General features: G+C 51.2%; 2 protein-coding genes across 3 annotated transcripts; both read right to left on the bottom strand.

The window, feature by feature from the left end:
* Positions 1-60,253: 60,253 nt before the first annotated feature.
* Positions 60,254-132,571, bottom strand: LOC139266728 (zinc finger protein 235-like). Of its 2 annotated transcripts, XM_070884314.1 has the most exons (3): positions 132,536-132,571; positions 105,597-105,783; positions 60,254-61,447 (listed from the first exon to the last, which is right to left on the bottom strand). In XM_070884314.1, the coding sequence occupies exon 3, from the start codon at positions 61,338-61,340 to the stop codon at positions 60,387-60,389; it is 954 nt and encodes a 317-aa protein (XP_070740415.1). In that variant the 5' UTR covers positions 61,341-61,447; positions 105,597-105,783; positions 132,536-132,571; the 3' UTR covers positions 60,254-60,386. The 2 variants fall into 2 exon arrangements, with proteins under 2 accessions (XP_070740415.1, XP_070740414.1); XM_070884313.1 differs by lacking the exons at positions 105,597-105,783; positions 132,536-132,571 and adding an exon at positions 67,693-67,964.
* On the bottom strand, positions 91,121-91,591 carry LOC139266999 (histone H1.5-like). Its single transcript, XM_070884631.1, has one exon. It carries the CDS (start codon positions 91,589-91,591, stop codon positions 91,121-91,123), a length of 471 nt encoding a protein of 156 aa, XP_070740732.1.
* Positions 132,572-144,179: the final 11,608 nt, after the last annotated feature.

Below are 144,179 nucleotides of genomic sequence, written 5' to 3'. Positions count from 1 at the left end.
CTGGGTCCCCGGGTTACACACTGTCTGATCTCACTGGGCCCACCCTTCCCGGGTTACACACTGTCTGATCACACTGGGCCCCCGGGTTACATACTGTCCGATCTCACTGGGCCCCCGGGTTACACACTGTGTGATCTCACTGGGTCCCCGGGTTACACACTGTCTGATCTCACTGGGCCCCCGGGTTACACACTGTCTGATCTCATGGGCCCCTGGGTTACACACTGTCTGATCTCACTGGGCCCCCGGGCTACACACTGTCTGATCTCACTGGGCCCACCCCCGGGTTAAACACTGTCTGATCTCACTGGGCCCCCGGGTTACACACTGTCTGATCTCACTGGGCCCACCCACGGGTTACACACTGTCTGATCTCACTGGGCCCACCCCCGGGTTACACACTGTCTGATGTCACTGGGCCCACCCCCGGGTTACACACTGTCTGATCTCACTGGGCCCCCAGGTTACACACCGTCTGATCTCACTGGGCCCATCCTTCCCGGTTTACACACTGTCTGATCTCACTGGGCCCCCGGGTTACACATTGTCTGATCTCACTGGGCCCACCCCCGGGTTACACAGTGTCTGATCTCACTGGGCGCACCCCCGGGTTACAAACTGTCTGATCTCACGGGCCCCTGGGTTGCACACTGTCTGATGTCACTGGGCCCATGCTCCCCGGGTTACACACTGTCTGATCTCACTGGGCCCCGGGTTACAACACTGTCCAATCTCACTGGGCCCACCCCCGGGTTACACACTATCTGATCTCACTGGGCCCCCAGGATACACAGTGTCTTATTTCACTGGGACCCAAGTTACACACTGTCTGATCTCACTGGGCCCCGGGTTACAACACTGTCCAATCTCACTGGGCGCACCCCCGGGTTACACACTGTCTGATCTCACTGGGCCCATCTGCGGGTTATACACTGTCTGAATTCACCGGGCCCCTGGGTTACACACTGTCTGATCTCACTGGGCCCCCAGGTTACACACTGTCTGATCTCACTGGGTCCGCAGGTTACACACTGTCTGATCTCACTGGGCCCCCTGGTTACACACTGTCTGATCTCACTGGGTCCCCAGGTTACACACTGTCCGATCTCACTGGGCCCGCCGGGATACACACAGTCTGATCTCACTGGGCCCCCAGGTTACACACTGTCTGATCTCACTGGGGCTCTGGGTTGCACAGTGTCTTATCTCACTGGGCCCCCGGGTTACACACTGTCTGATCTCACTCGGCCCACCCCCGGGTTACACACTGTCTGATCTCACTGGGCCCACCCCCGGGTTACACACTGTCTGATCTCACTGGGCCCCCGGGTTACCCTATGTCTGATCTCACTGGGCCCCCGGGTTACACACTGTCTGATCTCACTGGACCCACCCCCGGGTTGCACACTGTCTGATCTCACTGGGCCCCCGGGTTACACACTGTCTGATCTCACTGGGTCACCAGGTTACACACTGTCTGATCTCACTGGGCCCACCCCCGGGTTACACACTGTCTGATCTCACTGGGCCCACCCCCGGGTTACACAGTGTCTGATCTCACTGGGCCCACCCCCGGGTTACACAGTGTCTGATCTCACTGGGCCCACCCCCGGGTTACACACTGTCTGATCTCACTGGGCCCACCCCTGGGTTACACGTCTGATCTCACTGGGCCCACCCCCGGGTTACACACTGTCTGATCTCACTGGCCCCACCCCCGGGTTACACACTGTCTGATATCACTGGGCCCATCCCCGGGTTACACACTGTCTGATCTCACTGGGCCCCCGGGTTACACACTGTCTGATCTCACTCGGCCCACCCCTGGGTTACACAGTGTCTGATCTCACTGGGCCCAACCCGGGTTATACACTGTCTGATCTCACTGGGCCCACCCCCGGGTTAAACACTGTCTGATCTCACTGGGATCCCGGGTTACAGACTGTCTGATCTCACTGGGCCCACCCCCGCATTACACACTGTCTGATCTCACTGGGCCCACCCCCGGGTTACACACTGTCTGATGTCACTGGGCCCACCCCCGGGTTACACACTGTCTGATCTCACTGGGCCCACCCCCGGGTTACACAGTGTCTGATCTCACTGGGCCCACCCACAGGTTACACACTGTCTGATCTCACTGGACCCACCCCCGGGTTACACACTGTCTGATCTCACTGGGCCCACCCCCGGGTTACACACTGTCTGATCTCACTGGGCCCACCCCCGGGTTACACACTGTCTGATCTCACTGGGCCCCCGGGTTACACACTGTCTGATCTCACTGGGCCCCCGGGTTACACATTGTCTGATCTCACTGGGCCCACCCCCGGGTTACACAGTGTCTGATCTCACTGGGCCCACCCCCGGGTTACACAGTGTCTGATCTCACTGGGCCCACCCCCGGGTTACACACTGTCTGATCTCACTGGGCCCACCCCCGGGTTACACACTGTCTGATCTCACTGGGCCCACCCCCGGGTTACACACTGTCTGATCTCACTGGGCCCACCCCCGGGTTACACACTGTCTGATCTCACTGGGCCCACCCCCGGGTTACACACTGTCTGATCTCACTGGGCCTCCGGGTTACACACTGTCTGATCTCACTGGGCCCACCCCCGGGTTACACACTGTCTGATCTCACTGGGCCCACCCCCGGGTTACACACTGTCTGATCTCACTGGGCCCACCCCCGGGTTACACACTGTCTGATCTCACTGGGCCCCCGGGTTACCCTATGTCTGATCTCACTGGGCCCCCGGGTTACACATTGTCTGATCTCAATGGGCCCCCGGGTTACACAGTGTCTGATCTCACTGGGCCCCCGGGTTACACACTGTCTGATCTCACTGGGCCCACCCCCGGGTTACACACTGTCTGATCTCACTGGGCCCACCCCCGGGTTACACAGTGTCTGATCTCACTGGGCCCACCCCCGGGTTACACATTGTCTGATCTCACTGGGCCCACCCCCGGGTTACACTATGTCTGATCTCACTGGGCCCCCGGGTTACACACTGTCTGATCTCACTGGGTCACCGATTTACACACTGTCTGATCTCACTGGGCCCACCCCCGGGTTACACACTGTCTGATCTCACTGGGCCCACCCCCGGGTTACACACTGTCTGATCTCACTGAGCTCACCCCCGGGTTACACAGTGTCTGATCTCACTGGGCCCACCCCCGGGTTACACACTGTCTGATCGCACTGGGCCACCGGTTACACACTGTCTGATCTCACTTGGCCCATCCTGCCCGGATTACACACTGTCTGATCTCACTGTGGCCCCGGATTGCACAGTGTCTTATCTCACTGGGTCCCCGGGTTACACACTGTCTGATCTCACTGGGCCCACCCTTCCCGGGTTACACACTGTCTGATCACACTGGGCCCCCGGGTTACATACTGTCCGATCTCACTGGGCCCCCGGGTTACACACTGTGTGATCTCACTGGGTCCCCGGGTTACACACTGTCTGATCTCACTGGGCCCCCGGGTTACACACTGTCTGATCTCATGGGCCCCTGGGTTACACACTGTCTGATCTCACTGGGCCCCCGGGCTACACACTGTCTGATCTCACTGGGCCCACCCCCGGGTTAAACACTGTCTGATCTCACTGGGCCCCCGGGTTACACACTGTCTGATCTCACTGGGCCCACCCACGGGTTACACACTGTCTGATCTCACTGGGCCCACCCCCGGGTTACACACTGTCTGATGTCACTGGGCCCACCCCCGGGTTACACACTGTCTGATCTCACTGGGCCCCCAGGTTACACACCGTCTGATCTCACTGGGCCCATCCTTCCCGGTTTACACACTGTCTGATCTCACTGGGCCCCCGGGTTACACATTGTCTGATCTCACTGGGCCCACCCCCGGGTTACACAGTGTCTGATCTCACTGGGCGCACCCCCGGGTTACACACTGTCTGATCTCACGGGCCCCTGGGTTGCACACTGTCTGATGTCACTGGGCCCATGCTCCCCGGGTTACACACTGTCTGATCTCACTGGGCCCCGGGTTACAACACTGTCCAATCTCACTGGGCCCACCCCCGGGTTACACACTATCTGATCTCACTGGGCCCCCAGGATACACAGTGTCTTATTTCACTGGGACCCAAGTTACACACTGTCTGATCTCACTGGGCCCCGGGTTACAACACTGTCCAATCTCACTGGGCGCACCCCCGGGTTACACACTGTCTGATCTCACTGGGCCCATCTGCGGGTTATACACTGTCTGAATTCACCGGGCCCCTGGGTTACACACTGTCTGATCTCACTGGGCCCCCAGGTTACACACTGTCTGATCTCACTGGGTCCGCAGGTTACACACTGTCTGATCTCACTGGGCCCCCTGGTTACACACTGTCTGATCTCACTGGGTCCCCAGGTTACACACTGTCCGATCTCACTGGGCCCGCCGGGATACACACAGTCTGATCTCACTGGGCCCCCAGGTTACACACTGTCTGATCTCACTGGGGCTCTGGGTTGCACAGTGTCTTATCTCACTGGGCCCCCGGGTTACACACTGTCTGATCTCACTCGGCCCACCCCCGGGTTACACACTGTCTGATCTCACTGGGCCCACCCCCGGGTTACACACTGTCTGATCTCATTGGGCCCCCGGGTTACCCTATGTCTGATCTCACTGGGCCCCCGGGTTACACACTGTCTGATCTCACTGGACCCACCCCCGGGTTGCACACTGTCTGATCTCACTGGGCCCCCGGGTTACACACTGTCTGATCTCACTGGGTCACCAGGTTACACACTGTCTGATCTCACTGGGCCCACCCCCGGGTTACACACTGTCTGATCTCACTGGGCCCACCCCCGGGTTACACAGTGTCTGATCTCACTGGGCCCAACCCCGGGTTACACACTGTCTGATCTCACTGGGCCCAACCCCGGGTTACACACTGTCTGATGTCACTGGGCCCACCCCCGGGTTACACACTGTCTGATCTCACTGGGCCCCCAGGTTACACACCGTCTGATCTCACTGGGCCCATCCTTCCCGGTTTACACACTGTCTGATCTCACTGGGCCCCCGGGTTACACATTGTCTGATCTCACTGGGCCCACCCCCGGGTTACACAGTGTCTGATCTCACTGGGCGCACCCCCGGGTTACACACTGTCTGATCTCACGGGCCCCTGGGTTGCACACTGTCTGATGTCACTGGGCCCATGCTCCCCGGGTTACACACTGTCTGATCTCACTGGGCCCCGGGTTACAACACTGTCCAATCTCACTGGGCCCACCCCCGGGTTACACACTATCTGATCTCACTGGGCCCCCAGGATACACAGTGTCTTATTTCACTGGGACCCAAGTTACACACTGTCTGATCTCACTGGGCCCCGGGTTACAACACTGTCCAATCTCACTGGGTGCACCCCCGGGTTACACACTGTCTGATCTCACTGGGCCCACGGGTTACACACTGCCTGATCTCATTGGGCCCATCTGCGGGTTATACACTGTCTGAATTCACCGGGCCCCTGGGTTACACAGTGTCTTATCTCACTGGGATCCAAGTTACACACTGTCTGATCTCACTGGGCCCCCAGGTTACACACTGTCTGATCTCACTGGGTCCCCAGGTTACACACTGTCCGATCTCACTGGGCCCGCCGGGATACACACAGTCTGATCTCACTGGGCCCCCAGGTTACACACTGTCTGATCTCACTGGGTCCCCGGGTTACACACTGTCTGATCTCACTGGGTCCCCGGGTTACACAATGTCTGATCTCACTGGGGCCCCGGGTTGCACAGTGTCTTATCTCACTGGGTCCCCGGGTTACACACTGTCTGATCTCACTGGGCCCACCCTTCCCGGGTTACAAACTGTCTGATCTCACTGGGTCCCCAGGTTACACACTGTCTGATCTCACTGGGTCCCCGGGTTACACATTGTCTGATCTCACTGGGCCCACCCCCGGGTTACACAGTGTCTGATCTCACTGGGCCCACCCCCGGGTTACACAGTATCTGATCTCACTGGGCCCACCCCCGGGTTACACACTGTCTGATCTCAGTGGGCCCCCGGGTTACACATTGTCTGATCTCACTGGCCCCCAGATTACACATTGTCTGATCTCACTTGGCCCCCGGGTTACACACTGTCTGATCTCACTGGACCCACCCCCGGGTTGCACACTGTCTGATCTCACTGGGCCCCCGGGTTACACACTGTCTGATCTCACTCGGCCCACCCCCGGGTTACACACTGTCTGATCTCACTGGGCCCACCCCCGGGTTACACACTGTCTGATCTCACTGGGCCCCCGGGTTACCCTATGTCTGATCTCACTGGGCCCCCGGGTTACACATTGTCTGATCTCACTGGGCCCCCGGGTTACACTGTGTCTGATCTCACTTGGCCCCCGGGTTACACACTGTCTGATCTCACTGGACCCACCCCCGGGTTGCACACTGTCTGATCTCACTGGGCCCCCGGGTTACACACTGTCTGATCTCACTGGGCCCACCCCCGGGTTACACACTGTCTGATCTCACTGGGCCCACCCCCGGGTTACACACTGTCTGATCTCACTGGGCCCACCCCCGGGTTACACAGTGTCTGATCTCACTGGGCCCACCCCCGGGTTACACACTGTCTGATCTCACTGGGCCCACCCCTGGGTTACACGTCTGATCTCACTGGGCCCACCCCCGGGTTACACACTGTCTGATCTCACTGGCCCCACCCCCGGGTTACACACTGTCTGATATCACTGGGCCCATCCCCGGGTTACACACTGTCTGATCTCACTGGGCCCCCGGGTTACACACTGTCTGATCTCACTCGGCCCACCCCTGGGTTACCCAGTGTCTGATCTCACTGGGCCCAACCCGGGTTATAAACTGTCTGATCTCACTGGGCCCACCCCCGGGTTAAACACTGTCTGATCTCACTGGGATCCCGGGTTACAGACTGTCTGATCTCACTGGGCCCACCCCCGCATTACACACTGTCTGATCTCACTGGGCCCACCCCCGGGTTACACACTGTCTGATGTCACTGGGCCAACCCCCGGGTTACACACTGTCTGATCTCACTGGGCCCACCCCCGGGTTACACAGTGTCTGATCTCACTGGGCCCACCCACGGGTTACACACTGTCTGATCTCACTGGGCCCACCCCCGGGTTACACACTGTCTGATCTCACTGGGCCCACCCCCGGGTGACACACTGTCTGATCTCACTGGGCCCACCCCCGGGTGACACACTGTCTGATCTCACTGGGCCCACCCCCGGGTTACACACTGTCTGATCTCACTGGGCCCCCGGGTTACACACTGTCTGATCTCACTGGGCCCCCGGGTTACACATTGTCTGATCTCACTGGGCCCACCCCCGGGTTACACAGTGTCTGATCTCACTGGGCCCACCCCCGGGTTACACAGTGTCTGATCTCACTGGGCCCAACCTCGGGTTACACACTGTCTGATATCAGTGGGCCCCCGGGTTACACATTGTCTGATCTCACTGGGCCCACCCCCGGGTTACACAGTGTCTGATCTCACTGGGCCCACCCCCGGGTTACACAGTGTCTGATCTCACTGGGCCCACCCCCGGGTTACACACTGTCTGATCTCACTGGGCCCACCCCCGGGTTACACACTGTCTGATCTCACTGGGCCCACCCCCGGGTTACACACTGTCTGATCTCACTGGGCCCACCCCCGGGTTACACACTGTCTGATCTCACTGGGCCCACCCCCGGGTTACACACTGTCTGATCTCACTGGGCCTCCGGGTTACACACTGTCTGATCTCACTGGGCCCACCCCCGGGTGACACACTGTCTGATCTCACTGGGCCCACCCCCGGGTTACACACTGTCTGATCTCACTGGGCCCCCGGGTTACACACTGTCTGATCTCACTGGGCCCCCGGGTTACACATTGTCTGATCTCACTGGGCCCACCCCCGGGTTACACAGTGTCTGATCTCACTGGGCCCACCCCCGGGTTACACAGTGTCTGATCTCACTGGGCCCACCCCCGGGTTACACACTGTCTGATATCAGTGGGCCCCCGGGTTACACATTGTCTGATCTCACTGGGCCCACCCCCGGGTTCCACAGTGTCTGATCTCACTGGGCCCACCCCCGGGTTACACAGTGTCTGATCTCACTGGGCCCACCCCCGGGTTACACACTGTCTGATCTCACTGGGCCCACCCCCGGGTTACACACTGTCTGATCTCACTGGGCCCACCCCCGGGTTACACACTGTCTGATCTCACTGGGCCCACCCCCGGGTTACACACTGTCTGATCTCACTGGGCCCACCCCCGGGTTACACACTGTCTGATCTCACTGGGCCTCCGGGTTACACACTGTCTGATCTCACTGGGCCCACCCCCGGGTTACACACTGTCTGATCTCACTGGGCCCCCGGGTTACACAGTGTCTGATCTCACTGGGCCCACCCCCGGGTTACACACTGTCTGATCTCACTGGGCCCACCCCCGGGTTACACACTGTCTGATCTCAATGGGCCCCCGGGTTACACAGTGTCTGATCTCACTGGGCCCACCCCCGGGTTACACACTGTCTGATCTCACTGGGCCCACCCCCGGGTTACACACTGTCTGATCTCACTGGGCCCACCCCCGGGTTACACAGTGTCTGATCTCACTGGGCCCCCGTGTTACACACTGTCTGATCTCACTGGGCCCCCGGGTTACACACTGTCTGATCTCACTGGGCCCACCCCCGGGTTACACACTGTCTGATCTCACTGTTCCCACCCCCGGGTTACACACTGTCTGATCTCACTGGGCCCGCCCCCGGGTTACACAGTGTCTGATCTCACTGGGCCCACCCCCGGGTTACACATTGTCTGATCTCACTGGGCCCACCCCCGGGTTACACTATGTCTGATCTCACTGGGCCCCCGGGTTACACACTGTCTGATCTCACTGGGTCACCGATTTACACACTGTCTGATCTCACTGGGCCCACCCCCGGGTTACACACTGTCTGATCTCACTGGGCCCACCCCCGGGTTACACACTGTCTGATCTCACTGAGCTCACCCCCGGGTTACACAGTGTCTGATCTCACTGGGCCCACCCCCGGGTTACACACTGTCTGATCGCACTGGGCCACCGGTTACACACTGTCTGATCTCACTTGGCCCATCCTGCCCGGATTACACACTGTCTGATCTCACTGTGGCCCCGGATTGCACAGTGTCTTATCTCACTGGGTCCCCGGGTTACACACTGTCTGATCTCACTGGGCCCACCCTTCCCGGGTTACACACTGTCTGATCACACTGGGCCCCCGGGTTACATACTGTCCGATCTCACTGGGCCCCCGGGTTACACACTGTGTGATCTCACTGGGTCCCCGGGTTACACACTGTCTGATCTCACTGGGCCCCCGGGTTACACACTGTCTGATCTCATGGGCCCCTGGGTTACACACTGTCTGATCTCACTGGGCCCCCGGGCTACACACTGTCTGATCTCACTGGGCCCACCCCCGGGTTAAACACTGTCTGATCTCACTGGGCCCCCGGGTTACACACTGTCTGATCTCACTGGGCCCACCCACGGGTTACACACTGTCTGATCTCACTGGGCCCACCCCCGGGTTACACACTGTCTGATGTCACTGGGCCCACCCCCGGGTTACACACTGTCTGATCTCACTGGGCCCCCAGGTTACACACCGTCTGATCTCACTGGGCCCATCCTTCCCGGTTTACACACTGTCTGATCTCACTGGGCCCCCGGGTTACACATTGTCTGATCTCACTGGGCCCACCCCCGGGTTACACAGTGTCTGATCTCACTGGGCGCACCCCCGGGTTACACACTGTCTGATCTCACGGGCCCCTGGGTTGCACACTGTCTGATGTCACTGGGCCCATGCTCCCCGGGTTACACACTGTCTGATCTCACTGGGCCCCGGGTTACAACACTGTCCAATCTCACTGGGCCCACCCCCGGGTTACACACTATCTGATCTCACTGGGCCCCCAGGATACACAGTGTCTTATTTCACTGGGACCCAAGTTACACACTGTCTGATCTCACTGGGCCCCGGGTTACAACACTGTCCAATCTCACTGGGCGCACCCCCGGGTTACACACTGTCTGATCTCACTGGGCCCATCTGCGGGTTATACACTGTCTGAATTCACCGGGCCCCTGGGTTACACACTGTCTGATCTCACTGGGCCCCCAGGTTACACACTGTCTGATCTCACTGGGTCCGCAGGTTACACACTGTCTGATCTCACTGGGCCCCCTGGTTACACACTGTCTGATCTCACTGGGTCCCCAGGTTACACACTGTCCGATCTCACTGGGCCCGCCGGGATACACACAGTCTGATCTCACTGGGCCCCCAGGTTACACACTGTCTGATCTCACTGGGGCTCTGGGTTGCACAGTGTCTTATCTCACTGGGCCCCCGGGTTACACACTGTCTGATCTCACTCGGCCCACCCCCGGGTTACACACTGTCTGATCTCACTGGGCCCACCCCCGGGTTACACACTGTCTGATCTCACTGGGCCCCCGGGTTACCCTATGTCTGATCTCACTGGGCCCCCGGGTTACACACTGTCTGATCTCACTGGACCCACCCCCGGGTTGCACACTGTCTGATCTCACTGGGCCCCCGGGTTACACACTGTCTGATCTCACTGGGTCACCAGGTTACACACTGTCTGATCTCACTGGGCCCACCCCCGGGTTACACACTGTCTGATCTCACTGGGCCCACCCCCGGGTTACACAGTGTCTGATCTCACTGGGCCCACCCCCGGGTTACACAGTGTCTGATCTCACTGGGCCCACCCCCGGGTTACACACTGTCTGATCTCACTGGGCCCACCCCTGGGTTACACGTCTGATCTCACTGGGCCCACCCCCGGGTTACACACTGTCTGATCTCACTGGCCCCACCCCCGGGTTACACACTGTCTGATATCACTGGGCCCATCCCCGGGTTACACACTGTCTGATCTCACTGGGCCCCCGGGTTACACACTGTCTGATCTCACTCGGCCCACCCCTGGGTTACACAGTGTCTGATCTCACTGGGCCCAACCCGGGTTATACACTGTCTGATCTCACTGGGCCCACCCCCGGGTTAAACACTGTCTGATCTCACTGGGATCCCGGGTTACAGACTGTCTGATCTCACTGGGCCCACCCCCGCATTACACACTGTCTGATCTCACTGGGCCCACCCCCGGGTTACACACTGTCTGATGTCACTGGGCCCACCCCCGGGTTACACACTGTCTGATCTCACTGGGCCCACCCCCGGGTTACACAGTGTCTGATCTCACTGGGCCCACCCACAGGTTACACACTGTCTGATCTCACTGGACCCACCCCCGGGTTACACACTGTCTGATCTCACTGGGCCCACCCCCGGGTTACACACTGTCTGATCTCACTGGGCCCACCCCCGGGTTACACACTGTCTGATCTCACTGGGCCCCCGGGTTACACACTGTCTGATCTCACTGGGCCCCCGGGTTACACATTGTCTGATCTCACTGGGCCCACCCCCGGGTTACACAGTGTCTGATCTCACTGGGCCCACCCCCGGGTTACACACTGTCTGATCTCACTGGGCCCACCCCCGGGTTACACAGTGTCTGATCTCACTGGGCCCACCCCCGGGTTACACACTGTCTGATCTCACTGGGCCCACCCCCGGGTTACACACTGTCTGATCTCACTGGGCCCACCCCCGGGTTACACACTGTCTGATCTCACTGGGCCCACCCCCGGGTTACACACTGTCTGATCTCACTGGGCCCACCCCCGGGTTACACACTGTCTGATCTCACTGGGCCTCCGGGTTACACACTGTCTGATCTCACTGGGCCCACCCCCGGGTTACACACTGTCTGATCTCACTGGGCCCCCGGGTTACCCTATGTCTGATCTCACTGGGCCCCCGGGTTACACATTGTCTGATCTCAATGGGCCCCCGGGTTACACAGTGTCTGATCTCACTGGGCCCCCGGGTTACACACTGTCTGATCTCACTGGGCCCACCCCCGGGTTACACACTGTCTGATCTCACTGGGCCCACCCCCGGGTTACACAGTGTCTGATCTCACTGGGCCCACCCCCGGGTTACACATTGTCTGATCTCACTGGGCCCACCCCCGGGTTACACTATGTCTGATCTCACTGGGCCCCCGGGTTACACACTGTCTGATCTCACTGGGTCACCGATTTACACACTGTCTGATCTCACTGGGCCCACCCCCGGGTTACACACTGTCTGATCTCACTGGGCCCACCCCCGGGTTACACACTGTCTGATCTCACTGAGCTCACCCCCGGGTTACACAGTGTCTGATCTCACTGGGCCCACCCCCGGGTTACACACTGTCTGATCGCACTGGGCCACCGGTTACACACTGTCTGATCTCACTTGGCCCATCCTGCCCGGATTACACACTGTCTGATCTCACTGTGGCCCCGGATTGCACAGTGTCTTATCTCACTGGGTCCCCGGGTTACACACTGTCTGATCTCACTGGGCCCACCCTTCCCGGGTTACACACTGTCTGATCACACTGGGCCCCCGGGTTACATACTGTCCGATCTCACTGGGCCCCCGGGTTACACACTGTGTGATCTCACTGGGTCCCCGGGTTACACACTGTCTGATCTCACTGGGCCCCCGGGTTACACACTGTCTGATCTCATGGGCCCCTGGGTTACACACTGTCTGATCTCACTGGGCCCCCGGGCTACACACTGTCTGATCTCACTGGGCCCACCCCCGGGTTAAACACTGTCTGATCTCACTGGGCCCCCGGGTTACACACTGTCTGATCTCACTGGGCCCACCCACGGGTTACACACTGTCTGATCTCACTGCGCCCACCCCCGGGTTACACACTGTCTGATGTCACTGGGCCCACCCCCGGGTTACACACTGTCTGATCTCACTGGGCCCCCAGGTTACACACCGTCTGATCTCACTGGGCCCATCCTTCCCGGTTTACACACTGTCTGATCTCACTGGGCCCCCGGGTTACACATTGTCTGATCTCACTGGGCCCACCCCCGGGTTACACAGTGTCTGATCTCACTGGGCGCACCCCCGGGTTACACACTGTCTGATCTCACGGGCCCCTGGGTTGCACACTGTCTGATGTCACTGGGCCCATGCTCCCCGGGTTACACACTGTCTGATCTCACTGGGCCCCGGGTTACAACACTGTCCAATCTCACTGGGCCCACCCCCGGGTTACACACTATCTGATCTCACTGGGCCCCCAGGATACACAGTGTCTTATTTCACTGGGACCCAAGTTACACACTGTCTGATCTCACTGGGCCCCGGGTTACAACACTGTCCAATCTCACTGGGCGCACCCCCGGGTTACACACTGTCTGATCTCACTGGGCCCATCTGCGGGTTATACACTGTCTGAATTCACCGGGCCCCTGGGTTACACACTGTCTGATCTCACTGGGCCCCCAGGTTACACACTGTCTGATCTCACTGGGTCCGCAGGTTACACACTGTCTGATCTCACTGGGCCCCCTGGTTACACACTGTCTGATCTCACTGGGTCCCCAGGTTACACACTGTCCGATCTCACTGGGCCCGCCGGGATACACACAGTCTGATCTCACTGGGCCCCCAGGTTACACACTGTCTGATCTCACTGGGGCTCTGGGTTGCACAGTGTCTTATCTCACTGGGCCCCCGGGTTACACACTGTCTGATCTCACTCGGCCCACCCCCGGGTTACACACTGTCTGATCTCACTGGGCCCACCCCCGGGTTACACACTGTCTGATCTCACTGGGCCCCCGGGTTACCCTATGTCTGATCTCACTGGGCCCCCGGGTTACACACTGTCTGATCTCACTGGACCCACCCCCGGGTTGCACACTGTCTGATCTCACTGGGCCCCCGGGTTACACACTGTCTGATCTCACTGGGTCACCAGGTTACACACTGTCTGATCTCACTGGGCCCACCCCCGGGTTACACACTGTCTGATCTCACTGGGCCCACCCCCGGGTTACACAGTGTCTGATCTCACTGGGCCCACCCCCGGGTTACACAGTGTCTGATCTCACTGGGCCCACCCCCGGGTTACACACTGTCTGATCTCACTGGGCCCACCCCTGGGTTACACGTCTGATCTCACTGGGCCCACCCCCGGGTTACACACTGTCTGATCTCACTGGCCCCACCCCCGGGTTACACACTGTCTGATATCACTGGGCCCATCCCCGGGTTACACACTGTCTGATCTCACTGGGCCCCCGGGTTACACACTGTCTGATCTCACTCGGCCCACCCCTGGGTTACACAGTGTCTGATCTCACTGGGCCCAACCCGGGTTATACACTGTCTGATCTCACTGGGCCCACCCCCGGGTTAAACACTGTCTGATCTCACTGGGATCCCGGGTTACAGACTGTCTGATCTCACTGGGCCCACCCCCGCATTACACACTGTCTGATCTCACTGGGCCCACCCCCGGGTTACACACTGTCTGATGTCACTGCGCCCACCCCCGGGTTACACACTGTCTGATCTCACTGGGCCCACCCCCGGGTTACACAGTGTCTGATCTCACTGGGCCCACCCACAGGTTACACACTGTCTGATCTCACTGGACCCACCCCCGGGTTACACACTGTCTGATCTCACTGGGCCCACCCCCGGGTTACACACTGTCTGATCTCACTGGGCCCACCCCCGGGTTACACACTGTCTGATCTCACTGGGCCCCCGGGTTACACACTGTCTGATCTCACTGGGCCCCCGGGTTACACATTGTCTGATCTCACTGGGCCCACCCCCGGGTTACACAGTGTCTGATCTCACTGGGCCCACCCCCGTGTTACACAGTGTCTGATCTCACTGGGCCCACCCCCGGGTTACACACTGTCTGATCTCACTGGGCCCACCCCCGGGTTACACACTGTCTGATCTCACTGGGCCCACCCCCGGGTTACACACTGTCTGATCTCACTGGGCCCACCCCCGGGTTACACACTGTCTGATCTCACTGGGCCCACCCCCGGGTTACACACTGTCTGATCTCACTGGGCCTCCGGGTTACACACTGTCTGATCTCACTGGGCCCACCCCCGGGTTACACACTGTCTGATCTCACTGGGCCCACCCCCGGGTTACACACTGTCTGATCTCACTGGGCCCACCCCCGGGTTACACACTGTCTGATCTCACTGGGCCCCCGGGTTACCCTATGTCTGATCTCACTGGGCCCCCGGGTTACACATTGTCTGATCTCAATGGGCCCCCGGGTTACACAGTGTCTGATCTCACTGGGCCCCCGGGTTACACACTGTCTGATCTCACTGGGCCCACCCCCGGGTTACACACTGTCTGATCTCACTGGGCCCACCCCCGGGTTACACAGTGTCTGATCTCACTGGGCCTCCGGGTTACACAGTGTCTGATCTCACTGGGCCCACCCCCGGGTTACACACTGTCTGATCTCACTGGGCCCACCCCCGGGTTACACACTGTCTGATCTCACTGGGCCCCCGGGTTACCCTATGTCTGATCTCACTGGGCCCCCGGGTTACACACTGTCTGATCTCACTGGACCCCCGGGTTACACTATGTCTGATCTCACTTGGCCCCCGGGTTACACACTGTCTGATCTCACTGGACCCACCCCCGGGTTGCACACTGCCTGATCTCACTGGGCCCCCGGGTTACACTGTCTGATCTCACTGGGCCCACCCCCGGGTTACACACTGTCTGATCTCACTGGGCCCCCGGGTTACACACTGTCTGATCTCATGGGCCCCTGGGTTACACACTGTCTGATCTCACTGGGCCCACCCCCGGGTTACACACTGTCTGATCTCACTGGGCCCACCCCCGGGTTACACACTGTCTGATCTCACTGGGCCCACCCCCGGGTTACACACTGTCTGATCTCACTGGGCCCCCGGGTTACACACTGTCTGATCTCACTGGGCCCCCGGGTTACACATTGTCTGATCTCACTGGGCCCACCCCCGGGTTACACAGTGTCTGATCTCACTGGGCCCACCCCCGGGTTACACAGTGTCTGATCTCACTGGGCCCACCCCCGGGTTACACACTGTGTGATCTCACTGGGCCCACCCCCGGGTTACACACTGTCTGATCTCACTGGGCCCCCGGGTTACACATTGTCTGATCTCACTGGGCCCCCGGGTTACACTATGTCTGATCTCACTTGGCCCCCGGGTTACACACTGTCTGATCTCACTGGACCCACCCCCGGGTTGCACACTGTCTGATCTCACTGGGCCCCCGGGTTACACACTGTCTGATCTCACTGGGCCCACCCCCGGGTTACACACTGTCTGATCTCACTGGGCCCCCGGGTTACACACTGTCTGATCTCATGGGCCCCTGGGTTACACACTGTCTGATCTCACTGGGCCCCCGGGCTACACACTGTCTGATCTCACTGGGCCCACCCCCGGGTTAAACACTGTCTGATCTCACTGGGCCCACGGGTTACACACTGTCTGATCTCACTGGACCCACCCACGGGTTACACACTGTCTGATCTCACTGGGCCCACTCCCGGGTTACACACTGTCTGATGTCACTGGGCCCACCCCCGGGTTACACACTGTCTGATCTCACTGGGCCCCCAGTTTACACACCGTCTGATCTCACTGGGCCCATCCTTCCCGGTTTATACACTGTCTGATCTCACTGGGCCCCCGGGTTACACATTGTCTGATCTCGCTGGGCCCACCCCCGGGTTACACAGTGTCTGATCTCACTGGGCCCACCCCCGGGTTACACACTGTCTGATCTCAGTGGGCCCCCGGGTTACACATTGTCTGATCTCACTGGGCCCCCGGGTTACACATTGTCTGATCTCACTGGGCCCCCGGGTTACACTATGTCTGATCTCACTTGGCTCCCGGGTTACACACTGTCTGATCTCACTGGACCCACCCCCGGGTTGCACACTGTCTGATCTCACTGGGCCCCCGGGTTACACACTGTCTGATCTCACTCGGCCCACCCCCGGGTTACACACTGTCTGATCTCACTGGGCCCACCCCCGGGTTACACACTGTCTGATCTCACTGGGCCCCCGGGTTACCCTATGTCTGATCTCACTGGGCCCCCGGGTTACACATTGTCTGATCTCACTGGGCCCCCGGGTTACACTATGTCTGATCTCACTTGGCCCCCGGGTTACACACTGTCTGATCTCACTGGGCCCACCCCCGGGTTGCACACTGTCTGATCTCACTGGGCCCCCGGGTTACACTGTCTGATCTCACTGGGCCCACCCCCGGGTTACACACTGTCTGATCTCACTGGGCCCCCGGGTTACACTATGTCTGATCTCACTTGGCCCCCGGGTTACACACTGTCTGATCTCACTGGACCCACCCCCGGGTTGCACACTGCCTGATCTCACTGGGCCCCCGGGTTACACTGTCTGATCTCACTGGGCCCACCCCCGGGTTACACACTGTCTGATCTCACTGGGCCCCCGGGTTACACACTGTCTGATCTCATGGGCCCCTGGGTTACACACTGTCTGATCTCACTGGGCCCACCCCCGGGTTACACACTGTCTGATCTCACTGGGCCCACCCCCGGGTTACACACTGTCTGATCTCACTGGGCCCCCGGGTTACACATTGTCTGATCTCACTGGGCCCACCCCCGGGTTACACAGTGTCTGATCTCACTGGGCCCACCCCCGGGTTACACAGTGTCTGATCTCACTGGGCCCACCCCCGGGTTACACACTGTGTGATCTCACTGGGCCCACCCCCGGGTTACACACTGTCTGATCTCACTGGGCCCCCGGGTTACACATTGTCTGATCTCACTGGGCCCCCGGGTTACACTATGTCTGATCTCACTTGGCCCCCGGGTTACACACTGTCTGATCTCACTGGACCCACCCCCGGGTTGCACACTGTCTGATCTCACTGGGCCCCCGGGTTACACACTGTCTGATCTCACTGGGCCCACCCCCGGGTTACACACTGTCTGATCTCACTGGGCCCCCGGGTTACACACTGTCTGATCTCATGGGCCCCTGGGTTACACACTGTCTGATCTCACTGGGCCCCCGGGCTACACACTGTCTGATCTCACTGGGCCCACCCCCGGGTTAAACACTGTCTGATCTCACTGGGCCCACGGGTTACACACTGTCTGATCTCACTGGACCCACCCACGGGTTACACACTGTCTGATCTCACTGGGCCCACCCCCGGGTTACACACTGTCTGATGTCACTGGGCCCACCCCCGGGTTACACACTGTCTGATCTCACTGGGCCCCCAGTTTACACACCGTCTGATCTCACTGGGCCCATCCTTCCCGGTTTATACACTGTCTGATCTCACTGGGCCCCCGGGTTACACATTGTCTGATCTCGCTGGGCCCACCCCCGGGTTACACAGTGTCTTATCTCACTGGGCCCACCCCCGGGTTACACACTGTCTGATCTCAGTGGGCCCCCGGGTTACACATTGTCTGATCTCACTGGGCCCCCGGGTTACACATTGTCTGATCTCACTGGGCCCCCGGGTTACACTATGTCTGATCTCACTTGGCTCCCGGGTTACACACTGTCTGATCTCACTGGACCCACCCCCGGGTTGCACACTGTCTGATCTCACTGGGCCCCCGGGTTACACACTGTCTGATCTCACTCGGCCCACCCCCGGGTTACACACTGTCTGATCTCACTGGGCCCACCCCCGGGTTACACACTGTCTGATCTCACTGGGCCCCCGGGTTACCCTATGTCTGATCTCACTGGGCCCCCGGGTTACACATTGTCTGATCTCACTGGGCCCCCGGGTTACACTATGTCTGATCTCACTTGGCCCCCGGGTTACACACTGTCTGATCTCACTGGGCCCACCCCCGGGTTACACAGTGTCTGATCTCACTGGGCCCACCCCCGGGTTACACAGTGTCTGATCTCACTGGGCCCACCCCCGGGTTACTCACTGTCTGATCTCACTGGGCCCACCTCCGGGTTACACACTGTCTGATCTCAGTGGGCCCCCGGGTTACACATTGTCTGATCTCGCTGGGCCCACCCCCGGGTTACACAGTGTCTGATCTCACTGGGCCCACCCCCGGGTTACACACTGTCTGATCTCAGTGGGCCCCCGGGTTACACATTGTCTGATCTCACTGGGCCCCCGGGTTACACATTGTCTGATCTCACTGGGCCCCCGGGTTACACTATGTCTGATCTCACTTGGCCCCCGGGTTACACACTGTCTGATCTCACTGGGCCCACCCCCGGGTTACACAGTGTCTGATCTCACTGGGCCCACCCCCGGGTTACACAGTGTCTGATCTCACTGGGCCCACCCCCGGGTTACTCACTGTCTGATCTCACTGGGCCCACCCCTGGGTTACACGTCTGATCTCACTGGGCCCACCCCCGGGTTACACACTGTCTGATCTCACTGGCCCCACCCCCGGGTTACACACTGTCTGATATCACTGGGCCCATCCCCGGGTTACACACTGTCTGATCTCACTGGGCCCCCGGGTTACACACTGTCTGATCTCACTCGGCCCACCCCTGGGTTACACAGTGTCTGATCTCACTGGGCCCAACCCGGGTTATACACTGTCTGATCTCACTGGGCCCACCCCCGGGTTAAACACTGTCTGATCTCACTGGGATCCCGGGTTACAGACTGTCTGATCTCACTGGGCCCACCCCCGCATTACACACTGTCTGATCTCACTGGGCCCACCCCCGGGTTACACACTGTCTGATGTCACTGGGCCCACCCCCGGGTTACACACTGTCTGATCTCACTGGGCCCACCCCCGGGTTACACAGTGTCTGATCTCACTGGGCCCACCCACAGGTTACACACTGTCTGATCTCACTGGGCCCACCCCCGGGTTACACACTGTCTGATCTCATTGGGCCCACCCCCGGGTTACACACTGTCTGATCTCACTGGGCCCACCCCCGGGTTACACACTGTCTGATCTCACTGGGCCCCCGGGTTACACACTGTCTGATCTCACTGGGCCCCCGGGTTACACATTGTCTGATCTCACTGGGCCCACCCCCGGGTTACACAGTGTCTGATCTCACTGGGCCCACCCCCGGGTTACACAGTGTCTGATCTCACTGGGCCCACCCCCGGGTTACACACTGTCTGATCTCACTGGGCCCACCCCCGGGTTACACATTGTCTGATCTCACTGGGCCCACCCCCGGGTTACACAGTGTCTGATCTCACTGGGCCCACCCCCGGGTTACACAGTGTCTGATCTCACTGGGCCCACCCCCGGGTTACACAGTGTCTGATCTCACTGGGCCCCCGGGTTACACACTGTCTGATCTCACTGGGCCCACCCCCGGGTTACACACTGTCTGATCTCACTGGGCCTCCGGGTTACACACTGTCTGATCTCACTGGGCCCACCCCCGGGTTACACACTGTCTGATCTCACTGGGCCCCCGGGTTACACAGTGTCTGATCTCACTGGGCCCACCCCCGGGTTACACACTGTCTGATCTCACTGGGCCCACCCCCGGGTTACACACTGTCTGATCTCACTGGGCCCCCGGGTTACCCTATGTCTGATCTCACTGGGCCCCCGGGTTGCACACTGTCTGATCTCACTGGGCCCCCGGGTTACACTGTCTGATCTCACTGGGCCCACCCCCGGGTTACACACTGTCTGATCTCACTGGGCCCCCGGGTTACACACTGTCTGATCTCATGGGCCCCTGGGTTACACACTGTTTGATCTCACTGGGCCCCCGGGCTACACACTGTCTGATCTCACTGGGCCCACCCCCGGGTTAAACACTGTCTGATATCACTGGGCCCACGGGTTACACACTGTCTGATCTCACTGGGCCCACCCACGGGTTACACACTGTCTGATCTCACTGGGCCCACCCCCGGGTTACACACTGTCTGATGTCACTGGGCCCACCCCCGGGTTACACACTGTCTGATCTCACTGGGCCCCCAGGTTACACACCGTCTGATCTCACTGGGCCCATCCTTCCCGGTTTACACACTGTCTGATCTCACTGGGCCCCCGGGTTACACATTGTCTGATCTCACTGGGCCCACCCCCGGGTTACACAGTGTCTGATCTCACTGGGTGCACCCCCGGGTTACACACTGTCTGATCTCACGGGCCCCTGGGTTGCACACTGTCTGATGTCACTGGGCCCATGCTCCCCGGGTTACACACTGTCTGATCTCACTGGGCCCCGGGTTACAACACTGTCCAATCTCACTGGGCCCACCCCCGGGTTACACACTATCTGATCTCACTGGGCCCCCAGGATACACAGTGTCTTATTTCACTGGGACCCAAGTTACACACTGTCTGATCTCACTGGGCCCCGGGTTACAACACTGTCCAATCTCACTGGGCGCACCCCCGGGTTACACACTGTCTGATCTCACTGGGCTCACGGGTTACACACTGCCTGATCTCATTGGGCCCATCTGCGGGTTATACACTGTCTGAATTCACCGGGCCCCTGGGTTACACAGTGTCTTATCTCACTGGGATCCAAGTTACACACTGTCTGATCTCACTGGGCCCCCAGGTTACACACTGTCTGATCTCACTGGGCCCCCTGGTTACACACTGTCTGATCTCACTGGGTCCCCAGGTTACACACTGTCCGATCTCACTGGGCCCGCCGGGATACACACAGTCTGATCTCACTGGGCCCCCAGGTTACACACTGTCTGATCTCACTGGGGCCCCGGGTTGCACAGTGTCTTATCTCACTGGGTCCCCGGGTTACACTCTGTCTGATCTCACTGGGCCCACCCCCGGGTTACACACTGTCTGATCTCACTGGGCCCCTGGGTTACACACTGTCTGAGCTCACTGGGTCCCCAGGTTACACACTGTCTGATCTCACTGGGTCCCCGGGTTACACATTGTCTGATCTCACTGGGCCCACCCCCGGGTTACACAGTGTCTGATCTCACTGGGCCCACCCCCGGGTTACACAGTGTCTGATCTCACTGGGCCCACCCCCGGGTTACACACTGTCTGATCTCAGTGGGCCCCGGGTTACACATTGTCTGATCTCACTGGGCCCCCGGGTTACACATTGTCTGATCTCACTGGGCCCCCGGGTTACACTATGTCTGATCTCACTTGGCCCCCGGGTTACACACTGTCTGATCTCACTGGGCCCACCCCCGGGTTGCACACTGTCTGATCTCACTGGGCCCACCCCCGGGTTACACACTGTCTGATCTCACTGGGCCCCCGGGTTACACACTGTCTGATCTCACTCGGCCCACCCTCGGGTTACACACTGTCTGATCTCACTGGACCCACCCCCGGGTTACACACTGTCTGATCTCACTCGGCCCACCCCCGGGTTACACACTGTCTGATCTCACTGGACCCACCCCCGGGTTACACACTGTCTGATCTCACTGGACCCCCGGGTTACCCTATGTCTGATCTCACTGGGCCCCCGGGTTACACATTGTCTGATCTCACTGGGCCCCCGGGTTACACTATGTCTGATCTCACTTGGCCCCCGGGTTGCACACTGTCTGATCTCACTGGGCCCCCGGGTTACACACTGTCTGATCTCACTGGGCCCACCCCCGGGTTACACACTGTCTGATCTCACTGGGCCCACCCCCGGGTTACACACTGTCTGATCTCACTGGGCCCACCCCCGGGTTACACAGTGTCTGATCTCACTGGGCCCACCCCCGGGTTACACAGTGTCTGATCTCACTGGGCCCACCCCCGGGTTACACACTGTCTGATCTCACTGGGCCCACCCCTGGGTTACACGTCTGATCTCACTGGGCCCACCCCCGGGTTACACACTGTCTGATCTCACTGGCCCCACCCCCGGGTTACACACTGTCTGATATCACTGGGCCCATCCCCGGGTTACACACTGTCTGATCTCACTGGGCCCCCGGGTTACACACTGTCTGATCTCACTCGGCCCACCCCTGGGTTACACAGTGTCTGATCTCACTGGGCCCAACCCGGGTTACACACTGTCTGATCTCACTGGGCCTCCGGGTTACACACTGTCTGATCTCACTGGGCCCATCCCCGGGTTAAACACTGTCTGATCTCACTGGGATCCCGGGTTACAGACTGTCTGATCTCACTGGGCCCACCCCCGCATTACACACTGTCTGATCTCACTGGGCCCACCCCCGGGTTACACACTGTCTGATGTCACTGGGCCCACCCCCGGGTTACACACTGTCTGATCTCACTGGGCCCACCCCCGGGTTACACAGTGTCTGATCTCACTGGGCCCACCCACGGGTTACACACTGTCTGATCTCACTGGGCCCACCCCCGGGTTACACACTGTCTGATCTCACTGGCCCACCCCCGGGTTACACACTGTCTGATCTCACTGGGCCCACCCCCGGGTTACACACTGTCTGATCTCACTGGGCCCCCGGGTTACACACTGTCTGATCTCACTGGGCCCCCGGGTTACACATTGTCTGATCTCACTGGGCCCACCCCCGGGTTACACAGTGTCTGATCTCACTGGGCCCACCCCCGGGTTACACAGTGTCTGATCTCACTGGGCCCACCCCCGGGTTACACACTGTCTGATATCAGTGGGCCCCCGGGTTACACATTGTCTGATCTCACTGGGCCCACCCCCGGGTTACACAGTGTCTGATCTCACTGGGCCCACCCCCGGGTTACACAGTGTCTGATCTCACTGGGCCCACCCCCGGGTTACACACTGTCTGATCTCACTGGGCCCACCCCCGGGTTACACACTGTCTGATCTCACTGGGCCCACCCCCGGGTTACACACTGTCTGATCTCACTGGGCCTCCGGGTTACACACTGTCTGATCTCACTGGGCCCACCCCCGGGTTACACACTGTCTGATCTCACTGGGCCCCCGGGTTACACAGTGTCTGATCTCACTGGGCCCACCCCCGGGTTACACACTGTCTGATCTCACTGGGCCCACCCCCGGGTTACACACTGTCTGATCTCACTGGGCCCCCGGGTTACACAGTGTCTGATCTCACTGGGCCCCCGGGTTACACACTGTCTGATCTCACTGGGCCCACCCCCGGGTTACACACTGTCTGATCTCACTGGGCCCACCCCCGGGTTACACACTGTCTGATCTCACTGGGCCCCCGGGTTACACTATGTCTGATCTCACTGGGCCCCCGGGTTACACATTGTCTGATCTCACTGGGCCCCCGGGTTACACTATGTCTGATCTCACTTGGCCCCCGGGTTACACACTGTCTGATCTCACTGGACCCAACCCCGGGTTGCACACTGTCTGATCTCACTGGGCCCCCGGGTTACACACTGTCTGATCTCACTGGGCCCACCCCCGGGTTACACACTGTCTGATCTCACTGGGCCCACCCCCGGGTTACACAGTGTCTGATCTCACTGGGCCCACCCCCGGGTTACACACTGTGTGATCTCACTGGGCCCACCCCCGGGTTACACACTGTCTGATCTCACTGGGCCCCCGGGTTACACATTGTCTGATCTCACTGGGCCCCCGGGTTACACTATGTCTGATCTCACTTGGCCCCCGGGTTACACACTGTCTGATCTCACTGGACCCACCCCCGGGTTGTACACTGTCTGATCTCACTGGGCCCCCGGGTTACACACTGTCTGATCTCACTGGGCCCACCCCCGGGTTACACACTGTCTGATCTCACTGGGCCCCCGGGTTACACACTGTCTGATCTCATGGGCCCCTGGGTTACACACTGTCTGATCTCACTGGGCCCCCGGGCTACACACTGTCTGATCTCACTGGGCCCACCCCCGGGTTAAACACTGTCTGATCTCACTGGGCCCACGGGTTACACACTGTCTGATCTCACTGGGCCCACCCACGGGTTACACACTGTCTGATCTCACTGGGCCCACCCCCGGGTTACACACTGTCTGATGTCACTGGGCCCACCCCCGGGTTACACACTGTCTGATCTCACTGGGCCCCCAGTTTACACACCGTCTGATCTCACTGGGCCCATCCTTCCCGGTTTATACACTGTCTGATCTCACTGGGCCCCCGGGTTACACATTGTCTGATCTCACTGGGCCCACCCCCGGGTTACACAGTGTCTGATCTCACTGGGCGCACCCCCGGGTTACACACTGTCTGATCTCACGGGCCCCTGGGTTGCACACTGTCTGATGTCACTGGGCCCATGCTCCCCGGGTTACACACTGTCTGATCTCACTGGGCCCCGGGTTACAACACTGTCCAATCTCACTGGGCCCACCCCCGGGTTACACACTATCTGATGTCACTGGGCCCCCAGGATACACAGTGTCTTATTTCACTGGGACCCAAGTTACACACTGTCGGATCTCACTGGGCCCCGGGTTACAACACTGTCCAATCTCACTGGGCGCACCCCCGGGTTACACACTGTCTGATCTCACTGGGCCCACGGGTTACACACTGCCTGATCTCATTGGGCCCATCTGCGGGTTATACACTGTCTGAATTCACCGGGCCCCTGGGTTACACAGTGTCTTATCTCACTGGGATCCAAGTAACACACTGTCTGATCTCACTGGGCCCCCAGGTTACACACTGTCTGATCTCACTGGGCCCCCTGGTTACACACTGTCTGATCTCACTGGGTCCCCAGGTTACACACTGTCCGATCTCACTGGGCCCGCCGGGATACACACAGTCTGATCTCACTGGGCCCCCAGGTTACACACTGTCTGATCTCACTGGGGCCCCGGGTTGCACAGTGTCTTATCTCACTGGGTCCCCGGGTTACACACTGTCTGATCTCACTGGGCCCATCCTTCCCGGGTTACAAACTGTCTGATCTCACTGGGTCCCCAGGTTACACACTGTCTGATCTCACTGGGTCCCCGGGTTACACATTGTCTGATCTCACTGGGCCTACCCCCGGGTTACACAGTGTCTGATCTCACTGGGCCCACCCCCGGGTTACACAGTGTCTGATCTCACTGGGCCCACCCCCGGGTTACACACTGTCTGATCTCAGTGGGCCCCCGGGTTACACATTGTCTGATCTCACTGGGCCCCCGGGTTACACATTGTCTGATCTCACTTGGCCCCCGGGTTACACACTGTCTGATCTCACTGGACCCACCCCCGGGTTGCACACTGTCTGATCTCACTGGGCCCCCGGGTTACACACTGTCTGATCTCACTCGGCCCACCCCCGGGTTACACACTGTCTGATCTCACTGGGCCCACCCCCGGGTTACACACTGTCTGATCTCACTGGGCCCCCGGGTTACCCTATGTCTGATCTCACTGGGCCCCCGGGTTACACATTGTCTGATCTCACTGGGCCCCCGGGTTACACACTGTCTGATCTCACTGGGCCCCCGGGTTACACTATGTCTGATCTCACTTGGCCCCCGGGTTACACACTGTCTGATCTCACTGGACCCACCCCCGGGTTGCACACTGTCTGATCTCACTGGGCCCCCGGGTTACACACTGTCTGATCTCACTGGGCCCACCCCCGGGTTACACACTGTCTGATCTCACTGGGCCCACCCCCGGGTTACACACTGTCTGATCTCACTGGGCCCACCCCCGGGTTACACAGTGTCTGATCTCACTGGGCCCAACCCCGGGTTACACACTGTCTGATCTCACTGGGCCCATCCCTGGGTTACACGTCTGATCTCACTGGGCCCACCCCCGGGTTACACACTGTCTGATCTCACTGGCCCCACCCCCGGGTTACACACTGTCTGATATCACTGGGCCCATCCCCGGGTTACACACTGTCTGATCTCACTGTGCCCCCGGGTTACACACTGTCTGTTCTCACTCGGCCCACCCCTGGGTTACACAGTGTCTGATCTCACTGGGCCCAACCCGGGTTATACACTGTCTGATCTCACTGGGCCCACCCCCGGGTTAAACACTGTCTGATCTCACTGGGATCCCGGGTTACAGACTGTCTGATCTCACTGGGCCCACCCCGGCATTACACACTGTCTGATCTCACTGGGCCCACCCCCGGGTTACACACTGTCTGATGTCACTGGGCCCACCCCCGGGTTACACACTGTCTGATCTCACTGGGCCCACCCCCGGGTTACACACTGTCTGATCTCACTGGGCCCACCCCCGGGTTACACACTGTCTGATCTCACTGGGCCCACCCCCGGGTTACACACTGTCTGATCTCAATGGGCCCACCCCCGGGTTACACACTGTCTGATCTCACTGGGCCTCCGGGTTACACACTGTCTGATCTCACTGGGCCCCCGGGTTACACAGTGTCTGATCTCACTGGGCCCACCCCTGGGTTACACACTGTCTGATCTCACTGGGCCCACCCCCGGGTTACACACTGTCTGATCTCACTGGGCCCCCGGGTTACACAGTGTCTGATCTCACTGGGCCCCCGGGTTACACACTGTCTGATCTCACTGGGCCCACCGCCGGGTTACACACTGTCTGATCTCACTGGGCCCACCCCCGGGTTACACACTGTCTGATCTCACTGGGCCCCCGGGTTACACTATGTCTGATCTCACTGGGCCCGCGGGTTACACATTGTCTGATTTCACTGGGCCCCCGGGTTACACTATGTCTGATCTCACTTGGCCCCCGGGTTACACACTGTCTGATCTCACTGGACCCACCCCCGGGTTGCACACTGTCTGATCTCACTGGGCCCCCGGGTTACACACTGTCTGATCTCACTGGGCCCACCCCCGGGTTACACACTGTCTGATCTCACTGGGCCCACCCCCGGGTTACACAGTGTCTGATCTCACTGGGCCCACCCCCGGGTTACACATTGTCTGATCTCACTGGGCCCACCACCGGGTTACACTATGTCTGATCTCACTGGGCCCACCCCCGGGTTACACACTGTCTGATCTCACTGGGCCCACCCCCGGGTTACACACTGTCTGATCTCACTGGGCTCACCCCCGGGTTACACAGTGTCTGATCTCACTGGGCCCACCCCCGGGTTACACACTGTCTGATCGCACTGGGCCACGGGTTACACACTGTCTGATCTCACTGGGCCCACCCCCGGGTTACACACTGTCGGATCTCACTGGGCCCACCCCCGGGTTACACACTGTCTGATCTCACTGGGCCCACCCCCGGGTTACAAACTGTCTGATCTCACTGGCCCCACCCCCGGGTTACACAGGGTCTGATCTCACTGGGCCCACCCCTGGGTTACACACTGTCTGATCTCACTGGGCCCCCAGGTTACACACTGTCTGATCTCACTGGGCCCCCGGGTTACACTATGTCTGATCTCACTGGGCCCCCGGGTTACACATTGTCTGATCTCACTGGGCCCCCGGCTTACACTATGTCTGATCTCACTTGGCCCCCGGGTTACACACTGTCTGATCTCACTGGACCCACCCCCGGGTTGCACACTGTCTGATCTCACTGGGCCCCCGGGTTACACACTGTCTGATCTCACTGGGCCCACCCCCGGGTTACACACTGTCTGATCTCACTGGGCCCACCCCCGGGTTACACAGTGTCTGATCTCACTGGGCCCACCCCCGGGTTACACAGTGTCTGATCTCACTGGGCCCACCCCCGGGTTACACATTGTCTGATCTCACTGGGCCCACCACCGGGTTACACTATGTCTGATCTCACTGGGCCCCCGGGTTACACACTGTCTGATCTCACTGGGCCCACCCCCGGGTTACACACTGTCTGATCTCACTGGGTCACCGATTTACACACTGTCTGATCTCACTGGGCCCACCCCCGGGTTACACACTGTCTGATCTCACTGGGCCCATTCCCGGGTTACACACTGTCTGATCTCACTGGGCTCACCCCCGGGTTACACAGTGTCTGATCTCACTGGGCCCACCCCCGGGTTACACACTGTCTGATCGCACTGGGCCACGGGTTACACACTGTCTGATCTCACTGGGCCCACCCCCGGGTTACACACTGTCTGATCTCACTGGGCCCACCCCCGGGTTACACACTGTCTGATCTCACTGGGCCCACCCCCGGGTTACACACTGTCTGATCTCACTGGGCCCACCCCCGGGTTACACACTGTCTGATCTCACTGGGCCCACCCCCGGGTTACACACTGTCTGATCTCACTGGGCCCACCCCCGGGTTACAAACTGTCTGATCTCACTGGCCCCACCCCCGGGTTACACACTGTCTGATCTCACTGGGCCCACCCCTGGGTTACACACTGTCTGATCTCACTGGGCCCCCAGGTTACACACTGTCTGATCTCACTGGGTCCCCGGGTTACACACTGTCTGATCTCACTGGGCCCACCCTTCCCGGATTACAAACTGTCTGATCTCACTGGGTCCCCAGGTTACACACTGTCTGATCTCACTCGGCCCCCAGGTTACACACTGTCTGATCTCACTGGGTCCCCAGGTTACACACTGTCTGATCTCACTGGGCCCCCTGGTTACACACTGTCTGATCTCACTGGGCCCCAGGTTACACACTGTCCGATCTCACTGGGCCAGCCGGGATACACACTGTCTGATCTCACTGGGCCCCCAGGTTACACACTGTCTGATCTCACTGGGGCCCCGGGTTGCACAGTGTCTTATCTCACTGGGTCCCCGGGTTACACACTGTCTGATCTCACTGGGCCCACCCTTCCCGGGTTACAAACTGTCTGAACTCACTGGGCGTACTCCCGGGTTACACACTGTCTGATCTCACTGGGCGTACTCCCGGGTTACACACTGTCTGATCTCACGGGCCCCTGGGTTGCACACTGTCTGATGTCACTGGGCCCATGCTCCCCGGGTTACACACTGTCTGATCTCACTGGGCCCCGGGTTACAACACTGTCCAATCTCACTGGGCCCACCCCCGGGTTACACACTATCTGATCTCACTGGGCCCCCGGGATACACAGTGTCTTATTTCACTGGGACCCAAGTTACACACTGTCTGATCTCACTGGGCCCCGGGTTACAACACTGTCCAATCTCACTGGGCGCACCCCCGGGTTACACACTGTCTGATCTCACTGGGCGACCGGGTTACACACTGTCTGATCTCACTGGGCCCACGGGTTACACACTGTCTGATCTCACTGGGCCCACCCCCGGGTTACACACTGTCTGATCTCACTGGGCCCACCCCCGGGTTACACACTGTCTGATCTCACTGGGCCCCCGGGTTACACACTGTCTGATCTCACTGGGCCCCCGGGTTACACACTGTCTGATCTCACTCGGCCCACCCCTGGGTTACCCAGTGTCTGATCTCACTGGGCCCAACCCGGGTTATACACTGTCTGATCTCACTGGGCCCACCCCCGGGTTAAACACTGTCTGATCTCACTGGGATCCCGGGTTACAGACTGTCTGATCTCACTGGGCCAACCCCCGCATTACACACTGTCTGATCTCACTGGGCCCACCCCCGGGTTACACACTGTCTGATGTCACTGGGCCCACCCCCGGGTTACACACTGTCTGATCTCACTGGGCCCACCCCCGGGTTACACAGTGTCTGATCTCACTGGGCCCACCCACGGGTTACACACTGTCTGATCTCACTGGGCCCACCCCCGGGTTACACACTGTCTGATCTCACTGGGCCCACCCCCGGGTTACACACTGTCTGATCTCACTGGGCCCACCCCCGGGTTACACACTGTCTGATCTCACTGGGCCCCCGGGTTACACACTGTCTGATCTCACTGGGCCCCCGGGTTACACATTGTCTGATCTCACTGGGCGCACCCCCGGGTTACACAGTGTCTGATCTCACTGGGCCCACCCCCGGGTTACACAGTGTCTGATCTCACTGGGCCCACCCCCGGGTTACACACTGTCTGATATCATTGGGCCCCCGGGTTACACATTGTCTGATCTCACTGGGCCCACCCCCGGGTTACACAGTGTCTGATCTCACTGGGCCCAACCCCGGGTTACACAGTGTCTGATCTCACTGGGCCCACCCCCGGGTTACACACTGTCTGATCTCACTGGGCCCACCCCCGGGTTACACACTGTCTGATCTCACTGGGCCCACCCCCGGGTTACACACTGTCTGATCTCACTGGGCCCACCCCCGGGTTATACACGGTCTGATCTCAATGGGCCCACCCCCGGGTTACACACTGTCTGATCTCACTGGGCCTCCGGGTTACACACTGTCTGATCTCACTGGGCCCACCCCCGGGTTACACACTGTCTGATCTCACTGGGCCCCCGGGTTACACAGTGTCTGATCTCACTGGGCCCACCCCCGGGTTACACACTGTCTGATCTCACTGGGCCCACCCCCGGGTTACACACTGTCTGATCTCACTGGGCCCCCGGGTTACACAGTGTCTGATCTCACTGGGCCCCCGGGTTACACACTGTCTGATCTCACTGGGCCCACCCCCGGGTTACACACTGTCTGATCTCACTGGGCCCACCCCCGGGTTACACACTGTCTGATCTCACTGGGCCCCCGGGTTACACTATGTCTGATCTCACTGGGCCCCCGGGTTACACATTGTCTGATCTCACTGGGCCCCCGGGTTACACTATGTCTGATCTCACTTGGCCCCCGGGTTACACACTGTCTGATCTCACTGGACCCACCCCCGGGTTACACACTGTCTGATCTCACTGGGCCCACCCCCGGGTTACACAGTGTCTGATCTCACTGGGCCCACCCCCGGGTTACACATTGTCTGATCTCACTGGGCCCACCACCGGGTTACACTATGTCTGATCTCACTGGGCCCACCCCCGGGTTACACACTGTCTGATCTCACTGGGCCCACCCCCGGGTTACACACTGTCTGATCTCACTGGGTCACCGATTTACACACTCTCTGATCTCACTGGGCCCACCCCCGGGTTACACACTGTCTGATCTCACTGGGCCCACCCCCGGGTTACACACTGTCTGATCTCACTGGGCTCACCCCCGGGTTACACAGTGTCTGATCTCACTGGGCCCACCCCCGGGTTACACACTGTCTGATCGCACTGGGCCACGGGTTACACACTGTCTGATCTCACTGGGCCCACCCACGGGTTACACACTGTCTGATCTCACTGGGCCCACCCCCGGGTTACACACTGTCGGATCTCACTGGGCCCACCCCCGGGTTACACACTGTCTGATCTCACTGGGCCCACCCCCGGGTTACAAACTGTCTGATCTCACTGGCCCCACCCCCGGGTTACACACTGTCTGATCTCACTGGGCCCCCAGGTTACACACTGTCTGATCTCACTGGGTCCCCGGGTTACACACTGTCTGATCTCACTGGGCCCACCCTTCCCGGATTACAAACTGTCTGATCTCACTGGGTCCCCAGGTTACACACTGTCTGATCTCACTGGGCCCCCGGGTTACACTATGTCTGATCTCACTGGGCCCCCGGGTTACACATTGCCTGATCTCACTGGACCCACCCCCGGGTTGCACACTGTCTGATCTCACTGGGCCCCCGGGTTACACACTGTCTGATCTCACTGGGCCCACCCCCGGGTTACACACTGTCTGATCTCACTGGGCCCACCCCCGGGTTACACACTGTCTGATCTCACTGGGCCCACCCCCGGGTTACACAGTGTCTGATCTCACTGGGCCCACCCCCGGGTTACACATTGTCTGATCTCACTGGGCCCACCACCGGGTTACACTATGTCTGATCTCACTGGGCCCCCGGGTTACACACTGTCTGATCTCACTGGGCCCACCCCCGGGTTACACACTGTCTGATCTCACTGGGTCACCGATTTACACACTGTCTGATCTCACTGGGCCCACCCCCGGGTTACACACTGTCTGATCTGACTGGGCCCACCCCCGGGTTACACACTGTCTGATCTCACTGGGCTCACCCCCGGGTTACACAGTGTCTGATCTCACTGGGCCCACCCCCGGGTTACACACTGTCTGATCGCACTGGGCCACGGGTTACACACTGTCTGATCTCACTGGGCCCACCCCCGGGTTACACACTGTCTGATCTCACTGGGCCCACCCCCGGGTTACACACTGTCTGATCTCACTGGGCCCACCCCCGGGTTACACACTGTCTGATCTTACTGGGCCCACCCCCGGGTTACACACTGTCTGATCTCACTGGGCCCACCCCCGGGTTACACACTGTCTGATCTCACTGGGCCCACCCCCGGGTTACAAACTGTCTGATCTCACTGGCCCCACCCCCGGGTTACACACTGTCTGATCTCACTGGGCCCACCCCTGGGTTACACACTGTCTGATCTCACTGGGCCCCCAGGTTACACACTGTCTGATCTCACTGGGTCCCCGGGTTACACACTGTCTGATCTCACTGGGCCCACCCTTCCCGGATTACAAACTGTCTGATCTCACTGGGTCCCCAGGTTACACACTGTCTGATCTCACTGGGCCCCCAGGTTACACACTGTCTGATCTCACTGGGTCCCCAGGTTACACACTGTCTGATCTCACTGGGCCCCCTGGTTACACACTGTCTGATCTCACTGGGTCCCCAGGTTACACACTGTCCGATCTCACTGGGCCAGCCGGGATACACACTGTCTGATCTCACTGGGCCCCCAGGTTACACACTGTCTGATCTCACTGGGGCCCCGGGTTGCACAGTGTCTTATCTCACTGGGTCCCCGGGTTACACACTGTCTGATCTCACTGGGCCCACCCTTCCCGGGTTACAAACTGTCTGAACTCACTGGGCGTACTCCCGGGTTACACACTGTCTGATCTCACGGGCCCCTGGGTTGCACACTGTCTGATGTCACTGGGCCCATGCTCCCCGGGTTACACACTGTCTGATCTCACTGGGCCCCGGGTTACAACACTGTCCAATCTCACTGGGCCCACCCCCGGGTTACACACTATCTGATCTCACTGGGCCCCCGGGATACACAGTGTCTTATTTCACTGGGACCCAAGTTACACACTGTCTGATCTCACTGGGCCCCGGGTTACAACACTGTCCAATCTCACTGGGCGCACCCCCGGGTTACACACTGTCTGATCTCACTGGGCGACCGGGTTACACACTGTCTGATCTCACTGGGCCCACGGGTTACACACTGTCTGATCTCACTGGGCCCACCCCCGGGTTACACACTGTCTGATCTCACTGGGCCCACCCCCGGGTTACACACTGTCTGATCTCACTGGGCCCCCGGGTTACACACTGTCTGATCTCACTGGGCCCCCGGGTTACACACTGTCTGATCTCACTTGGCCCATCCTGCCCGGATTACACATCGTCTGATCTCACTGTGGCCCCGGATTGCACAGTGTCTTATCTCACTGGGTCCCCGGGTTACACACTGTCTGATCTCACTGGGCCCACCCTTCCCGGGTTACACACTGTCTGATCACACTGGGCCCCCGGGTTACATACTGTCCGATCTCACTGGGCCCCCGGGTTACACACTGTGTGATCTCACTGGGTCCCCGGGTTACACACTGTCTGATCTCACTGGGCCCCCGGGTTACACACTGTCTGATCTCATGGGCCCCTGGGTTACACACTGTCTGATCTCACTGGGCCCCCGGGCTACACACTGTCTGATCTCACTGGGCCCACCCCCGGGTTAAACACTGTCTGATCTCACGGGCCCCTGGGTTGCACACTGTCTGATGTCACTGGGCCCATGCTCCCCGGGTTACACACTGTCTGATCTCACTGGGCCCCGGGTTACAACACTGTCCAATCTCACTGGGCCCACCCCCGGGTTACACACTATCTGATGTCACTGGGCCCCCAGGATACACAGTGTCTTATTTCACTGGGACCCAAGTTACACACTGTCGGATCTCACTGGGCCCCGGGTTACAACACTGTCCAATCTCACTGGGCGCACCCCCGGGTTACACACTGTCTGATCTCACTGGGCCCACGGGTTACACACTGCCTGATCTCATTGGGCCCATCTGCGGGTTATACACTGTCTGAATTCACCGGGCCCCTGGGTTACACAGTGTCTTATCTCACTGGGATCCAAGTAACACACTGTCTGATCTCACTGGGCCCCCAGGTTACACACTGTCTGATCTCACTGGGCCCCCTGGTTACACACTGTCTGATCTCACTGGGTCCCCAGGTTACACACTGTCCGATCTCACTGGGCCCGCCGGGATACACACTGTCTGATCTCACTGGGCCCCCAGGTTACACACTGTCTGATCTCACTGGGTCCCCGGGTTGCACAGTGTCTTATCTCACTGGGTCCCCGGGTTACACACTGTCTGATCTCACTGGGCCCATCCTTCCCGGGTTACAAACTGTCTGATCTCACTGGGTCCCCAGGTTACACACTGTCCGATCTCACTGGGCCCGCCGGGATACACACAGTCTGATCTCACTGGGCCCCCAGGTTACACACTGTCTGATCTCACTGGGGCCCCGGGTTGCACAGTGTCTTATCTCACTGGGTCCCCGGGTTACACACTGTCTGATCTCACTGGGCCCATCCTTCCCGGGTTACAAACTGTCTGATCTCACTGGGTCCCCAGGTTACACACTGTCTGATCTCACTGGGTCCCCGGGTTACACATTGTCTGATCTCACTGGGCCTACCCCCGGGTTACACAGTGTCTGATCTCACTGGGCCCACCCCCGGGTTACACAGTGTCTGATCTCACTGGGCCCACCCCCGGGTTACACACTGTCTGATCTCAGTGGGCCCCCGGGTTACACATTGTCTGATCTCACTGGGCCCCCGGGTTACACATTGTCTGATCTCACTGGGCCCCCGGGTTACACTATGTCTGATCTCACTTGCCCCCGGGTTACACACTGTCTGATCTCACTGGACCCACCCCCGGGTTGCACACTGTCTGATCTCACTGGGCCCCCGGGTTACACACTGTCTGATCTCACTCGGCCCACCCCCGGGTTACACACTGTCTGATCTCACTGGGCCCACCCCCGGGTTACACACTGTCTGATCTCACTGGGCCCCCGGGTTACCCTATGTCTGATCTCACTGGGCCTCCGGGTTACACATTGTCTGATCTCACTGGGCCCCCGGGTTACACACTGTCTGATCTCACTGGGCCCCCGGGTTACACTATGTCTGATCTCACTTGGCCCCCGGGTTGCACACTGTCTGATCTCACTGGACCCACCCCCGGGTTGCACACTGTCTGATCTCACTGGGCCCCCGGGTTACACACTGTCTGATCTCACTGGGCCCACCCCCGGGTTACACACTGTCTGATCTCACTGGGCCCACCCCCGGGTTACACACTGTCTGATCTCACTGGGCCCACCCCCGGGTTACACAGTGTCTGATCTCACTGGGCCCAACCCCGGGTTACACACTGTCTGATCTCACTGGGCCCACCCCTGGGTTACACGTCTGATCTCACTGGGCCCACCCCCGGGTTACACACTGTCTGATCTCACTGGCCCCACCCCCGGGTTACACACTGTCTGATATCACTGGGCCCATCCCCGGGTTACACACTGTCTGATCTCACTGTGCCCCCGGGTTACACACTGTCTGTTCTCACTCGGCCCACCCCTGGGTTACACAGTGTCTGATCTCACTGGGCCCAACCCGGGTTATACACTGTCTGATCTCACTGGGCCCACCCCCGGGTTAAACACTGTCTGATCTCACTGGGATCCCGGGTTACAGACTGTCTGATCTCACTGGGCCCACCCCGGCATTACACACTGTCTGATCTCACTGGGCCCACCCCCGGGTTACACACTGTCTGATGTCACTGGGCCCACCCCCGGGTTACACACTGTCTGATCTCACTGGGCCCACCCCCGGGTTACACACTGTCTGATCTCACTGGGCCCACCCCCGGGTTACACACTGTCTGATCTCACTGGGCCCACCCCCGGGTTACACACTGTCTGATCTCAATGGGCCCACCCCCGGGTTACACACTGTCTGATCTCACTGGGCCTCCGGGTTACACACTGTCTGATCTCACTGGGCCCCCGGGTTACACAGTGTCTGATCTCACTGGGCCCACCCCCGGGTTACACACTGTCTGATCTCACTGGGCCCACCCCCGGGTTACACACTGTCTGATCTCACTGGGCCCCCGGGTTACACAGTGTCTGATCTCACTGGGCCCCCGGGTTACACACTGTCTGATCTCACTGGGCCCACCGCCGGGTTACACACTGTCTGATCTCACTGGGCCCACCCCCGGGTTACACACTGTCTGATCTCACTGGGCCCCCGGGTTACGCTATGTCTGATCTCACTGGGCCCCCGGGTTACACATTGTCTGATTTCACTGGGCCCCCGGGTTACACTATGTCTGATCTCACTTGGCCCCCGGGTTACACACTGTCTGATCTCACTGGACCCACCCCCGGGTTGCACACTGTCTGATCTCACTGGGCCCCCGGGTTACACACTGTCTGATCTCACTGGGCCCACCCCCGGGTTACACACTGTCTGATCTCACTGGGCCCACCCCCGGGTTACACAGTGTCTGATCTCACTGGGCCCACCCCCGGGTTACACATTGTCTGATCTCACTGGGCCCACCACCGGGTTACACTATGTCTGATCTCACTGGGCCCACCCCCGGGTTACACACTGTCTGATCTCACTGGGCCCACCCCCGGGTTACACACTGTCTGATCTCACTGGGCTCACCCCCGGGTTACACAGTGTCTGATCTCACTGGGCCCACCCCCGGGTTACACACTGTCTGATCGCACTGGGCCACGGGTTACACACTGTCTGATCTCACTGGGCCCACCCCCGGGTTACACACTGTCGGATCTCACTGGGCCCACCCCCGGGTTACACACTGTCTGATCTCACTGGGCCCACCCCCGGGTTACAAACTGTCTGATCTCACTGGCCCCACCCCCGGGTTACACAGGGTCTGATCTCACTGGGCCCACCCCTGGGTTACACACTGTCTGATCTCACTGGGCCCCCAGGTTACACACTGTCTGATCTCACTGGGCCCCCGGGTTACACTATGTCTGATCTCACTGGGCCCCCGGGTTACACATTGTCTGATCTCACTGGGCCCCCGGCTTACACTATGTCTGATCTCACTTGGCCCCCGGGTTACACACTGTCTGATCTCACTGGACCCACCCCCGGGTTGCACACTGTCTGATCTCACTGGGCCCCCGGGTTACACACTGTCTGATCTCACTGGGCCCACCCCCGGGTTACACACTGTCTGATCTCACTGGGCCCACCCCCGGGTTACACAGTGTCTGATCTCACTGGGCCCACCCCCGGGTTACACATTGTCTGATCTCACTGGGCCCACCACCGGGTTACACTATGTCTGATCTCACTGGGCCCCCGGGTTACACACTGTCTGATCTCACTGGGCCCACCCCCGGGTTACACACTGTCTGATCTCACTGGGTCACCGATTTACACACTGTCTGATCTCACTGGGCCCACCCCCGGGTTACACACTGTCTGATCTCACTGGGCCCATTCCCGGGTTACACACTGTCTGATCTCACTGGGCTCACCCCCGGGTTACACAGTGTCTGATCTCACTGGGCCCACCCCCGGGTTACACACTGTCTGATCGCACTGGGCCACGGGTTACACACTGTCTGATCTCACTGGGCCCACCCCCGGGTTACACACTGTCTGATCTCACTGGGCCCACCCCCGGGTTACACACTGTCTGATCTCACTGGGCTCACCCCCGGGTTACACACTGTCTGATCTCACTGGGCCCACCCCCGGGTTACACACTGTCTGATCTCACTGGGCCCACCCCCGGGTTACACACTGTCTGATCTCACTGGGCCCACCCCCGGGTTACAAACTGTCTGATCTCACTGGCCCCACCCCCGGGTTACACACTGTCTGATCTCACTGGGCCCACCCCTGGGTTACACACTGTCTGATCTCACTGGGCCCCCAGGTTACACACTGTCTGATCTCACTGGGTCCCCGGGTTACACACTGTCTGATCTCACTGGGCCCACCCTTCCCGGATTACAAACTGTCTGATCTCACTGGGTCCCCAGGTTACACACTGTCTGATCTCACTGGGCCCCCAGGTTACACACTGTCTGATCTCACTGGGTCCCCAGGTTACACACGGTCTGATCTCACTGGGCCCCCTGGTTACACACTGTCTGATCTCACTGGGTCCCCAGGTTACACACTGTCCGATCTCACTGGGCCAGCCGGGATACACACTGTCTGATCTCACTGGGCCCCCAGGTTACACACTGTCTGATCTCACTGGGGCCCCGGGTAGCACAGTGTCTTATCTCACTGGGTCCCCGGGTTACACACTGTCTGATCTCACTGGGCCCACCCTTCCCGGGTTACAAACTGTCTGAACTCACTGGGCGTACTCCCGGGTTACACACTGTCTGATCTCACGGGCCCCTGGGTTGCACACTGTCTGATGTCACTGGGCCCATGCTCCCCGGGTTACACACTGTCTGATCTCACTGGGCCCCGGGTTACAACACTGTCCAATCTCACTGGGCCCACCCCCGGGTTACACACTATCTGATCTCACTGGGCCCCCGGGATACACAGTGTCTTATTTCACTGGGACCCAAGTTACACACTGTCTGATCTCACTGGGCCCCGGGTTACAACACTGTCCAATCTCACTGGGCGCACCCCCGGGTTACACACTGTCTGATCTCACTGGGCGACCGGGTTACACACTGTCTGATCTCACTGGGCCCACGGGTTACACACTGTCTGATCTCACTGGGCCCACCCCCGGGTTACACACTGTCTGATCTCACTGGGCCCACCCCCGGGTTACACACGGTCTGATCTCACTGGGCCCCCGGGTTACACACTGTCTGATCTCACTGGGCCCCCGGGTTACACACTGTCTGATCTCACTCGGCCCACCCCTGGGTTACCCAGTGTCTGATCTCACTGGGCCCAACCCGGGTTATACACTGTCTGATCTCACTGGGCCCACCCCCGGGTTAAACACTGTCTGATCTCACTGGGATCCCGGGTTACAGACTGTCTGATCTCACTGGGCCCACCCCCGCATTACACACTGTCTGATCTCACTGGGCCCACCCCCGGGTTACACACTGTCTGATGTCACTGGGCCCACCCCCGGGTTACACACTGTCTGATCTCACTGGGCCCACCCCCGGGTTACACAGTGTCTGATCTCACTGGGCCCACCCACGGGTTACACACTGTCTGATCTCACTGGGCCCACCCCCGGGTTACACACTGTCTGATCTCACTGGGCCCACCCCCGGGTTACACACTGTCTGATCTCACTGGGCCCCCGGGTTACACACTGTCTGATCTCACTGGGCCCCCGGGTTACACATTGTCTGATCTCACTGGGCGCACCCCCGGGTTACACAGTGTCTGATCTCACTGGGCCCACCCCCGGGTTACACAGTGTCTGATCTCACTGGGCCCACCCCCGGGTTACACACTGTCTGATATCATTGGGCCCCCGGGTTACACATTGTCTGATCTCACTGGGCCCACCCCCGGGTTACACAGTGTCTGATCTCACTGGGCCCAACCCCGGGTTACACAGTGTCTGATCTCACTGGGCCCACCCCCGGGTTACACACTGTCTGATCTCACTGGGCCCACCCCCGGGTTACACACTGTCTGATCTCACTGGGCCCACCCCCGGGTTACACACTGTCTGATCTCACTGGGCCCACCCCCGGGTTATACACGGTCTGATCTCAATGGGCCCACCCCCGGGTTACACACTGTCTGATCTCACTGGGCCTCCGGGTTACACACTGTCTGATCTCACTGGGCCCACCCCCGGGTTACACACTGTCTGATCTCACTGGGCCCCCGGGTTACACAGTGTCTGATCTCACTGGGCCCACCCCCGGGTTACACACTGTCTGATCTCACTGGGCCCACCCCCGGGTTACACACTGTCTGATCTCACTGGGCCCCCGGGTTACACAGTGTCTGATCTCACTGGGCCCCCGGGTTACACACTGTCTGATCTCACTGGGCCCACCCCCGGGTTACACACTGTCTGATCTCACTGGGCCCACCCCCGGGTTACACACTGTCTGATCTCACTGGGCCCCCGGGTTACACTATGTCTGATCTCACTGGGCCCCCGGGTTACACATTGTCTGATCTCACTGGGCCCCCGGGTTACACTATGTCTGATCTCACTTGGCCCCCGGGTTACACACTGTCTGATCTCACTGGACCCACCCCCGGGTTACACACTGTCTGATCTCACTGGGCCCACCCCCGGGTTACACACTGTCTGATCTCACTGGGCCCACCCCCGGGTTACACAGTGTCTGATCTCACTGGGCCCACCCCCGGGTTACACATTGTCTGATCTCACTGGGCCCACCACCGGGTTACACTATGTCTGATCTCACTGGGCCCACCCCCGGGTTACACACTGTCTGATCTCACTGGGCCCACCCCCGGGTTACACACTGTCTGATCTCACTGGGTCACCGATTTACACACTGTCTGATCTCACTGGGCCCACCCCCGGGTTACACACTGTCTGATCTCACTGGGCCCACCCCCGGGTTACACACTGTCTGATCTCACTGGGCTCACCCCCGGGTTACACAGTGTCTGATCTCACTGGGCCCACCCCCGGGTTACACACTGTCTGATCGCACTGGGCCACGGGTTACACACTGTCTGATCTCACTGGGCCCACCCCCGGGTTACACACTGTCTGATCTCACTGGGCCCACCCCCGGGTTACACACTGTCGGATCTCACTGGGCCCACCCCCGGGTTACACACTGTCTGATCTCACTGGGCCCACCCCCGGGTTACAAACTGTCTGATCTCACTGGCCCCACCCCCGGGTTACACACTGTCTGATCTCACTGGGCCCACCCCTGGGTTACACACTGTCTGATCTCACTGGGCCCCCAGGTTACACACTGTCTGATCTCACTGGGTCCCCGGGTTACACACTGTCTGATCTCACTGGGCCCACCCTTCCCGGATTACAAACTGTCTGATCTCACTGGGTCCCCAGGTTACACACTGTCTGATCTCACTGGGCCCCCGGGTTACACTATGTCTGATCTCACTGGGCCCCCGGGTTACACATTGTCTGATCTCACTGGGCCCCCGGGTTACACTATGTCTGATCTCACTTGGCCCCCGGGTTACACACTGTCTGATCTCACTGGACCCACCCCCGGGTTGCACACTGTCTGATCTCACTGGGCCCCCGGGTTACACACTGTCTGATCTCACTGGGCCCACCACCGGGTTACACACTGTCTGATCTCACTGGGCCCACCCCCGGGTTACACACTGTCTGATCTCACTGGGCCCACCCCCGGGTTACACAGTGTCTGATCTCACTGGGCCCACCCCCGGGTTACACATTGTCTGATCTCACTGGGCCCACCACCGGGTTACACTATGTCTGATCTCACTGGGCCCCCGGGTTACACACTGTCTGATCTCACTGGGCCCACCCCCGGGTTACACACTGTCTGATCTCACTGGGTCACCGATTTACACACTGTCTGATCTCACTGGGCCCACCCCCGGGTTACACACTGTCTGATCTGACTGGGCCCACCCCCGGGTTACACACTGTCTGATCTCACTGGGCTCACCCCCGGGTTACACAGTGTCTGATCTCACTGGGCCCACCCCCGGGTTACACACTGTCTGATCGCACTGGGCCACGGGTTACACACTGTCTGATCTCACTGGGCCCACCCCCGGGTTACACACTGTCTGATCTCACTGGGCCCACCCCCGGGTTACACACTGTCTGATCTCACTGGGCCCACCCCCGGGTTACACACTGTCTGATCTTACTGGGCCCACCCCCGGGTTACACACTGTCTGATCTCACTGGGCCCACCCCCGGGTTACACACTGTCTGATCTCACTGGGCCCACCCCCGGGTTACAAACTGTCTGATCTCACTGGCCCCACCCCCGGGTTACACACTGTCTGATCTCACTGGGCCCACCCCTGGGTTACACACTGTCTGATCTCACTGGGCCCCCAGGTTACACACTGTCTGATCTCACTGGGTCCCCGGGTTACACACTGTCTGATCTCACTGGGCCCACCCTTCCCGGATTACAAACTGTCTGATCTCACTGGGTCCCCAGGTTACACACTGTCTGATCTCACTGGGCCCCCAGGTTACACACTGTCTGATCTCACTGGGTCCCCAGGTTACACACTGTCTGATCTCACTGGGCCCCCTGGTTACACACTGTCTGATCTCACTGGGTCCCCAGGTTACACACTGTCCGATCTCACTGGGCCAGCCGGGATACACACTGTCTGATCTCACTGGGCCCCCAGGTTACACACTGTCTGATCTCACTGGGGCCCCGGGTTGCACAGTGTCTTATCTCACTGGGTCCCCGGGTTACACACTGTCTGATCTCACTGGGCCCACCCTTCCCGGGTTACAAACTGTCTGAACTCACTGGGCGTACTCCCGGGTTACACACTGTCTGATCTCACGGGCCCCTGGGTTGCACACTGTCTGATGTCACTGGGCCCATGCTCCCCGGGTTACACACTGTCTGATCTCACTGGGCCCCGGGTTACAACACTGTCCAATCTCACTGGGCCCACCCCCGGGTTACACACTATCTGATCTCACTGGGCCCCCGGGATACACAGTGTCTTATTTCACTGGGACCCAAGTTACACACTGTCTGATCTCACTGGGCCCCGGGTTACAACACTGTCCAATCTCACTGGGCGCACCCCCGGGTTACACACTGTCTGATCTCACTGGGCGACCGGGTTACACACTGTCTGATCTCACTGGGCCCACGGGTTACACACTGTCTGATCTCACTGGGCCCACCCCCGGGTTACACACTGTCTGATCTCACTGGGCCCACCCCCGGGTTACACACTGTCTGATCTCACTGGGCCCCCGGGTTACACACTGTCTGATCTCACTGGGCCCCCGGGTTACACACTGTCTGATCTCACTTGGCCCATCCTGCCCGGATTACACATCGTCTGATCTCACTGTGGCCCCGGATTGCACAGTGTCTTATCTCACTGGGTCCCCGGGTTACACACTGTCTGATCTCACTGGGCCCACCCTTCCCGGGTTACACACTGTCTGATCACACTGGGCCCCCGGGTTACATACTGTCCGATCTCACTGGGCCCCCGGGTTACACACTGTGTGATCTCACTGGGTCCCCGGGTTACACACTGTCTGATCTCACTGGGCCCCCGGGTTACACACTGTCTGATCTCATGGGCCCCTGGGTTACACACTGTCTGATCTCACTGGGCCCCCGGGCTACACACTGTCTGATCTCACTGGGCCCACCCCCGGGTTAAACACTGTCTGATCTCACTGGGCCCCCGGGTTACACACTGTCTGATCTCACTGGGCCCACCCCCGGGTTACACACTGTCTGATCTCACTGGGCCCACCCCTGGGTTACACACTGTCTGATGTCACTGGGCCCACCCCCGGGTTACACACTGTCTGATCTCACTGGGCCCCCAGGTTACACACCGTCTGATCTCACTGGGCCCATCCTTCCCGGTTTACACACTGTCTGATCTCACTGGGCTCCCGGGTTACTCACTGTCTGATCTCACTGGGCCCCCGGGTTACACAGTGTCTTATCTCACTGGGCCCCCGGGTTACACACTGTCTGATCTCACTGGGCCCATCCTTCCCGGTTTACACACTGTCTGATCTCACTGGGCTCCCGGGTTACTCACTGTCTGATCTCACTGGGCCCCCAGGTTACACACCGTCTGATCTCACTGGGCCCCCAGGTGTCACAGTGTCAGATCTCACTGGAGTCCCAGGTTACACACTGTCTGAATTCACTGGGCCCCCGGGATACACAGTGTCTTATCTCACTGGGACCCAAAATACACACTGTCTGATGTCACTGGGCCCATTCTTCCGGGTTACAAACTGATCTCACTGGGCCCCCGGGTTACACACTGTCTGATCTCACTGGGACCATTCTTCCGGGTTACAAACTGATCTCACTGGGCCCCCGGGTTACACACTGTCTGATCTCACTGGGCCCCCGGGTTACACACTGTCTGAATTCACTGGGCCCCCGGGATACACACTGCCTGATCTCATTGGGCCCATCTGCGGGTTATACACTGTCTGAATTCACCGGGCCCCTGGGTTACACAGTGTCTTATCTCACTGGGATCCAAGTTACACACTGTCTGATCTCACTGGGCCCCCGGGTTACACTATGTCTGATCTCACTGGGCCCCCGGGTTACACTATGTCTACTCACTTGGCCCCCGGGTTACACACTGTCTGATCTCACTGGACCCACCCCCGGGTTGCACACTGTCTGATATCACTGGGCCGATCCCCGGGTTACACACTGTCTGATCTCACTCGGCCCACCCCTGGGTTACACAGTGTCTGATCTCACTGGGCCCAACCCGGGTTATACACTGTCTGGTCTCACTGGGCCCACCCCCGGGTTAAACACTGTCTGATCTCACTGGGATCCCGGGTTACAGACTGTCTGATCTCACTGGGCCCACCCCCGCGTTACACACTGTCTGATATCACTGGGCCCACCCCCGGGTTACACACTGTCTGATCTCACTGGGCCCACCCCCGGGTTACACACTGTCTGATCTCACTGGGCCCACCCCCGGGTTACACACTGTCTGATCTCACTGGGCCCACCCCCGGGTTACACCATGTCTGATCTCACTGGGCCCACCCCCGGGTTACACACTGTCTGATCTCACTGGGCCCACCCCCGGGTTACACACTGTCTGATCTCACTGGGCCCACCCCCGGGTTACACACTGTCTGATCTCACTGGGCCCCTGGGTTACACATTGTCTGATCTCACTGGGCCCACCCCCGGGTTACACACTGTCTGATCTCACGGGCCCCTGGGTTGCACACTGTCTGATGTCACTGGGCCCATGCTGCCCGGGTTACACACTGTCTGATCTCACTGGGCCCCGGGTAACAACACTGTCCAATCTCACTGGGCCCACCCCCGGGTTACACAAGATCTGATCTCACTGGGCCCCCGGGATACACAGTGTCTTATTTCACTGGGACCCCGGGTTGCACAGTGTCTTATCTCACTGGGTCCCCGGGTTACACACTGTCTGATCTCACTGGGCCCACCCTTCCCGGGTTACAAACTGTCTGATCTCAATGGGTCCCCAGGTTACACACTGTCTGATCTCACTGGGCCCCCGGGTTACACATTGTCTGATCTCACTGGGCCCACCCCCGGGTTACACAGTGTCTGATCTCACTGGGCCCACCCCCGGGTTACACACTGTCTGATCTCACTGGGCCCCCGGGTTACACTATGTCTGATCTCACTGGACCCCCGGGTTACACATTGTCTGATCTCACTGGGCCCCCGGGTTACACTATGTCTGATCTCACTTGGCCCCCGGGTTACACACTGTCTGATCTCACTGGCCCCACCCCCGGGTTGCACACTGTCTGATCTCACTGGGCCCACCCCCGGGTTACACACTGTGTGATCTCATTGGGCCCACCCCCGGGTTACACACTGTCTGATCTCACTGGGCCCACCCCCGGGTTACACACTGTCTGATCTCACTGGGCCTACCCCCGGGTTACACAGTGTCTGATCTCACTGGGCCCACCCCCGGGTTACACACTGTCTGATCTCACTGGGCCCACCCCTGGGTTACACGTCTGATCTCACTGGGCCCACCCCCGGGTTACACACTGTCTGATCTCACTGGCCCCACCCCCGGGTTACACACTGTCTGATATCACTGGGCCCATCCCCGGGTTACACACTGTCTGATCTCACTGGGCCCACGCCCGGGTTACACACTGTCTGATCTCACTGGGCCCCCGGGTTACACACTGTCTGATCTCACTCGGCCCACCCCTGGGTTACACAGTGTTTGATCTCACTGGGCCCCCGGGTTACACACTGTCTGATCTCACTCGGCCCACCCCTGGGTTACACAGTGTCTGAGTGTCTGATCTCACTGGGCCCACCTCCGGGTTACACACTGTCTGATCTCACGGGCCCCTGGGTTGCACACTGTCTGATGTCACAGGGCCCATGCTCCCCGGGTTACACACTGTCTGATCTCACTGGGCCCCGGGTTACAACACTGTCCAATCTCACTGGGCCCACCCCCGGGTTACACAAGATCTGATCTCACTGGGCCCCCGGGATACACAGTGTCTTATTTCACTGGGACCCCGGGTTGCACAGTGTCTTATCTCACTGGGTCCCCGGGTTACACACTGTCTGATCTCACTGCGCCCACCCTTCCCGGGTTACAAACTGTCTGATCTCACTGGGTCCCCAGGTTACACACTGTCTGATCTCACTGGGCCCCCGGGTTACACATTGTCTGATCTCACTGGGCCCCCGGGTTACACATTGTCTGATCTCACTGGGCCCCCGGGTTACACATTGTCTGATCTCACTGGGCCCCCGGGTTACACTATGTCTGATCTCACTTGGCCCCCGGGTTACACACTGTCTGATCTCACTGGACCCACCCCCGGGTTGCACACTGTCTGATCTCACTGGGCCCCCGGGTTACACACTGTCTGATCTCACTGGGCCCACCCCCGGGTTACACAGTGTCTGATCTCACTGGGCCCCCGGGTTACACTATGTCTGATCTCACTGGACCCCCGGGTTACACATTGTCTGATCTCACTGGGCCCCCGGGTTACACTATGTCTGATCTCACTTGGCCCCCGGGTTACACACTGTCTGATCTCACTGGCCCCACCCCCGGGTTGCACACTGTCTGATCTCACTGGGGCCCCGGGTTACACACTGTCTGATCTCACTGGGCCCACCCCCGGGTTACACACTGTCTGATCTCACTGGGCCCACCCCCGGGTTACACACTGTCTGATCTCACTGGGCCCACCCCCGGGTTACACACTGTCTGATCTCACTGGGCCTACCCCCGGGTTACACACTGTCTGATCTCACTGGGCCCACCCCCGGGTTACACACTGTCTGATCTCACTCGGCCCACCCCTGGGTTACACAGTGTCTGATCTCACTGGGCCCACCCCCGGGTTACACACTGTCTGATCTCACTGGGCCCACCCCCGGGTTACACACTGTCTGATCTCACTGGGCCCACCCCCGGGTTAAACACTGTCTGATCTCACTGGGATCCCGGGTTACAGACTGTCTGATCTCACTGGGCCCACCCCCGCGTTACACACTGTCTGATGTCACTGGGCCCACCCCCGGCTTACACACTGTCTGATCTCACTGGGCCCACCCCCAGGTTACACAGTGTCTGATCTCACTGGGCCCACCCCCGGGTTACACACTGTCTGATCTCACTGGGCCCACCCCCGGGCTACACACTGTCTGATCTCACTGGGCCCACCCCCGGGTTACACACTGTCTGATGTCACTGGGCCCACCCCCGGGTTACACACTGTCTGATCTCACTGGGCCCCCGGGTTACACACTGTCTGATCTCACTGGGCCCCCGGGTTACACATTGTCTGATCTCACTGGGCCCACCCCCGGGTTACACAGTGTCTCATCTCACTGGGCCCACCCCCGGGTTACACAGTGTCTGATCTCACTGGGCCCACCCCCGGGTTACACACTGTCTGATCTCACTGGGCCCACCCCCGGGTTACACACTGTCTGATCTCACTGGGCCCACCCCCGGGTTACACACTGTCTGATCTCACTGGGCCCCCGGGTTACACACTGTCTGATCTCATTCTGCCCACCCCCGGGTTACACACTGTCAGATCTCACTGGGCCCCCGGGTTACACACTGTCTGATCTCACTGGGCCCACCCCCGGGTTATACACTGTCTGATCTCACTGGGCCCACCCCCGGGTTACACACTGTCTGATCTCACTGGGCCCCCGGGTTACACATTGTCTGATCTCACTGGGCCCACCCCCGGGTTACACTATGTCTGATCTCACTGGGCCCACCCCCGGGTTACACACTGTCTGATCTCACTGGGCCCACCCCCGGGTTACACACTGTCTGATCTCACTGGGCCCCCGGGTTACACTATGTCTGATCTCACTGGGCCCCCGGGTTACACATTGTCTGATCTCACTTGGCCCCCGGGTTACACACTGTCTGATCTCACTGGACCCACCCCCGGGTTGCACACTGTCTGATCTCACTGGGCCCCCGGGTTACACACTGTCTGATCTCACTGGGCCCACCCCCGGGTTACACACTGTCTGATCTCACTGGGCCCACCCCTGGGTTACACAGTGTCTGATCTCACTGGGCCCACCCCCGGGTTACACACTGTCTGATCTCACTGGGCCCACCCCCGGGTTACACTATGTCTGATCTCACTGGGCCCCCGGGTTACAGACTGTCTGATCTCACTGGGGCCCCTGGTTACACACTGTCTGATCTCACTGGGCTCACCCCCGGGTTACACAGTGTCTGATCTCACTGGGCCCACCCCCGGGTTACACACTGTCTGATCGCACTGGGCCACGGGTTACACACTGTCTGATCTCACTGGGCCCACCCCCGGGTTACACACTGTCTGATCTCACTGGGCCCACCCCCGGGTTACACACTGTCTGATCTCACTGGGCCCACCCCCGGGTTACACACTGTCTGATCTCACTGGGCCCACCCCTGGGTTACACACTGTCTGATCTCAATGGGCCTACCCCCGGGTTACACACTGTCTGATCTCACTGGGCCCACCCCCGGGTTACACACTGTCTGATCTCACTGGGCCCACCCCCGGGTTACACACTGTCTGATCTCACTGGGCCCACCCCCGGGTTACACACTGTCTGATCTCACTGGGCCCACCCCAGGGTTACACACTGTCTGATCTCACTGGGGCCCCCGGGTTACACAGTGTCTGATCTCACTGGGCCCACCCCCGGGTTACACACTGTCTGATCTCACTGGGCCCACCCCCGGGTTACACACTGTCTGATCTCACTGGGCCCACCCCCGGGTTACACACTGTCTGATCTCACTGGGCCCACCCCCGGGTTACACACTGTCTGATCTCACTGGGCCCACCCCCGGGTTACACACTGTCTGATCTCACTGGGCTCACCCCCGGGTTACACACTGTCTGATCTCACTGGGCCCACGCCCGGGTTACACACTGTCTGATCTCACTGGGCCCACCCCCGGGTTACACACTGTCTGATCTCACTGGGCCCACCCCCGGGTTACACACTGTCTGATCTCACTCGGCCCACCCCTGGGTTACACACTGTCTGATCTCACTGGGTCCCCGGGTTACACAGTGTCTGATCTCACTGGGCCCACCCCCGGGTTACACACTGTCTGATCTCACTGGGCCCACCCCCGGGTTACACACTGTCTGATCTCACTGGGCCCACCCCCGGGTTACACACTGTCTGATCTCACTGGGCCCACCCCCGGGTTACACACTGTCTGATCTCACTGGGCCTACCCCCGGGTTACACACTGTCTGATCTCACTGGGCCCACCCCCGGGTTACACACTGTCTGATCTCACTCGGCCCACCCCTGGGTTACACAGTGTCTGATCTCACTGGGCCCCCGGGTTACACACTGTCTGATCTCACTCGGCCCACCCCTGGGTTACACAGTGTCTGATCTCACTGGGCCCACCCCCGGGTTACACACTGTCTGATCTCACTGGGCCCACCCCCGGGTTACACACTGTCTGATCTCACTGGGCCCACCCCCGGGTTAAACACTGTCTGATCTCACTGGGATCCCGGGTTACAGACTGTCTGATCTCACTGGGCCCACCCCCGCGTTACACACTGTCTGATGTCACTGGGCCCACCCCCGGCTTACACACTGTCTGATCTCACTGGGCCCACCCCCAGGTTACACAGTGTCTGATCTCACTGGGCCCACCCCCGGGTTACACACTGTCTGATCTCACTGGGCCCACCCCCGGGCTACACACTGTCTGATCTCACTGGGCCCACCCCCGGGTTACACACTGTCTGATGTCACTGGGCCCACCCCCGGGTTACACACTGTCTGATCTCACTGGGCCCCCGGGTTACACACTGTCTGATCTCACTGGGCCCCCGGGTTACACATTGTCTGATCTCACTGGGCCCACCCCCGGGTTACACAGTGTCTCATCTCACTGGGCCCACCCCCGGGTTACACAGTGTCTGATCTCACTGGGCCCACCCCCGGGTTACACACTGTCTGATCTCACTGGGCCCACCCCCGGGTTACACACTGTCTGATCTCACTGGGCCCACCCCCGGGTTACACACTGTCTGATCTCACTGGGCCCCCGGGTTACACACTGTCTGATCTCATTCTGCCCACCCCCGGGTTACACACTGTCAGATCTCACTGGGCCCCCGGGTTACACAGTGTCTGATCTCACTGGGCCCACCCCCGGGTTATACACTGTCTGATCTCACTGGGCCCACCCCCGGGTTACACACTGTCTGATCTCACTGGGCCCCCGGGTTACACATTGTCTGATCTCACTGGGCCCACCCCCGGGTTACACTATGTCTGATCTCACTGGGCCCACCCCCGGGTTACACACTGTCTGATCTCACTGGGCCCACCCCCGGGTTACACACTGTCTGATCTCACTGGGCCCCCGGGTTACACTATGTCTGATCTCACTGGGCCCCCGGGTTACACATTGTCTGATCTCACTGGGCCCCCGGGTTACACTATGTCTGATCTCACTTGGCCCCCGGGTTACTCACTGTCTGATCTCACTGGGCCCACCCCCGGGTTACACACTGTCTGATCTCACTCGGCCCACCCCTGGGTTACACACTGTCTGATCTCACTGGGTCCCCGGGTTACACAGTGTCTGATCTCACTGGGCCCACCCCCGGGTTACACACTGTCTGATCTCACTGGGCCCACCCCCGGGTTACACACTGTCTGATCTCACTGGGCCCACCCCCGGGTTACACACTGTCTGATCTCACTGCGCCCACCCCCGGGTTACACACTGTCTGATCTCACTGGGCCCACCCCCGGCTTACACAGTTTCTCACCCCCGGACACTGTCTGGGCTCAGTGCGGGGCCTCACCCCCCGGGCACTGTCTGGGCTCAGTGCGGGGCCTCACCCCCCGGGCACTGTCTGGGCTCAGTGCGGCACCTCAACTCCCGGGCACTGTCTGGGCTCAGTGCGGCACCTCACCCCCCGGGCACTGTCTGGGGCTCAGTGCGGGGACTCACTCCCCGGGCACTGTCTGGGCTCAGTGTGGGGCCTCACCCCCCGGGCAGTGTCTGGGGCTCAGTGCGGGGCCTCACCCCCCGGACACTGTCTGGGCTCAGTGCGGCACCTCACCCCCGGGCACTGTCTGGGGCTCAGTGCGGGGCCTCACCCCCCGGGCACTGTCTGGGCTCAGTGCGGCACCTCACCCCCGGGCACTGTCTGGGCTCAGTGCGGGGCCTCACCCCCCGGGCACTGTCTGGGCTCAGTGCGGGGACTCACCCCCCGGGCACTGTCTGGGCTCAGTGCGGGGCCTCACCCCCTGGGCACTGTCTGGGCTCAGTGCGGGGCCTCACCCCCCGGGCACTGTCTGGGCTCAGTGCGGGGCCTCACCCCCCGGGCACTGTCTGGGCTCAGTGCGGGGCCTCACCCTACGGGCACTGCCTGGGCTCAGTGCGGGGACTCACCCCCCCGGGCACTGTCTGGGCTCAGTGCGGGGACTCACCCCCCGGGCACTGTCTGGGCTCAGTGCGGCACCTCACCCCCCGGGCACTGTCTGGGGCTCAGTGCGGGCCTCACCCTATGGACACTGCCTGGGCTCAGTGCGGGGACTCACCCCCCCGGGCACTGTCTGGGCTCAGTGCGGCTACTCACCCCCCGGGCACTGTCTGGGGCTCAGTGCGGGGCCTCACACAGGGAAGTGTCGCCATGTTGGTGAGCGAGAGACCCCCAGAGGGAGGAGAAGTGATCGGCCATTAACCTGGACACTGAGCTTCCCCGTCCACCGAGCTTCCTGCCCCGGCTCCAGCCGCCCACCATCAGTCCGGTTTCCCCCGCTATGTGTGAGGTCAGGGCCCCGCCCACCATGTGTGAGGTCAGGGCCCCACCCACTATGTGTGAGGTCAGGGCCCCGCCCACCATGTGAGGTCAGGGCCCCGCCCACCATGTGTGAGGCCAGGGCCCCGCCCACCATGTGTGAGGTCAGGGCCCCGCCCACCATGTGTGAGGTCAGGGCCCCGCCCACCATGTGTGAGGTGAGGGCCCCGCCCCCCGTGTGAGAGGTCAGGGCCCCGCCCACCATGTGTGAGGTCAGGGCCCCGCCCACCATGTGTGAGGTCAGTGCCCCGCCCACCATGTGTGAGGTCAGGGCCCCGCCCACACAGCCCCTGAGCTCAGCTGCGGGAATGCTGCAATCAGAGAATAAAGACAGAAGGTGCTGGGAACACTCAGCCGCTCAGGCAGTGTGTGTGGGGGGACAGAGAGAGAATTAACCTGACATTCAGGGGCACGGGCCTTTACCTGCAGTTGGGGGAAGTGCAGCTGAAAGATTTATTGACAATAGATAGGACTGTTTCCTGACACAACAAGTTTATGAAGTAACTGGGGAAAATCATACATTAGATCTGGTGATTAGTAGTGAACCTGACCTCATCAGGTTTCCGTGTGGGGGAACATCTGGGCAACAGTGATCACATTATATGGTCCCAATTGGCCGGGAGAACCAACGGTACTGAGAACCTTTAACTCGGACCGCATTTCAAGACAAACTTCTCCAACATGGCAGAGGACTTGCAACAGGTAAATTGGCTAACCCTCCTCGGTGGTGAATATCAATGGAAAGTTTTTAAGAATACGATTAAAAAGATGGAACCGTGGTAAGAAAAAGCCAAGGTGGCCGACTGGCTCTGTACAAAGACAAATAAGATGTAAACAGAAATGTTTCCATAAATTAAAGGAAATTAACACTCATAGGAAGGGTTGAATACAACGAACAAATCTAATTGTATTTTTGAAGAAGTTACAAAGTTGGTGGATGAGGGAAGCCCAACACATATTGTCTACTTAGATTTCCAGAAATCTTTTGACAAGGTACCGCACAAGAGACTTCTCTCGAAGATTGGAGCCTCTGGTATTAGTGGAAATATATTGAGCTGGATACAATCTGGCTGGCAGGACACAGGCAAAGAGCAGTTATAGATGGATTTGGATCTGTTTGGAGACCAGTCACCAGTGGTGTCCCACAGGATCAGTGCTGGGACCGTTGCTTTTTACTATTTTTATTAACAATCTGGATTTTGGGGTTGGGGCACAATTTGGAAATGATAGCAAGATCTGTGTGACTGCTCGAACTGTAAAAGAGGCTCCTCTAATTCAGGCAGATCTTAAAGTGTTGGGAGACTGTTCTCATGACTGGAAAATAAGGTGTAACTTAGATAAGTTCAGTGTTCTGCATGTGGGCAGGGCAAATGCTCAACATTCATACACTCTCCAGGGAAAGACATGAAAGATGGTGGAGATAAAAAGATTTGGACATTCTAATGCATACACCCTTAAAGGTAGACGAGCAATGCCGTGCAGCGATAGTTAGAGCAAATAGGGTTTTGGGGTGTATCCATAGGACAATTGAGTATAAGACGAGGCGTACTGTTTTGTCCTTATACAAGACCTTAGTCAGCCTGCACTTGGAATACTGTGTCCAGTTTTGGTCTCCTCACATGGTGGGTGATACTGAGGCTCTGGAAAAGGTGCAGAAGAAGGCCACAAGACTAATTCCAAGTCTAAAGCATCTTAGTTATCAAGATAGGTTAAAAGAGTTTGGACTCTTTATATGTGTTTCTGTTGTTGCATGTGGGAGCTGGTTGACCCCATTGAGGTCCACAACGACCACATCTGCAGTAAGTGTTTGATGAGCTGGATTCTGAGCTGCAGACACTGCGACACATGAGGGAGGGGGAGAGTTACCAGGACACTGTGTTCCAGGAGGCAGTCACACCTCTTACATTAAAAAACAGGAAGGTAGAATATTATCTGAATGGTGACAGATTAGTAAAAGGGGAGCTGCAATGAGACCTGGGTGTCGTGGTACATCAGTCATTGAAAGTTGGCATGCAGGTACAGCAGGCGGTGAAGAAGGCAAATGACATGTTGGCCTTCATAGCGAGAGGATTTCAGTATCGAAGCAGGGAGGTCTTACTACAGTTGTACAGGGCCTTAGTGAGGCCACACCTGGAATATTGTGCTGAGTTTTGGTCTCTTAATCTGAGGAAGGACATTCTTTCTATTGTGAGAGTTCACCAGACTGATTCCTGGGGTGGCAGGACTGACATATGAAGAAAAAGTGGATCAACTTGGCTTATATTCACTGGAATTTAGAAGAATGAGAGGGGCTCTCATAGAAAAATATTAAATTCTGACGGTATTGGACAGATTAGATGGAGGAAGAATATTCCCGATTGTTGGGGAAGTCCAGAACCAGGGGTCACAGTCTAAGGATAAGGGGTAAGCCATTTAGCACCGAGATGAGGAGAAACTTCTTCACTCAGAGAATTGTGAACCTGTGGAATTCTCTATCACAGAAAGTGGTTGAGGCCAGTTCGTTCATTAGATATGGCCCTTACGGCTAAAGCGATCAAGGGGTATGGAGAGAAAGCAGGAATGGGGTACTAAAGTTGCATGATCAGCCATGATCATATTGAATGGTGGTGCAGGCTCGAAGGGCCGAATGGCCTACTCCTGCAACTATTTTCTATGTTTCTATGTAATTCAAATTCAATCCGTGGTCAGGGACAGGAGGGTGTAACTACGACTGAGGAACCCAGGAGGTAGTGATGGAGGAGCCTCAGCCCTTGCTCTTGTCCAACAGGTTCGAGGCTCTTACTCCCTATATGGACGAGAGCAGGGACTGCAGGGAGGATGTGCAAAGTGACCACAGCACCGTGGTACGGGGGACCATTCAAGTGGGGGAAGTAAAAAGAAACATTGTAGTATAGGAGACAGTATAATAAGGGGGATAGATCGTGTTCTCTGCAGCCGAGTGCGTGAGTCCTGAAGGCTGTGTTGCCTATATGGTGCCAGAGCTAAGGACATCTCCTTTGGGCTGGAGAGGAACTTGGAGGGGAAAGATCCAGTTGTCGTGGTCCACATGGGTACCATGTGGTCAGACAAAGAAAGAGGTTCTGCTGAGGGAGTCTGAGCAGCTAGGGGCCAAATTAAAAAGCAGAACCACAAAGGTAATAAGCTCTGGATTACTACCTGAGCCACGAGAAAATTTGCAGAAGGTAAATATGATCAGAAAGTTAAACATGTGGCTCAAAGATTGGTGTGGGAGAAATGGGTTTTGTTTCGTGGGACACTGGCACAGTATTGGGGTAAGAGGGAGCTGTTCCATTCAGATGGACTCCACTTAGACTGTGCTGGGACTCGTGTCCTGGCCAATCAAATAACTAGAGATGAAGAGAGGGCTTTAAACTAACGGAGGGGTTCAGATGAGCGAAAATTTTAAAAGTCAAAGAATAAAGAGAAGGCAATAGATCAGGGTAGCACTGCGAAAATGAAAGGCTGTGCGTGCCACGAAGGGACAAAATGTATAACCATAAAGGTGACTCAGAAAGTGGGGTCAAAGCAGGAAAAAAAGGTTAAAAAAAATTAAAAGCTCTTTATCTGAATGCACGTAGCATTCGTAACAAAATAGATGAGTTGACGGCACAAATAGATACAAATGGGTATGATCTGATAGACATTACAGTGGTGTGATTGAAAGGTGACCAGGACTGGGAACTAAATATTCAGGGGTATTTGACAATTTGGAAGGACAGACAGAATAGAAAAGGAGGTGGGGCAGATCTGTTAATAAAGGATGAGATCAGTGTGTCAATGAGAAACAATATTGGTTCAGAAGATCAAGATGTTGAATCAGTTTGGGTGGAGATAAGGAATAATAAGGGGGAAAAAAAATCACTGGTGGGCGTGGTCTATAGGCCCCCTAACAGTAGCTACACTGTTGGAAAGAGTATAACTCAAGAAATAATGGAGGCTTGTAATAAAGGAACGGCAATAATCATGGGTGATTTTAACCTTCATATTGATCAGGCAAAGCAAATTGGCCAGGGTAACCTTGAGGAAGAGCTCAGAGAGTGTATTCGTGACAGTTTCCTTGAAGAGAACCTTGTGGAACCAACCATGGAGCGGGCTATCTTAGACCTGGTATTGTGTAATGAGACAGAATTAATAAATGATCTCGTAGTAAAGGATCCTCTAGGAATAAGTGACCATAACATGTTTGAATTTAAAATTCAGTTAGAGGGTGAGAAAGTTGGTTCTCAAACCAGTGTGCTCAGCTTAAATAAAGGAGACTACAAAGATATGAGAGCAGAGTTGGCTAAAGTGGACTAGGAAAATAGATTAAAGTATGGGAAGGTTGATGAGCAGTGGCAGACAGTTAAGCAGATATTTCAGAACTCGCAACAAAAATATATCCCAATGAGAAGGAAAGACTGTAAGAGAAGGGATAACCATCCGTGGCTAACTAAGGAAATAAGGGATGGTACCAAATTGAACACAAGGGCATACAATGTGGCCAAGACTAGTGGGAGGCCAGAGGATTGGGAAACTTTTAAAAGCCAGCAAAGAATGGCTAAAAAAATAATAAAGAGAGGGAAGATAGATTATGAAAGTAAACAAGCACGAAATATAAAAACTGATAGTAAGAGTTTTTACAAGTACAAAAAAAGGAAAAGAGTGGCTAAAGTTGGTCCTCTGGAAGATGAGACTGGGGAATTAATAATAGGGAACAAGGAAATGGCAGAGACGTTTGTATCGATCTTCACGGTTAAAGACACTAAAAATATCCCAGTAGTGGATAATCAAGGGATAATCAAGGATGGAGGAACTTAATACAATCATTATTCATAATGAAGTAGTATTCTGTAAAATAATGGGACTAAAGGCGGACAAGTCCCCTGGACCTGATGGCTTACATCCTAGAGTCTTGAGAGAGATGGGTGTAGAGATAGTGGATGCATTGGTTGTAATCTACCAAACTCCCTGGATTCTGGGGCGGTCCCAGCGGATTGGAAAATCGCAAATGTAATGCCCCTATTTAAAAATGGAGGCAGACAAAAAGCAGGAAACTATAGACCAGTTACCCGTACATCTATCATTGGGAAAATGCTGGAGTCCATTGTGAAGGAAGCAGTAGCGGGACATTTGGAAAAGCATAATTCAATCAAGCAGTGTCAGCATGAAAGGGAAATCAAGTTTGACAAATTTGAGATGGAACGAGCAGGGTGGATAAGGGGGAACCAGTGGATGTGGTGTATTTAGATTTCCTGACGGCATTTTATAAGGTGCCACATAAAAACCACTTCCTCTAGTCTGAAAAACAACTGTTCACCACTACTCTGTTTGTGTCACTTAGCCACTTTCATATCCATGCTGCCACTGTGCCCATTATTCCATGGGCTTCAATTTTTCTGGTATTGGTAACACGCCCGGGATCATTAAACACAAAACCCAGTCTTTTAATCACTTTCAGCTACTGGACTTAGCGTGTGCCCCACGGCATCTCTTCTACCTTCAATATGTGAATAGAGCATCACGCCTGCAAACCTGGTTTTAAGTTTATATCCACTCAGCAAATCTATTTAAGAAAAGCCTGTAGGCCGATGAGACACTGTTAAGGTGCCAGTGTGCTGCTGGTTTGCTCGGCATTTTGCCTGTATTGGACTCCGTATTTCAGTCTCCATATTTAAGGAAGGATATACTTGCATTGGAGGCTGTTCAGAGAAGGTTCACTAGGTTGATTCTGGAGATGAAGGGGTTGGCTTATGAAGATAGGTTGAGTAGGTTGGGCCTATACACATTGGAGTTCAGAAGAATGAGATGATCTTATCGAAACATATAAGATAATAAGGGGGCTCGACAAAGTGGATGCAGAGAGGATATTTCAACTCCGGGAAAACTAAAACTAGGGGACATAGTCTTACAATAAGGGGCCGCCCTTTTAAAACTGCGATGAGGAATTCTCTACCTCAGAGGATTGTAAATGTATGGAATTCTCTACCCCCGAGGGCTGTGGAGGCTGGGTCTTTGAATATATTTAAGGCGGAGATAGACAGAATTTTGAGCGATAAGGGAGTAAAGGGTTATGGGGAGGGGGCAGGGAAGTGGAACTGAGTCCATGATCAGATCAACGATGATCTTATTGAATGGCGGAGCAGGCTCGAGGGGCTAAATGGCCCACTCCTGCTCCTATTTTTTATGTTTTTATGTTCTAACTGAACATTTCTCCCACTGTAACCTTTGCTGTAATGAAATATGTGTCTTTTAATAAGCCTCAGGTCCTTTGTCTGCTGCAATTTTGTAGAAAGGGGATGTATAAAGAGATGGTCCTTTTATGGAGATGTGAAACAAGGAAACGCTATCCGTGTGTGACAGTGACACAGCCTTGTGGTCACAGGCAGAACAATACACCGATATCCTTGTGGGTATGGTTTGAGCAGGGTCAGTTCACCAATGCTCAGCTAAGAGATGGCAGGGATCGGGAGCATTGGCAGTAAATAAAATCCAAATGTAAGTTCCGATATAGTTTATCTTCATTTGTTCCTATTTTAATAGCTTTTGCTGAATGTGCCCCACGCCAAGTGCTAGGATATTGGATCAGGCCCACCATAGAAAATGAGTTTGACACCCCGGAGGTAGACAATGTCAATCGGATTCCCCCCATCCACCAACCTACAACTTCTTCACTAACTCAAGCTAGTTTGTAAAATGTGACCTTGTTTTGAGGAAGCTGTGTTCAGTGTCTGTAATGGCCCCTTCCCTTTCCCCATGATCTAAAACAGCATCTCTCAGGATCCCTTCAAGCACCTTTCCGTGATTGGGGTCACGTTGATGGGCATTTAGTTCCCTGGCTCAGATTTGTCCCCAATTTGGAAAATGGGAACTATGTGTGCAGCCTTCCAAACTCAGGGAACAATCCATGACTCTATTGAGCTGTTGGAGATATGTGCAAGGGGCTGACAGAGCACCCATCCCATCTCATTAATCAACCTTGGGTGGGTATCATCTGGACCTTACACGTGTCAGGATTAACCCGCACGGCGACTTTGCTGTCAGTGAAGAGAGACGAGAAAGACCAAAGTGCAGTTGGCCCCTCTCAGTGTGGCCCTGACAGACTGTGTCCAGGCTGAAGTTCTGTTCCCCCAGTAAGATCCCCCCCCCCCCCGAGATTGTCCTTTCTCAGCTCCAGCCAGGTGTTGCTAAATACTCAGGTGAGACAGACAAAAATCCACAGCAATGTGTTGAAAGCAACACTAATTTATGTGTCTATATCCCAAATATTAAACTCCAGCCCAGTTACAGGAGTTATTAACATCAGCGTTACAAGTGTTAGAAACCCCAACTGTCAGCATGAACATGATTCAGTCGGAATGTGATTAACAGCATCAATAACAGCGGAATCCAACCCCTGCAGTCACTTGTGAACTCGCTGGTGTCTCAGCAGGTGGGATGACCAAGTGAATCCTTTCCCACAGTCAGAGCAGGTGAATGGCCTCTCCCCAGTGTGAACTCGCTGGTGTGTCCGCAGGTCGGATGACTGAGGAAATCCCTTCCCACACATGGAGCAGGTGAACGGCCTCTCCCCAGTGTGAACTCGCTGGTGTGTCAGCAGGTGGGATGACCGAGTGAATCCCTTTGCACACACAATGCAGGTGAACGGTCTCTCCCCGGTGTGAACTCGCTGATGTCCAGTCAGGTGGGCTAACTGAGTGAATCCCTTCCCACACTCAGAGCAGGTGAACGGTCTCTCCCCAGTGTGAACTCGCTGGTGTATCAGCATGTTGGATAACTGAGTGAATCCCTTCCCACAATCAGAGCAGGTGAACGGCCTCTCCCCAGTGTGAGTGTGCTGGTGTCTCAGTAGGTTGGATGATAGAGTAAATCCCTTCCCACACACACTGCAGGTGAACGGCCTCTCCCCAGTGTGAACTCGCTGGTGTGTCAGCAGGTAGGATGATGTAGTGAATCCCTTCCCACATTCAGAGCAGGTGAACGGCCTCACCCCAGCGTGAACTCGCTGGTGTGTCAGCAGGTGGGATGACCGAGTGAATCCCATCCCACAGTCGGAGCAGGTGAACGGCCGCTCCCCAGTGTGAACTCGCTGGTGTGTCAGCAGGTTAGATGATGTAGTGAATCCCTTCCCACAGTCGGAGCAGGTGAACGGCCTCTCCCCAGTGTGACCTCGCCGATGTGTTTCCAGCTGGGACGGGCAGTTGAATCGTTTCCCACAGTCCCCACATTTACACGGTTTCTCCCCAGTGTGACTGCGCTTGTGTCTCTCCAGTTTGGATGATTGGCTGAAGCCTTGTCCACACACAGAGCACGTGTACCGTTTCTCCCCACTGTGAACAATGCCTTCTGCTTCCATGGTCAAAAGCTGATGATATTCCAGTCCCGATGGATCGAGTGACTGTCAGATCTTGAGGTGATGTTTGGTTTGAGCTTCCAGTCTACAAATCCTCCCCTTTTAACACCCTGTAAAGTGAATTTCAAACAGGAAAAGGGAGTGTGAGAGAGAACCCACAAAAACACAAAGGCAGGTTGTGAAATTGAGCTTAATGAATCTGGTCATTTGTGGGGCTGGCACTAGAAAAAAGTGACCATGAAAGCAGCCGGATTGTCGTAAAAACACATCTGGGTCACTGCTGTCCTTCAGGGAGGGGGACCCACCTCCCTCGACAGTCCCACATGGGAAATTGTTGGTCCCACTGGGCCCAGAAGTACTGGGGGTGAAACCCAACAGCTTCTCCCCCCTCTCCACTCCAGCTGAAACTGATGCAACAAACAGACCCACACAGGAGGCTAGGGAGCGACTTCCACATCCAGCACCCACTCTGATTCAGAGCGGCTGGGAATTGCTGGGCCTGCTGTATAAATGCAAGTTGTTGTTTTCCTGGTGTGGGGGAGGGGCTGCCATCAGGGTTTGATGGTGACGGGCCTGGAGACTCTGACTCGGGGCCCGAGAGCCGCACTCGGTGTTCCCCGGGGGCCCCGAGAGCCGCACTCGGTGTTCCCCGGGGGCCCGAGAGCCGCACTCGGTGTTCCCCGGGGGCCCGAGAGCCACACGCGGTGTTCCCCGGGGGCCCGAGAGCCGCACTCGGTGTTCCCCGGAGGTCCGAGAGCCGCACTCGGTGTTCCCCGGGACCCGAGAGCCGCACTCGGTGTTCCCCGGGGGCCCGAGAGCCGCACTCGGTGTTCCCCGGGGGCCCGAGAGCCGCACTCGGTGTTCCCCGGGGGCCCGAGAGCCGCACTCGGTGTTCCCCGGGGGCCCGAGAGCCGCACTCGGTGTTCCCCGGGGGCCCGAGAGCCGCACTCGGTGTTCCCTGGGGGCCCGAGAGCCGCACTCGGGTGTTGCTGAGCCCACGTTCGCTCCCCAGTCTCCAGGAGCCGCTCCACACAGGGAGACGCTCTCCAGGGACCAGCCCTTCCTGCACCAACGCGCTGTCCCCCTGCTGATGAAGATAGGGCATATTCCCCCTCGTGGAGCTCTCTGGGTAAGATCATCTGCCATTTTCGGGGAGTGGCACAGCACAGAAGGCGGCCATTCAGCCCATTGTGTCTGCCGACTCTTTGGTGACATGTTGGTGAGTCTCAGTGCTCTGCTCTTCACTCATAGCTCGGTCCATTTTACTCTTCAAGTATTTATCCAATTCCCTTTTGAAAGTTCCTATTGAATCTGCCTCCACCGCCCTTTCAGACATTGCATTCCAGATACTCGTTGGGTAACAAATGATCCCACATCTCACCTCTGGTTCTTTTGCCAATCATCGGAAGTCTGACTCCTCTGGTTACCTACCCAAATGCCACTGGAAACATATTCTCCATATTTACTCTATCAAAATTGTTCATGAATTTGTACATCTCTATCAAATCTCCTTTTACCCTTTTCTGCTCTCTGGAGAAAACATTCTCCAGTCTCTCCACAACACTGAAGTTCCTCATCCCTGGCACCATTGCTCCTGCACCCTCTCTAGAAGCTTGGCATCATTCCTCAAGTTTGGAGCTCAGAATTGAATGCAGTACTCCAGCTGAGGCCTAACAGGTGATTTATAAAAGTTTATCGTAACTGAACATCAAATGCTGATATTTCTCTGATGGGGTTTAAAGGGTGTGGTCCATCCAGTCAGATGGATGAGTCAATGAGACTGTGAACCTAATGAAGTACATTTGGAGTGGAGATCCAGGGACATGCTGTGTAACCGGACACAAACATTCCTGCACAGCCCACACATCACTTCTTTCCCATTTGGCATGAAAGGAATATGATACATGCCACAATTCGTTGATTTAATTTCAAATAGTTTAGTATAAAAATTGAATCATGTTTTGATGATTCTTTCCCAAGGCCTCAATTTTTCACTTAGTCTTTGTACAGTCACACAATTCTAACTCTGGGACTGTACATGGGGATTCTAAACTTGGGAATGTACGTGGGGATTCCAATCCTGTGACTTTAGATGGGGATTCTAAACCTAGGACTGTACATGGGGATTCTAACCCTGGGACTGTACATGGGGATTCTAACACTGGGACTGTACATGGGGATTCCAACCGTGGGACTGTACATCCATTAATAAGGAAGGAGTAGCGGGACATTTGGAAAAGCATGATTCAATCAAACAGATTCAGCATGGTTTTATGAAATGGGAATCATGTTTGACAAATTTGCTGCAGTTCTTTGAGGTTGTAACGAGCAGGGTGGATAAGGGGGAACCAGTCGATGTGGTGTATTTGGATTTCCAGAAGGCATTCGATAAGGTGCCACGTAAGAGGTTACTGCACGATAAAAGCTCGCGGGGTTGGGGGTAATATATTAGCATGGGTAGTCAGGGGTCTTCAACATTGAGGAAGGATAGACAGAAAGAAAAAGGAGGTGGGGTGGCGTTGCTGGTTAAAGAGAAAATTAATGCAATAGTAAGGAAGGATATTAGCTTGGATGATGTGGAATCTGTATGGGTGGAGCTACGGAATACTAAAGGGCAGAAAACGCTAGTGGGAGTTGTGTACAGACCACCAAACAGTAGCAATGAGGATGGGGACAGCATCAAACAAGAAATTAGGGATGCGTGCAATAAAGGTACAGCACTTATCATGGGCGACTTTAATCTACATATTGACTGGGCTAACCAAACTGGTAGCAATGCGGTGGAGGAGGATTTCCCGTAGTGTATTGGGGATGATTTTCTAGAGCAATATGTCGAGGAACCAACTAGAGGGCTGGCCGTCCTAGGCTGGGTGATGTGTAATGAGAAATGACTAATTAACAATCTTATTGTGCGAGGCCCCTTGGGGAAGAGTGACCATAATATGGTAGAATTCATTATTAAGATGGAGAGTGACACAATTAATTCAGAGACTAGGGTCCTGAACTTGGGGAAAGGTAACTTTGATGGTATGAGACGTGAATTGGCTAGAATAGACAGGCGAGTGACACTTAAAGGGTTGACGGTGTATAGGCAATGGCAAACATTTAACGATCACATGGATGAACGTCAACAATTGTAGATCCCTGTCTGGAGTAAAAATAAAACGGGGAAGGTGGCTAACAAGGGAAATTAGTGATAGTGTTAAATCCAAGGAAGAAGCATATAAATTGGCCAGAAAAAGCAGCAAGCCTGAGGACTGGGAGAATTTTGTAATACAGCAGAGGAGGACAAAGCGTTTAATTAAGAGGGGAAAAATAGAGTATGAGAGGATGCTTGCTGAGAACATAAAAACTGACTGTAAAAGCTTCTATAGATATGTGAAGAGAAAAAGATTAGTGAAAACAAACGTAGGTCCCTTGCAGTCAGATTCAGGTGAATTTATAATGGGGAACAAAGAAATGGCGGACCAGTTAAACAAATACTTTGGTTCTATTTTCACGAAAGAAGACACAAATAACCTTCTGGAAATACTAGGGGACCGAGGGTCTAGTGAGAAGGAAGAACTGAAGGATATCCTTATAAAGCAGGAAATTGTGTTCGGGAAATTGATGGGATTGAAGCCTGATAAATTTGCATCTCAGAGTACTTAAGCAAGTGGCCATAGAAATAGTGGGTGCATTGGTGATCATTTTCCAACAGTCTATCGACTCTGGAACAGTTCCTATGGACTGGAGGGTAGCTAATGTAACACCACTGTTTAAAAAAGGAGGGAGAGAGAAAACGGGTAATTATAGACCGGTTAGCCTGACATCAGTAGTGGGGAAAATGTTGGAATCAATTATTGAAGATGAAATAGCAGCGCATTTGGAAAGCAGTGACAGGATCAGTCCAAGTCAGCATGGATTTATGAAAGGGAAATCATGCTTGACAAATCTTCTGGAATTTTTTGAGGATGTAACTAGTAGAGTGGACAAGGGAGAACCAGTGGATGTGGTGTATTTGGACTTTCAAAAGGGTTTTGACAAGGTCCCACACAAGAGATTGGTGTGCAAAATCACAGCACATGGTATTGGGGGTAATGTATTGATGTGGATAGAGAACTGGTTGGCAGACAGGAAGGAGAGAGTTGGTATAAACGGGTCCTTTTCAGAATGGCAGGCAGTGACTAGTGGGGTGCCGCAGGGCTCAGTGCTGGGACCCCAGCTCTTTACAATATACATTAATGATTTAGACAAATGAATTGAATGTAATATCTCCAAGTTTGCAGATGACACTAAACTGGGTGGCGGTGTGAGCTGTGAGGAGGATGCTAAAAGGCTGCAGGGTGACTTGGACAGGTTAGCTGAGTGGGCTAATGCATGGCAGATGCAGTATAATGTGGATAAATGTGAGGTTATCCACTTTGGGGGCAAAAACACGGAGGCAGAATATTAGCTGAATGGTGGCAGATTAGGAAAGGGGGAGGTACAACGAGACCTGGGTGTCATGGTTCATCAGTCATTGAAAGTTGGCATGCAGGTACAGCAGGCGGTGAAGAAGGCAAATGGTATGTTGGCCTTCATAGCGAGGGGATTTGAGTATAGGGGCAGGGAGGTCTTACTGCAATTGTACAGGGCCTTGGTGAGGCCTCACCTGGAATATTGTGTTCAATTTTGGTCTCCTAATTTGAGGAAGGATGTTTTTGCTATTGAGGGAGTGCAGCGAAGGTTCACCAGACTGATTCCCGGGATGGCAGGACTGACATATGAGGAGAGACTAGATCGACTGGACCTGGATCTCATAGAAACATATAAAATTCTGATGGGACTGGACAGGTTAGATGCTGGAAGAATGTTCCCGATGTTGGAGAAGTCCAGAATTAGGGGTCACAGTCTAAGGATAAGAGGTAAGCCATTTAGGACTGAGATGAGGAGAAACTTCTTCACTCAGAGAATTGTTAACCTGTGGAATTCCCTACCGCAGAGAGTTGTTGATGCCAGTTCATTGGATATATTCAAGAGGGAGTTAGATATGGCCCTTACGGCTAAAGGGATCAAGGGGTATGGAGAGAAAGCAGGAAAGGGATACTGAGGTGAATGATCAACGATGATCTTATCGAATGGTGGTGCAGGCTCGAATGGCCTACTCCTGCAACTATTTTCTATGTTTCTATGGATAGAGTATTGGCTAACTAACAGAAAACACAGTCAGGATAAATGGGTCATTTTCCGGTTTGCAAACAGTGACTAGTGGGGTGCCGGAGGGATCGGTGCTGGGTGCTCAACTATTTATAATCTATATTAATGACTTGGATGAATGGACCGAGCGTAACGTAGCCAATTTTGCTGATGATAGAAAGAAGGGTGGGAAAGCAAATCGTGAGGACACAAAAAATCTGCAAAGGGATATAGATCGGCTAAGTGAGTGGGCAAAAATTTGGCAGATGGAGTATAATGTGGGAAAATGTGAGGTTATTTACTTTGGCAGAAATAATAGAAAAGCAAATTATAATTTAAATGGAGAAAAATTGCAAAGTACTGCATTAGAGAGACCTGTGGGTCCTTGTGCATGAAACACAAGAAGTTAGTTTAGAGGTACAGCAAGTAATCAGGAAGGCAAATGGAATGTTGGCCTTTATTTTAAAGGAGATAGATTATAAAAGCAGGGAATCCTGCTACAATTGTACAGGCTATTGGTGAGGCCACCCTGGAGTACTGCTACAAGTTTTGGTCTCTGTATTTAAGAAAGGATAGACGTATTGGAGGCTGTTGAGAGAAGGTTCACTCGGTTGATTTCGGAGATGAGGGGGTTGACTTAGGAGGGTAGGTTGGGCCTATACACGTTGGAGTTCAGAAGAATGAGAGGTGATCTTAATGAAACTTATGATAATGAGGGGGCTCAACAAGATGGATGCAGAGAGGATATTTCCGCTTATAGGGTTGCAAATCTATGGAATTTTCTGCCTCAGAGAATTATGGAGGCTGGGTCATTGAATATATTTAAGGCGGAAAGGGACAGATTTTTGAGCGTTAAGGGAGTAAAGGGTTATGGGGAGCGGGCAGGGAAGTGGAGCTGAGTCCATGATCAGATCAGCAATGATCTTATTGAATGGCTGAGCAGGCTCCAAGGGCCAAATGACCTACTCCTGCACCTTTTTCTTATGTTATTATAGTACGAGATAATAACCCTGGGACTGTTCACGGGGATTCCAAACCTGGGACTGTACATGGGGCTTTCCTGTTACAATTGTCTGTAGCTTAGCACTGAGCAGCGCCTTTAGGAGAGATGGTGAGAAATCCGAGGTGTGGAGAGGGAGAAAATAACTAAGTTGTTGCTTTACCCACAAGGACCGGTTGGGAACAGACACTGACGCACCTCACGTTGCTCCTGCACGTTGCTGCTGACTGAATCAAGATGGCGGAGGGCTGAACTTGCCTTCCTGTACAAAGATGGCCGCCGTTACCCTGGGCCTGTGACCGGGAGAAAACCGCGAAACTGCAGTCGCCGATATTCAGCTTATTATTTCGGGCTTCCGGTGGACACGAGTTGTTTATGACGCCTCCCCAGCTACCCGCTGGTCCGTTATTCCCCTCAGGCCCGCTGAAAACGGCGCTTCTGCTGAGCACATATTCATCATGCCCGCTCCGCCATTACACGCATCGCGCATGCCCCAAACTCAGCCAGGTCCAGCGCCTGCGCACTGGGAGCCTGTAGACTGGGTTGGGCACATGCTCCTTTGCCAGGATTGCTGGGTAAATCCGCCGGCATTGAGACAATAGGACAGGATTTACTTTGATTGCAGTGGGCACTGAACCATGTTCATTCTGGCAGTTAGACTATGTTTCTGCTGCTCTTAATTACCTCTATACCTGAGCTGGAGATTAACGTTCTGCATAAATATTAAATAAATCGGCTTGTTTCAAACACCGTGTGTCGAATATTTGATTTCTCCATAATAAGAGGAGACTAATTAATATTCCCTTCCCTTCCATTTTGGGCCTTTTCTTACTCAAGATTATTGCACTTCTCACGCAGTTCATCTTTTACCACATCAAATCCCAAGCTTGTTTCGTTTGAGTATACGGCTTGTGGGTGTCAAAGACTGAACCGGCATGTTTCACTTTACACTCATTTAACGTTCCTTTCAACCAACCATTGAAACAACTATCTATGTTAAGACTGGAAATCTGTTATTTTTTGTATTGCTTAACGATTTTTGAATGCAGTGAGTAGAACTCCTCACATACTCCACACAAACCAAATTTGTCATTCTGTGCTGCATTATAGCGTGGAGGCCCCGACCTGTGTGAGAACACTAGCAGCAGGTCGGGGCCATAAAAGGAGCGGTGTGGAGGCCCCGACATGCGTGAGAACACCAGAGGCAGATCGGGGCCATAAAAGGGGCGGCGGGGGTGGGGGGGGGGGCAGTGTCGAGGCCCCTTCAGGAAGCAGCATGAGCTGGTACGGGAGGATGATGGCAGTGAAGAGTGACGTCATCAAGGTCCAGGTCTGTGATTGGAGCCTGGGCAGATACAGCAGGAGCGGCGAGGTTGTGGCGAAGTAGCGGCGAGAGACTGTAGAAGGACATCATTGGGGTCCAGGGGAGATGTGAGTTCAGGGCCAGGGGCACAGGGGCAGCATAGGCCAGCCCCCACTGTGATATGTTTGCGCACTAGGTCCGTGCAGCAGAGCTAGTCTCCAGTTGTCTTCGGTAATCCTTACCACTGGATCAAGACCTCGCTCTGTCAAGCCATGTCATGACTGGTGTGCAATGGCCACCACATGTTAAAAAAATCCACGCACAGGCATCTTCCACCCTTGAGGATGTAGTTCAGGTCCTTCATTGAAACACCTGTGAACTCATCCTTTTTTGGCATGGCAGCAAGTCATCCTCGTTTCGAGGGACCGCCTATGATGATGTTATGTATTTAAATCCTTGTAACCTGCATTACACTACCACCAGAGGGCCTATTTGTTGGAGTCCCAAAGGATCCCAGCATCCCTTTGGAGCACGGTATATAAGCAGGCCACCCACGCGGTACCTGCACTCTGGTGTCTCATTAAAGGAGCTAAGGTCACACTTGCTCATTGCACACAATAAAGAATGAAACGGAGTACTATGAGTGTACCAATTGGCAATTAGGTAATGAACAACCGCTCAAAAATGCAAAGAATAGTTGGTATCCTGGAGAAGTTCTCAGAAAGGGACAATTGGGAGGCCTTTGTGGAGACACTTGACCAATACTTTGTGGCCAATGAGTTGGAAGGGGACGAGAACGCTGCCCAAATGAAGGGCGATCCTCTTAACTGTCTGTGGGGCAACAACCTATGGCCTCAGAACAATCTCCTAGCTCCAGCAAAACCAACAGAGAAATCCTATGAAGAATTGTGTACACTGGTCCGGGAGCTCCTAAATCCTAAGGAAATCGTTTTGATGGCGAGATATCAGTTCTACACGTGTCAACGATCGGACGGCCAGGAAGTGGCAAGCCATGTTGCCAAACTAAGGCACCTCACAGGACATTGTGAATTTGAGGGATTCCTAGAACAAATGCTTCGAGACATTTTTGTACTGAGCATTGGCCATGAGACAATCCTTCACAAACTGTTGACGGTAGAAACTCCGAATCTAAGTAAAGCTATAATGATAGCCCAGGCATTTCTGTCCACCAGCGACAACACCAAACAGATTTCGCAGAGTAAAGTAGTCTCAGCCAGTACTGTGCATAAAGTAATGTCAATTTCAAGCAGAAATATACATGGCAGAATGTGCATGCTGGGTGCTGCTGCCCGACCTCAGATGACCCAGAGTCTGCCATCAATCGTTAATACAAGGCAGTTAACATCTTGTTGGCGCAGTGGAGGTGATCATCAGCCCCATCAATGAAGCTTCAAGGTCTATGCATGCAACGGTTGCAGAACAATGGGACACCTCCAGCGAATGTGCAGGCGAGCTGCAAACTCTGCAAACCACCACGTTGCAGAGGAAAATTGCTCCGCTATGGACCAGGCTGAATTGGAGTCTCATACCAAGGAAGCAGAAGTGTACGGGGTACACACATTCAGTACGAAATATCCACTAGTAATGTTGAAAGTTGAACTGAGCGGAATTCTAGTATCTATGGAATTGGACACGGGTGCAAGTCAGTTCATAATGAGTAAAAAGGCCTTCGACAGGCTGTGGGGCAAAAAGGCACACAGGCCCAAGCTCAGCCCCATTTACACCAAACTAAGGACTTACACCAAGGAACCTAATCCCTGTAATTTGCAGTGTAGAAGTCAAAGTCTCCTATGATGGAGCAGTACATGAACTCCCACTCTGGATTGTACCAGGGGATGGCCCCACACTGTTTGGCAGAAGTAGGCTGGGAAAAATCCGCTGGAACTGGGATGACATCCGAGCGCTTTCATCTGTCGATGAAGCCTCATGTGCCCAGGTTCTAAGCAAGTTCCCATCCTTGTTCGAGCCAGGCATTGGAAGCTTCTTGGGGATGAAAGTGCAGATCCATCTGGTTCTCGGTACACGATCCATCCACCACAAGTCACGGGCGGTATCGTACATGATGCATGAGAAAGTGAAATTTGAGCTGGACAGGCTGCAGTGAGAAGGCATCATCGCGCCGGTGGAATTCAACGAGTAGTCTAGTCCGATTGTCCCAGTACTTAAAGAGGATGGCACAGTTAGAATTTGTGGGGACTACAAAGTAACAATTAACTGTTTTTCACTGCAGGACAAGTACACACTACCCAAGTCAGACGACCTATGGAGGGAAGGCATTCACCAAGCTGGACCTGACCTCAGCCTACATGATGCAAGAGCTAGAGGAGCCTTCGAAAGACCTCACCTGCATCAACACGCACAAAGGTCTGTTCATCTATAACCGGTGCCCGTTCGGGATTTGGTCGGCCGCGGCAATCTTCCAATGGAACATGGAAAGCCTGCTAAAGTCGGTTCCTCACACCGTGGTTTTCCAGGACGACATACTGTTGAGCACTTGAAGAATCTGGAAGAGGTTCTTAGTCAGTTGGATCGCGTGGGGCTCAGGTTGAAACGCTCGAAGTGTGTTTTCCTGGCGCAGGAGGTCGAGTTCTTGGGAAGAAGAATCGCGACAGATGGCATCAGACCCACCGACGCCAAGACGGAGGCCATCAAGAATGTGAATGTGACAGCTGTGGTTGTTCCTGGGACTCCTTAACTATTTTGGTAATTTCCTACCTGGGTTAAGCACCCTGCTAGAACCCCTACATGTGCTACTGCACAAAGGAGATGACTGGGTATGGGGGAATTCACAAGAGGCTGCCTTTAAGAAAGCCAGAAATCTGTTGTATTCAAACAAACTGCTTATCCTGTATAACCCTCGTAAAAGTTTAGTGCTAGCTTGCGATGCGTCGTCATACAGGGTCAGGTGTGTGTTACAACAGGCTAATGAATCGGGGATCATGAAATCGGTCGCTTATGCTTCCAGGAATTTATCAAAGGCCGAAAGGGCCTACAGCATGATTGAAAAAGAGGCTCTGGCGTGCGTTTACGGGGTAAAAAAAATGCACCAGTACTTATTTGGCCTCAAGTTTGAGCTTGAAACTGATCACAAGACTGGGAATTAAACATACAGGGGTATCTGACAATTCGGAAAGATAGACAAAAAGGGAAAGGAGGTGAGGTAACTCTGTTAATAAAGGATGATATCAGGGCAGTTGTGAGAGATGATATTGGCTCTAATGAACAAAATGTTGAATCATTGTGGGTGGAGATTAGAGATAGTAAGGGGAAAAAGTCACTGGTGGGTGTAGTTCATAGGCCCCCAAATAATAACTTCACAGTGGGGCAGGCAATAATCAAGGAAATAATGGAGGCATGTGAAAAAGGAACGGCAGTAATCATGGGGGATTTTAACCTACATATCGATTGGTCAAATCAAATCGCACGGGGTAGCCTGGAGGAGGAATTCATAGAATGCATACAGGATTGTTTCTTAGAACAGTATGTTACAGAACCTACAAGGGAGCAAGCTATCTCAGATCTGGTCCTCTGTAATGAGACAGGAATAATAAACGATCTGCTAGTAAAAGATCCTCTCGGAATGAGTGATCACAGTATGGTTGAATTAGTAATACAGATTGAGGGTGAGGAAGTAGTGTCTCAAACGAGCATACTATGCTTAAACAAAGGGGACTACAGTGGGATGAGGGCAGAGTTGGCTAAAGTAGACTGGAAACACAGACTAAACGGTGGCACAATTGAGGAACAGTGGAGGACGTTTAAGGAGCTCTTTCATACTGCTCAACAAAAATATATTCCAATGAAAAAGAAGGGCGGTAAGAGAAGGGATAACCAGCCATGGATAACCAAGGAAATTAAGGAGAGTATCAAATTAAAAACCAATGCGTATAAGGTGGCCAAGGTTAGTGGGAAAATAGAAGATTGGGAAAATTTTAAACGACAGCAAAGAATTACTAAGAAAGCAATAAAGAAAGGAAAGATAGATTACGAAGGTAAACTTGCGCAAAACATAAAAACGGATAGTAAAAGCTTTTACAGATATACAAAATAGAAAAGAGTGACTAAAGTAAATGTTGGTCCCTTAGAAGATGAGAAGGGGGATTTAATAAAGGGAAATGTGGAAATGGCTGAGACCTTAAACAATTATTTTTCTTCGGTCTTCACAGTGGAAGACACAGAAACCATGCCAGAAATTGCTGGTCACAGGAATCTGGGAAGGGAGGACCTGGAGACAATCATTATCACTAGGGGGTTAGTGCTGGACGGGCTAATGGGACTCGAGGTAGACAAGTCCCCTGGTCCTGATGAAATGCATCCCAATGTATTAAAAGAGATGGCGGAAGTTATAGCAGATGCATTCGTTATAATCTACCAAAATTCTCTGGACTCTGGGGAGGTACCAGCGGATTGGAGAGCAGCTAATGTAACGCCTCTGTTTAAAAAAGAGGGCAGACAAAAGGCAGGTAACTATAGGCCGGTTAGTTTAACATCTGTAGTGGGGAAAATGCTTGAAACTATCATTAAGGAAGAAATAGCGGGACATCTAGATGGGAATAGTTCAATCAAGCAGACGCAGCATGGATTCATGAAGGGGAAATCATGTTTAACTAATTTACTGGAATTCTTTGAGGATATAACGAGCATGGTGGATAGAGGTGTACTGATGGATGTAGTGTATTTAGATTTTCAAAAGGCATTCGATAAGGTGCCACACAAAAGGTTACTGCAGAAGATGAAGGTACGCGGGGTCAGTGGAAATGTATTAGCATGGATCGAGAATTGGCTGGCTAACAGAAAGCAGAGAGTCGGGATAAATGGGTCCTTTTCGGGTTGGAAATCGGTGGTTAGTGGTGTGCCACAGGGATCGGTGCTGGGACCACAACTGTTTACAATATACATAGATGACCTAGAAGAGGGGACAGAGTGTAGTGTAACAAAATTTGCAGATGACACAAAGATTAGTGGGAAAGCGGGTTGTGTAGAGGACACAGAGAGGCTGCAAAGAGATTTAGATAGGTTAAGCGAATGGGCTAAGGTTTGGCAGATGGAATACAATGTCGGAAAGTGCGAGGTCATCCACCTTGGGAAAAAAAACAAAAAAAGGGAAGACTATGTAAATGTGGAGAAATTACAACATGCTGCGGTGCAGAGGGACCTGGGGATCCTTGTGCATGAAACTCTTTTTGGAGTTCATCTGCAAAACAAAAAAACATTAAATGGTGCCACCCGACCTGGGTGACACTCCAGACATCTGCAAGGCCCTTTTTTTTTTCCCCCTTTTTTTTTGTGTTTTTCTTTTTTTGTTTTTTTTTTGGGCACTAAAATCACAATTTTCCCCAGTGCCCCCTATAAAAGGGAAGGGGGACACTAAAAGCACCGGGAATTAAAACAAATTAAACTTAAAAACGTAAAATCAAATTAAAATTTGGTTGCCGGGCGTGATGATGCACTCCAGTCCCTCCGGTGCCCACCTCTCGCGGAAGGCCGCGAGCGTACCGGTGGACACCGCGTGCTCCATCTCCAAGGACACCCTGGACCGGATGTAAGAGCGGAAGAGAGGCAGGCAATCAGGTTGAACGACCCCCTCGACCGCCCGCTGCCTGGACCGGCTGATGGCACCCTTGGCCGTGCCCAGGAGCAGTCCTACGAGGAGGCCTTCGGACCTACCCGCTCCCCTCCGCACAGGGTGCCCAAAGATCAGGAGAGTGGGACTGAAGTGCAGCCAGAATTTCAGGAGCAGCCCCTTCAAATAATAAAACAGGGGCTGCAACCTTGTGCATTCCATAAAAACATGGAACACGGACTCTTCCAGACTGCAGAAATTGCAGGCGGCCTGGGAGTCCGTGAACCGGCTTAAAAATTTGTTGCACGGCACTGCTCCGTGCACCACCCTCCAGGCCAAGTCCCCGATGAATAGTGGGAGGACCCCTGCGTAGAGTGCCCTCCATCGGGGACCCCCGCCTCCTCCGGAAGGCAAGATGGTACGCCATGGCGTGTCCGGACGGCCGGCGAGGATGGCAAAGTTGAGAGTGTGCAGGAGCAGCCCGTACAGGAAACCCCTCCGCGCGGAACTGAAAGGCACGGAGGGGATTTCCCCGAGGCGGCTCAAGTTGTGGGGCGCCGGCCCCCGAGGGAGGTTCCGGGGTTTGGCGCCGATGAGGAATTCCGTCCGGACGGGGGTCAGTTCGGACGGGATCTCCCCACGTGCTTGAGCCTCCTCGATGCACCTAACGGAGTCAGGGCCCAGAGCTGTTTTTAGCGACTCGATGGCATCGGCCGCGTGGCGGACGTTGGCAGAGTTTAGGCGCCGCGCCAACGTGTCTGGCGCCATCCAGCCCGCTCCTCCGCCATCGAGCAGGTCCCTGACCCTGGTCACCTCACCAGTCACAGCCCTCTCTTCCGACCGCCACATAAAACCTCGGTCGTGGAGGTACGGATTCCCGAGCAGCGGCTCCTGCAGGACGGCCGCCACTCTCTTGGTGGAGACTTTGTTCCAGACCCTGATGAGTTCCCTGTAAAAGACAGGCAGCTCCCGGAGGGCGGTCCTGGCACCCCCCCAAGTTCACAAACAGGAGCTGCGTGTCATAATTGAGGTTGCGCTGCTGGCGGAAGAAATACGTCGCCAGAGCACACCACCTAGGAGGGGGCTCGACGTAAAGGTATCTCTGCAGGGTCTGAAGATGGAAAGTCGCGAGCTGGGCGCTGACGCACACCAACGACTGACCGCCCTCCTCAAGCGGGAGACTCAAGACCGCGGCAGAGACCCAGTGCTTCCTGTTGTTCCAGAAGAAGTCCACCAGCTTCTTCTGTATCTTGGCGACAAACGCAGGGGGAGGGGTCAAAGTGACCAGCCGGTACCACAGCATTGCGGCCACCAGCTGGTTTATGACTAGCGCTCGACCCCTGTAGGACAGCACTCGGAGCAGTCCTGTCCAGCGCCCTAGGCGAGCGGCGACCTTGGCCTCCAGCTCCTGCCAGTTCGCCGGCCAGGCTCCCTCGTCGGGGCTAAGGTAGACTCCCAGATAGAGGAGATGGGTCGTGCTCCAGGCAAAAGGCCTGAGCTCCCCCGGCAGGGAGTCCACCCGCCACTGACCCACCAGGAGTCCGGAACATTTCTCCCAGTTGATCCTGGTGGAGGACGCGGCCGAGTAAATCTCCTGGCATTCACGCATCCTCCGCAGGTCAGCGGGATCCTCTACCGCGAGGAGCACGTCATCGGCGTAAGCCGAGAGGACGACCTCCACGTCCGGCCCTTGCAGAGCCAGTCCCGTCAACCTCGTCCGCAAGAGGCGCAGGAAAGGCTCCACGCAAACGGCGTATAACTGGCCGGACATGGGGCATCCCTGGTGCACCCCTCTCCTAAAGCGAAGGGGCGCCGTCAAGGACCCGTTAACCTTAATCAGACACTCCGCAGCGGCGTACAGAAGTCTGATCCGGGCGACGAAATGCATCCCGAACCCGAAAGCGCGCAGAGTTCCGAGCAGATAGTCGTGATCCACCCTGTCGAACGCCTTCTCTTGGCGACCGACAGACCAGCCTCCTGGGAACAATGGATGAGGTCCCGGACCAGATGGATGTTATCGTGGATTGTCCGGCCCGGGACCGTGTAGGACTGGTCAGGGTGGATCATGTGGTCCAGCACGGCACCAAGGCGAGCAGACATCGCCCTGGCGAAGATTTTGTAGTCCGTGCTGAGGAGGGAGACCGGGCGCCAGTTCTTAAGGAGGCGGAGATCGCCCTTCTTAGGCAGCAGGACGATGACTGCCCTGCGCCAAGAGAGGGGCATCTCCCTGGTCGCCAGACTTTCCCCCAGGACCCGCGCGTAGTCGCCCCCCAGGACGTCCCAGAACGCCCTGTGGAACTCCACGGTCAGCCCGTCCAGCCCCGGGGATTTTCCCCTCGAGAGCCGGTCGAGGGCACCGGTCAGCTCCGCCAGGTTTAGCGGAGCTTCCAGATTTTCGGCGCCCTCCGGGCTGACCTTCGGCAGGTCCTCCCACAAAACTCTATGCGCTTCCTCGCTGGACGGATCCGGAGAGAACAGAGCCCCGTAATATTCACGGACCCTGTTGTTGACGCCCTCCGGATCCGAGACGAGAGAGCCGTCGTCGGCCAGCAGCGTCAAGAGCTGCTTACGGACACTCTGCCTTTTTTCCAGCGAGTAGAAGAAGGGGGAGCCGCGGTCCAGATCCCGCAGGAACCGGATCCGCGACCTCACGAACGCGCCTCGGGACCCGACGAGCTGCAGGTCCTTCAGCGCGGCCCTCTTCACTTCGTACACCGTCCGCAGGGCCGGGTCCTGGACGACTTGACCGAGACGGGCTTCCAGCTCGAGCACCTCTTTTTCTAGGCGCCCGACTCTGGCTGCCCGCCTCTTGGTCGACCCCCTCGCGTACTCTTGACAGAAGACGCAGACGTGAGCCTTGCCCACGTCCCACCATAGCCTCAAGGAGGGGAAGCCCCCCTGCTTCCTTCTCCAGTCGGACCAGAATCGACGGAACGAGTCCTGGAACCGCATGTCCTCCAGCAGCCGGTTGTTAAAGTGCCAGTACGCGGACCCCGTCCTCGCGCGGAGCGAAGCGAGCTCCGCCCACACCAGGTGGTGGTCCGAACACGGCACCGGCCGCATGGAGGCCGCCGGGACGCAGGAAACGTACGCCCGAGACACGTAAAGGCGGTCGACTCTAGACCATCCTACTCCAGGCCTCACCCAAGTAAAGGCGCTGGAGTCGGGGTGGAGATTTCGCCAGACGTCCAAGTCGAAGGACCCGACCAGGTCCCTCAGCTTCTCCATCGCCGTCATGCACTGCGGGGCACCGGAGCGGTCCCTCGCCTCGAGGGTGCAGTTAAAATCCCCCCCGAGGACAATGCAGTCGCCGACGTCGACGGAGCCAAGAAGAGCGGACACCTTTTCAAAGAAGCGCGTTTGCTGCGGGCCGGGCTGAGGGGCATACACGTTCACGAGATGGAGCGGCACGTCCCCCAGGCGAACCGTTACGTGCAGCAAGCGGCCTGGCACGGGCTCCTCGACCCCCAAGATCTCCGGCTGAAAATGCGGGCCCAGCAAGATGGCCACCCCACTAGAAATGGCGGTGAGGTGGCTCATGCGGACCTCTCCTTGCCATTCCAGGAGCCACGTGGCTTCGTCTCCTGGAACGGTGTGGGTTTCTTGCAGGAAGCACACCGCATATTTCCCCTCCCGCAGGAGCGAAAAATTGTCAAATCTACGGCGTGCCCCTCTGCCGCCGTTGATGTTGAGGCTGGCTATGGTTATCTTCATGGCAAAAGCATAGTGCAACCTCTACCTTAACCTATTGTGGGGGAGGGAGTGGAGTCTTTTGTTGAACTCCGCTCCCTCCGCAGCCCAGCGAGGAGTCCCTCGAGCTCGCGTAGCTCAAGGTGTTGCGCCTTTGTCAAGGGCCCGCCCGCAGCCAAGGTTTTGACGGCGGCGCGGACGGACGCCTTGATCAGCTCTGGCTCGGGCCATTTTTCCAGGGCCAGTCGGGCTTGGTTGCAGTGACCCCGGCTCTGGGCCAAAAAGTCCCGGAGTTCCTTTGCAGGAATGAGGATGGTCTCGGCAGCGGCCGCGAGCAGATCCACCGCCTCGCTGGCGGTGGTCTCTAGGTCTTCACCCGCGTCCCCCACCGAGTCCCGTCCTCCTCCGGGAGGTGGCCGCCAGCAGCCGGCCCATCGACCGCACAAGGTACGGCAAATGAACCGGCCGCTCCAACTGGCCCTGGCTCTGCCCCGATCCCACCCCCAGGATCGTCGGCAGAGGAGTCCCCACTGGGCTCTTTTAAAAATGGTGCTGGGTCGGGAAATGACAGCGGAAGGGGTTCCCCCTCCACCCCAGGAACCGGGGAACAAGGAGAGACCCGGCCATAGGAAATCCCCAGGCTCTCCAAGTGCTCCAGCTCCACAGCAAGAGGCGAGGGTGGGTGTTCCTCCCCCTCCCCGCTGCCACCCCCCGGCCCAGCATCTACAGTTTCATTAAAATCACTCATTTGTGTTTCTGCCTGGTAAAGCGACTCCCGGGGGAAGTTGATTAATAGCTGGGCGGGCTCAGGTTCGGCCTTTTCGGCCCCGCCCGCCTCAGTCCCCGGGACGCCCGGCCCGGCGGCAATGCATTCCTCCGCGATCCCCACGCCCCCCACGATAGGCAGATCTTCCACTCCATCCCCGGGAGGCAGAGGTTGGGCAGCCTCGACTGTCTCACCCTCCCCGGGGACAGACTCCTCTCACCTACAGCGCAGCTTGGGGGCGCTGGTTGGGGACGCGGGTCACGCGGCGGGCACCGACTCCTCCGCGGAGGGATGTTGTTCCCCCTCCGCCTCATCGGAGCCGCGCCTCCTTTTGTTCCTGGGGGCGCGCGGAGGCAGGGAGACCTCCATGTCTGCCGAGGCCTCCCGCTCCGCCCCCCCTTTTCCTTTTCTTGCCCGCGCCCGGGCCCCTCTGTGGTGTTGTTCAAGGGCTCGGGCACGGGCTCGGGGCACCCCGCGCTCGCCGGTGACTGGGTTGGGCCGAGCGCGGTAAACAAATTGTCTGGCGCACCGAGGGAACCCGCCTCTGGATGTTTTGCCTTGTCCCGCGCCTTCCTTCCGTTCGGACGCTCTCCCTCCCCCCCGCCGGAGGCCCCGAAAACAAAGGCTTCCGACGATGCCCGCGCACCTATGGCTCCCGGCACGCGGACGCAACTAGGGGGAGGGGTGGCGGCGGCGCCAGCCTTGGCCGCCTTCGGTGGTTTGGCGGCCTTGGAGGTGGGGCAGTTCTTGCGAATGTGCCCCACCTCTCTGCAGGCATGGCACCGCACGCCATCCGACGTCCAGAAGACACGGTAGGCAGTCCCCTCGTGCACCACATTAAAGTGCCCTTCCGTCATGTCCTCCCGCGCCAGCCGGACAAAGAGCTGGCGGCGGAAGGAGAACACGTGGCGCAGGCTGCTCTCCCTGAGGCCGAGCGGTATGGGGTTGATCCCCGACCTTACCTCCCCCAGTTGGTGTAGGTGAGGGAGGAGGAGCTCAGCGGAAACAAAGGGCGGGACGTTTGACACGATGACCCTCTGCGCGGTGGCCTCGAGAGGGTCCACCGGCAGGAACGTCCCGCCCACCGTGAGCCCCTTTTCAAGGGCCAGGGACACCGCCCGCTCTGACCCCAGGAAGAACATGGCCTTCCCAGACATCTTGGAGGCTGCGACAATGGCCGAGGGGCCGACTACCCCAGCCATCGCCCGCACGCACTCCTCGATGGTCATTGTGGGGTGAGTGTAGCTCTTGACCCCGTGTTTTTTGGTGATTAATCTGAATGGTGGCAGGGCAGCGGGTGGCGCAGGAGGTGCCGTGGAAACGGTTGCCACCTGCGCATAAGTCCTCGCTGGCCCTGCCACCGGCGTGGATGGGGTCGCCATCACGGGGTCCCTTTAAGGGCTACACCCACCCCAAAGTCACAGGCCTTAATGGTCTTTATTGGCCTCGTATATTAACTGAGCAGAGGAGCCCTTAACGAGGCACCTCTCCCCTAGTTGGCAATTGGGGAGGGGCCTTGCTCCCTCTGCTCAGTTGTCTCAATTGTTTTTTTTTTAAATTAGGAGAAAGGGGCCTCAGAGAGAGAGGGGAGAAACAGAGTAACAGAGAAAGAGAGAGGGGGGTGGGAAGGGGGGGGGGACTGCGAGGGCAGGTCTCCCCTCGCAGCTGTGGGTGGGTGCAATCCCCAGATGGCAAAACACAGTCTTTGGGGTGGTCTTCAGGTGAGGGGAGAAGATGTCTTCACCTGGGGCAGCTCGAGCCACCAGGCACACACTCCTAATGATGTTTAAATAGGGTGATTAAGGAAAATCTTCAGCCTGGTAGCTTCAGCTACCCCAGGCTAGGCAATTGGGGGGGGGGGGTCAATTGTGGGGGGGGGACCTAGTTGTAAGCAAGGCCCCCACACACACACACCCCCCGCGATGTTCCGGCCCTCAGTGGTCTTCTTTCCTCCCCCCACCGATTCAACAAAGTCTTTTTGGGACTGCACCAATACACCCACCTGTTGAATGGTAGAGTCTCCCTCCTTCCACACTGGATGTTTGTTGGTTTTTCCCCCTCTCTCCAACTCTTTGCAGAATGGTAAAAAGATGTACAAAGTTTTCTGCTTTTTCCTCCTCTCCCTCTGGGTGAAAGTTGGTGGTGAAGCCCCTTCCTTCCTTCTCTTCCTGGGCTGGTCTCAGGGCTCTCCAGGCAGGAGCACAGGTTGATAACTGCTCCTCTCTCTGCAGCTCAGCTCCAACTGAGCAGGACACGCCTCCACTGCTCCACAATTGGTCCTTGTGCATGAAACTCTTTTAGAGTCTACCTGCAAAACATAAACATTAAACTGTGCCACCCGACCTGGGTGACACACCAGACATTTACAAGGCCCTTTTTTCCTTTTTTTGGTTTTTATTTTGTGTTTTTCTTTTTTTTTTGGGCACTAAAATCACAATTTTTCCGGTGCCCCCTATAAAAGGGAAGGGGACACTAAAAACACCGGCAATTAAAACAAATTAAACTTTAAAACGTAAAATCAAATTAAAATTTGGTTGCCGGGCGTGATGATGCACTCCAGTCCCTCCGGTGCCCACCTCTCGCGGAAGGCCGCGAGCGTACCGGTGGATCCTTGTGCATGAATGACAGAAGGATAGTTTGCAGGTGAAGCAGGTAATCAGGAAGGCGAATGGAATGTTGGCCTTCATTGCAAGAGGGATGGAGTACAAAAGCAGGGAGGTCCTTCTGCAACTGTATAGGGTATTGGTGAGGCCGCACCTGGAGTACTGCGTGCAGTTTTGGTCGCCTTACTTGGGGAAGGATATACTGGCTTTGGAGGGAGTGCAGAGACGATTCACTAGGCTGATTCTGGAGATGAGGGGGTTACCTTATGATGATAGATTGAGTAGACTGGGTCTTTACTCGTTGGAGTTCAGAAGGATGAGGGATGATCTTATAGAAACATTTAAAATAATGAAAGGGATAGACAAGATAGAGGCAGAGAGGTTGTTTCCACTGGTCGGGGAGACTAGAACTAGGGGGCACAGCCTCAAAATACGGGGGAGCCAATTTAAAACCGAGTTGAGAAGGAATTTCTTCTCCCAGAGGGTTGTGGATCTGTGGAATTCTCTGCCCAAGGAACCAGTTGAGGCTAGCTCATTGAATGTATTCAAGTCACAGATAGATAGATTTTTAACCAATAAGGGAATTAAGGGTTATGGGGAGTGGGCGGGTAAGTGGAGCTGAGTCCACAGCCAGATCAGCCATGATCTTGTTAAATGGCGGAGCAGGCTCGAGGGGCTAGATGGCCTACTCCTGTTCCTAATTCTTATGTTCTTATATCGCTGTTCTCTGAGAGAAAAGGGATTAACACCAATGCCTCTGCCCGCATCCAAAGATCGGCACTCACGCTGTCGCCATACAACTATGTAATCCGCCACACACCAGGCACAGTGAACTGCGCAGATGCTCTCAGTCGGCTGCCATTGCCCACCACCGGGGTGGAAATGGCACAGCCAGCGGACTTGTTCATGGTCATGGAAGCTTTCGAGAATGAAAAGTCCCCCATTACGGTCTGGCAGATAAGGACCTGGACCAGCCAGGATTCTTTACTGTCCTTGGTAAAAAAAAACTGTGTCCTCCATGGGACCTGGTCCAGTGTCCCAGCAGAGATGCAGGAGGCGATTAAGCTGTTCCACAGGCGCAAAGACGAAATGTCCCTGCAGGCGGACTGTCTGTTGTGGGGCAATCGCGTGATCTTGCCCAAGAAAGGCAGAGATACCTTCATTTGTGAACTGCACAGCACCCATCCAGGCATTGTAATGATGAAAGCCATAGCCAAATCCCACGTGTGGTGGCCCGGCATCGACTCAGATTTAGAGCCGTGCGAGCGCCAGTGCAACACTTGGTCTCAACTGAGCAATGCACCCAGAGATGCACCACTAAGTTTGTGGTCATGGCCCTCCAAACCGTGGTTGAGGATCCACATGGACTATGCAGGCCCATTTCTAGGCAAAATGTTTTTGGTTGTCGTGGACGGTTACTCAAAATGGATTGAATGTGCGATAATGTCTGTAAGCATGTCCATGGCTACTATTGAAAGCCTACGAGCTATGTTTGCCACATACGGCTTGCCTGATGTCCTAGTCAAAGACAATGGCCCGTGCTTCACCAGTGCTGAATTCATGACCTGCAATGGGATCAAACACATCACATCTGCCCCGTTCAAGCCCGCATCCAATGGCCAGGCAGAACGGGCAGTTCAAACCATCAAGCAAAGCTTGAAACGTGTGTTGGAAGGCTCCCTGCAGACCCGGCTGTCCTGAGTGCTGCTCAGCTACTGCACCAGATCCCACTCACTCATCGGGGTTCCCCCAGCCGAGCTGCTCATGAAAAGGGCGCTAAAAACAAGGCTCTCTCTTGTCCACCCTGATCTCCATGATCACATGGAGGGCAAGTGGCATCAACAAAGTGTGTTCCATAACCGCACAAATTTGTCACGCGATATTGAGATCAATGATTCTGTGTTTGTGCTCAATTATGGACATGGTTCCAAATAGCTCGCTGGCACAGTCACAGCCAAAGAGGGGAGTAGGGTGTTTCAGGTCAAATTGGACAATGGACAAACGTACAGAAGACATTTGGACCAAATCAAATTCCGGTTCACCAACAGCTATGAAGACACCACCAACTTTGATCTTCCAACACACACACAAGTGGCAACTGACATCATGGTTGACCACGAAGCTGAACTCACCATCCCCAGCAGCCCTGCAAGGCCAACTGCCCAACAGTTAGTGAAGAACTAACCAACTTACCCACACCCGCATTTGTACCAAGACGGTCGACAAGGGAGCGAAAAGCCCCAGATCGTCTCACCTTGTAAATAAGTGTACTGTTGACTTCACGGGGGAGTGATATGTATTTAACCCCTTGTAACCTGTATTACACTACCACCTTCTTGTTGGAGTCCCAAGGAATCCCAGCCTCCCTTGGGAGCATGGTATATAAGCAGGCCAACCACGAGGTACCTGCACTCTGGAGTCTCATTAAAGGAGCTAAGGTCACATTTGCTCATTGCACACAGTACTCAGTTTCATCCTTTATTATGAATGTACCAGATGACATGCTGCATGTGATCATCTTTGAAATGTTCTGATCTTTGTAATTGTCTTTGCTAATTTTGATGGGTTAGTTGATTATAATTACGTGTTACTAACATACCTTGCAGTATTTCTTGCATCAAAATAATTATTTAAATACTTCCTTTATCAGGTCTTTAGCTCCTGCACTGATCTCTGTTTCCTCTTGTAGGGGAATCTAGAACTAGGTGGCATAATCTGAGAATAAGGGGTCACCCTTTTAAAACGGAAATTAGGAGGAATTTCTTCTCTTAGACGCTCATGAATCTTTGAAATTCCCTACCCCAGAGAGCAGCGGAGGCTGGATCATTGAATACATTTAAGTCGGAGATAGACTGATTTTTGAAAGATAAGGGAGTCAAGAGTTATGGGGAGAGGGCAGTGAAGTGGAATTGTGGCCAAGGACAGATCAGCCATGATCTTATTAAATGGCAGAGTGGGCTCAAGAGGCCAGATGGCCTACTTCTGCTGCTGTTTATTTTCTTCTTAGCCTTGATTAGGGGCTGGGTTTAGATGTAGGTTTAGGGGTTAGTGGTTGTGGTTTGAGGTTATTTGTTAGGATTGGGATTAGTGGTTGGGCTAGTCAATAGGATATTCAGCTTAGTGATTCACTTAGAAAGCACTATTGGCAATATAAGTGTCATTCGACATGCCTTTTTCCATTTTATGATTTTAACCTCCCACAGACGAGTCACAAAACAGTCTCACAATGTTTTCATTCAAGGTAACGTCTTTCCTGCGCAAGACTCATTTCCTCCCTTCTTTCACATCTCTACATTTCTCACAGAAAAAAAATTAGTGACATTAGATTTGGGGATTTTGGGACAAGAACAGACGGAAACAGTTGTTGCGCTCGTTACATTTAATCATCAGCCTGCCTGAAAAGGGCTTCTGACAATAATCTGTCATCGGCCCCACCAGTTGCCGTCTTATTGCACCATCATGTCTTCATTCATTACCCACCCTTCGCCCTAACTAGAGCTGGTTTCACCGGCATGATCATTGCCCTTACTGAGGCTCTCTAATTCCCGAGCAGGGCATAACCACCAGCATGGACTGGTTCGTCCAAATGGCCCATTTCTGTGCCGTATATCCTATGTAATTTTATAGTCTCAGTGTAAGTGGTCCCTGGATTTGGTTTCTCAGTGTTACTGGTCCCTCAATTTGGTGTCATGATGTAATTCATCTGGATTTGATGTCTCATTGTAACTGGTCCCTGGATTTGGTGTTACGGTATAAGTGTCCTTGGATTTGGTGTCACAATGTAAGTGTTCCCTGGATTTGGTGTCACAATGTAAGTGGTCCCAGGATTTGGTGTCACAATGTAAGTGGTCCTGGGATTTGGTGTCACAATGTAAGTGGTCCCTGGATTTGGTGTCACAATGTAAGTGGTCCCGGGATTTGGCTGCACAATGTAAGTGGTCCCTGGATTTGGTGTCACAATGTAAGTGGTCCTGGGATTTGGTGTCACAATGTAAGTGGTCCCGGGATTTGGTGTCACAATGTAAGTGGTCCCTGGATTTGGTGTCACAATGTAAGTGGTCCCGGGATTTGGCTGCACAATGTAAGTGGTCCCTGGATTTGGTGTCACAATGTAAGTGGTCCCGGGATTTGGTGTCACAATGTAAGTGGTCCTGGGATTTGGTGTCACAATGTAAGTGGTCCCGGGATTTGGTGTCACAATGTAAGTGGTCCCTGGATTTGGTGTCACAATGTAAGTGGTCCCGGGATTTGGCTGCACAATGTAAGTGGTCCCTGGATTTGGTGTCACAATGTAAGTGGTCCCGGGATTTGGTGTCACAATGTAAGTGGTCCCGGGATTTGGTGTCACAATGTAAGTGGTCCTGGGTAAGTGGTCCCGGGATTTGGTGTCACAATGTAAGTGGTCCCTGGATTTGGTGTCACAATGTAAGTGGTCCCGGGATTTGGTGTCACAATGTAAGTGGTCCTGGGATTTGGTGTCACAATGTAAGTGGTCCCGGGATTTGGTGTCACAATGTAAGTGGTCCCTGGATTTGGTGTCACAATGTAAGTGGTCCCGGGATTTGGCTGCACAATGTAAGTGGTCCCTGGATTTGGCTGCACAATGTAAGTGGTCCCTGGATTTGGTGTCACAATGTAAGTGGTCCCGGGATTTGGTGTCACAATGTAAGTGGTCCTGGGATTTGGTGTCACAATGTAAGTGGTCCCGGGATTTGGCTGCACAATGTAAGTGGTCCCTGGATTTGGTGTCACAATGTAAGTGGTCCTGGGATTTGGTGTCACAATGTAAGTGGTCCCGGGATTTGGTGTCACAATGTAAGTGGTCCCTGGATTTGGTGTCACAATGTAAGTGGTCCCGGGATTTGGCTGCACAATGTAAGTGGTCCCTGGATTTGGTGTCACAATGTAAGTGGTCCCAGGATTTGGTGTCACAATGTAAGTGGTCCTGGGATTTGGTGTCACAATGTAAGTGGTCCCTGGATTTGGTGTCACAATGTAAGTGGTCCCTGGATTTGGTGTCACAATGTAAGGGGTCCCTGGATTTTGTGTCACAATGTAAGTGGTCCCTGAATTTGATGTCAACAGCACCTCATCACTGGGACTGGGGGCAAACCTGCAGTCCAGCAACGCGTTGGGCACAGAACGATCCCACACAAATCTATTCCCAATTAACACTGCCCACATTAATTCACCAGAAACAGCCCAGTGCCTGCAAGGAACTGCAGCCCCGCATCTAACTTCAGTGAAACACACAATACAAAACATTTTAAAGGAAAAATAAACCGCATCATAGTTCAACAGAGGCGATTAATGTGCAGTAAATCCCATTTACTCGTACACCTCCTTCACCCCTACTCTCCAACCCCTCACCCCAACTCCGCTATCACCCCATTTCTCGCAATCCCCCCTCACCCAACTCCTCTTTCACCCCTACTCCCCAAACCCCCCTCACCCAACTCCTCTTTCACCCCAACAATTTCATTTTTAACATTAATTACACAAGGCATCCACACTGGAGTTAAGTCTGAGGAGCTTCTGTGTGATGGTGAGGTGATCACTGGACAATAAAGCGCAGAAACTGGTGGGTGGCTGCTCATTACCCTCGGTGAGATTTAATCCCCTTTCCCACTGAATAATGCGGACAGACGGTCACCTTGGTAACGGAATGGTCAGAGTGACATCACTTTCTAAACAAGAGCACACAGACAATGGGTCATCAATAAATGGTAAAGAGATTAAACACTGCAATCACATTGTAAATAATAGGAAATAAAATGTTGGAAAATAACTGTTGAAGATAATAACTTATCTCTGTGGAATTGACTAGCAAACATTAAGAATTACGTGTTTTTTTACAGACACAGACATAGCAAAGACTTTGTGTACACACTTTTCAGTTATTCTGCATAAATTGATGCTTAAATAGTCTGAGATCTTTAGGATCCTGCGGGAGCCCATCCGGTGGTGCTTGCTGGGTCAGGATATAAAGAGGCCGCGCGCTATTCCTCCTCCCTGAGGGAATGGGGCAGATATTTAAAGGGACAGGGACACGCTTTTCTATGCCTATCAATACTTAAAGGAACAGTCCAGTTTATTTCGGAGTGTCGGAGGACTTCACGAACTGAGCTCCCATTAACAGTCGTTCCCTTCTGTACTGTGCACTGATTGTAAAGCTGTCTATTTCAGGGGATTTGCGCCTTTCCAAAATGTCTCACTGTTTTTATGATCCATTTGACTTGCTTGTCTAATTTGGAAAGACTTCAGAATTGTGCAGTGTGCCGAAAGTTTTGCTTAAAGGTGGAGTAAAATTTGTTTCAAAATATTCTTTCTAACCCCCCCATATTTTAGAACACTCTGCAATACTCCCAAGTTCGATCCTTGATCGGGGCTGTTAGCTGATCTCAGCCAAGGCAGCAGTTCAGGGGTTATAATTGTCCTCAGTACCACTGGGCTAAATATGAGTAAAAATTAGTCACTGCCTCTGCTCTTGGCACTGATCCAATGACCTCAACTGGGAAGTGTGTGGATGTCATTTGAGGGCAGGATTGGACTCGGCTCAGATGCCCACCACAGTGGAAATTTCTATCCTGTACTTAAAGTAACAACTTGTGTAACCTCCATTTGCAGGATATTAGAAGGGGAGGATCTGCAACTGGGAAACTCAAACCAAACATCACGTCAAGATTTGAGAGATTCACCGGATTCATCAGGATCACCTTATCATCAGCCTTTGGAAAAACACCAATCACAGCGGTGAGAAACAGGACACATAGAAACATAGAAACATAGAAAATAGGTGCAGGAGTAGGCCATTCGGCCCTTCTAGCCTGCACCGCCATTCAATGAGTTCATGGCTGAACATTCAACTTCAGTACCCCATTCCTGCTTTCTCGCCATACCCCTTGATCCCCCTAGCAGTAAGGACCTCATCTAACTCCTTTTTGAATATATTTAGTGAATTGGCCTCAACAACTTTCTGTGGTAGAGAATTCCACAGGTTCACCACTCTCTGGGTGAAGAAGTTCCTCCGCATCTCGGTCCTAAATGGCTTACCCCTTATCCTTAGACTGTGACCCCTGGTTCTGGACTTCCCCAACATTGGGAACATTCTTCCTGCATCTAACCTGTCTAACCCCGTCAGAATTTTATATGTTTCTATGAGGTCCCCTCTCATTCTTCTGAACTCCAGTGAATACAAGCCCAGTTGATCCAGTCTTTCTTGATAGGTCAGTCCCGCCATCCCGGGAATCAGTCTGGTGAACCTTCGCTGCACTCCCTCAATAGCAAGAATGTCCTTCCTCAGGTTAGGAGACCAAAACTGTACACAATACTCCAGGTGTGGCCTCACCAATGCCCTGTACAACTGTAGCAACACCTCCCTGCCCCTGTACTCAAATCCCCTTGCTATGAAGGCCAACATGCCATTTGCTTTCTTAACCGCCTGCTGCACCTGCATGCCAACCTTCAATGACTGATGTACCATGACACCCAGGTCTCTTTGCACCTCCCCTTTTCCTAATCTGTCACCATTCAGATAATAGTCTGTCTCTCTGTTCTGTGTGTGGATGCACCTTCAACCAATCGTCTAGCCTGTGAGACTCGTGTCCCGTTGACTCAACACTCTAAGTGTGGGGACAGTGTTGCAGATGTATGTTGGGTGGAAACACATCAGGGAGAGACCGTTTACCAGCTGAGTGTGGAAAGAGATTCAGTCTCTCATCTCACCAACTAACATTCGAGAACTTAGACAACAGACTTTCTCCTGTGAGTATAGAGCTGTGTTATTGGGCCATGATGTTTTTACTTGTTCATCTTGTTGACTGTAAACCGTTGCCAATTATTTGATGTGATCGGTTTATTGTACATATTTTAAAAAATGCATTTACTAAGTGGATTCAAATTGAAATTGAAACCAGCTTTGCAGGCGTGATGCTTCATTCAAACAGCGAAGGTGAGAGAGATGCTGTGGGGCACACGCTAAGTCCTGTAGCTGAAAGTGATTAACAGACTGGGTTTTGTGTTTAGTGATCCCGGGTGTGTTAGCTATCCTTACCCTGGACACCAAGGCAAAGCAAGGCACTCTGGAAGGTAAGGGGGACTGTGACCTGTCCCTGACAGTAACCAAAGGCATGAGAACTGAAACAATCTAGAGTTAGAAAGGAGAAAAGGCGCAACATGGAGCAGTCAGTAACAGGACATCAATTTGTCTCCTCTTATTATGGAGACATCATATATCGACACACTGTGTAATTTGAAATATCAAAATATTCAACTCCAGCCCAGTTTTCCGGATTGTTAACATCAGCAGAAACAAATCCCAATTGACAGAACGAACACGATTCAGCCAGGATGCGATTAACAGCAGAAATAACTATAGGACCCAACTCCTGCAGTCACTTGTGAACTCGCAATTCAGATGACTGAGTGAATCCCTTCCCACACTTCCCCAGTGTGAACTCGCTGGAGTTTCAGCAGATCGGATGACTGAGTGAAACCCTGCCCACACACGGAGCATGTGAACAGCCTCACACAGTGTAACTGCGACAATGAATTTCTAGATTAGACAGGGAACTGACTCCCCTCCCTCAGTCCCCACATCCACGGTTTCTCCATGGTGCGGTTGTCCTTGTGTCTCTCCAGGTTGGACGATCAGTTGAAGCCTGGTCCACACACAGAACACGTGTAGTTTCTCCCGCTGTGAATGGTGCAGTTTTTTCAGGCTGTGTAACTGATTGAAGCTCTTTCCACAGGTAGTGCACTGGAATGCTCTCACTCGGGTGTGTGTGTGTCTCAATGTTTTTCCAGTCACAGTGCTGTTTGAAATATTTTCCCACAGATAAACATTTCTCCTTCCACATACAAAGGTCGATGACGTTCATCATTTCCAGCTTACATAGTTGGGTTCAGTTCTGCACCCGCTGTGCGCAAAGTGAGAATAGAATCAATCAGCTGCTGATTTTCTCTGCTGGTCACTGGGCCTTTTCTGCTGGCCCAATGGGGTGAGCCCGTGCTGGCCCAATGGGGTGAGCCCGGGAAGGCCCAATAGGGTGAGCCTGTGCTGGCTGGAGAATCTGGTGTCTGGGGTTTCAGTTGTGAGGCGGGCTATTGCCGCCAGTACTCACAGAGACTCTCCCCCTGAATCTGTGAAATGACAATGACCAGGAACTGAGACTGGAGCCCAACACCAATCCCAGTTACAGCGAGGCCCGGGCCGGATATCCCATTCTCTGTGTGTTTTATTGCAGACACGGGAAGGGGTGGGTGCAGACGCTGGGGGAGGGGTGGGTGAAGATGCTGGGGGAGGGATGGGTGCAGACACTGTGGGAAGGGTGGCTGCGGACACTGTGGGAAGGGTGGGTGTAGACACTGGGGGAGGGGTGAGCGCAGACACTGGGGGAGGGGAGGGCGCAGACACTGGGGGAGGGGAGGGCGCAGACACTGGGGGAGGGGAGGGCGCAGACACTGGGGGAGGGGAGGGTGCAGACACTGGGGGAGAGTGGGTGCAGCTAATGTCAGCGAGTCACCGGGATCCTGGGATCATTTTCAATGATTTTTGTCTGGGATCTGAGCCCGGCCCCGGGACAGGGATCATTTGATTCCGGGATCAGCTCTTGTCTGAGAGGCGCGGTGGCTCTGGGAAGAGCCTTTGGGTTCAGATATTTACAAGTTGCCCTTTTTATTTACTTGTTGGCCGCTGCTTTCTTGGTCTTTGCTGATTCGGGCGTGGCCTTGACCCTCGGTTTCTCCACCTTTTTGGCCGCCTTCACCTTTGCGCCTGTGGCCTTCTTGGTGCTGGTTTGCTTGGCTGGAGATTTCTTCACCTTCCTTCCCACTTTCCCCGAGGTTTCTTTCTGAGCGACTGTGAGGGAGCCCGAGGTGCCCGGGCCCTTGATCTGCTTCAGGGAACCATGTGTCACATTCTTCTTGATACTGAACCTGATCTGGGACCCACGCTTCTCCACATCGGCGCCTTTGGTCGCCAGAGCCTCCTTTATCGCGGCCAGGGACATCTCCTTGCGATCACTGCCATAGGCCACAACCTTGAGGATCTGTTCGCCCAACTTGGGAGCGGCTGGCCCGGAGCGGGGAGCCTTGGTTTGAGCGGCGGCGGTGGCAGGAGGAGCGGTTTCGGCGGCTGCAGTGTCGGTCATGTCCGCGACTCTGTGGGAAATCTCTCTGACAACCAGAGCTGGGTCAGACATGAAACGAGAGGCGGCGACACAGAGCAACTTAAAGGCAGCGAGCGGATGGGACGGAGACATCCTGCTGTTAGCTCCCCGGTCCCTCCAGCCTCTCTGTGTTTCTCTCTCCTCACTAACTCTCCGATTCCATTTCAACTCGGGCTCTCCAGATTCCCAGACTGACCTCTTTCTATCCCCACACCGTAAATACTTTGCTGTCTATGAATAGAATATCTCAGGTGACGGCAGCTAGATGGACCCGCTGGACAGCAGTTTTGAAAGCTCCTAACCTCCATATCGTCCGGGCCAGTCCGGTTAATCCCTCAACTATGCTCCCGATGTCAGAATCGGGGTCGTAAGAGGGGGGAGAATGTGAAGAGCATGACTGCGTGGAGATTTTAAAAGAAACAGAAGAAGCAGCCTTAGCAGCAGAGGAGCCTCTGCACAACCCAGATCTCATCCTGTTTACAGATGGTTCCTCCTTTGTTGATAATGGTACCAGAAAAGCAGGATGGGCAGTTACAACCTTATATGAGTTAGTGGCAAAAGGATGTTTACCCTCAGGAATGTCAGCACAACAGGCCGAGTTACGGGCCCTGTCAGAAGCATGTCGAATAGCAGAAGGATAGACAGCTAATGTCTACACAGATTCGCGTTATGCTTTTGGAGTCGCTCCCGACTTTGGTCTGCTGCTGGTACACCTATCCGAAATGGAAAAGAAGTCAGAGACTTACTGGAGGCCATACAATTCCCTCAGGAAGTGTCCATCCTGAAGTGTAAGGCCCATACCAAGGAAAATACCACAGAAGCACAGGGAAATGCCCGAGCCGACCAGGCAGCTAAAGATGCCGCCTCACAGGGCGTTCCTCCAGAAGAACCAACACAGATGTGCAGATTGAAAGCACTCAGGACTCTGACACGAGACCTTCAAACAATGCAAGGCGACTGCTCCCGAGAGGAAAAATGGACCTGGATTGAGGCAGGAATTAAGCTATGTGAAGATGGTGTCTGGAGACAAAGAGTTACCGACAAGCCAGTCGTGCCACAAGCGCTTATGCCTTTTTTAGCCCAACAGATCCACTCGTGGGGACACTTGGCCTCACAACAGATGACGGCACGGTTCCAGAAAAGCTGGTGGGGTCGGGGATTTAAAAAACATGCCCAGCTGGTAACAGACCGTTGTGTGGTCTGCCAGAAAAATAATTCTGGACCCATCACGGTAATGCCCCAACTGAGGCCCCCTGCCCCTGTCGGACCATTCCAGCATCTGCAGGTTGATTATATATCTATCCCTCCATGCCAAGGATACACTAACATTCTTGTCATGGTCGACAGATTCTCTAGATGGGTAGAAGCTGTCCCAACTAAAAGAGCCACAGCCAATCACACTGCAAAGGTCTTGTGTAAGGATTACATTCCCCGATGGGGAGTCCCGAGTAGCATTGACTCAGATCAGGGAACACACTTCACAGGAGCCACTGAATGGCTAGGTTCAATAGGAACTTCATTGGTGGAAGGTTTAATTCTATTTGTTGTAATTGTTTTACTTTTATATTGTTTGTTTATGTTGATTAAATGTTGTTGCGACCAGGCGGCTGTAGCTGCTGTCCTGCAGGTGAGACACAGGGGTATGATATGCTTAAGGGAAGGTGGTTTACTGGTTGAATTAAGATATTGATTTGGATTAAATTGGAATAAGGTTAATTAACCTACTAAAACCAGACTTCCATTGTGGCCACGATGGAACTCGGGTTGTTAAATTTGCGTGGAAGCTACTAGTCCGGATATGTGGCGAAACACAGCAACAAATTTTAGAGGAAACTCTATTAACATGTATAAAATTATACTGTAGAATGTTTAACCAGTGATACCTGATGTTTTATGATTCAGTTTGTGAAAGAATCAAAAGTGGGATTGATAGAGAATTCAAAAAGGCTGCAAAGCTGTGAGAAAACACAGACCCCCCCCCCCAGTCAGAGTGCAACTGAGCACATTGCATCAATCAACTTGACATTTCAGGACATTCGGCAGTGAGCCAATAAGGGGTTAACAGTATATCAGTTGAGCCAATAAGGTCAAAGAAGGCGAGTTCTTTTCTGTAAATTGATATAGGATAAGAACAGCCATTTTGGCCATGTGTTCTCAGAAGGACAAAGGCCTGGCTTAAAGCCAAGAGCTTGTTGCAGCTGCCAGAATAAAAGTTATAGAAAATAGGTGCAGGAGTAGGCCATTCGGCCCTTCGAGCCTGCACCACCATTCAATGAGTTCATGGCTGAACATGCAACTTCAGTACCCCATTCCTACTTTCTCGCCATACCCCTTGATCCCCCTAGTAGTAAGGACGAACTCCTTTTTGAATATAGTTAGTGAATTGGCCTCAATAACGTCCTGTGGTAAAGAATTCCACAGGTTCACCACTCTCTGGGTGAAGAAGTTTCTCCTCATCTCGGTCCTAAATGGCTACCCCTTATCCTTAGACTGTGACCCCTGGTTCTGGACTTCCCCAATATTGAGAACATTCTTCCTGCATCTAACCTGTCTAAACCCGTCAGAATTTTAAATGTTTCTATGAGATCCCCTCTCATTCTTCTGAACTCCAGTGAATACAAGCCCAGTTGATCCAGTCTTTCTTGATATCTCAGTCCCGCCATCCCGGGAATCAGTCTGGTGAACCTTCGCTGCACTCCCTCAATAGCAAGAATGTCCTTCCTCAAGTTAGGAGACCAAAACTGTACACAATACTCCAGGTGTGGCCTCACCAAGGCCCTGTACAACTGTAGTAACACCCATTCAGTGGCTCTGCTCCACAAAGTGAATGATGGGGGTTGCTTATATGTGCAACACTCAGTTCCGAGTTGGGCGCAAGTACCTCCCTTTTCAGAATTCCGGGAGCAGTTACTATAATTCCCTTGCTACCCTACTATTTCCCTTTGGTGCAGAGGGTTGGCTAGTAAGAAGTAGGCCTATGCCTAGAATACCTACAATCAGTAATACAGCAAATTTATACATTTTGGCAAAAAGTAATTGTTCTTATTAGATTTCAGCTTCAGTTACGGGTGCTCATTTAACGTGTGAAACGTGGATCCAGGCTTTCTTTCCTTGGATTTTAACAGCTGCCTGGGTGGTCAATAACACTTGATAAGGTCCCTCCCACTTGGCACCCAAAGGTTCTTTATGAAAATTTTTCACATACACCCAGACTCCCAGGATGATGTCGTGTCCTCCTTCGGGTGGATTACCCCAAGCTGCCGATACCTGTCAGGAAACAGAATTAATAGCATTGGTTAGGTTCTGACAGTATGATAACAAAGTGTCACTCATTAAGTGAACATCAGCTTTCCATAAATCAATAGTTCCTGGCAGTGACATGGGTCTTCCTGTTATAATTTCAAATGGGCTTAGACCTGTAGATCTGTTCAGGGTTGCCCTAATGCTACATAGCACTATTTGTAGTGCCTGGGGCCATGGTGTTCCTTCTTGGTGATATTTGGCAAGCTGTTGTTTCAGAGTTCGATTCATTCGCTCTACTTGTCCTGATGATTGTGGATGATAAGGACAGTGTAAATCCCATGTAATGTTCAGTAACCTACAGACTTCTTGGCAGACAGCACCTGTGAAGTGTGTTCCCTGATCTGAGTCAATGCTACTCAGGACTCCCCATCGGGGAATGTAATCCTTACACAAGACCTTTGCAGTGTGATTGGCTGTGGCTCTTTTAGTTGGGACAGCTTCTACCCATCTAGAGAATCTGTCGACCATGACAAGAATGTTAGTGTATCCTTGGCATGGAGGGATAGATATATAATCAAGCTGCAGATGCTGGAATGGTCTGACAGGGGCAGGGGGCCTCAGTTGGGGCATTACCGTGATGGGTTCAGAATTATTTTTCTGGCAGACCACACAGCGGTCTGCTACCAACTGGGCATGTTTTTTAAATCCCCGACCCCACCAGCTTTTCTGGAACTGTGCCGTCATCTGTTGTGAGGCCAAGTGTCCCCACGAGTGGACTTGTTGGGCTAAAAAAGGCATAAGCGCTTGTGGCGTGACTGGCTTGTCGGTAACTCTGTCTCCAGACACCATCTTCACATAGCTTAATTCCTGCCTCAATCCATGTTCATTTTTCCTCTCGGGAGCACTCGCCTTGCATAGTTTGAAGGTCTCGTGTCAGAGTCTTGAGTGTTTTCAATCTGCACATCTGTGTTGGCTCTTCTGGGGGAACGCCCTGTGAGGCGGCATCTTTAGCTGCCTGGTCAGCTAGGGCATTTCCCTGTGATTCTGTGGTATTTTCCTTGGTATGGGCCTTACACTTCAGGATGGACACTTCCTGAGGTAATTGTATGGCCTCTAGTAAGTCTCGGACTTCTTTCCCATTTCGGATAGGTGTACCATAGCAGTGAGGAATCCTCTTTTCCGCTATAACAGACCAAAGTCGGGAGCGACTCCAAAAGCATAACGCGAATCTGTGTAGACATTAGCTGTCTGTCCTTCTGCTATTCGACATGCTTCTGACAGGGCCCTTAACGCGGCCTGTTGTGCTGACGTTCCTGAGGGTAAACATCCTTTTGCCACTACCTCATATAAGGTTGTAACTGCCCATCCTGCTTTTCTGGTACCATTGTCAACAAAGGAGGAACCATCTGTAAACAGGATGAGGTCTGGGTTGTGCAGAGGCTCCTCTGCTGCTAAGGCTGCTTCTTCTGTTTCTTTTAAAATCTCCACGTAGTCAATCTCTTCACATTCTCCCCCCTCTTGCGCCCTCGATTCTGACATCGGGAGCATAGTTGCGGGATTAACCGGGCTGGCCCGGACGATATGGAGATTAGGAGCTTCCAAAACTGCTGTCCAGCGGGTCCATCTTGCTCCTGTCACCTGAGACATTCTATTCATAGACAGCAAAGCGTGTACGGTGTGGGGACACTTGACAATCAGCTTTTGGTCGAGGACTAGACCCGCAGTGGTCATTACCGCTCGACATGTAGCTTTCATGGCCCTTAGGCAACTTCCCCATCCGAGGGCTACCGCATCCAGTTTTGCGGAATAATAGCCAATAGGTCTTTGTCGATCCCCATGTTCTTGTGTCAGTATAGCTGTCATATATCCTTCTTTCTCATGGACAAACAGGGTAAATGGCTTACCACTGTCTGGGATTCCAAGAGCCGGTGCCGAACACAAAGCCTTTTTCAAACTCAGGAAGGCCTCTTGCTGTTCCTTAGTGAGGGTGATGGCTTCTTTAGAGGCACGTTTCCCCCTTAAAATATCATTCAGTGGCTGAGCAAGCTGTGTGAAGGAGTCAATCCAATTTCTGTTAAAGTTACACAATCCCAAAAAAGACCTTAGTTCCTGAATAGTGCTGGGTTTTTTAGCAGCCCGAATGGCTGCAGTTCTATCCTGGGTAAGTTCTCTTTCCTTGTGAAATCTTTTGTCCCAGGTATACAACCTCTTCTTGGGATATTTGTGCTTTGTCGATGCTGGCTTTATGTCCTTTCAGCCAAAGGTGGTCCAGCAAAGCTCGTAAATCTTGTTCATGCTGTTCTTCCGTGTTTGAAGCTAGCAGGATATCGTCTACATATTGGATGACTGTGGATGACAGGGGAGGTAATTCTCACAAATGGCTTTGTAAAGCCATGTGGAATACCGTAGGGCTGTTGTGGAAACCCTGCGGTAACCGGGTCCAAGTATACTGTTGTCCTTGGACCGTGAAAGCAAACCACTGTCGAACCTTCGGTGCCAGAGGCACCGACCAAATTCTGTTGGCCATATCTATAACCGAGAAATTTTTATGTTCCGGTTTGAGGGCATTAAAAATGGTGGAGGGATCTGCGACCAAAGGAGCTTTTTGATCAATACACTGGTTAGCTTTCCTATAATCGACAGTCAAACGCCAAGTCTCATTAGATTTCTGTACCGGCCACACGGGGCTATTGGAGGAGCTATGCGTTTTAATAAGCACCCCTTGTTTCTCCAATTGCTGAATAACCGGTAAGATTCCCGCGATGGCAGTTGGACTGATGGGATATTGTTTAGTGCATGGAGGCTTGGTCCCGGTAAATGACGCAGGCTCCATCTGGAGTAGGCCACAATCGTTCTTATCTTTAGCCCATATCGGGTGATCCTTCAATTCTTCTTTCTTCAAAGTTCTAATTGACCATGTCACCCGACCATCCTCGAAATGCAACGATGAATCTATTTGGATTAGAACGTCCATTCCCAAAAGGGGTTGATCTACTGGGCCTATCCAGACCGGCGTGGTTAGTTCATGTGGACCCAGCCCTATAAGTACTTTTAATTTCCATTTTATGGCCCTCAACTCCATAGGCTGTAGGTGCCCTACCATCCAACGGCAAAAAGTTTCCATATTGTAGGGGTAAGCATGTTAATTCCGCCCCTGTGTCTAAAAGACAGTCCACATCCTTATCGCCCACCCTCACAGTTATATGTAGCCCATCTCCCCTTTGTTGTATTAGTGCGAGGAGGGGGGCCAGGGTGGGCTCTAATCGTTTTTTGCTATCCTAAGTAACTTCTTCTGTTGTTGTATTGTCAGTCGCTTAAATGCTTCTATGAGGTCGTTATCTTGTGACAAGCCTGGCTTGTTGGCTGAATTGTATCCCTGGCTGCGTCCTCTTCCCCGGCCGTGACCTTGCTGTTTTGCCCTGCACATCTTGGCCCAGTGACTTTCTTTCCCACAATAATGACATTTTCCGGGTAATTTTCCAAATGACTGTTTGTCGAAATCTTGGGATTTCCATCCCATAGCCTGTACAGCTCGGACTTTAGCTCCCATATCCCTGATCTAATTGGTTACATCGATCCACCAATGCTGCAAAGGTAGTTCCTCTACCTTCCCAGTCCGGTAACACTACCTTAAGCATTTTGGACAGTTCTGGCTTTAGACCTGCCACGAAAGCTGCTTTCAGGGGTCCAAACACTTGTTCATCCATTTCCTCATCCGTATTATTCATACCCGAATATTCTAGCCACGTGCATCTAAACCGCTCGTCATACTCCAGGACCTCCTCTGTTCCTTTCTGTTGGCAGGCTGCAATTTTTCCCCAGTCTGTCTTAGCTGGACTGAAGGCTTGCAGCCAGTGTTTAATCGCCTCCCACCCTGCATTTAATTCTTGCTCATTCTGCCCCAAAGCTTCTTCTACCTTGTCATGCAATTTTCTTCCTTGTGTTTTTGGCACCATTATGGTCAAAATTTGCACTCCGTCCCAGGGATGAAGTTGATATATATTTCTTAAGCGGTCCAATTGGTCCCACGTTTTTACTCCCCCTTTCTTTGGATTGGGCAATTCCTTGGACCATTTATCAATTTTCTCTGGGTCTGCCGGATCATGAAATAAGTATTCTGCATACACCCTTTTCTTCGTTTTTTTGGTTCCGCCCTCATCCGCAGTCTCTTCTGATTTGACTATAACTCGTCAAAGCGCACCCCTAATTCTTCATCCTCCGACCCTGTATCGTCAGAGGATTCAGAATCCGTATCTATTCCTCGGTCGTGTCCTCAGGTTTGCACTTTTAATTTATCCAAACATGGGTACCCTGGGAATTGACCGATACATTTTCCTTTTCCTATGACTGTCTCTTGACCTAATGATTTTTTCCATTCTTTAATTTCACCTTTAAGATCTTTAACTTCCACTTCCGACTTTTCAAGTTCAAATCTTTTCGATCGCAGCTGTGCACAAACTGCTTGCAATTGGTCCTTTGTACTGGTCAGTTCTCGATCATGTTGGGAACACATTAGAATTTCATTCCGCTTTCAGATCTGTCCCATAACCGCTAGGGACCATCTAGTTCGTTCTTTATTTTTCATACGAGTCGTTTTTCCCCAGACCCTTTTAATCTCGTCCAAGGACCATTGTCCTTTGGAGGTACCGTATTTTTGTTCGATCTTAATACAGGTTTTAGATAAGTCGAATTGTTGCTCTATATATTCTTTCAACTGTTGGAGGATTTCATCTATCGAAACCTCAGATGGTGCCCGCCCACCTTTAACAGTTGCAGGCAATTCTTTGCTCTTATCTCCTGCTGCCATAATACTGATTTCTTTACTGGGGGTCTTGAGTCGTAGGCTTTCCAGCCGATCAATAGGTCGGTGATTAATTAACTAACACACCGCCGAAGTTTAGATGTCTATGGGACCTCGAGCCGACTACCAACCGGAGGGTTCGCAAACCGGAGGCTTTCAGAATCGCGTAGAAGGAGAGGCGAATTTAGAGTTTTGACCGAGGACTTTTATAAAGAGGAGTCCTTACCTCAGTATGTCGGTCCGATGTCCAAAATTCAGTTTCTTTCCTCAGCGATCTTGTTCGTGACGCCAAAATTGTTAGGCCTCTTAATTTTCAATGAAATGCGAACTCCGATTGTAGTTTTAATGTAACTTTATTCTGGCAGCAGCAACAAGCTTCTGGCTTTAAGCTAGGCCTTTGTCCTTCTGAGACCACATGGCCAAAATGGCTGTACTTATACCTGGTTCAATTTACAGAAAAGAACTCGCCTTCTTTGACCTTATTGGCTCATTTGATAGTCTTTTAACCTTTTAATTGGCTCGCTACCCAAGGTCCTAAAATGTCAAGTTGATTGATGACTTAATGCAATGTGGTCTGTGTTTTCACAAAACTGCAGCCAGGCTGCAGAGCTTGAATTCTCTATCAGATATTCAACCTGCTAAAACACCAGTGAGTTTACAAGTGACTGCACGTTTTGGCTTCTGCTGTTGTCCCCGACTGAATTGTGTCCATTCTGACAGTTGTGGTTCCTTTCTGCTGATATTTATTACCACAATAATTGGGCTGGAGTTTAATATTTGGGATATTTCACCAATTAATCAACAAGAAAAGGGTCAGATAAAAAAATAATGTTGATTGTGTTTGCATCCATACTTCACTCTTTAAAACAACATAAGAATTAGGATCAGGAGTAGGACCTTGGCCACTCGAGCCTGCTCTGCCATTTGATATGATCATGGCTGATCTGATCTTGGGCACAGCTCCACTTCCCTGCCCACTCTCCATAACCCTTCACTCCCTTATCACTCAAAAATCTGGCTATCTGCACCTTAAATCTATTCAATGACCCAGCCTCCACAGCTCTCTGGGACAGAGAATTCCAAAAATTTATGATCTTCTGAGAAAATAAATTTCTCCTCATCTCCGTTCTAAATCGGTGACCCCTTATTCTCAAACTATGCCCCCTAGTTCTAGATTTCCCCACGAGAGGAAACATCCTCTCTGCATCTACCTTGTTGAAACTCCTCAGTATCTTATATGTTTCTATACGATCACCTCTGATTCTTCTAAACTCCAATGAGTATAGGCCCAGCCTGCTCAACCTTTCTTCATAAGTCAGTCCCTTCACCTCAGGAATCAAACTAGTAAAGCTTCTCTCAACTGTCTCCAATGCAAGTATATCCCGCCTTAAATAAGGAGATCAAAACTGTATGCATTGCTCTAGGTGTGGTCTCACCAATACCCTGTACAGTTGTAGCAGGACTTCTCTAATTTTATACTCTATCTCCCTTGCAATAAAGGTCAATATATAGGTAAGAAGCGGGAAGAGGTCCTACAAGCTGAATTTAGGGAGCTAGGAGTTAAATTAAAAAGTAGGACCTCAAAGGTAGTAATCTCTGGATTGCTACCAGTGCCACGTGCTAATCAGAGTAGAGGGAGCAGGATAGTTAGAATAAATACGTGGCTTGAGCAGTGGTGCAAAAGGGAGGGATTCAAATTTCTGGGACATTGGAACCAGCTGTGGGGGAAGTGGGACCTGTACAAAAGGGACGGTCTGCACTTGGGCAGGACTGGAACTGATGTCCTGGGGGTAACATTTGCTAATGCAGTTCGGGAGTGTTTAAACTAATATGGGAGGGGGATGGGAACCTATGCAGCGAGGCAGGGCGAAGTAATATGGAGTCAGAAACAGATGGTAGAAAGGTATAAAGCAATAATGGAAGGCAGAGTAAACAAAGGCAAGAAACAAAAAGGGCCACACTACATCATAATTCTAAAAGGACAAAGAGTGTTAAAAAAACAACAAGCCTGAAGGCTTTGTGTCTAAATGCAAGGAGTATCCGCAATAAGGTGGATGAATTAACTGTGCAAGTAGATGTTAACAGATATGATGTGATTGGGATTACAGAGATGTGGCTCCAGGATGATCAGGGCTGGGAACTCAACATCCAAGGGTATTCAACATTCAGGAAGGATAGAATAAAAGGGAAAGGAGGTGGGGTAGCATTGCTGGTTAAAGAGGAGATTAATGCAATAGTTAGGAAGGACATTAGCTTGGATGATGTGGAATCTATATGGATAGAGCTGCAGAACACCAAAGGGCAAAAAACGTTAGTGGGAGTTGTGTACAGACCTCCAAACATTCGAAGTGATGTTGGGGAGGGCATCAAACAGGAAATTAGGGGTGCATGCAATAAAGGTGCAGATGTTATCATGGGTGACTTTAATATGCATATAGATTGGGCTAACCAAACTAGAAGCAATACGGTGGAGGAGGATTTCCTGGAGTGCATAAGGGATGGTTTTCTAGACCAATATGTCGAGGAACCAACTAGGGGGGAGGCCATCTTAGACTGGGTGTTGTGTAATGAGAGAGGATTAATTAGTAATCTCGTTGTGCGAGGCCCCTTGGGGAAGAGTGACCATAATATGGTGGAATTCTACATTAGGATGGAGAATGAAACAGTTAATTCAGAGACCATGGTCCAGAACTTAAAGAAGGGTAACTTTGAAGGTATGAGGCGTGAATTGGCTAGGATAGATTGGCGAATGATACTTAAGGGGTTGACAGTGGATGGGCAATGGCAGACATTTAGAGACCGCATGGATGAACTACAACAATTGTACATCCCTCTCTGGTGTAAAAATAAAAAAGGGAAGGTGGCTCAACTGTGGCTATCAAGGGAAATCAGGGATGGTATTAAAGCCAAGGAAGTGGCATGCAAATTGGCCAGAAAAAGCAGCGAACCCAAGGACTGGGAGAAATTTAGAACTCAGCAGAGGAGGACAAAGGGTTTGATTAGGGCAGAGAAAATAGAGTACGAGAGGAAGCTTGCAGGGAACATTAAAACGGACTGCAAAAGCTTCTATAGATATGGAAAGAGAAAAAGGTTAGTAAAGACAAATGTAGGTCCCCTGTAGTCAGAATCAGGGGAAGTCATAATGGGGAACAAAGAAATGGCAGACCAATTGAACAAGTACTTTGGTTCGGTATTCACTAAGGAGGACACAAACAACCTTCCGGATATAAAAGGGGTCAGGGAGTCTAGTAAGAAGGAGGAACTGAGGGAAATCCTTATTGGTCGGGAAATTGTGTTGGGGAAATTGATGGGATTGAAGGTCGATAAATCCCCAAGGTCTGATGGTCTGCATCCCAGAGTACTTAAGGAGGTGGCCTTGGAAATAGTGGATGCATTGACAGTCATTTTCCAACATTCCATAGACTCTGGATCAGTTCCTATGAAGTGGAGAGTAGCCAATGTAACCCCATTTTTTAAAAAAGGAGGGAGAGAGAAAACAGGGAATTATAGACCGGTCAGCCTGACATCAGTGGTGGGCAAAATGATGGAATCAATTATTAAGGATGTCATAGCAGCGCATTTGGAAAGAGATGACATGATAGGTCCAAGTCAGCATGGATTTGTGAAAGGGGAATCATGCTTGACAAATCTTCTGGAATTTTCTGAGGATGATTCCAGTAGAGTGGACAAGGGAGAACCAGTTGATGTGATGCATTTGGACTTTCAGAAGGCTTTCGACAAGGTCCCACACAAGAGATTAATGTGCAAAGTTAAAGCACATGGGATTGGGGGTAGTGTGCTGACGTGGATTGAGAACTGGTTGGCAGACAGGAAGCAAAGAGTATGAGTAAATGGGTACTTTTCAGAATGGCAGGCAGTGACTAGTGGGGTACCGCAAGGTTCTGTGCTGGGGCCCCAGCTGTTTACATTGTATATTAATGATTTAGACGAGGGGATTAAATGTAGTATCTCCAAATTTGCGGATGACACTAAGTTGGGTGGCAGTGTGAGATGCGAGGAGGATGCTATGAGGCTGCAGAGTGACTTGGATAGGTTAGATGAGTGGGCAAATGCATGGCAGATGAAGTATAATGTGGATAAATGTGAGGTTATCCACTTTGGTGGTAAAAACAGAGAGACAGACTATTATTTGAATGGTGACAAATTCAGAAAAGGAGAGGTGCAACGAGACCTGGGTGTCATGGTACATCAGTCATTGAAGGTTGGCATGCAGGTACAGCAGGCGGTTAAGAAAGCAAATGGCATGTTGGCCTTCATAGCGAGGGGATTTGAGTACAGGGACAGGGAGGTGTTACTACAGTTGTACAGGGCCTTGGTGAGGCCACACCTGGAGTATTGTGTACAGTTTTGGTCTCCTAACTTGAGGAAGGACATTCTTGCTCTTGAGGGCGTGCAGCGAAGGTTCACCAGACTGATTCCCGGGATGGCGGGACTGACATATCAAGAAAGACTGGATCAACTGGGCTTGTATTCACTGGAGTTCAGAAGAATGAGAGGGGACCTCATAGAAACGTTTAAAATTCTGACGGGTTTAGACAGGTTTGATGCAGGAAGAATGTTCCCAATGTTGGGGAAGTCCAGAACCAGGGGTCACAGTCTAAGGATAAGGGGTAAGCCATTTAGGACCGAGATGAGGAGAAACTTCTTCACCCAGAGAGTGGTGAACCTGTGGAATTCTCTACCACAGGAAGTTGTTGAGGCCAATTCACTAAATATATTCAAAAAGGAGTTGGATGTAGTCCTTACTACTCGGGGGATCAAGGGGTATGGTGAGAAAGCAGGAATGGGGTACTGAAGTTGCATTTTCAGCCATGAACTCATTGAATGGCAGCGCAGGCTAGAAGGGCCGAATGGCCTACTCCTGCACCTATTTTCTATGTTTCTATGTTTGTCACATTCCATTTGCCTTCCTGATTACTTGCTATACCTGCAAAGTAACTTTTTGTGTTTCATCCACCAGGAACCCTAGGTGCCTCTGTACTGCAGCACTTAGCAATTTTTCTCAATTTAATTTATAATTTGCTTTTCTATTTTTTCTGCCAAAATGGATAACCTCACACTTTCCAACATTATAGTCCATGTGCCAAATTATTGCCCACTCACTGTAGTCTGTCTATATCCCTCTGTAGATTGTTTGTGTCCTCCACACAATTTGCTTTCCCACCCATCTTTGTGTCTTCAGGAAACATGGCGACATTACACTTTATCCCCTTCATCCAAGTCATGAATATAGATTGTAAATAGTGAAGGACCCAGCACCGATCCCTGCGGCACCCCACTAGTCACTGATTGTCAACCGGAAAATGACCCATTTAGCCCGACTCTCTGTTTTCTGTTAGTTAACCAATCCTCTATCTATGCTGAAATATTACTCCCAACCCCGTGAACTTTTATCTTGTGCAGTAACCTGTTATGTGGCACCTTGTCAAATGCCTTCGGGAAGTCCAAATACACCACATCCACTGGTTCCCCTTTATCCACCCTGCTCATTATATCCTCAAAGTACTCCAGCAAATTTGTGAAATGAGAGTTCGCTTTCATGAAACCATGCTGACTCTGCTTGACTGTATTATGCTTTTCCAAATGTCCTGCTACTGCTTCCTTAATAAAGGACTCCAGCAATTTCTCAACGACAGATGTTAGGCTAATTGGTCTATAGTTTCCTGCTTTTTGTCTGCCTCCTTTTTTTAAGGACAAAGCAGCCCACTTGATTGGCCCTGTATCCCCACCTTCAACATTCACTCCCTCCACCACCGGCGCACCGTGGCTGCAGTGTGTACCATCTACAAGATGCACTGCAGCAACTCGCCAAGGCTTCTTTGGCAGCACCTCCCAAACCTGCAACCTCTACCACCTAGAAGGACAAGGGCAGCAAGCACATGGAAACACGATCACTTGCAAGTTCCCCTCCAAGTTACTCACCACCCTGACTTGGAAATATATCGGCTGTTGCATCATAGTCGGTGGGTCAAAATCCTGGAACTTCCTCCCTAACAGCACTGTAGGAGCACCTTCACCACACGGACTGCAGCGGTTCAAGAAGGTAGCTCATTCTCGTGGTCAATTAGGGATGGGCAATAAATGGTGGCCTGGAGAGGGCCACCCACATCTGAAGAATGAATAAAGAAGGGAATCAAATTAATCAGAATGCACCAGATTAAAGTGACAATTGAGCACTTTCTGGGGAGGTGATTGGCCCAGACACATTGATAGTGAATAGTATTTAGAAAGGTCGGGATAAAGGGGCAGGATGAACACAGATACAAACAGAGACACAAATATAGATACATGCGTAAACGCAGACATAAGCACAGACCTATATCACACACACACACAGGTAGAGTCATCCCCTCAAACACAGACAAAGCCCGTACACAGATATATATCGCACACACAGCCCGTACACAGACATATATCACACACACAGACCGTACAGACATATATCACACACACAGCCCGTACACAGACATATATCACACACACAGTCTGTACACAGACATATATCACACACACAGCCCGTACACAGACATATATCACACACACAGACCGTACAGACATATATCACACACACAGCCCGTACACAGACATATATCACACACACAGCCTGTACACAGACATATATCACACACACAGCCCGTACACAGACATATATCACACACACAGTCTGTACACAGACATATATCACACACACAGCCCGTACACAGACATATATCACACACACAGCCCGTACACAGACATATATCACACACACAGTCTGTACACAGACATATATCACACACACAGTCTGTACAGACATATATCACACACACAGTCTGTACACAGACATATATCACGCACACAGTCTGTACACAGACATATATCACGCACACAGTCTGTACACAGACATATATCACGCACACAGTCTGTACACAGACATATATCACGCACACAGTCTGTACACAGACATATATCACGCACACAGTCTGTACACAGACATATATCACGCACACAGTCTGTACACAGACATATATCACACACACAGTCTGTACACAGACATATATCACACACACAGTCTGTGCACAGACATATGTCACACACACAGTCTGTACACAGACATATATCACACACACAGTCTGTACACAGACATATATCACACACACAGTCTGTACACAGACATATATCACACACAGCCCGTACACAGACATATATCACACACACAGTCTGTACACAGACATATATCACACACACACACAGCCTGTACACAGACATATATCACACACATAGTCTGTACACAGACATATATCACACACACAGCCTGTACACAGACATATATCACACACACAGTCTGTACACAGACATATATCACACACATAGTCTGTACACAGACATATATCACACACAGCCCGTACACAGACATATATCACACACACAGTCTGTACACAGACATATATCACACATACACACAGCCTGTACACAGACATATATCACACACATAGTCTGTACACAGACATATATCACACACACAGCCTGTACACAGACATATATCACACACACAGACTGTACACAGACATATATCACACACACAGTCTGTACACAGACATATATCACACACACAGTCTGTACACAGACATATATCACACACAGTCTGTACACAGACATATATCACACACACAGCCTGCACACAGACATATATCACACACACAGTCTGTACACAGACATATATCACATACACAGTCTGTACACAGACATATATCACACACACAGCCCGCACACAGACATATATCACACACACAGCCCGTACACAGACATATATCACACACAGACATATATCACACACACAGTCTGTACACAGACATATATCACGCACACAGTCTGTACACAGACATATATCACGCACACAGTCTGTACACAGACATATATCACGCACACAGTCTGTACACAGACATATATCACGCACACAGCCTGTACACAGACATATATCACGCACACAGTCTGTACACAGACATATATCACGCACACAGTCTGTACACAGACATATATCAAGCACACAGTCTGTACACAGACATATATCACGCACACAGTCTGTACAGACATATATCACGCACACAGTCTGTACACAGACATATATCACGCACACAGTCTGTGCACAGACATATGTCACACACACAGTCTGTACACAGACATATATCACACACACAGTCTGTACACAGACATATGTCACACACACAGTCTGTACACAGACATATATCACACACACAGTCTGTACACAGACTATATCACACACACAGTCTGTGCACAGACATATATCACACACACAGTCTGTACACAGACATATATCACACACACAGTCTGTACACAGACATATATCACACACAGTCTGTACACAGACATATATCACACACACAGCCTGCACACAGACATATATCACACACACAGTCTGTACACAGACATATATCACATACACAGTCTGTACACAGACATATATCACACACACAGCCCGCACACAGACATATATCACACACACAGCCCGTACACAGACATATATCACACACAGACATATATCACACACACAGTCTGTACACAGACATATATCACACACACAGTCTGTACACACACATATATCACGCACACAGCCTGTACACAGACATATATCACGCACACAGTCTGTACACAGACATATATCACACACAGTCTGTACACAGACATATATCACACACACAGCCTGTACACAGACATATATCAGGCACACAGTCTGTACACAGACATATATCACACACAGTCTGTACACACACATATATCACGCACACAGTCTGTACACAGACATATATCACACACAGTCTGTACACAGACATATATCACACACACAGCCTGTACACAGACATATATCACACACACAGTCTGTACACAGACATATATCACATACACAGTCTGTACACAGACATATATCACACACACAGCACGCACACAGACATATATCACACACACAGCCCGTACACAGACATATATCACACACAGACATATATCACACACACAGTCTGTACACAGACATATATCAAGCACACAGTCTGTACACAGACATATATCATGCACACAGTCTGTACACAGATATATATCACGCACAGTCTGTACACAGACATATATCACGCACAGTCTGTACACAGACATATATCACACACACAGTCTGTACACAGACATATGTCACACACACAGTCTGTACACAGACATATATCACACACACAGTCTGTACACAGACTATATCACACACAGAGTCTGTGCACAGACATATATCACACACACAGTCTGTACACAGACATATATCACACACACAGTCTGTACACAGACATATATCACACACAGTCTGTACACAGACATATATCACACACACAGCCTGCACACAGACATATATCACACACACAGTCTGTACACAGACATATATCACATACACAGTCTGTACACAGACATATATCACACACACAGCCCGTACACAGACATATATCACACACAGACATATATCACACACACAGTCTGTACACAGACATATATCAAGCACACAGTCTGTACACAGACATATATCATGCACACAGTCTGTACACAGATATATATCACGCACAGTCTGTACACAGACATATATCACACACACAGTCTGTACACAGACATATATCACACACACAGTCTGTACACAGACATATGTCACACACACAGTCTGTACACAGACATATATCACACACACAGTCTGTACACAGACTATATCACACACAGAGTCTGTGCACAGACATATATCACACACACAGTCTGTACACAGACATATATCACACACACAGTCTGTACACAGACATATATCACACACAGTCTATACACAGACATATATCACACACACAGCCTGCACACAGACATATATCACACACACAGTCTGTACACAGACATATATCACATACACAGTCTGTACACAGACATATATCACACACACAGCCCGCACACAGACATATATCACACACACAGCCCGTACACAGACATATATCACACACAGACATATATCACACACACAGTCTGTACACAGACATATATCACACACACAGTCTGTACACACACATATATCACGCACACAGCCTGTACACAGACATATATCACGCACACAGTCTGTACACAGACATATATCACACACAGTCTGTACACAGACATATATCACGCACACAGTCTGTACACAGACATATATCACGCACACAGTCTGTACACAGACATATATCACGCACACAGCCTGTACACAGACATATATCACGCACACAGTCTGTACACAGACATATATCACGCATACAGTCTGTACACAGACATATATCAAGCACACAGTCTGTACACAGACATATATCACGAACACAGTCTGTACACAGACATATATCACGCACACAGTCTGTACACAGACATATATCACGCACACAGTCTGTGCACAGACATATGTCACACACACAGTCTGTACACAGACATATATCACACACACAGTCTGTACACAGACATATGTCACACACACAGTCTGTACACAGACATATATCACACACACAGTCTGTACACAGACTATATCACACACACAGTCTGTGCACAGACATATATCACACACAGTCCGTACACAGACATATATCACACACACAGTCTGTACACAGACATATATCACACACACAGTCTGTACACAGACATATATCACGCACACAGTCTGTACACAGACATATATCACACACACAGTCTGTACACAGACATATATCACACACACAGCCTGTACACAGACATATATCACACACAGTCTGTACACAGACATATATCACACACACAGTCTGTACACAGACATATATCACACACAGTCTGTACACAGACATATATCACACACACAGCCTGCACACAGACATATATCACACACACAGTCTGTACACAGACATATATCACATACACAGTCTGTACACAGACATATATCACACACACAGCCCGCACACAGACATATATCACACACACAGCCCGTACACAGACATATATCACACACAGACATATATCACACACAGTCTGTACACAGACATATATCACACACAGTCTGTACACACACATATATCACGCACACAGTCTGTACACAGACATATATCACGCACACAGTCTGTACACAGACATATATCACGCACACAGTCTGTGCACAGACATATGTCACGCACACAGTCTGTACACAGACATATATCACACACACAGTCTGTACACAGACATATGTCACACACACAGTCTGTACACAGACATATATCACACACACAGTCTGTACACAGACTATATCACACACACAGTCTGTGCACAGACATATATCACACACACAGTCTGTACACAGACATATATCACGCACACAGTCTGTACACAGACATATATCACACACACAGTCTGTACACAGACATATATCACACACACAGCCTGTACACAGACATATATCACACACAGTCTGTACACAGACATATATCACACACAGAGTCTGTACACAGACATATATCACACACACAGTCTGTACACAGACATATATCACACACACAGCCTGTACACAGACATATATCACGCACACAGTCTGTACACAGACATATATCACACACACAGTCTGCACACAGACATATATCACATACACAGTCTGTACACAGACATATATCACACACACAGCCCGCACACAGACATATATCACACACACAGCCCGCACACAGACATATATCACACACACAGCCCGTACACAGACATTTATCACACACACAGCCTGTACACAGACATATATCACACACAGACATATATCACACACACAGTCTGTACACAGACATATATCACACACACAGTCTGTACACACACATATATCACGCACACAGCCTGTACACAGACATATATCACGCACACAGTCTGTACACAGACATATATCACGCACACAGTCTGTACACAGACATATATCACGCACACAGTCTGTACACAGACATATATCACGCACACAGTCTGTACACAGACATATATCACGCACACAGTCTGTACACAGACATATATCACGCACACAGTCTGTACACAGACATATATCACGCACACAGTCTGTACACAGACATATATCACACACACAGTCTGTGCACAGACATATGTCACACACACAGTCTGTACACAGACATATATCACACACACAGTCTGTACACAGACATATATCACACACAGCCCGTACACAGACATATATCACACACACAGTCTGTACACAGACATATATCACACACACACACAGCCTGTACACAGACATATATCACACACATAGTCTGTACACAGACATATATCACACACACAGCCTGTACACAGACATATATCACACACACAGTCTGTACACAGACATATATCACACACAGCCCGTACACAGACATATATCACACACACAGTCTGTACACAGACATATATCACACACACACACAGCCTGTACACAGACATATATCACACACATAGTCTGTACACAGACATATATCACACACACAGCCTGTATACAGACATATATCACACACACAGACTGTACACAGACATATATCACACACACAGTCTGTACACAGACATATATCACACACAGTCTGTACACAGACATATATCACACACACAGCCTGCACACAGACATATATCACACACACAGTCTGTACACAGACATATATCACATACACAGTCTGTACACAGACATATATCACACACACAGCCCGCACACAGACATATATCACACACACAGCCCGTACACAGACATATATCACACACAGACATATATCACACACACAGTCTGTACACAGATATATATCACACACACAGTCTGTACACACACATATATCACGCACACAGCCTGTACACAGACATATATCACGCACACAGTCTGTACACAGACATATATCACACACACAGTCTGTACACAGACATATATCACGCACACAGTCTGTACACAGACATATATCACGCACACAGCCTGTACACAGACATATATCACGCACACAGTCTGCACACAGACATATATCACGCACACAGTCTGTACACAGACATATATCAAGCACACAGTCTGTACACAGACATATATCACGCACACAGTCTGTACACAGACATATATCACGCACACAGTCTGTACACAGACATATATCACGCACACAGTCTGTGCACAGACATATGTCACACACACAGTCTGTACACAGACATATATCACACACACAGTCTGTACACAGACATATGTCACACACACAGTCTGTACACAGACATATATCACACACACAGTCTGTACACAGACTATATCACACACACAGTCTGTGCACAGACATATATCACACACACAGTCTGTACACAGACATATATCACAGACATATATCACGCACACAGTCTGTACACAGACATATATCACGCACACAGTCTGTACACAGACATATATCACACACACAGTCTGTACACAGACATATATCACACACACAGCCTGTACACAGACATATATCACACACACAGTCTGTACACAGACATATATCACGCACACAGTCTGTACACAGACATATATCACGCACACAGTCTGTACACAGACATATATCACACACACAGCCCGCACACAGACATATATCACACACACAGCCCGTACACAGACATATATCACACACAGACATATATCACACACACAGTCTGTACACAGACATATATCACACACACAGTCTGTACACACACATATATCACGCACACAGCCTGTACACAGACATATATCACGCACACAGTCTGTACACAGACATATATCACACACAGTCTGTACACAGACATATATCACGCACACAGTCTGTACACAGACATATATCACGCACACAGTCTGTACACAGACATATATCACGCACACAGCCTGTACACAGACATATATCACGCACACAGTCTGTACACAGACATATATCACGCACACAGTCTGTACACAGACATATATCAAGCACACAGTCTGTACACAGACATATATCACGAACACAGTCTGTACACAGACATATATCACGCACACAGACTGTACACAGACATATATCACGCACACAGTCTGTGCACAGACATATGTCACACACACAGTCTGTACACAGACATATATCACACACACAGTCTGTACACAGACATATGTCACACACACAGTCTGTACACAGACATATATCACACACACAGTCTGTACACAGACTATATCACACACACAGTCTGTGCACAGACATATATCACACACAGTCCGTACACAGACATATATCACACACACAGTCTGTACACAGACATATATCACACACACAGTCTGTACACAGACATATATCACGCACACAGTCTGTACACAGACATATATCACACACACAGTCTGTACACAGACATATATCACACAAACAGCCTGTACACAGACATATATCACACACAGTCTGTACACAGACATATATCACACACACAGTCTGTACACAGACATATATCACACACAGTCTGTACACAGACATATATCACACACACAGCCTGCACACAGACATATATCACACACACAGTCTGTACACAGACATATATCACATACACAGTCTGTACACAGACATATATCACACACACAGCCCGCACACAGACATATATCACACACACAGCCCGTACACAGACATATATCACACACAGACATATATCACACACAGTCTGTACACAGACATATATCACACACAGTCTGTACACACACATATATCACGCACACAGTCTGTACACAGACATATATCACGCACACAGTCTGTACACAGACATATATCACGCACACAGTCTGTGCTCAGACATATGTCACGCACACAGTCTGTACACAGACATATATCACACACACAGTCTGTACACAGACATATGTCACACACACAGTCTGTACACAGACATATATCACACACACAGTCTGTACACAGACTATATCACACACACAGTCTGTGCACAGACATATATCACACACACAGTCTGTACACAGACATATATCACGCACACAGTCTGTACACAGACATATATCACACACACAGTCTGTACACAGACATATATCACACACACAGCCTGTACACAGACATATATCACACACAGTCTGTACACAGACATATATCACACACAGAGTCTGTACACAGACATATATCACACACACAGTCTGTACACAGACATATATCACACACACAGCCTGTACACAGACATATATCACACACACAGCCCGTACACAGACATTTATCACACACACAGCCTGTACACAGACATATATCACACACAGACATATATCACACACACAGTCTGTACACAGACATATATCACACACACAGTCTGTACACACACATATATCACGCACACAGCCTGTACACAGACATATATCACGCACACAGTCTGTACACAGACATATATCACGCACACAGTCTGTACACAGACATATATCACGCACACAGTCTGTACACAGACATATATCACGCACACAGTCTGTACACAGACATATATCACGCACACAGTCTGTACACAGACATATATCACGCACACAGTCTGTACACAGACATATATCACGCACACAGTCTGTACACAGACATATATCACGCACACAGTCTGTACACAGACATATATCACGCACACAGTCTGTACACAGACATATATCACGCACACAGTCTGTACACAGACATATATCACACACACAGTCTGTGCACAGACATATGTCACACACACAGTCTGTACACAGACATATATCACACACACAGTCTGTACACAGACATATATCACACACAGCCCGTACACAGACATATATCACACACACAGTCTGTACACAGACATATATCACACACACACACAGCCTGTACACAGACATATATCACACACATAGTCTGTACACAGACATATATCACACACACAGCCTGTACACAGACATATATCACACACACAGTCTGTACACAGACATATATCACACACAGCCCGTACACAGACATATATCACACACACAGTCTGTACACAGACATATATCACACACACACACAGCCTGTACACAGACATATATCACACACATAGTCTGTACACAGACATATATCACACACACAGCCTGTATACAGACATATATCACACACACAGACTGTACACAGACATATATCACACACACAGTCTGTACACAGACATATATCACACACAGTCTGTACACAGACATATATCACACACACAGCCTGCACACAGACATATATCACACACACAGTCTGTACACAGACATATATCACATACACAGTCTGTACACAGACATATATCACACACACAGCCCGCACACAGACATATATCACACACACAGCCCGTACACAGACATATATCACACACAGACATATATCACACACACAGTCTGTACACAGATATATATCACACACACAGTCTGTACACAGACATATATCACACACACAGCCTGTACACAGACATATATCACACACACAGTCTGTACACAGACATATATCACACACAGTCTGTACACAGACATATATCACGCACACAGTCTGTACACAGACAAATATCACACACAGCCCGTACACAGACATATATCACACACACAGCCCGTACACAGACATATATCACACACACAGTCTGTACACAGACATATATCACGCACACAGTCTGTACACAGACATATATCACAGACATATATCACACACACAGTCTGTACACAGACATATATCACACACAGTCTGTACACAGACATATATCACGCACGCAGTCTGTACACAGACATATATCACGCACGCAGCCTGTACACAGACATATATCACACACACAGCCTGTACACAGACATATATCACACACACAGTCTGTACAGACATATATCACGCACACAGTCTGTACACAGACATATATCACGCACACAGTCTGTACACACACATATATCACGCACACAGTCTGTACACAGACATATATCACGCACACAGTCTGTACACAGACATATATCACGCACACAGTCTGTGCACAGACATATGTCACGCACACAGTCTGTGCACAGACATATGTCACGCACACAGTCTGTACACAGACATATATCACACACACAGTCTGTACACAGACATATGTCACACACACAGTCTGTACATAGACATATATCACACACACAGTCTGTACACAGACATATATCACACACACAGTCTGTACACAGACTATATCACACACACAGTCTGTGCACAGACATATCACACACAGTCCGTACACAGATATATATCACACACACAGTCTGTACACAGACATATATCACACACACACACAGTCTGTACACAGACATATATCACACACACAGTCTGTACACAGACATATATCACACACAGCCCGTACACAGACATATATCACACACACAGTCTGTACACAGACATATATCACACACACAGCCTGTACACAGACATATATCACACACAGTCTGTACACAGACATATATCACACACATAGTCTGTACACAGACATATATCACACACACAGCCTGTACACAGCCATATATCACACACAGTCTGTACACAGACATATATCACACACACAGTCTGTACACAGACATATATCACACACACAGTCTGTACACAGACATATATCACACACACAGTCTGTACACAGACATATATCACACACACAGTCTGTACACAGACATATATCACATACACAGTCTGTACACAGACATATATCACACACACAGCCCGCACACAGACATATATCACACACACAGCCCGTACACAGACATATATCACACACACAGCCTGTACACAGACATATATCACACACACAGTCTGTACACAGACATATATCACACACACAGCCTGTACACAGACATATATCACACACACAGTCTGTACACACACATATATCACGCACACAGCCTGTACACAGACATATATCACGCACACATTCTGTACACAGACATATATCACGCACACAGTCTGTGCACAGACATATATCACGCACACAGTCTGTGCACAGACATATATCACACACACAGTCTGTGCACAGACATATATCACACACACAGTCTGTACACAGACATATATCACACACACAGTCTGTACACAGACATATATCACACAGTCCGTACACAGACATATATCACACACACATAGTCCGTACACAGATATATATCACACACAGTCCGTACACAGACATATATCACACACACAGTCTGTACACAGACATATATCACACACACAGCCTGTACACAGACATATATCACACACAGCCTGTACACAGACATATATCACACACACAGTCTGTACACAGACATATATCACACACACACAGTCTGTACACAGACATATATCACACACAGTCTGTACACAGACATATATCACACACAGTCTGTACACAGACATATATCACACACACAGTCTGTACACAGACATATATCACACACACAGTCTGTACACAGACATATATCACACACAGCCCGTACACAGACATATATCACACACACAGCCCGTACACAGACATATATCACACACACAGTCTGTACACAGACATATATCACACACACAGTCTGTACACAGACATATATCACGCACACAGTCTGTACACAGACATATATCACACACACAGTCTGTACACAGACATATATCACACAAACAGCCTGTACACAGACATATATCACACACAGTCTGTACACAGACATATATCACACACACAGTCTGTACACAGACATATATCACACACAGTCTGTACACAGACATATATCACACACACAGCCTGCACACAGACATATATCACACACACAGTCTGTACACAGACATATATCACATACACAGTCTGTACACAGACATATATCACACACACAGCCCGCACACAGACATATATCACACACACAGCCCGTACACAGACATATATCACACACAGACATATATCACACACAGTCTGTACACAGACATATATCACACACAGTCTGTACACACACATATATCACGCACACAGTCTGTACACAGACATATATCACGCACACAGTCTGTACACAGACATATATCACGCACACAGTCTGTGCTCAGACATATGTCACGCACACAGTCTGTACACAGACATATATCACACACACAGTCTGTACACAGACATATGTCACACACACAGTCTGTACACAGACATATATCACACACACAGTCTGTACACAGACTATATCACACACACAGTCTGTGCACAGACATATATCACACACACAGTCTGTACACAGACATATATCACGCACACAGTCTGTACACAGACATATATCACACACACAGTCTGTACACAGACATATATCACACACACAGCCTGTACACAGACATATATCACACACAGTCTGTACACAGACATATATCACACACAGAGTCTGTACACAGACATATATCACACACACAGTCTGTACACAGACATATATCACACACACAGCCTGTACACAGACATATATCACACACACAGCCCGTACACAGACATTTATCACACACACAGCCTGTACACAGACATATATCACACACAGACATATATCACACACACAGTCTGTACACAGACATATATCACACACACAGTCTGTACACACACATATATCACGCACACAGCCTGTACACAGACATATATCACGCACACAGTCTGTACACAGACATATATCACGCACACAGTCTGTACACAGACATATATCACGCACACAGTCTGTACACAGACATATATCACGCACACAGTCTGTACACAGACATATATCACGCACACAGTCTGTACACAGACATATATCACGCACACAGTCTGTACACAGACATATATCACGCACACAGTCTGTACACAGACATATATCACGCACACAGTCTGTACACAGACATATATCACGCACACAGTCTGTACACAGACATATATCACGCACACAGTCTGTACACAGACATATATCACACACACAGTCTGTGCACAGACATATGTCACACACACAGTCTGTACACAGACATATATCACACACACAGTCTGTACACAGACATATATCACACACAGCCCGTACACAGACATATATCACACACACAGTCTGTACACAGACATATATCACACACACACACAGCCTGTACACAGACATATATCACACACATAGTCTGTACACAGACATATATCACACACACAGCCTGTACACAGACATATATCACACACACAGTCTGTACACAGACATATATCACACACAGCCCGTACACAGACATATATCACACACACAGTCTGTACACAGACATATATCACACACACACACAGCCTGTACACAGACATATATCACACACATAGTCTGTACACAGACATATATCACACACACAGCCTGTATACAGACATATATCACACACACAGACTGTACACAGACATATATCACACACACAGTCTGTACACAGACATATATCACACACAGTCTGTACACAGACATATATCACACACACAGCCTGCACACAGACATATATCACACACACAGTCTGTACACAGACATATATCACATACACAGTCTGTACACAGACATATATCACACACACAGCCCGCACACAGACATATATCACACACACAGCCCGTACACAGACATATATCACACACAGACATATATCACACACACAGTCTGTACACAGATATATATCACACACACAGTCTGTACACAGACATATATCACAGACATATATCACACACACAGCCTGTACACAGACATATATCACACACACAGTCTGTACACAGACATATATCACACACAGTCTGTACACAGACATATATCACGCACACAGTCTGTACACAGACAAATATCACACACAGCCCGTACACAGACATATATCACACACACAGCCCGTACACAGACATATATCACACACACAGTCTGTACACAGACATATATCACGCACACAGTCTGTACACAGACATATATCACAGACATATATCACACACACAGTCTGTACACAGACATATATCACACACAGTCTGTACACAGACATATATCACGCACGCAGTCTGTACACAGACATATATCACGCACGCAGCCTGTACACAGACATATATCACACACACAGCCTGTACACAGACATATATCACACACACAGTCTGTACAGACATATATCACGCACACAGTCTGTACACAGACATATATCACGCACACAGTCTGTACACACACATATATCACGCACACAGTCTGTACACAGACATATATCACGCACACAGTCTGTACACAGACATATATCACGCACACAGTCTGTGCACAGACATATGTCACGCACACAGTCTGTGCACAGACATATGTCACGCACACAGTCTGTACACAGACATATATCACACACACAGTCTGTACACAGACATATGTCACACACACAGTCTGTACATAGACATATATCACACACACAGTCTGTACACAGACATATATCACACACACAGTCTGTACACAGACTATATCACACACACAGTCTGTGCACAGACATATCACACACAGTCCGTACACAGATATATATCACACACACAGTCTGTACACAGACATATATCACACACACACACAGTCTGTACACAGACATATATCACACACACAGTCTGTACACAGACATATATCACACACAGCCCGTACACAGACATATATCACACACACAGTCTGTACACAGACATATATCACACACACAGCCTGTACACAGACATATATCACACACAGTCTGTACACAGACATATATCACACACATAGTCTGTACACAGACATATATCACACACACAGCCTGTACACAGCCATATATCACACACAGTCTGTACACAGACATATATCACACACACAGTCTGTACACAGACATATATCACACACACAGTCTGTACACAGACATATATCACACACACAGTCTGTACACAGACATATATCACACACACAGTCTGTACACAGACATATATCACATACACAGTCTGTACACAGACATATATCACACACACAGCCCGCACACAGACATATATCACACACACAGCCCGTACACAGACATATATCACACACACAGCCTGTACACAGACATATATCACACACACAGTCTGTACACACACATATATCACGCACACAGCCTGTACACAGACATATATCACGCACACATTCTGTACACAGACATATATCACGCACACAGTCTGTGCACAGACATATATCACGCACACAGTCTGTGCACAGACATATATCACACACACAGTCTGTGCACAGACATATATCACACACACAGTCTGTACACAGACATATATCACACACACAGTCTGTACACAGACATATATCACACAGTCCGTACACAGACATATATCACACACACATAGTCCGTACACAGATATATATCACACACAGTCCGTACACAGACATATATCACACACACAGTCTGTACACAGACATATATCACACACACAGCCTGTACACAGACATATATCACACACAGCCTGTACACAGACATATATCACACACACAGTCTGTACACAGACATATATCACACACACACAGTCTGTACACAGACATATATCACACACAGTCTGTACACAGACATATATCACACACAGTCTGTACACAGACATATATCACACACAGCCCGTACACAGACATATATCACACACACAGCCCGTACACAGACATATATCACACACACAGTCTGTACACAGACATATATCACAGACATATATCACACACACAGTCTGTACACAGACATATATCACGCACACAGTCTGTACACAGACATATATCACGCACACAGTCTGTACACAGACATATATCACACACACAGTCTGTACACAGACATATCACACACAGTCCGTACACAGACATATATCACACACACAGCCCGTACACAGACATATATCACACACACAGTCTGTACACAGACATATATCACAGACATATATCACACACACAGTCTGTACACAGACATATATCACGCACACAGTCTGTGCACAGACATATGTCACACACACAGTCTGTACACAGACATATATCACACACACAGTATATGTCACACACACAGTCTGTACACAGACATATATCACACACACAGTCTGTACACAGACATATATCACACACACAGTCTGTACACAGACTATATCACACACACAGTCTGTGCACAGACATATCACACACAGTCCGTACACAGACATATATCACACACACAGTCTGTACACAGACATATATCACACACACACACAGTCTGTACACAGACATATATCACACACACAGTCTGTACACAGACATATATCACACACAGCCCGTACACAGACATATATCACACACACAGTCTGTACACAGACATATATCACACATACAGTCTGTACACAGACATATATCACACACACAGCCTGTACACAGCCATATATCTCACACAGTCTGTACACAGACATATATCACACACACAGACTGTACACAGACATATGTCACACACACAGTCTGTACACAGACATATATCACACACACAGTCTGTACACAGACATATATCACACACACAGTCTGTACACAGACATATATCACATACACAGTCTGTACACAGACATATATCACACACACAGCCCGCACACAGACATATATCACACACACAGCCTGTACAGACATATATCACACACACAGTCTGTACACACACATATATCACGCACACAGTCTGTACACAGACATATATCACGCACACAGTCTGTACACAGACATATATCACACACACAGCATGTACACAGACATATATCTCACACACAGTCTGTACACAGACATATATCACACACACAGCCTGTACACAGACATATATCACAGACATATATCACACACACAGTCTGTACACAGACATATATCACGCACACAGTCTGTACACAGACATATATCACACACACAGTCTGTACACAGACATATATCACGCACACAGTCTGTACACAGACATATATCACACACACAGCCTGTACACAGACATATATCACACACACAGCCCGTACACAGACATATATCACACACACAGTCTGTACACAGACATATATCACAGACATATATCACACACACAGTCTGTACACAGACATATATCACACACACAGTGTGTACACAGACATATATCACACACACAGTGTGTACAGACATATATCACACACACAGTCTGTACACAGACATATATCACGCACACAGTCTGTACACAGACATATATCACACACACAGTCTGTACACAGACATATATCACAGACATATATCACACACACAGTCTGTGCACAGACATATATCACACACACAGTCTGTGCACAGACATATATCACACACACAGTCTGTACACAGACATATATCACACACACAGTCTGTACACAGACTATATCACACACACAGTCTGTACACAGACATATATCACACACAGTCTGTACACAGACATATATCACACACACACAGTCCGTACACAGATATATATCACACACAGTCCGTACACAGACATATATCACACACACAGTCTGTACACAGACATATATCACACACACAGCCTGTACACAGACATATATCACACACAGTCTGTACACAGACATATATCACACACAGCCTGTACACAGACATATATCACACACACAGTCTGTACACAGACATATATCACACACACACAGTCTGTACACAGACATATATCACACACAGCCTGTACACAGACATATATCACACACACAGTCTGTACACAGACATATATCACACACACACAGTCTGTACACAGACATATATCACACACAGTCTGTACACAGACATATATCACACACACAGTCTGTACACAGACATATATCACACACAGCCCGTACACAGACATATATCACACACACAGCCCGTACACAGACATATATCACACACACAGCCCGTACACAGACATATATCACAGACATATATCACACACACAGTCTGTACACAGACATATATCACGCACACAGTCTGTACACAGACATATATCACGCACACAGTCTGTACACAGACATATATCACACACACAGTCTGTACACAGACATATATCACGCACACAGTCTGTACACAGACATATATCACGCACACAGTCTGTACACAGACATATATCACACACACAGTCTGTACACAGACATATATCACACACAGCCTGTACACAGACATATATCACACACACAGCCCGTACACAGACATATATCACACACACAGTCTGTACACAGACATATATCACAGACACAGTCTGTACACAGACATATATCACGCACACAGTCTGTACACAGACATATATCACGCACACAGTCTGTACACAGACATATATCACGCACACAGTCTGTACACAGACATATATCACACACACAGCCTGTACACAGACATATATCACGCACACAGTCTGTACACAGACATATATCACGCACACAGTCTGTACACAGACATATATCAAGCACACAGTCTGTGCACAGACATATATCACGCACACAGTCTGTACACAGACATATATCACACACACAGTCTGTACACAGACATATGTCACACACACAGTCTGTACACAGACATATATCACACACACAGTCTGTACACAGACATATATCACACACACAGCCTGTACACAGACATATATCACACACACAGTCTGTACACAGACATATATCACACACACAGTCTGTACACAGACATATATCACACACACAGCCTGTACACAGACATATATCACACACACAGTCTATACACAGACATATATCACACACAGTCTGTACACAGACACATATCACACACACAGTCTGTACACAGACAAATATCACACACAGCCCGTACACAGACATATATCACACACACAGCCCGTACACAGACATATATCACACACACAGTCTGTACACAGACATATATCACACACAGTCTGTACACAGACATATATCACACACACAGTCTGTACACACACATATATCACGCACACAGCCTGTACACAGACATATATCACGCACACAGCCTGTACACAGACATATATCACGCACACAGCCTGTACACAGACATATATCACGCACACAGCCTGTACACAGACATATATCACGCACACAGTCTGTACACAGACATATATCACGCACACAGTCTGTACACAGACATATATCACGCACACAGTCTGTACACAGACATATATCACGCACACAGTCTGTACACAGACATATATCACGCACACAGTCTGTACACAGACATATATCACGCACAGTCTGTACACAGACATATATCACGCACACAGTCTGTACACAGACATATATCACACACACAGTCTGTACACAGACATATATCACGCACACAGTCTGTACACAGACATATATCACACACACAGTCTGTACACAGACATATATCACACACAGCCCGTACACAGACATATATCACACACACAGCCCGTACACAGACATATATCACACACACAGTCTGTACACAGACATATATCACAGACATATATCACACACACAGTCTGTACACAGACATATATCACACACACAGTGTGTACACAGACATATATCACACACACAGTGTGTACAGACATATATCACACACACAGTCTGTACACAGACATATATCACGCACACAGTCTGTACACAGACATATATCACACACACAGTCTGTACACAGACATATATCACAGACATATATCACACACACAGTCTGTGCACAGACATATATCACACACACAGTCTGTGCACAGACATATATCACACACAGTCTGTACACAGACATATATCACACACACAGCCTGTACACAGACATATATCACACACAGTCTGTACACAGACATATATCACACACAGCCTGTACACAGACATATATCACACACACAGTCTGTACACAGACATATATCACACACACACAGTCTGTACACAGACATATATCACACACAGTCTGTACACAGACATATATCACACACACAGTCTGTACACAGACATATATCACACACAGCCCGTACACAGACATATATCACACACACAGCCCGTACACAGACATATATCACACACACAGTCTGTACACAGACATATATCACAGACATATATCACACACACAGTCTGTACACAGACATATATCACGCACACAGTCTGTACACAGACATATATCACGCACACAGTCTGTACACAGACATATATCACACACACAGTCTGCACACAGACATATATCACGCACACAGTCTGTACACAGACATATATCACGCACACAGTCTGTACACAGACATATATCACACACACAGTCTGTACACAGACATATATCACACACAGCCCGTACACAGACATATATCACACACACAGTCTATACACAGACATATATCACACACAGTCTGTGCACAGACATATATCACGCACACAGTCTGTACACAGACATATATCACACACACAGTCTGTACACAGACATATGTCACACACACAGTCTGTACACAGACATATATCACACACACAGTCTGTACACAGACATATATCACACACACAGCCTGTACACAGACATATATCACACACACAGTCTATACACAGACATATATCACACACAGTCTGTACACAGACATATATCACACACACAGTCTGTACACAGACAAATATCACACACAGCCCGTACACAGACATATATCACACACACAGCCCGTACACAGACATATATCACACACACAGTCTGTACACAGACATATATCACACACACAGTCTGTACACAGACATATATCACGCACACAGTCTGTACACAGACATATATCACACACACAGTCTGTACACAGACATATATCACACACACAGTCTGTACACAGACATATATCACGCACACAGTCTGTACACAGACATATATCACGCACACAGTCTGTACACAGACATATATCACACACACAGCCTGTACACAGACATATATCACACACACAGTCTGTACACAGACATATATCACACACAGTCTGTACACAGACATATATCACGCACACAGTCTGTACACAGACAAATATCACACACAGCCCGTACACAGACATATATCACTCACACAGCCCGTACACAGACATATATCACACACACAGTCTGTATACAGACATATATCACAGACATATATCACGCACACAGTCTGTACACAGACATATATCACGCACACAGTCTGTACACAGACATATATCACACACACAGTCTGTACACAGACATATATCACACACACAGTCTGTACACAGACATATATCACGCACACAGTCTGTACACAGACATATATCACACACACAGCCTGTACACAGACATATATCACACACAGTCTGTACACAGACATATATCACACACACAGTCTGTACACAGACATATATCACGCACACAGCCTGTACACACACATATATCACGCACACAGCCTGTACACAGACATATATCACGCACACAGCCTGTACACAGACATATATCACGCACACAGTCTGTACACAGACATATATCACGCACACAGTCTGTACACAGACATATATCACGCACACAGTCTGTACACAGACATATATCACGCACACAGTCTGTACACAGACATATATCACACACACAGTATATGTCACACACACAGTCTGTACACAGACATATATCACACACACAGTCTGTACACAGACATATATCACACACACAGTCTGTACACAGACATATATCACACACACAGTCTGTACACAGACTATATCACACACACAGTCTGTACACAGACATATATCACGCACACAGTCTGTACACAGACATATATCACGCACACACACAGTCTGTACACAGACATATATCACACACACAGTCTGTACACAGACTATATCACACACACAGTCTGTACACAGACATATATCACGCACACAGTCTGTACACAGACATATATCACGCACACACACAGTCTGTACACAGACATATATCACACACACAGTCTGTACACAGACATATATATCACACACAGCCCGTACACAGACATATATCACACACACAGTCTGTACACAGACATATATCACACACACAGCCTGTACACAGACATATATCACACATAGTCTGTACACAGACATATATCACACACACAGCCTGTACACAGCCATATATCTCACACAGTCTGTACACAGACATATATCACACACACAGTCTGTACACAGACATATATCACACACAGCCCGTACACAGACATATATCACACACACAGTCTGTACACAGACATATATCACACACAGTCTGTACACAGACATATATCACGCACACAGTCTGTACACAGACATATATCACACACACAGTCTGTACACAGACATATATCACACACAGCCCGTACACAGACATATATCACACACACAGCCCGTACACAGACATATATCACACACACAGTCTGTACACAGACATATATCACAGACACAGTCTGTACACAGACATATATCACGCACACAGTCTGTACACAGACATATATCACATACACAGCCCGCACACAGACATATATCACACACACAGCCTGTACACACACATATATCACGCACACAGTCTGTACACAGACATATATCACGCACACAGTCTGTACACAGACATATATCACGCACACAGTCTGTACACAGACATATATCACACACACAGCCTGTACACAGACATATATCACACACACAGTCTGTACACAGACATATATCACACACACAGTCTGTACACAGACATATATCACACACAGCCCGTACACAGACATATATCACACACACAGCCCGTACACAGACATATATCACACACACAGTCTGTACACAGACATATATCACACACACAGTCTGTACACAGACATATATCACGCACACAGTCTGTACACAGACATATATCACGCACACAGCCTGTACACAGACATATATCACGCACACAGTCTGTACACAGACATATATCACGCACACAGTCTGTGCACAGACATATATCACGCACAGTCTGTACACAGACATATATCACGCACACAGTCTGTACACAGACATATATCACGCACACAGTCTGTACACAGACATATATCACACACAGCCCGTACACAGACATATATCACACACACAGCCCGTACACAGACATATATCACACACACAATCTGTACACAGACATATATCACACACACAATCTGTACACAGACATATATCACGCACAGTGTGTACACAGACATATATCACGCACACAGTCTGTACACAGACATATATCACGCACACAGTCTGTACACAGACATATATCACGCACACAGTCTGTACACAGACATATATCACACACACAGTCTGTACACAGACATATATCACACACACAGTCTGTACACAGACATATATCACACACACAGTCTGTACACAGACATATATCACACACACAGTCTGTACACAGACATATATCACACACACAGTCTGTACACAGACATATATCACACACACAGTCTGTACACAGACATATATCACACACACAGTCTGTACACAGACATATATCACACACACAGCCTGTACACAGACATATATCACACACAGTCTGTACACAGACATATATCACACACAGCCCGTACACAGACATATATCACACACACAGCCCGTACACAGACATATATCACACACACAGTCTGTACACAGACATATATCACAGACATATATCACACACACAGTCTGTACACAGACATATATCACGCACACAGTCTGTACACAGACATATATCACGCACACAGTCTGTACACAGACATATATCACGCACACAGTCTGTACACAGACATATATCACGCACACAGTCTGTACACAGACATATATCACGCACACAGCCTGTACAGACATATATCACGCACACAGTCTGTACACAGACATATATCACGCACACAGTCTGTACACAGACATATATCACGCACAGTCTGTACACAGACATATATCACGCACACAGTCTGTACACAGACATATATCACACACACAGTCTGTACACAGACATATATCACACACAGCCCGTACACAGACATATATCACACACACAGCCCGTACACAGACATATATCACACACACAGTCTGTACACAGACATATATCACACACACAATCTGTACACAGACATATATCACGCACACAGTCTGTACACAGACATATATCACGCACACAGTCTGTACACAGACATATATCACGCACACAGTCTGTACACAGACATATATCACACACACAGTCTGTACACAGACATATATCACGCACACAGTCTGTACACAGACATATATCACGCACACAGTCTGTACACAGACATATATCACGCACACAGCCTGTACACAGACATATATCACGCACACAGTCTGTACACAGACATATATCACGCACACAGTCTGTACACAGACATATATCACGCACACAGTCTGTACACAGACATATATCACGCACAGTCTGTACACAGACATATATCACGCACACAGTCTGTACACAGACATATATCACACACACAGTCTGTACACAGACATATATCACACACAGCCCGTACACAGACATATATCACACACACAGCCCGTACACAGACATATATCACACACACAGTCTGTACACAGACATATATCACACACACAATCTGTACACAGACATATATCACGCACACAGTGTGTACACAGACATATATCACGCACACAGTCTGTACACAGACATATATCACGCACACAGTCTGTACACAGACATATATCACGCACACAGTCTGTACACAGACATATATCACACACACAGTCTGTACACAGACATATATCACACACACAGTCTGTACACAGACATATATCACACACACAGCCTGTACACAGACATATATCACGCACACAGTCTATACACAGACATATATCACACACACAGTCTGTACACAGACATATATCACACACACAGTCTGTACACAGACTTATATCACACACACAGCCTGTACACAGACATATATCACACACACAGTCTGTACACAGACATGTATCACGCACACAGTCTGTACACAGACATGTATCACACACACAGTCTGTACACACACATGTATCACACACAGTCTGTACACAGACATATATCACACACACAGTCTGTACACAGACATATATCACACACACAGTCTGTACACAGACATATATCACACACACAGCCTGTACACAGACATATATCACACACAGTCTGTACACAGACATATATCACACACACAGCCTGTACACAGACATATATCACGCACACAGTCTGTACACAGACATATATCACACACACAGTCTGTACACAGACATATATCACACACAGCCCGTACACAGACATATATCACACACACAGCCCGTACACAGACATATATCACACACACAGTCTGTACACAGACATATATCACAGACATATATCACACACACAGTCTGTACACAGACATATATCACGCACACAGTCTGTACACAGACATATATCACACACACAGTCTGTACACAGACATATATCACACACACAGTCTGTACACAGACATATATCACACACACAGTCTGTACACAGACATATATCACACACACAGCCTGTACACAGACATATATCACACACACAGTCTGTACACAGACATATATCACACACACAGCCTGTACACAGACATATATCACGCACACAGTCTATACACAGACATATATCACACACACAGTCTGTACACAGACATATATCACACACACAGTCTGTACACAGACTTGTATCACGCACACAGTCTGTACACAGACATGTATCACGCACACAGTCTGTACACAGACATATATCACACACACAGTCTGTACACAGACATATATCACGCACACAGTCTGTACACAGACATGTATCACACACACAGCCTGTACACAGACATGTATCACACACACAGCCTGTACACAGACATATATCACACACACAGTCTGTACACAGACATATATCACACACACAGCCTGTACACAGACATATATCACACACACAGTCTGTACACAGACATATATCACACACACAGTCTGTACACAGACATATATCACACACACAGTCTGTACACAGACATATATCACACACACAGCCTGTACACAGACATGTATCACACACACAGCCTGTACACAGACATATATCACACACACAGCCTGTACACAGACATGTATCACACACACGGGTAAACGCACCAACGACCTGCCCGCTCCTGATACCGGTTTACATGACGTCACACAGACTGTTGCCAGGTTACTGACGTCACACAGCACGCGTTGCTGGGTGACTGACGTCACAGGCGCCGAGGCGGGTAAGCGCGTCAGGACTCAAATCAGGAGCCACGTGACTGAGAGCGGCCCCGCCTCCGACTGTGGGAGTGGGCGGGGCACTTCTGGAGCTGTGCTGGGCCGCAATTGGGCGCACCAGCTGTCAATCAGCTGCTTTCACACCAATAGCAGCGACGGATCACATCGACTCCCTGAGTGCGCTCTGCGCATGTCCTTGATCCCCGGATGTTGACGGTTGGTGAAGGAAAAACAAAATGGCGGAAAGTGAGTGGCGGCTCAGGGTGAGCGTCCCCGGGGGAAGAGGGAGCTGAGGGCCGGGTGTCGGAGTGTGGGGCAAGTGCGGGGCCCAGAAAGGGAGCGCATCTTCCAGCTGTACCTGTCCTGGGAGTGTGTGATGGGACAGTGTAGAGGGAGCTTTACTCTGTATCTAACCCCCTGTACCTGCTCTGGGAGTGTTTGATGGGACAGTGTAGAGGGAGCTTTACTCTGTATCTAACCCCCTGTACCTGCCCTGGGAGTGTTTGATGCGACAGTGTAGAGGGAGCTTTACTCTGTATCTAACCCCCTGTACCTGCCCTGGGAGTGTTTGATGGGACAGTGTAGAGGGAGCTTTACACTGTATCTAACCCCCTGTACCTGTCCTGGGTGTGTTTGATGCGACAGTGTAGAGGGAGCTTTACTCTGTATCTAACCCCCTGTACCTGTCCTGGGAGTGTGTGATGGGACAGTGTCGAGGGAGCTTTACTCTGTATCTAACCCCGTGCTGTACCTGCCCCGGGAGTGTTTGATGGGGCAGTGTAGAGGGAGCTTTACTCTGTATCTAACCCCCTGTACCTGCCCTGGGAGTGTTTGATGGGACAGTGTAGAGGGAGCTTTACTCTGTATCTAACCCCCTGTACCTGCCCTGGGAGTGTTTGATGGGACAGTGTAGAGGGAGCTTTACTCTGTATCTAACCCCCTGTACCTGCCCTGGGTGTGTTTGATGGGACAGTGTAGAGGGACCTTTACTCTGTATCTAACCCCCTGTACCTGCCCCGGGAGTGTTTGATGGGGCAGTGTAGAGGGAGCTTTACTCTGTATCTAACCCCCTGTACCTGCCCTGGGAGTGTTTGATGGGACAGTGTAGAGGGAGCTTTACTCTGTATCTAACCCCCTGTACCTGCCCTGGGTGTGTTTGATGGGACAGTGTAGAGGGAGCTTTACTCTGTACTAACCTATGCACATTGGAGTTTAGAAGAATGTGGTGATCTTATTGAAACATATGATTCTGAGGGGGCTTGACAGGTTGGATGCAGAGAGGATGTTTCCTCTAATGGGGCAATCTAGAACTAGTGGGTGTGTTTCAGAATAATATGTCGCTCATTTAAAACGGAAATGAGGAATTTCTTCTCTGAAGGTCATAAATCTGTGGAATTTTCTGCTCCAGAGAACTGTGGAGGCTGGGTCATTGAATATATTTTAGGTGAAGATAGATCGATGTTTGACCGATGGGTAAGTGAAGGGTTATGGGGAGCTGTCAGGGAAATGGAGTTGAGGCCAAGATCAGAACAGCCATGATCTTATTGAATGGCAAGGCATAGCTCGAGGGGACTCGTGCTCCAATTTCTCATGTTCTCAGTATAACACTTTGATATGCCCCACGCCCCTCACTGATGTACCTCAAATCATTGTAACACACTGATGGACCCCAAATGGATACTCCTGCATCTTCTGTTATGTTCTAATCCATGCTATACTTGCCCTGGGAGTGGCTATGGGACAGTGCAGAAGGAGCACCTCTATCTTTCTCAGTGCTTCCTCTCATTACCTTTGCTCGGTTTCTCTCTACCTTGCTCATTTCTCTGCGTCACTGTCTTTCTTTTATCTGCATCAGTTTTCCTGCTTCACTCAACCCACCTCTCGCCACCCCCAAGCTCTGCCTGTATCGCCTATATCAGTTCTCTTTGCCTTATTCTCCATTTCCCCCACTCTTGGCTTTAAATCTCTGTGTGTCTCACTTATTTTACTGTATGTTTCCTCTCTGCCCCTGACACTCTCTCTCTCTCTCTCTCTCTCTCTATATTACTGATGTAACACAAACACTTTAACACAGAGCCCAGCCTGTGCTCTGTACACATTGCATGAGCTGATCAGTTTCTGCATCCCCAGTTTTAAAATGAGCTGTCCAAGGTGTGGGGCTTGGTTTCCTGAAAGATTTTGCTGTTAATCTAGAGGGAAGCTTGCTTTTGGTTTTAACCTCTGCTGCACCTCTGCCTCCAAATCTCCTGCAGGTCCATTCCTGAACTCTTTTTTTACATTTCATTGTCCAGTGGCACATCCAGCTACTTATGTACGCATTGTCCCCGATGTGCTCCTTTCTGTAAATCTGATGGGGCTTGTTTTTCATTAATTTTCACTGACTGCTTCTTTAATTTTAACTATTTGCTTATCTTGTAAATTTCTGAAAATTTTGAATAATTGTTAAGCGATTCCTGCTGATCTGCTGAGTGTATTTCTGGAGAGGACACAGATGTCTCGGGGAGCAGAGTTCCCAGTCACGTTAAAATAATGTTAAAATGGTTATTCTAGAGACCGCTAATCAGTGGAAGGAAACGGTGGAAGCAAGACATTCTGGGGGGAGAGGTAAACCAGCCAGACGTCGTGGTTGATATCGGCACCAATGACATAGGTAGAAAGAGGGATGAGATCCTGCAGGTAGAGTTTAGGGAGCTCGGAGAGAGATTAAAAATCAGAACCTCAAAGGTAGTAATCTCTGGATTAGTGCCTGTGCCACGTGCCAGTGAGTATAGAAATAGGAGGATAGAGAAGATGAATGGGTGGCTGGAGAGATGGTGCAGGTGGGAGGGCTTTAGATTCCTGAGGCATTGGGACCGTTTCCGGGGGAGATGGGACCTGTACAAGCCGGACGGGTTGCACCTCAACAGAACTGGGATGAATATCCTCGTGGGAGATTCTGCTAGTGCTGTTGGGGAGGGTTTAAACTAGTTTTGGCAGGGGGATGGGAACCGAAGAATAGATTCAGTGGTGAGAGAAGCAAAGCTGGAATTGGGCAGCAGAGAAGTAGAAAGTGAGGGGTCAAGTTTCGAGTCGCGCCTAGAACGGCGCAGCCCCGACATCGATGCCTGTTTTTCGCGCCCAAAAGCGCGTCAAAAACTTACGGAGGAATTCTCGGCCTCCCAGCAGGTTACTCGGAGCTCGGCGCGGCGCGCAGAGATCAGCAGAGGGCGGAGCCACAGCGTCATGCCGATTCTGAAAGTGCAGGGGGCAGGGTTAACTCTGACGTCGTACCGGCAGCCCTGCGCATGCGTGTTGGAACGCGCGCACACGCGCAGTAGGTTACAAAGATTGGCATTCAGCCATTTTTAAAGGAACTTGAAGAAAAGTGCTGATTTGTTTCATGGAACTGTTGTTTCCTGACCGTGTTTGTTCTTAATTATGGTCATGGTCCCAAATGGGTTGCTGGCACTGTTAGCCAAGGAGGGGAATAGAATGTTTGTTGTCAAACCTTTGAATGGACAAACGTGCAGAAAGCACTTGGATCAGACCAAACTGTGGTTCACTGACAACTAAGAACAGTTTGAAGAAGACTTTACCATCATTGATCCACCCACACACCCCAACCAGCAATCGACCTCGTGGTGAACCACGAGGATGAACCCACCATGCCTGACAGTCTGATCAGACCAGCCGCACACGCAGTGCAGCAATGATCCAACTGACTCACCCATACCAGGACTTCAACTCAGGCGATCAACCCGGGAACACAGAGCCCCGGATCGCCTCGACTTGTAAATAACTTGTATCTAAGACTTTGGAGGGGAATGATGTTATGTATGTAAACATTACCAATGTGAAAGACTTGACACCAGGGGGCGCACCTTTGCGAGACCCAATCGTCATCTGCACACCCTGGGCAAGCAGATATAAAAGGCAGACTACCACGCTGCCTCCTCACTCTGGAGTTACAATAAAGAGACCAAGGTCACAACGGTTTGAGCTTAAGATATACAGTCTTGTGGAGTTATGCCAAACGTGACATCCAGGAACACATGATTTAGCTCCGGAACAAGGGAATGAGCTCCAGAACCAGGGGAATTAGGAGCTCCAGAAAAAGCTGAATTAACTCTAGAAAGAGTGTAATTATCTCCAGGAATAGAGGAATTAGGAGCACCAGAAACAGGGAAAGCATCAGCTCTAGGAACATGTGAATTAGCTCCGGAACAAGGGAATTAGCTCCAAAAACAGGGGAATTAGGAGATCCCGAAACATAGAACTTAGTTGCTCCAGGAACAGGGGAATTAGCATCAGAAACAGGATATTAAATTAATAGGATGGGGTCTCCAGATACAAGAGAATTAAGAGATCCAGGAACAGAGGTATTAGTTGTACAAACAGAGGAATTAGCAACTGCAGAAAGAGTGTAATGAGGAGCTCCGGGAACTGGGCAACAGCGAGATACAGAAAGAAGGGAATTGGCTCCAAATCAAAGGAAGTAGTCCAGAAACGGGGGAATTATAGTCAGGAAATTTGGAATTAGCTGCTTCAGAAACAGCAGAAGTAGGAGCTCCAGGAACACTGAAATTATCTCCAAAACCAGGGGATTTGCTCGAGAAGCAGGGAATTAGGGGAGCGCACCATAACCAGCATAAGATGGAGCTCCAGATATCGGGGAATTAGGAGCCACATAAAAAGGACAATTAGTTGCTTCACAAATAGTGAAATTTGATCTACAGAAACATGGGAATTAGGAGTGCCACAAAAAACGGAAATAGCTCCAGAAACACGGGATCTTGGTCAGCTACGTACTGAGGAATTAGCTACTGGAGTATTAGCTCAGGAAACAGACCTATTAACTCCACAAGAGGGAATTAGCTCAAGGGACAGGGAAATTAGGAGATCCTGAAAGAGGTGAATTAGCACCAAAGACAGGAGAATTAGAAAATCCAGAAACACTGGCCCAGGATCCAGGAAATCCACAGGCAGAAAATATAAAAACAGATAGCAAGAGTTTCTATAGGTATATAAAAAGGAAAAGAGTGACTAAAGTAAATGCTAGTGGACGAGACTGGGGAATTAGTAATGGGGAAAATGGAGATGGCAGACACCCTGAACAAATATTTTCATCAGTCTTTACAGTAGAGGAAACTAACTATATCCCAACAATGGATATTCAAGGGGCTACGGGGGTGTGTGGTCGTGGCGGAAGAACATAACACTATCACAATCAGTAAGGAGGTGGTACTCAGTAAGATAATGGAACTAAAGTCAGATAAATCCCCTGGACCTGATGGCTTGCATCCTAGGGTCTTAAGAGAAGTAGCGGCAGGGATTTTGGATGCACTGGTTGCAATTTACCAAAATTCACTGGATTCTGGGGAGGTCCCAGCAGATTGGAAAACTGAAAATGTAACGCCCCTATTTAAAAAAGGAAGCAGACAAAAAGTGGGAAACTATAGCCTAACTTCTGTGGTTAGAAAAATGTTGGAGTCCATTATTAAAGAAGTAGTAACATGACATTTAGAAGAGCATAATTCGGTCAGGCAGAGCCAGCATGGATTTATCAAGGGGAAGTCATGTTTGGCAAATTTGCTGGAATTCTTTGAAGATGTAACAAACACGATTGATAAAGGGGAACCATTGGATGTGGTATATTTGGACTTCCAGAAGGTATTTGACAAGATGCCACATAAAAGGTTACTGCATAACATAAAAGTTCACGGGGTTGAGGATAATATATTAGCAAGCATAGAGGATTGGCTAACTAACAGAGAATGGAAAGTCGGGATAAATGGTTCATTCTCACTTTGGCAATCAGTAACTAGTGGGTAACGCAGGGATCAGTGCTGGGACCCCACCTATTTACAATCTATGTTAATGATTTGGAAGAAGGGACCGAGTGTAATGTAGCCAAGTTTGCTGATGATACAAAGATGGGAGGAAAAGCAATATGTGGGGAGGAGGCATAAATCTGCAAAAGGACATAGACAGATAAGGGAGTGGGCAAAAATTTGGCAGATGGAGTATAATGTTGGAAAGTGTGAGGTCATGCTCTTTGGCAGAAAAAATTAAAGTGCAAGTTATTATTTAAATGGAGAAAGACTGCATAGTGCTGCAGTTCAGCGGAACCTGGGGGAGAGTGGGAGAGCGATAGTGATAGGGGATTCAATCATAAGGGGAATAGATAGGCGTTTCTGCGGCTGCAATCGAAACTCCAGGATGGTATGTTGCCTCCCTGGTGCAAGGGTCAAGGATGTCTCCGAGCGAGTGCAGGACATTCTAAAAAGGGAGGGAGAACAGCCAGTTGTCGTGGTGCACATTGGTACCAACGACATAGGTAAAAAAAGGGATGAGATCCTACGAGACGAATTTAAGGAGCTAGGAGTTAAATTAAAAAGTAGGACCTCAAAAGTAATAATCTCGGGATTGCTACCAGCGCCACGTGCTAGTCAGAGTAGGAATCGCAGGATATCACAGATGAATACGTGGCTTAAGCAGTGGTGCAGCAGGGAGGGATTCAAATTCGTGGGGCATTGGAACAGGTTCTGGGGGAGGTGGGACCAGTACAAACTGGACGGTCTGCACTTGGGCAGGACCGGAACCAATGTCCTAGGGGGAGTGTTTGCTAGTGCTGTTGGTGAGGAGTTAAACTAATATGGCAGGGGGATGGGAACCAATACAGGGAGACAGAGGGAAACAAAAAGGAGACAAAAACAAAAAACAGAAAAGAGATGAGTAAAAATGGAGGGCAGAGAAACCAAAGGCAAGAAACAAAAAGGGCCACTGAATATAAAAGGGCTGCAGGAGGGGTAAAAACTAAAAATCATGGTTTAAAAACTAGGATGAAAACACTCTACCTAAATACACGCAGCATTCGAAATAAAGTAAATGAGTTGACGGCACAAATCATTACAAATGGGTATGATTTGGTGGCCATTACAGAAACATGGTTGCAAGGTGGCCAAGACTGGGAATTAAACATACAGGGGTATCTGACGATTCAGAAAGATAGGCAAGAAGGGAAAGGAGGTGGGGTAGCTCTGTTAATAAAAGATGATATCAGGGCAGTTGTGAGGGATGATATTGGCTCCAATGAACAAAATGTTGAATCATTGTGGGTGCAGATTAGAGATAGGGGAAAAAGTCACTGGTCGGCGTAGTTTATAGGCCCCCAAATAATAACTTCACGGTGGGGCGGGCAATAATCAAGGGAATAATGGAGGTATGTGAAAAAGGAATGACAGTAGTCATGGGGGATTTTAACCTACATATCGACTGGTCAAATCAAATCGCAGGGGGTAGCCTGGAGGAGGAATTCATAGAATGCATACGGGACTGTTTCTTAGAACAGGATGTAACAGAGCCTACAAGGGAGCAAGCCATCTTGGATCTGGTCCTGTGTAATGAGACAGGAAAAATAAACGATCTCCTCGTAAAAGATCCTCTCGGAATGAGTGATCACAATATGGTTGAATTTGTAATACAACTTCCTCATCCTCAATCTGTATCAGAAACGAGGGTACTATGCTTAAACAAAGGGGACTACAGTGGGATGAGGGCAGAGTTGGCTAAAGTAGACTGGAAACAAGGACTAAACGGGGGCACAATTGAGGAACAGTGGAGGACTTTTAAGGAGCTCTTTCATAGTGCGCAAAAAAAATATATTCCAGTGAAAAAGAAGGGCGGCAAGAGAAGTGATAACCAGCCGTGGATAACCAAGGAAATAAAGGAGAGTATCAAATTAAAAACCAATGCGTATAAGGTAGCCAAGGTTAGTGGGAAACTAGAAGATTGGGAAAATTTTAAACGACAGCAAAGAATGACTAAGAAAGCAATAAAGAAAGGAAAGATAGATTACGAAAGTAAACTGCCGCAAAACATAAAAACAGATAGTAAAAGCTTTTACCGATATATAAAACGGAAGAGAGTGACTAAAGTAAATGTTGGTCCCAAGGGAGATTTAATAATGGGAAATGTGGAAATGGCTGAGACCTTAAACAATTATTTTGCTTCCGTCTTCACAGTGGAAGACACAAAAACAATGCCAAAATTTGCAGGCCACAGGAATGTGGGAAGGGAGGACCTTGAGACAATCACTATCACTAGGGAGGTAGTGCTGGACAGGCTAATGGGACTGAAGGTAGACAAGTCCCCTGGTCCTGATGAAATGCATCCCAGGGTATTAAAAGAGATGGCTGAAGTTATAGCAAATGCATGCGTTATAATCTACCAAAATTCTCTGGACTCTGGGGAGGTACCAGCGGATTGGAGAGCAGCTAATGTAACGCCTCTGTTTAAAAAAAGGGGGCAGGCAAAAGGCAGGTAACTATAGGCCGGTTTGTTTAACATCTGTAGTGGGGAAAATGCTTGAAACTATCATTAAGGAAGAAATAGCAGGACATCTGGATAGGAATAGTGCAATCAAGCAGACGCAGCATGGATTCATGAAAGGAAAATCATGTTTAACTAACTTACTGGAATTCTTTGAGGATATAACGAGCATGGTGGATAGAGGTGTACCGATGGATGTGGTGTATTTAGATTTCCAAAAGGCATTCGATAAGGTGCCACACAAAAGGTTACTGCAGAAGAAATGTATTAGCATGGATAGAGAATTGGCTGGAGAACAGAAAGCAGAGAGTCGGGATAAATGGGTCCTTTTCCGGTTGGAAATCAGTGGTTAGTGGTGTGCCACAGGGATCAGTGCTGGGACCACAACTGTTTACAATATACATAGATGACCTAGAAGAGGGGACAGAGTGTAGCGCAACAAAATTTGCAGATGACACTAAGATTAGTGGGAAAGCGGGTTGTGTAGAGGACTCAGAGACTGCAAGGAGATTTGGATAGGTTAAGCGAATGGGCTAAGGTTTGGCAGATGGAATACAATGTCGGAAAGTGTGAGGTCATCCACCTTGGGAAAAAAAACAGTAAAAGGGAATATTATTTGAATGGGGAGAAATTACAACATGCTGCGGTGCAAAGGGACCTGGGGGTCCTTGTGCATGAATCCCAAAAGGTTAGTTTGCAGGTGCAGCAGGTAATCAGGAAGGCGAATGGAATGTTGGCCTTCATTGCGAAAGGGATGGAGTACAAAAGCAGGGAGGTCTTGCTGCAACTGTATAGGGTATTGGTAAGGCCGCACCTGGAGTACTGCGTGCAGTTTTGGTCACCTTACTTAAGGAAGGATATACTAGCTTTGGAAGGGGTACAGAGACGATTCACTAGGCTGATTCGAGAAATGAGGGGGTTACCTTATGATGATAGATTGAGTAGACTGGGTCTTTACTCCTTGGAGTTCAGAAGGATGAGGGGTGATCTTATAGAAACATTTAAAATCATGAAAGGGATAGACAAGATAGAGGCAGAGAGGTTGTTTCCATTGGTGGGGGAGACTAGAACTAGGGGGCACAGCCTCAAAATACGGAGGAGCCAATTTAAAACCGAGTTGAGAAAAAATTTCTTCTCCCAGAGGGTTGTGAATCTGTGGAATTCTCTGCCCAAGGAAGCAGTTGAGGCTAGCTCATTGAATGTTTTAAAGTCAAAGATAGATAGATTTTTAACCAATAAGGGAATTAAGGGTTACGGGGAGAGGGCGGGTAAGTGGAGCTGAGTCCACAACCAGATCAGCCATGATCTTATTGAATGGCGGGGCAGGCTCGAGGGGCTAGATGGCCTACTCCTGTTCCTAATTCTTATGTTCTTATGTTCCTGTGCATGAAACACAAAAAGTTAGTATGCAGATACAGCAAGCGATCAGGAAGGCCAATGGAATCTTGGCCTTTTGCAAAGGGGATGGAGTATAAAAGCAGGGAGTCTTGCGATGGTTATACAGCGTATTGTTGAATCCACACCTGGAATACTGCGTGCAGTTTTGCTTTCCATATTTACGAAAGGATATTCTTCCTTTGGAGGCAGTTCAGAGAAGTTTCACTAGGTTGATTCCGGAGATAAGGGTGTTGACCTATGAGAAAAGGTTGAGTAGGTTGGGCCTCTACTCATTGGCATTTAGAAGATTGAGAGGTGATCTTATCGAAACGTACAAGATTATGAGGGGGCTTGACAAGGTGGATGCAGAAAGAACGTTTCCACTGATGGGGGAGACTAGAACTAGGCGGCATAATCTTAGAATAAATCTAAATCTAAGATGAGGAGAAATTTATTTTCTCGGAGGGTTGTAAATCTGTGGAATTCGCTGTCTGAGAGCTGTGGAAGCTGGGACATTGAAAATATTTAAGACAGATATGGACAGTTTCTTAACCGCTAAGGGGTTACGGGGTTATGGGAAGCGGGCAGGGAAGTGGACATAGAAACATAGAAAATAGGTGCAGGAGTAGGCCATTCGGCCCTTCTAGCCTGCACCGCCATTCAATGAGTTCATGGCTGAACATGCAACTTCAGTACCCCATTCCTGCTTTCTCACCATACCCCTTGATTCCCCTAGTAGTAAGGACTTCATCTAACTCCTTTTTGAATATATTTAGTGAATTGGCCTCAACAACTTTCTGTGGTAGAGAATTCCACAGTTTCACCACTCTCTGGGTGAAGAAATTCCTCCTCATCTCGGTCCTAAATGGCTTCCCCCTTATCCTTAGACTGTGTCCCCTGGTTCTGGACTTCCCCAACATTGGGAACATTCTTCCTGCATCTAACCTGTCTAACCCCGTCAGAATTTTAAACGTTTCTATGAGGTCCCCTCTCATTCTTCTGAACCTGAGTCCATGATCGGATCAGCCAAGATCATATTAAAGAGCGTACTCCTACTCCTATTTCTTATGTTCTTATGTAAACAGGGGACTTCGGTGTCCCTGCAGCAAGAGGATTAGGAGAGCGCACCATAAACTAGACAATTTGGAGCTCCAGATATCAGGGAATTAGGAGCGACATCTAAAGGCCAATTAGGCGATCCATTAACAGCAGAATTTGGAGTTCCGGAAACAGGAGAATTAAGAATTAAAGAAACTGGGGAATTAGCTCCAGAAACAGGATAATCAGCACCAGAAAAATCGGAATTAGCTCAAGCAACCGAGGAATTAGAAGCTCTGCAAACTGGCATAATATGAGTAAGAGAAACATGAGAATTAAGAGCTCTAGAACAAGCAAATTGCTCCAGAAACAGAGAAATTAGGAGATGCAGAAACAAGGGAATTAGCTGCAGAAACAGGGTAATGAGGACATCTACAAAGGGGGCAATTAAGTGCTCTTATAGCCGGGGAATTAGGAGAGTGCACCATAAATTAGACAATTTGGAGCTCCAGATATCGGGGGATGAGAACACACATAAAAGGATCATTAGTTGCTCCATCAACAGCGGAATATGGAGCTCCAGACACACTGGAATTAGGAGGTCCACAAACAATGGAATGAGCTCCAGAAAGATTAGCTCCAGAAACAGGTGTATTGGCTCCACCAAGAGCGGAATTAGCTCCAGGAGCAGAGTTATTAGCAGCTCAACAAACCGGGATATTAGGAGTTCCAGATCGGCAATGGTACTCCAATAACATGGAAATTAGGAGCTGCAGGAACAGCAGAATTAGCATCAGAAATAGGATAT

The sequence above is a fragment of the Pristiophorus japonicus genome, chromosome 7 (assembly GCF_044704955.1).
Source record: "Pristiophorus japonicus isolate sPriJap1 chromosome 7, sPriJap1.hap1, whole genome shotgun sequence".
Classification (NCBI taxonomy): domain Eukaryota; kingdom Metazoa; phylum Chordata; class Chondrichthyes; family Pristiophoridae; genus Pristiophorus; species Pristiophorus japonicus.
This window is presented reverse-complemented; position numbering and strand designations above follow the sequence as displayed.

Excerpts from the sequence above, each read along its gene's own strand:
- LOC139266728 (XM_070884314.1), bottom strand. The coding sequence starts at position 61,340 with ATGGAAGCAGAAGGCATTGTTCACAGTGGGGAGAAACGGTACACGTGC.
- LOC139266999 (XM_070884631.1), bottom strand. The coding sequence starts at position 91,591 with ATGACCGACACTGCAGCCGCCGAAACCGCTCCTCCTGCCACCGCCGCC.